The sequence below is a fragment of the Centruroides sculpturatus genome, unplaced genomic scaffold (assembly GCF_000671375.1).
Source record: "Centruroides sculpturatus isolate CEXI.00-Female unplaced genomic scaffold, Cexi_2.0 scaffold38, whole genome shotgun sequence".
Lineage (NCBI taxonomy): Eukaryota > Metazoa > Arthropoda > Arachnida > Scorpiones > Buthidae > Centruroides > Centruroides sculpturatus.
In genome coordinates, this window is record NW_019384306.1 from 1,120,600 (window position 1) to 1,240,602 (window position 120,003).

The 120,003-nt window shown below is 25.9% G+C and overlaps 3 protein-coding genes and 4 long non-coding RNA genes across 7 annotated transcripts; 2 read left to right on the forward strand and 5 right to left on the reverse strand.

Annotated features, from left to right (window-relative positions):
• Positions 1-8,546: 8,546 nt before the first annotated feature.
• Positions 8,547-14,891, reverse strand: LOC111619368. The gene is made up of 3 exons (XR_002755734.1): positions 14,686-14,891; positions 14,487-14,598; positions 8,547-8,567 (listed from the first exon to the last, which is right to left on the reverse strand). It is a non-coding gene; the product is annotated as an uncharacterized LOC111619368 (long non-coding RNA).
• Positions 14,892-24,879: 9,988 nt separating this feature from the next.
• Positions 24,880-26,037, forward strand: LOC111619081. The gene is made up of 3 exons (XR_002755680.1): positions 24,880-24,927; positions 25,720-25,787; positions 25,878-26,037. It is a non-coding gene; the product is annotated as an uncharacterized LOC111619081 (long non-coding RNA).
• A 2,949-nt stretch (positions 26,038-28,986) lies between these two features.
• Positions 28,987-29,647, reverse strand: LOC111619070. The gene is made up of 4 exons (XR_002755678.1): positions 29,594-29,647; positions 29,432-29,512; positions 29,130-29,358; positions 28,987-29,045 (listed from the first exon to the last, which is right to left on the reverse strand). It is a non-coding gene; the product is annotated as an uncharacterized LOC111619070 (long non-coding RNA).
• A 5,022-nt stretch (positions 29,648-34,669) lies between these two features.
• LOC111619078 lies at positions 34,670-35,410 on the forward strand. Its single transcript, XR_002755679.1, has 3 exons — positions 34,670-34,717; positions 35,093-35,160; positions 35,251-35,410. It is a non-coding gene; the product is annotated as an uncharacterized LOC111619078 (long non-coding RNA).
• Positions 35,411-37,132: 1,722 nt separating this feature from the next.
• LOC111618982 lies at positions 37,133-40,598 on the reverse strand. Its single transcript, XM_023360613.1, has 6 exons — positions 40,491-40,598; positions 39,259-39,440; positions 37,740-37,793; positions 37,578-37,658; positions 37,276-37,504; positions 37,133-37,191 (listed from the first exon to the last, which is right to left on the reverse strand). Exons 1-5 carry the CDS (start codon positions 40,512-40,514, stop codon positions 37,396-37,398), a joined length of 450 nt encoding a protein of 149 aa, XP_023216381.1. The 5' UTR covers positions 40,515-40,598; the 3' UTR covers positions 37,133-37,191; positions 37,276-37,395.
• Positions 40,599-44,207: 3,609 nt separating this feature from the next.
• On the reverse strand, positions 44,208-53,116 carry LOC111618991 (golgin IMH1-like). Its single transcript, XM_023360622.1, has 17 exons — positions 52,887-53,116; positions 52,111-52,797; positions 51,811-51,888; positions 51,636-51,689; positions 50,961-51,101; positions 50,659-50,733; positions 50,473-50,503; positions 50,369-50,400; positions 50,055-50,303; positions 49,896-49,973; positions 49,736-49,810; positions 47,590-47,700; positions 46,335-46,516; positions 44,815-44,868; positions 44,653-44,733; positions 44,351-44,579; positions 44,208-44,266 (listed from the first exon to the last, which is right to left on the reverse strand). The coding sequence occupies exons 1-16, from the start codon at positions 53,013-53,015 to the stop codon at positions 44,471-44,473; spliced, it is 2,166 nt and encodes a 721-aa protein (XP_023216390.1). The 5' UTR covers positions 53,016-53,116; the 3' UTR covers positions 44,208-44,266; positions 44,351-44,470.
• Positions 53,117-59,202: 6,086 nt separating this feature from the next.
• LOC111619060 (nephrin-like) lies at positions 59,203-96,705 on the reverse strand (the record flags this gene model as incomplete). Its single annotated transcript, XM_023360710.1, has 19 exons — positions 59,203-59,750; positions 65,839-65,912; positions 66,507-66,582; positions 67,159-67,322; positions 68,133-68,315; positions 68,397-68,684; positions 68,763-69,071; positions 69,193-69,471; positions 70,525-70,836; positions 71,258-71,501; positions 72,338-72,484; positions 72,568-72,704; positions 72,821-72,908; positions 73,008-73,219; positions 73,500-73,790; positions 79,489-79,656; positions 81,777-81,929; positions 82,806-82,863; positions 96,571-96,705. Coding segments are annotated over 19 exons (3,510 nt in total), but the record flags the coding sequence as incomplete, so codon positions are not given.
• Positions 96,706-120,003: the final 23,298 nt, after the last annotated feature.

Sequence of the window (120,003 nt, forward strand, 5' to 3'; positions counted from 1 at the left end):
CATCGGTTAACCGACCGTTCTAGTCGGCAAATTTCAAATGTCCGCTAGTGATGCGGCGCTACAATATTTGGCTATGTCTTGGCTACTTTAATATTATTTTTGTTAAATTTTTGCGTGTTTTAGCTGGCAACATTGGCTCGACCATGAAAGGGAGGCCAGTATTTAAACGAGACTTAATTTTCTAATTATGAGTGGTTGTTTGTTTTGTGAGTAATAAAATAATTTAAAAATAATTTTTAACGATACAATAGCGACGATTATTTAAAAAAAAAAATTTGTTAGGCTTAACATCGATGAAAATTCAACGCGAAGTAGGTTAACGATATACAGTACTAATATACTAATTATATGGGATATACTAATACACTACACTAATAATGTACTGTATTTTTTTATTCTTTTCGGTTATCCGATTTTTTCAGTTATCCGACCAACCTGAGATCCCAATTGAGTCGGATAATCGATGCTCTACTGTATTTTGTGGATTTCTTTTATCACATTCCTCATCAATACTTTGAAAAAATGTTAAAATATATATGATACAATTACTGAAATATCACATATATGCATTCGATTTCCAAATAATATAAAATTGTAATTACTAAATTGAATATTTTCAAGTTCGTTTGTTTGGTTTCGTAAAAAACTTCTCCATAAGGAATAAAGATAGGCTATATGTTAGAAATTAATTTTGTTTGACTTCTTAGTGTAATATATTTTTAGAATTTATTGAATGTGTTCTGTCAAATTTCCATGTCATTATTATTACAATAAGCTTAATATTATTTAAAAAATAAATAAAAAATTGTCAGAAAATTAAAATACAGAGTAAACTTAAGGTGCTTATTAATTATTCGTTATATCTACATTTTTGGCTTTTCTAACAAACTAAGTTTATATTTTTTTTGAACATTATTTATTCTTACATTATATGAGACATAAATTTTAATTTCTTGATACACTCACCTCATAAGCATAAACAAAAGTATAGTCATTTTCAGATGACGAAACTCTTACAATATTTAAACACTGAAAACCTTTGAACAAACATTAATTGATTTATTTATTTATCTAACAAGCTAATAACATATTTATGTTTGGTGTGAGATCAGCCTGGGGTACAGGGTAGGTTGTTACGCCTGTATCACATACTAGGCAGCTAGTCGGTGAGAACAGTTCTCGGTCGTCCAAAGAACGGCTTTTCCCAAACGTAGGGAAACGAGTGGCGGAGGGTCTTTTGTTAAGCCGAATATTTAAGGTGGAGGTTGGCGATGGCGAAATCACCTTCCTACGTCAGGTTCCCGACACCAGTTTGTCAATTAAATTCCGCGGACAAACACGCGTATGAGATCTGATTCGGACTCAAATTAAGTGACATTTTAATTATAAATTAAATAACAATAAATTTAATAAAACATAAGAAAATATAAAGTAATACAAAATATCAAATGAAAGAATGATATAAATCGAGAGATATATGGACTTATACTATACCCGATTCGCGATCGAGAGAGAGAGCTCACAAAATCGTTAGAAACATACAACCTGTTTTAGTTGTCGTTCGTCTTCTTCTCTGTAGGCAAAAGAACTTTGGAGATAAAGTTCATTTCCTTCTTTCCATGGGAGATAGTTGGGTGCACAAAATCAAAGTATAACTTCTAAGTGCTAACTCTGGAATTATTCTATGTGACTCGTCTAAGGGCGTTAGTCATCAGGAGGAAAATGTGTGGAGTTTGGACACTTCCAGCTATGTCGCTGAACTCCCCGAATTCAGACAAATTTCCTCTATGTGTCACGATTTACGACCAATCATCATGCAAAGATTCCTCCGTGAGAACGGATGGAAAGGGGGATATGTGAGGGGTAAACATTTCCCATTAAAGCGAGAGTTTTCGCAGATAAGGGAAAAACAGAGGATGTTCTAACTTCTGTGAAAGGAAGTAACATCTGTTATCTATTTTTCCCACTCTAAAACGTCATTTTTCTCATCCAAACGAAATAATATTTTATAACAAAATATTAACATTATTAATAAAATCACTATTTTAGCCCAGGGGCCCTTCAGGTCTCACATTGGTGAGAAAGGTTATAAGCCAAATAAAAAAAATTAAGAAATGTCACATTTAAATCTGTAAACAATTCCTGAAATTAATATGTTTAAATTAATAATAAAAAGCCAGTTTATAGCAAACCTGATTTTTATTTTAAAATATTAATTTCTTAATTTGTTTTAATATGATATTTGTTAAATTTCTCTTTGTGTAACTTATAACGTTTTGCACCTAACACATACAGTTATAAATAACATGTCATGTATAAAAATATAGAAAATGAACTTTTGATAACTTATTTTTTAGATTTTTATACTATTTTGAAAAATTTGTTTCAATGATTATTTTTAATATTTTTGTTTAGTATACCTGCATTAATAAAAAGAAAAGAAAACATCGCGCCATTCTCCGTTGAAAACGAACAAGGATTTCATTTATAACTTAATTGTTATTAATGGAATTTTTTATTTAGACATTCCTTTGAAAGGAGATATAATATCAACGATCCTCATCATAATTTAGTATATAAAAATTTCACTCATGTTTTAAGCTTTTTGTTAAAACATTATCATAAAAGCATTGTTTATATTTACATTATGAACATGCTGTTAAATAATTAATGTAATTACGTACATAATTAGATAATGTAACTTACTTTGAATACCCATTTTATCAAATATATTTCGCTTTGAAAATCTTCGCATCTAACAACAATCCCTTTAAAGAAACAATTCGATTTGACAATTGGTGCAATTACCAGTCGACCCCTCTATAACACTGTTGATTATTCCGTTTTACATGAATTCCATGTTGTATGAGTCACTTAGATTTTACAAATACGTGAGTCATTAAGATTTTACACGTATTTGTAAAATCTTAATGACTCGTACAACATGGAATTCATATACTCAGGGAATAATCAACAGTGTTGTAGGGGGTCTCTTGTATATTATTAATTAACATTTCTTATTAACGTAACAATAGAAAATCAAGTGGTGCGTATAAAGGTGGATTCGGATGTCAGTTAATAGCTCGGAATAAACTGGATGCAACAGATTTTAAGAATTTAGTTTGAAAGAATACAGATATTAATAGTTTTTCTTAATAAACAAAAATACAAACATCAAACTTAATATGCCAAAAATTTTTTTCATCTACACAAATTTTTAATAACCAACAGTTTTGTAATGCATGACTCAGTTGAATAGATGAATATCTTTATCGTAGATCATACTTATAAATTATATGTTGATAAACATGCAATTATTTTATTTCAACACTGATATTCAATCCTTAATATTATAGCATAATACTTCACTGCCTTCGTAATATGGAATGATAGAACGTCCAGAAATGCAAAAAGAAAAGAAAAAAAAAAAAAGACGGGGCGGGACAAAAATTTGACCAGACACCATACTTTTCTTATTTCTATAATCGATTACAGCCGGGAATGTAATTACAATCGGATGATTGAAAACCCACCAAATGTATCGAATTTTTTACTGGTAATATAATATATCGAAAATTTATCGATTTCTTATAATTGGCTCAATCTAACGGCTTGATATATCGAATGATCTATCGCGAATAATGTTTTTGACTAAAGAAAAGTAATTAGTTCATTTGCAAGGCGAATTGCTTCAAAATCGCGAATTTAATGGAAAAGTATAAACTAAATTCGTGTCTGTCAGAATGTCGTTTACAGACAGATAATAATTAATTGAAAGTATATGGGTATTGCCGAAATACATTTAGTAATAATAATTTCAAATGCAAAAAGAAAAACATTGGCATTAAGTTACTGTCCTTGATAAAACGGTTTTCGTTTTAAAATTATCAAGGCTTTCTTTACCTTTAATGGAAACATTTTACATCGTTTTTTTATGAGATATTAACTTGTCCTTATCGATTAATTCTATTACAGACTATTTCTAACGATTCATATGATTAATTAAATTTTAAATACTAAACAATTTCGCGTCTAATAATTCTGTAGTCTACTACTGAAAAATTCACAAAGTAATTGAAGAATATATTAAAATCTTGGGATGCAAACAAGGACGAAAATTGAAGACATTTTTACTTCATTTCAGTACAATCTTGAATTATTTTGCCAGTTTATAAATATATTTATTGTCTTGTTCATCTGTATTATCGATTTATAAAATCCCTGGAAGTATATTTACTGAGCAAGAAAGAAAGATTTCATAGTTTTTGTAGGTCAAGTTTATGCGCCAACTGAAATGGGCTGGAAGGCTGGAACTCGTTTATCCCTCAATAATTTTTTAAGTGGGACGGGCCCCAAAGTTAAAGGGGAAATCAGATTAATTATTAATTAATGCACATATCTGTTTTCTGTTGCCGACAGCTACGTGTGTGCATGGAGTAATAGTATAATGCGCACCATCATATTTGTAAATAACGTCTACTTCACTTGATTTGCAAGTGCAGTCATCTTTGATTACTTATAGCTACCGAAGATAGAATAAATAAAGTCTTTTACCAAATATGATGTCAATACCATAAACACGTTTCCAAGGAGCGTTTATTTAGAGAACATTGGCTACGTTTTGCAAACAGAACAGTTCTGGAGCAGAAAAATACTCTGCTGCTCCAGAACTGTTCTATTTGCAAAACGTAGCCAATGTTAATACTTTTATACGACGAATTCTATTAGTTGAATTCGTTATTATCGGATAGTCTGAAACCATACGCCTGTCAAACATAACGAATATCGAAATATTCTTCTTAAGTCTACCAATTTTGTAAATATTCGTTAATTGTTTATCGGAAATACAGAAAAGTTACTTTTATTAAGAATATTCGCTTGTGCGAATTTACCAAATATAGTCAAGACTAGACAGTCTGAACTATCAATTTCCATTTTTAGGATGTACAGTATTTCCTTTCTTCAGTAGAATCAGACACTTTATAAAAACATTCTTTCTAATCCCAGATGTATGGCAAGCTTACACGTAAATACAAATAAATTAGGCTACATGAGTTATATGAATATTTATACATAATTATAAATTATTTATAAACATTAGCTGAGAAAATATAAAGATAAATTATTTTAATATTAATGTTCGTAAAAAATTGATTTAATTAAAACATAGGCCTAATTAATACGACAAATTCATTATTCTGTGAGTATATCCTAAATGAATGCCTTATAACAATTTGTTTTTTATATTTTGGACAAACTGATTACTTGAAAAGCTTACGAGGTATATTGAATAATTGTTTCCAAAAAATAAGTTATTTATTGGAAATATCGTTTAAAAAACCGATGCCAAAAGTTGGCTAAATAGTCACGCGGTAAAATTAAGATGATTGGCCTATTTTAACTTGAGATCGACAGTGGACAGTGTTTCTGTCTTGTTTTCAGTCATCATTTAACTAGATAACATTGATATGTGTTATGAACCGTCAGCTGCAAAATGTTTTTCACATTTGCAGAAAAGTTCGTCTCACCCGTAACACTCAATTCTTGTAGTATTAATGTTAAGCATTATTTATGAATTGTCAATTACAGAAAATATGAATAAGTTTTTTGCATACATATCAGTTATTTTCATTTTTGGATGTCATTACCTTTCTTCAGCAGAATGAGACTTAATTATACTTGGATTTTTGCACTACTTTCATTGCGACAATTTCATTAATACTATTTTATAAATTTTATAAATGGTACAATTAGCATGTAGTATAGATATAGTTAAGTCAGCATTATATAATAAAAATCATTCAAATTATTAAATTTAAATTAAATTTTGCCATTAAATTATTGAATTATGAGCAATATAAGTAAACCTAGTGGACTAGTCCTAAATGCATTCGGTAATACGAATGTTTCTGTACACAATGGCAACAGGAAATTTACGTTAAACACTTATAAAGCATGAAAGAGCAGATCAGATCAGGATCTTATATGCTTATCGACTCAATTTGATATTTATTTTCACATTTTCACTTCGCGGTCCTTCTCTGTTCTTTCTCCGTTATTTACACGTGTAGGACATTTCATTGTCATCCACATTTGATATCATCACTTATCACATACTGCCATGACGCTTATCCGGTTATGCCTATGCGGTACCGGAAATGTACTGTACGTTTTATATGTACCTAAATAAAAGATTGTGTGTGTGTGTGCCATGACGTTCATGTCTGTCCGTTTCAACTGTCAAGAATTAACGCGATTGGCGAAGCGTAGTGACAGCGAGCCAATAGAGAGCGGGTCGTTGCCATAATGCGGTTTGCGCGCCAATTTTCGTACGTGCGATAATTGAGCCGAATAGTTTGGCCGAATAGTTTGGCCGAATATTGGGCTATTCGGCCACGCTCCTGGCCGAATATTCGGTATTCGGTCTGAGGCCGAATATACTATTCGTTACAACACTAATTTAAATTCATTAACTAATTTAAACTTTTTAATATTGTTTTTCTGAATTTATAATTTCACAGCACATAGTAGTACAGTGGAGCATCGGTTAACCGACCGTTCTAGTCGGCAAATTTCAAATGTCCGCTAGTGATGCGGCGCTACAATATTTGGCTATGTCTTGGCTACTTTAATATTATTTTTGTTAAATTTTTGCGTGTTTTAGCTGGCAACATTGGCTCGACCATGAAAGGGAGGCCAGTATTTAAACGACTTAATTTTCTAATTATGAGTGGTTGTTTGTTTTGTGAGTAATAAAATAATTTAAAAATAATTTTTAACGATACAATAGCGACGATTATTTAAAAAAAAAAAAATTTGTTAGGCTTAACATCGATGAAAATTCAACGCGAAGTAGGTTAACGATATACAGTACTAATATACTAATTATATGGGATATACTAATACACNTATCGCTCTAATCTCATAATACTCGCTCATGATACTTTCGATTCGTCACTTTTCCATCGTAGAGTTCCCATTTTACAATTACGTGACTCAGCCTGGTGATAACGGAGAAAAGAGACTATCTGTCTCTTTTCTCGTTTTCTCCGTTCTGACGTCGATATAAGTCACAGTTATGATTTCACAGATTCTAGACAGCTTATAGCTCGAACGGCCCCAGACTTTCGCCCGTGCACGCTAAGTGACTTTCCTTACAAGCATTTAGCTTTCCGAAGTCTGTGACAACAATTGTTTGGCATTGACGGCCGCGAATTTCGCGGCAATAAGCTACTTCGACTCGTTCGATTAAGTTATCGACTCAATTTGATATTTATTTTCACATTTTCACTTCGCGGTCCTTCTCTGTTCTTTCTCCGTTATTTACACGTGTAGGACATTTCATTGTCATCCACATTTGATATCATCACTTATCACATACTGCCATGACGCTTATCCAGTTATGCCTATGCGGTACCGGAAATGTACTGTACGTTTTATATGTACCTAAATAAAAGATTGTGTGTGTGTGTGCCATAACGCTCATGTCTGTCCGTTTCAACTGTCAAGAATTAACGCGATTGGCAAAGCGTAGTGACAGCGTTCCAATAGAGAGCGGGTCGTTGCCATAATGCGGTTTGCGCGCCAATTTTCGTACGTGCGATAATCGAGCCGAATAGTTTGGCCGAATATTCGGCTATTCGGCCACGCTCCTGGCCGAATATTCGGCTATTCGGCCACGCTCCTGGCCGAATATTCGGTATTCGGCCTGAGGCCGAATATACTATTCGTTACAACACTACTAAAAATACTAGATTAGATTTGAAATATTTTGAATTTTTGTTTGATATAAGACCAGCATCAATAGCACAAAATTTCTTAAAGAAATCTACCTACAAATTTAATTAACAACATTTATGTTTTGTGTGAAAGACTGTTTTTGTATCGATAACAGCATATAACTTATTAGTAAATGGTTGTAAATAAATAAAATGGGAATATAATCTTTCCTATAAAGTAACCATAAAAGGTCTTAAATTGATGTATAAAATTAAAATAGTACGAGAATAATCAAGTTAAGAAATAAAATGGTTGTGAGAAAATACGAAATTTTACAGTAGAGTATTATACAAATTTAAATATTAGTTAATAATAAATCATTGTTTACTTTATATGTATTTTCTTTGAGTTTTCATTTATTACATACCTCAGTAATATTTAAGTTTCGTTAAATATTCCGTTTTATTTTTACATTTAAAGAAATAAAATATATTCGTTTTTAGTATTATTTTTATATTATCTTTTTTATTCAAAAAAATTAAAAACATTACAATAACCGACCACTAATCAATGCTCTATATTCACATTTATATTCTCGATGTTATTTTCAATACTTCTTTTTCAATCTAAACCTTTATGAAAATTCTTCATATCTATTTTTCTTTTTCTTGTTTCTTGAAAAAAGAAATGTTTAGATGTCTTTCTGTTATTATGATAGCAACAGAGAGCAAAATTAGATGTTCCACATGCTTCTCTACATTGAGGTCCACAGGCGTTACAATTTGAATTGCAAGTATTAATACACAAAATTAACAGAACGATACCAAATGCGGTGATCATAGCGGAAACTACAAATACATAATAAAATTGAAAATTATTATTCATTTTAATATAAATTATAAATATTTGATTACCATTTATATTTAATGGCGTTTAAAAAATTATTAAGAATGAATAATAGTATTTTAATTACAAAGTTTTTTATTGCCATGAATAATGTTTAATAGCAATTTTATAAAAGCAAATACAAAACAAAAGAAATGTGCAAGAAATAGCAAACTGTACGAAAGTAGTAGACAGCCTTATTTGCAATAAAAGTTATATTGAATTGAAATTACTTTATTTTTTGTAGTCGATCGTACAAGCTGAATCTAAAATACTTTCGAAACATTGTTTAGAGTTCTTAATGGTTTATGCAGTTTTTTCCACTGAAGAAATTATTTTTCCTTTGCAAAATTTTTTGAATAAAATTTAGTTCTGGACTATGGAATGGATAAAAAATTAAAGAATTATTTTGGTAATTGACACGATCCTAAACATATTGTTTCTTTAAATAGAATGGATGTTGTTTAATCTTAAAAATGGATATTGAACTCTTGTTCTTTCGACTTTCATGTCGATGTGTCACTGGAAAATTAACATTATACGTACAATTTTGAATTTAGAAATATATAGTTTATGTATTTTGTCAACAAATAATCCATTTCCAGAAATCACTGTTTAGAATGATTTTTGGCTTTGATCACTGATACAATGTTTCGGAATTCCGGGCAATCTTCTAGAAATAACTTGAGTATTTAGTTGGTTTCTTTGATTAACTGTTACGATTATGTGCTTCATCGCCTCAATTCGATACTACAGTTTATACTATCGAAATATTTGCAACAATTTAGTATTTTATATCTATTGATCATTTAGCCATTATAGGGAGAATGCTATCATAACTCTCACAGATTAGTTTTCGTATCAATTCATTAACTGCTATGGAACAATTTTCTATATTCGAAACAGAACAAAAAATTTTTAAAAAATTTTTTATTCTAAAAAATTTAAAACCAGCGTATGATTTGGTGCAACGGATTTATTTAATTTTTCAATAATGATGTGGATTTTGAGTGTTTTAGCACTAATATTCAGTCATCCATTTCTTAATATAATTACTTATATTAATATATATATAATAAGAATAAGCAAAGGTAACTGATAGAAAAATAGCCATACTAAGCTTTGTAGAAGTTTTCTGGCGTTTTATTATGGAATTTTCAAGATTTTTTATGAGACAATGTACTTTAGTTTTTTGGTGATAAGAAAAATAATCAGCTATTTCGTTAATTTGTAACCACAAAAAACAGCTCCTTCCCAACAGTCTAATTTTGTTCTACATTACAGCTGATATGTCAGACAATTTTCTTTCCCTCTTAATTAAATTAAAATTTTTCAGCCATTAACCAATGAGAAATTTAGTTTTAAAGTCAATATAAATGAAATAATTGCTTATTCCTACAACCTTTACACATTACTACAATTTTTTTTTCTTATCTTGTAAATAAAAAAATTAAACTCTTTTAAGAGAAAATTATAAAAATTTTTATAAATGAAAATGACAATATAATATAATATCCTTCTCTTTATGTTTTCAATACTTTAAACATTTTAGATAATGTACAAAATGTACAGTACAAGCATATACACCAGTAATATTCAGCTGTTACAGTTATCTATCTCACACCTTTATGCAAGTTATGTACCAGATTTACGGAATTACATTATATTTTTATTATTTATTAAAGATATAAATATTATTATTCAAGCAACGAATAAATTCTATTATTTTTCGATAGATTTAATAAGTTTTCTAGAGAGTAAATTTTTTCTATCTTTTTGTTTGAGAATTGAGTTTTTAAAATATAATCTTAAAAATGTACCAATCTTAAATGAATAATTATAATTTTTTTCCTGTTATAAAATCGTAAGGCGTTCCATTTCATTTTGTTTATTTTAGCCTAGATTTAGATGCAGCATAAAGGATTATTATAGAAAATTCATATTTTCCCAATTATCAATGAAAAATATTAAGTTTTAGTCTAAAGTAAAACTATAAATGTTCTTTTACAATCCTTTATGTTGCTGCCTCTAAAGTTAGGCTAAAATAAACAAAAGAAAATGGAATGAATTAAAATAATAATAATAATAATAATAATTTATAACTGGAATGTGAACACAATTTAAAAATTGATGATTATTAGCAGTGGAAAAACTGAATCACTGCGTAGATTACAATAAACTTGTCACTTATTACTAATCAGTGATTTATTTTCTTTTAAAACAACAAATGAAATCACTAAAAAAACAAAAGGATTTGTCACTATTAATCATTAAATACACGTATACTCTGAATTCTTACGTTAAGAATGTAAAATTTAAAAATAACCTTCTGATAGTTAAATTTACATTACTTAAATTAATTTATAAAATAAAGTCTGATTGCAAGTGTTTCTAAAACGAAAATATAAGTATACCTGCTGGCAACTTAACAATTTGTCCAAGGGTAAAATGTATCTTTTCAGTATTGCCCGAATGTATGCATGTGGTGCTTGCTTGTTCCAACTCTAAAATAACCAATGAATAAAAATCTAAGCAGAGACATAAGATTGATTTATTTTTAAAATGCATGCCACGGTAATAATAAATTAATGCATTTTGTAAAATATAGATGAATTATTCAACATAAGTGACATATGACAATCGCACCGAATTCAGCGGAAATGTGTAAATTTTTCAAATATCAGATCATGATGCAAAATCAAGAAAACGATCTTCAAGAATTATCTTGCGACAAACGATGCTAATGTCTCTTTAAGAGTAAATATAATGTAGTCTACTAAGTGATAGAGTACAGCAGAAATGTCTTATTCTCACGAGCAATTCTGTACCTTACATTTTTATACCTTAATTTTTACCAAAAATGTAAGGTTTATACCTTACATTTTTGTATTACATTCTGCAATGCTGTCTTTATCATTACAGTTAGAGATTTTTTAATGTTGTGCTAAATGTCTATTGATTCCTTTCGGAGGTTGTAACCATGGGACATGCGTACACTCATGCAATGTTAGAAAGATCTTTCTTCTCCTGGACAGAAGTTCAAGTGAATATGACAAATAATATCTAAATTATGATTTTAACAAATATTAAAAATGAGATTTGAAATAAATGATGATTCTTTTAAAATTATTTACCGTTTGTTTATATAACAATTAAAAAAATACTTATGAAATCAATATTCATTTGTTTAGTTTGTTGTAATATCTGCTGTTTCCACTGTACTTTTGTTTATATTTTTATTATTAGTTCGTTTGATATTTTGATATTCTTTTTCGTTACTTTTTTGTTTTACCTTCTTTAAAGAGTTTAATTTTTAGAGGAAGAAAGGAAACTGGCATTGAATCAATGAACGTAGAATTTTCTCTCGCTATACCGAATGCAGTCACTGATATATGAAAAACTTAGTCAAGATAAGAACTTTCGATAACTTAATTCTTTTTTTAAATCTATCTTTGATAACACTACATTAATTAAATTTATCTATAACTACTTGAAGATGGATATGACGGAATTAAATCGTCAACCAATACTAATTTTAAAGTTTTCTAACCTATCTCATTAGATATGGAGTAAAAATGAATGTGTTTCAATTTCTTCCATGTTACATAAATTTATTAAAATTAAAATTATGTGATCATAATATTAAAATTCGAATCTTGTTTGAATTTCAACACACATTAAATTTGCTTGTAATGAACTTTTAATTTTATAACTTCAATAAAAGTTATAAAAATCTATAACAACTCGATTTTCTTTTTTATCTATCATTTCAATTAAGATAATATGTGTCATATAATAAGTAAAAAGCGTCAAGTGAAAATTTCTCTATCTTTTTGCGGACTATCTACGATCGCTTCATCCTTATAAAATGAAGAAATAAGTAAAAACTAAAGTTATTTATTTTATTTATTCTTTTCTTCAAAACGTTATATATTTCAACAAAAGACGAAAAACTTTCTTTGTGCTCAAAAAGCAGAAAGAGGCAGCAATAAAAATAACAGCCTTGTTTCTTACCATTACCGTATAACTAAACTATTCTAGGGTTCTTGTTCCTCTTAAATGGAACTAGTTATTCATACTGCCCTCAGAGAAACTGGTTATTCATACTGCCCTCAGAGAAACTAGTTATTCATACTGCCCTGGCCAGATCCCATTGTGCATGAGATTTTTCCCATAAATTAATGGGTATAATTTGAGACCAGCCTCATATAATCCAGTTGTAATAAAACCCTAATATTAGACTAACTTTATTCTTGAAAAAAAAATGTTCTAATGCATTTACAATGTAAAATGACAAGTTAAAATGAAATGAAAAGAACATAATAACAGATAGTCATTAATTTTATTATCGTGTTCACATAGCTTCTGTGAATAAATTTTTATAAATTGTAATGATCAATTTCATCCTATACGCAATACATTACAAAAAAAAATCATTTTAAGTTGTAGACTAGCCGGCACATTAGGGCCTATTTACAACAAATTTGTCAAAAATCTCTTTACGTTCGTTTAATGACAAATATTAAAGGTAATTTTACAGTTTATTGCTAGTTTGTGATTTATTTTATCCCGATTTACCCTATAGTAAATCAATATTTAGGTGATTCTATTAATACGAAAATATTTAGAGAGAGAGCAATCACTAATTTTTTAGGTAGCAATTACAGTTTTCAAAAAATCGCAATGTCTAAATGAAACGTGTTTAATACAGGGAATGTATTTGAATGTAGGATCGAGTAACATTCGATTATGTGAGCTGTTTGCATTACATTAAAACAATAATTTGAATACTAATAATGAAATGTTACGTAATTGAATAATCGCGAGTGATATACATGGATAAGTGTTTAGCTTGCACTTTTTCTCGTCTCGATACCTTAATAGGAATTCGTTATTTTCTTACTTTAAATGTATAAAAATATATGTATAAAACACACACAAACACACCTACAAACACACATATATAATGGATATAGCCTACATTAGAGTAAAAAAGTAATTTGGATATTTCAAAATATGTGTCAATCTATTGTAATGAAACAAACAATTAAATTGAGTTAATGTTTAGTATGCAATAAAACTCGAACAAAGATCAGCAATTAACGGAGAAATCATAGTTCTAAAGTTTATTTATTGACGAATGTGTCGGAAATTTTATATTTAATTATACTAATTTAAATGTTTAAAGCAATGATTCATTCAACTCATTTCACTCAACAAATATGTGAAAGAAAAGTCATTAATAAACATTTTGGACTAAGCAGTTTAATACTTATTAAAATGAAATGTTGCTAACCAAAATTATAATAATTAGTTATTTGTTTGTTATATTTTATTATTAAATAATTATCTTAAAGCCTATAAAACATATTATAACATACAGATTTTTCATTAAATTATTTTAAAAAGTTCAAGATTATTGAAATTTTTATCAAATGCAAAACAATTTAATAATATTTAAATATTACCAAATTTTTATATTAATTTTAATAATTTTTTTACATAAAACACATAAATGAATTTAGAAACTAGAGCATATGTTAGGGACTTCATGATGATAGTCTAAATTATATTTATAATTATATATTTGGATTTATATCTTATTTACGAATTATAATTACGAAATTTTAAGAAAGAAATAGTTCACGCGGTTTAATACTTGGGACCTTAATTCAATTATCAGTGATAATTATAAACATATACCACGTAGCCTTTACTTCCAATAAAAGATGTTTTAAGAAAATTTATTTAATACATTTTAAATTTTAATACAATAATTAATTCAAATTAAGTTAATAACACTTAACTAAAAAAATAACATTAAAAACTTAATTTCGAATTAAGTATTATAAATAAAATTATTTTAAAGCTCTCATCCATACCTGTTAATAAAATCTTGTTGGGGTTAACAACAAAATTAGATTATATATAATGTTTTATATATGCAATTTTAATAAATTTAAACTTTACTTGTGCTATTCGGTTATATAACTTCTGTAATAAAAAGTTTTAGAAAAGAGAATTGAAAATGTTATAATCATATCCAGGTCAAAAGAATAAAGCATTATTTTGCAAACTTACTTTGAATATATCACTTTCCGGCAATGACGACAATATTTTAAAAGCTGAAGTGCAACATTGAGTTAAAGGTTCTTTTAACTACAAATTAATCATGCAAACAATCAAATTAAATACCGGATTTTATAACAGGCATTCACATCTCTAAACATTATAATTAATAAAATAAGATTTTTACACAAAATATAAAAAAAAAAAAAACTTCCAACACTTGTCTTGTACAGTACTGTACTGTACATCTAGTGCAAATAATTATATTAAACAAAGACGATTTTATCTATTTAATATATTTATTTAACGAGATAAAGGTTTAATAAATATTTTTCAGTCAATAAATGTGATTTATGTTATCAAAGTTACTTCCTTTTGCTTAAAGGTCAATTGAAATTCTAAGTAATGACGTCATTTATATATACATATATTTATTTAATGTTTATTAAGATTAAAGTTAAATTGAATATTGAAAATAATAATTTAGGTTCTTACGAATTTAATCTTTATAGTATTTTAAATTTATAATTTTATAATACGTTTAATTTGTAGTACGAGTAATTCAGTAATATTTTTATTGTAAATAAAAATGAAAATTAAAAAACGAACAGAATTTATATAGATAATTTGTTACAAAATTTATTTAGAGTTATCTTAAATCGATAACATCACTACTATGATTTTTAAAATTTTTCTAAATTTGTGCTGTCGCAGAAAAAAGTTATATATATTTCTATAATTAAGTGTATTTTTCTATTTTTATTCCTATAATGTTTATATAATAAAGATTATAAATAATAATATTGCAAGTAAGCAAAATGATATTAGATTATCACAAGCTAACCTATTTTCGTTTTAGCTCTCTTTCGTTCTCTGTACACTTTTGGATAAACAAAACGTCTTGAGTATCTATAGAAGTTACCTAGATGTAATTATATTATATACATATAACAATATTGTATATCTTATCTTATATCAAAGACCATTTAAGATTGCCATTTAAGATGCTCATTTTTATATTTATTTATCTTATTTACGGTAGGAAAAGTCTATGACAATAGATTTTTTCCCTCATTAATAATAAAATAATAAAAATCCCGAACAAATGTTTGTAAGAAAATTTTCTTATCCTTGGTTACTTTCGTAATAACCAATTTTTTTTCTTTTGAATAATGACATATTCAATTATAGCAATGTATTGTAATTTAACTCAACATTTTAATTTCAGTACACGAGTACTTCTCTGAAAAGTATTTCGAAAATTATCAGTTGTTTATTCATTGATTTCCTTATTGATCCAATAACTTATTGATATCATTTCTGGTTCTTTTCGAAGAAGTTTGAACAATATTTATAGATTTTATTAACTTAAACTTCAACACAAAACACTGTTACCTTCATCAAGCCTATATTAGTAAAACAAAAAAAAAAAAAAAAAAACTAAAATGTTTTCTTTCCAATAAACGGGAGTAAAACTAAATCGCTCTTTAGATTGCGAAATTTGATTCTTGTGTATTTATTCTCTATTGAAAAGAAATGTTTGTAATTGTTTACTTAATTGTTAAATACTTTGTAAGACCAACTCGAAAGCAGATGTAGAATTATTTATTATTTTAATATGTTTGATATATTATAACGTTAATCTGAATTAAAAGTCACATAATAAATAATCCCATATTGAATTCGATACGAATCTGTCACAAAATTTCTCTAGTGGGGTTAATAATTATTACTAGATTAAATAAATAGTATATTAGTTATTTACTTATTTTCAAATATAAAGTCTTATTAAAGTAAAATAATAAAAAGCATCAGATAACATTCCCACTTAACATTACATTTATACATACATTAAATAATATGTTAAGTTCTAATAAATATAAATAATTATAAACATATACCACGTAGCCTTTACTTCCAATAAAAGATGTTTTAAGAAAATTTATTTAATACATTTTAAATTTTAATACAATAATTAATTCAAATTAAGTTAATAACACTTAACTAAAAAAATAACATTAAAAACTTAATTTCGAATTAAGTATTATAAATAAAATTATTTTAAAGCTCTCATCCATACCTGTTAATAAAATCTTGTTGGGGTTAACAACAAAATTAGATTATATATAATGTTTTATATATGCAATTTTAATAAATTTAAACTTTACTTGTGCTATTCGGTTATATAACTTCTGTAATAAAAAGTTTTAGAAAAGAGAATTGAAAATGTTATAATCATATCCAGGTCAAAAGAATAAAGCATTATTTTGCAAACTTANTACGTCGGACGTTCAGCCTCCATCCTGAAAGCCTAGCCATAGAAGTTTGACAATGAAGTTTGGAACGTCGAGCATAATTCCACTGACGTTCCAAACGCCATTGTCAAACTTCTAGGCTTACAGGATGGAGGCGCTGAACGTCCGACGTACACGTTTACGCGTTGAAAACGTCGGCCTCAACCTCGTTAATGTTTACAGAACGCACTCATAATGAGGAGAAAAGATTTTTGATTTTACGTGTGCTGAATTGTAAATAAAGACATAATAGCCAAAAATTATTTTTAAATATTTAATCAAAAATATATACAATGCAAATGAAGCAGACTTTATTTTCGTGCAATCCTGATAACACTCAGCCCATATGTTTAATCGGAAACTGCTAAAATAGCCTACTTAAATCACTAAAGAAACTACTACAGTTCTTTGCAGTGTTAATATTTAAGGCAAGAAACAATAAATTCTAGTAATTTAAAAAAAATCAGATTATTTAAGGGTATAAAACATCATTAGATTACTATCCGAACGCAATTTACCTGGATAACAACTGACACTTTTAACAACTGAATACCGTCGTTAAATAGAATATAAACTTGAAACAGAAAATTTTGTTGATAGAAATTGTACAACACATTTGTGTGTTAACAATGTGTCTTTAAAACGTTAAAATATTATTCCTTTCTGCAAATAAATTACTGATTCACCAATGCGACTAAATATTAACCTCAAAGAATTCTATTTGTTTTATTTTATTCATTTATGTTTGTAGGCTGTTTTATTTGTTATTTATATTTCATATTTTTAACATATGATTGTCAATAAAGTGAAAAAAAATTAAAAAAAACATAAAGAGAGCTAATGGGAATATAGTTGATAGCATATTGAGTATTCTTAAAAAATTAAAAATTTCGCCGAAAGTATTTACATTAAAATATATTAAAGCTGTAAAAATACCTTAATTTTTCATTGTTCACAACACCAGATACAGTCCAAAACAATTTTTTCTTACGGAAACGATCTTTTGTTTGACGCTACGCCTCCACAAAAAATGCAAAATGAATTTAAAAAAAGTATTCTGGTGATTCTGCCAATACCATAATTCAGAATACAATTGAGTAAATTTTTAAAATATTTAATTTTTAGTCATCATAAAACGTTTTTCATCCATTTTTCATTTTTTTACGTGGAGGCGTAGCCTCAAATAAAAGGTTTCTACGTAAGTGAAAATTGTCTTCAATTGTGTTGTGAGCGATGGAAAATGAAGACATTTTGTAACTTTAATATATTTATATAATTTGTATTTATATAATTGTATGTATTCTCTTGTCCTCAATTAGTTATATCAATTAACTTACACAAGGAATCATATCTAACTTAAGGCAAAGTATAGAAGTAATTTTAAATGTATGCAAGAATTTTAAGAATGTTAACTGATAGTCTAAGTCAAATTGATATTAATTTATTTTTGAAAGAATTTCCCTACATATATTGGCAATGCGGAGTCAAATATTTGAAAAGATGATCGAGAATTGTTTTGAAAAAGGTAGTTTCCAAAAAATAGGTACTGAGATAACTAAAAATAAAATTGTCCATTTGGGAGGATATCATAAGTAATACTCTAGATCATTTTACAAGGGAAGAAATCACAAGTTTACGCTTGACAAATTCCAGTATCTATACTTCTATCTATACCAGTAATATACGAAATTGATACTGAAGAAGACTTTTGCAGAATTATTTGATGAAAGTAAAGAAAATCAGCATGAAGATAGTCTAGATCCTTCTAATAAATTCTCAGATGAGAGAAACTCTGTATGACGTACTATACTTGAACAGATGTATTGAGTTTCGAAAACATGAATTTGATCTTTACATTAATGATAATTTTTGATTATTATTAAGAAATTATTATTATTATAATTAATAAGCTTTTATGTTAATTATTAAATTTTATTTTTAAATGCTTTTATTATTTTAAATTGTTTTTAAATAATGGGATAAAATTAAAATTTCTACTAATTGTAATCTAATTATCCTTACTTTCACCAGATAACGTTATCACTTTGTCAGCTAATCTTAAAAGTGGCACCTACTAGGCCTACTTTTACGTAAAACAAATTGTAAATAGCTTTTATAAACTAATTTTTAGTTTTATCTGTGTAAATTACAAAAATTTAAAATAAAAACTTTATGCTATATAAAACTGTGGAAAATATTATTTTATTTATTTCTGTATTATATCTTGTTTAAATTTCATTACATAATTTATATCATGCTTATCAATTATAATTACTTATTCATTATAATTATGTAACACTATATCTCAAATACAACAATTATTTACTGGATTATTTTATTCATAAAACCAATTTATATATTAAAACTTATAATAATTTCATAATTTTCCATATATCTAATGATTTTAATAACAAAACGAACAACAATGAAACATTTTTTTAATATTAATTTTATTTGACATTTTATATTATTATATTTATTTTTAAAACTTCAGAACTTTCTATATTTATTTATTGAGAATTTCTTTAGTTTTTATACCTTAAATGTAAGCTAAACTTTAAGTCATGATTAATACATACTTTTTATCTCACATCAGTTATACATTTTAAAACAAAAATATGACTACTTTATTGGCTATTTTCGACAGGCATTTGGCAAATTTTGGTGACTGTTGATTTAAAATAACCAGTAACCCGTATCTTCCACACGTTCATGTATTGGTGTATTGGTCGTTCTTGTGCGTAAGAAAATGTAAAAAAACTATTTTCTTAGATAAGATGCTTAATGGTTTATTGATATATAATATAAATTAAAATGTAAAATACCAACAGCCATCATACGTTGAAAAAGCTAAATTCCTCTTTACATCTCAAACTCGTCTTTTATCTCTGGAGATGCGAAGGTAGAGTGAAGATCTTATTGCCGTTCCTTCCCAATTCCGTCCCGTAGAGTTGGTTTCTTGTGTATCACGACTCGATGTATTAAATCAGATTCGTTGGAAAGCACACCTCCACACTCAAATTGAATATATGTACAGTTTATTTACAGTTGTAGAAAGTACAAGTTGGAAAACATAGTGTATGTACAGGATAACCATGCGTAGTGAATTCACGTGCCAGATTGGCGTCTGGGAACTAATAACCTTTGGAGAGACCTCAGTCAGATTGTGGAGTCGGCTCAACTGCACGGTCGGTCCGGTCTCAGCACTAACCCGTCCCTGAGAAGATCAACAGAGGAGAACACTCTCTCTTTACGCTCAGCGGGCTTCCCAAGTGCCTGAGACAACCGTGTATCAGTCTCTTGCCCTTCTCTCCTTGACTCTCGTTCGCCCCGCAATTTAAGGGATTTTGGAACGGGAACTTCCGACCAATCACAACCCTTTTTTATGCCCGAACAGCTTACACTCAGGTCCGCCGTCATCCGACGAGAGTGAAGCTTACACAAACGTCCGCCACTTGTTTACGTTCGTTTGTTTACAATATGGTAAATGTACTACCGTCTGACTGCAGGTGGGTCCAATTAACAAAGCCGGCGCTTCCTTTGTTTACCCTTGTTTACAAGTCAATACCTTACAAGTGGTATTACCCGACCGCACGTGGGTCCAATTGACAAAGTCGCGCCTCTTTTGTTCCCACTCTGCTAAAAGGTCACTACTTTACATCTCCCACCGACAAGGTTCAAACTGCGCTTTAACAAAAGCCTGTTTGACCTAAACATACACCATCACCACGCACCATAATTATCATTACACAAATCAGTTCTTACAATACATTTCCCCCTTTTTCTAATACAAGGAGCAGATTACTATAGACATTATTGTATACTAACAAATTATTTACCGTTATAAGTACTTAATATCTAGCAGACACATATTTACAGTACAATACTATCATTGACAAATTGTTCCATTAATCTATATTCAGAATCACCTTGTAGATATCACTTATATCTATCCGAAGGACTTGATACGAAATTTAATATGCCTTGTTCGTCTGATCTGGAGGTTCCGGATTATTCCTGACTTCCAGTCTGCATAGGACGTCAGCATTAGTGCGTTTTTTCCTTTTGCTGCGCCTGGGCTCGACATTGTATTTCCGTGACGCTAATGCCCGACGTGCCAATTTCGCACTATGAAGTGTACGGTCATTTTGCTGGAAGGGAGTGAGTACCTGACGACTACTACGTGCCCTGCAATATTTTTTTATATTACCCTTTTTATCCACCTTAGGGTTTGGACTATCTCCTTTGTTAACCCTTTCAATACAGTACACCAAATACACAAAAATTAAAGACAAGTAACATATTTATTTACCAATACACAAACACAATCGCTGCAGCAAGCTCGTAATCGCTTTTCTTAGAAACTTCATTGTAGGTACAGTACTTACACAAAAAGAGCTCTGATATCCAAAGTCGCATAAAGTCGCCGAATTTTTTTATTTCACTGATTTTCCTATAAGTTATATTACTGTCAGATGCAAAAATTAGATTGGATCAATTTTGGCAATTTTACTTACACTTATTTTAATTTTTCTTCATTGTAAGTTTATCTATAATTATTTATATGAAAATATCTATGATATTTTCATATAAATAATTATATTTTAGCTCATTCGTGGCACAGTGTGGCAGCGGGCCATAGTTTGGCGACTCCTGCAGTAGAGGAAAGCAACATTTCTGTCACTTCCCTTTGTATTTTCATAGAGTTTAAAATAAAGTATAAATAATCGAAATGTCACAATTACACAAATACATGAAACATTAGCCTGGGACTTGAATATACACTAGGGTAAAGACAATTCCCCTATATCTTCGGCCAATAGGGAATGTTTTATAGGGTTCAGTTATAATTTTTAATTTATGTGAATTATATAAAACTTCCAACAATCATAGGCTGATATGTTTCTGTACAAAATTTCAATTAGGAAATACAGTAATACTCATGTCGTAAAATGATTATGAAAAAGACTTGATATATTTATAATTTCATTGAAATAGTTTTTGTAAAATTGATAATGAATGAAATACCACTAATTTTATCTGTCAAACTGCGTTAGATGTTATCTATAAGGATAGGATTTGAAAACAAATGATAGACACTTAAATGTTCAAATTTAGGTTGAAATCATTGATGAAATCATATTCTGTCATTAATTCTAATATTTGATAAATTTCTTAAAATATTTTATATTAATTTCAATTATCAACGAATAGATAACATAAACGTACTTTGAAGTGTTTATATAGAGCAATATAATCAATATGTAAGACCATATAAATCCGTATTGGTTACCATAGTTCAAAACATAGGTGTAAGGTCATTGGTAATTCCGAGAAAAAGGATAATACTTGCCTTTGGATCAATGTATATATTTTAAAGTTCATCCGTTCTTATCATCTAAATTTATTATTGATTAAATTAATAAATGATTTAACTTAATATATTTTTCAGAAGCAATTAAATTTCGATTTGTAAAATATTCGATTAAAATATTTTTATCAATTAATTTTTTTTTTCAAATAATGAACTGATACAAAACTTGTGACACGAGCTCTGAAATTAACATTAAACAATTTCGAACGGTGGGAAAACATTAACACTTTCTTTTTATTGATATATTCATTTTCACTAAACATTTTTGCATCGTACTTACAAACGTCTAATCATTAGATAATTACTGACGTTTTACATCCTTCTTAAGAAGTAAACTAAAAATATTTAATGCAGTTTCGACCAGTTCTATAAAACAATATTCTAATAAGTAATATTGTTTGATGATTCAGATATTTGAACTGTAAAAAATATAGGAAAAATATAATTATTCTGTATTATACGACTTCCGTGTTTCGTCAAACTCTGACATTTTTAGTACAGTTTATTATTTATAATTGGGATGCAATTTGAAAGAATGTAGACCTATAAATTCCCTTTGTCTCACGTCTGTCTGTCTGTCTGTCCATCCTTAATTTCGAGAACACAGTTAGATAGATGAAAGGTAAGATAGATATGGAAATCTAAAGGGTAGAAGGCCCCCGATTAAGTATATATGAACTTCAATGCTAAACTGGAAGTCGCGTTATTTCAATTCACTTGAAAGGAATTATCTTTTTGTTTTTAGTTTTGTAATGCTTATAAGTTTTAAATTATTTATGATATGTTATAAATATAAATAATTTAACATTAAAAACACATATTTCTTTATTTTTAAACGAATTATTAAGACCAAAATTTATAGAGTTACTTGATAAGTAGTATGCTTGCACTTTATCAGTTTATGAAAGTTTTATTATCTGATTATTTTCATTAGATTGAATATTTTTTTTAGATTTTTGTTCATTTATCGGGCTCGATTTGTATAAATATGCGAGAATGGGACAATGACAATGAGTAAAAAATATATCTCATTGTTGAGTTTTGAGCGGATATACAAAATAAGGTGTCTGTTGTATACAGTCGACCCCCCTTATAACACTGTCGATTATTCCGTTTTATATTAATTTCATGTTGTACGAGTCACTTAGATTTTACAAATTCGTGAGCCATTCACAGCCCGGCACACGTATTTGTAAAATCTAAGTGACTTGTACAACATGGAATTCATATAACACGGAATTAGCAACAGTGTTATGGGGGGTCGACTGTACAGTACTCGTTTTTACTTTTAATTTTTGTAGTACAGTATTATATAAAATAAAAATACGTTGGTAGGAGGAACAATTTTCTGGTAGGTTTACAAAAATATTAGAGATATGTCCCCTCTGCCTCATATGGACATCGATGCCGATGGGTTATACTTTCTCAGTTATTTTTATAATGCAAACAATATTAAAATTGGGATAAGATATGTATAAAATAGTAGTATGCCCCAATACATCATAGAAAAAGTTTTTAAAAAATTGTAAAAATTCTAAACAGGAAAACTGATTATGAAAGAATTTTATCGCAAAAATATTAATTGACTTCCTAAATTATCTAAGAATAATGTAATCATCAGAACAACTTCCTTGAAAATGTTGCTATACTTATAATTATTTCCTCAATTATAAAGTTGTTATAACAATTGTGAAAATTGCAACCATATTAGGCTTACTTTTAATCTCATAACTTATTTATAATAAAATGTATATATGTAATACTTAATCCATTTTTTCAGTATCAGTCATATATGATTTATATTAAAAATAAATCTTTTATAATAAATTATTTATGTTTTAAAATTAGTGATAAATCTGTTTTACACATTTGTTAACAAAGGAATTTTATATTTAAAATTTTTACGAGTAAAACATATTTATTTGATTTTTTTTTTAGTTAATTCTCCATTTTCCTATATCAACTAGAAGTAAAATATATGTGTTATCTAATATTACTCATTATTTCATAGGCTTTACAATAAAAATATAATGTTTTTTAAAATACATTATTATAAAATTACATTATGGTATATTTTATAATTTAAGTTAGTCTACTATTTGGTAATTTTTTAGAAACCATTTTTGAAATGCATACAAAATAACCCGCAAATAACGACAACCTCCGAACAATGGTGTTTTTTGTTCCTGTCAGTGGCCGTTGTTTACAGGTTTCGCAGTAATTGAAAATTTCTTAAAATAATTTAAAACTAATTCTAGCGTTCTTATCTATTTATCCTCCCAATTACCGATATTATTTAAATATTGTTTAAATAATTACTAATCGAATATTTAATATGTTGTAATTCCTTATTACTTCAATTTTTGATATATCTGTTACAACTGAACATGTAGCATTTTTTAAAATATAATAATTTATTTTATAAAAATTACATTAGTTTAAAAAGAATTTAGTATAAAAACAATTATTTGCAAATGTACAAAATTGTTGTTCAGTTACAAGTGTACAGAATTTATTGATCTTTCCTTTCTTATACTGATTAGATTGTACTCAGGAAGTCAAACTTACTTCACATCATTTTAAAACGTAAGCATTTCTTAGTAATTACATTATTAATTTTATAAAATTATATTTAGTTTATTTAAAATTTAATACTTAATTATTCTATAAAATTATAATATAATAAACTTTACTTATTAAGTTATATAAAATGAATTTTAGTTTAAGTATACAATTGCAAAACTCTACTACATAATTAAGAATGTAGCATTATGATTTTCTATGTAACTACAGTGGCCAAATTGCGGCTCTTTTAGATCCTTATTGCGTCTTTCGTGACCCCTATATAAACCCCTATATATATATATATATATACAGTATACAGGTTATATATGAAATACTGTTCCAATAGAGGATGAGGCTCTCTTGTATTTCTGATACTTGGTATACTGATCCTATCGTGACAAGGTTTGGCCACCCCCTGCTATATAATCAGAACTTATATAAAATATATGTTTAATTTTTTTCTACTTCTCGAGGAGATAGTGTAAGTAACAATGTTTATACCGTAATAAATTGAAAATATTTTATAATAATATTAATGAGTTATATGTATAACTATTTCTCTGATAATTAAAATTTAAATGAAATAAAAGAACATAGGAACAAATGCAATTTTTCAGCCTAATTATAGTTTTTGAATTTAGCTTTACACGATAAATTTTTTTTTCCTTTTTACTTTTTTTGTTTAGAATATTCTACATCTTTATTATTAATTTTCGAATTAATATGTATTTTGTATTTTTAAATACTATTTAATAATGTAAGCTTTTACTTTTATGAATTTATTATTTGTGCTCTTATAAAAAATTTTTAAAGTTTCAGGATGAGAAAATTATTAGTGATAATTCTTTTAAGCTGCATTATCTCAGTTTTGTGTAAAAACGGTACGTACTGTACAATACATACTTTATTTTCGCTGTTAAATATATTAACTGAAAGTAAAATTATATCATACATTTACAATATTATTTTAGGTCCTTTTGATTATCCAAAAAATCTCGGGTTGCCTTGTGGAAATTCCTGGAGAGTTTGTGACAAACTGTGTAATAAGCATGGATACAGGTTTTCAAAATGTATGAATAATAGATGCCATTGTTACATATAATCCTCATTAAATTTGAATTAATAAATACATGCACTCAACAAAATGAGTAGTATTTGTTCTTTAATACTTCAAAAATAAAATAAATAGTCTTTTTCATTGATAATAAATTTCATATAAATTATTAAGATTGTTTTTTGAATTATAAAACATCCTTTCAAGACGTTATACATAATACATTATTATTTTAGAATTTATAATTATTTACCTTATTAAATTAGGTTAATGCAATATAATTCTGTACAAGCTAATAATTCCATATAAGTCTATATAACTTTTATACAATTTATATATTAGAAGGTCATGTAATATATTTACAATGGCTTTGTTATTTTTGTTGGTTATCAATCATAAATAAAATTTTAGTGTTATATCAAAGAAACATTTTAATTTAATAATTTAATTAACTTACAAACATTTTAACGTTGTATATGAAATTTTAAAAATAAGAAAATTTGATGGTTGTTTTAGATTGGAATAAATTTAAAATTTTTCATACCAAATCAAGATAAAATGATATATTTTAACTTCTCTATTTAATCCTAGTTACATACTTTTCTATAATTAATCATAATTTTTTTTTAATTTTTTAAAAATGTACACATGGAAGAGAGTTAATCTTGTTATAGAGAATTGATAGACATTCACATTGTCATTTATTTTCGTTAATCATGAGTTGTTTGCTCATATTGTAGCTTATTGCCAGCTTTACATTTTTCAATAGTCAATATAAAAATAAGAATACTTTAACCACAGATTACTAAATAAACATGGACGTTTTTAAAACTCATTTTATCTCATACCAAATTATGACTAACGTGTAAATTTTATTTTAATCTTATTTACATCAATTATATAGTCCTTAAACTTCTTTCAATGTTTACTGTACTAGCAAAAAATAAATAAAAAAATAAAAAATATGCTAATATANATTTTTAAAGTTTCAGGATGAGAAAATTATTAGTGATAATTCTTTTAAGCTGCATTATCTCAGTTTTGTGTAAAAACGGTACGTACTGTACAATACATACTTTATTTTCGCTGTTAAATATATTAACTGAAAGTAAAATTATATCATACATTTACAATATTATTTTAGGTCCTTTTGATTATCCAAAAAATCTCGGGTTGCCTTGTGGAAATTCCTGGAGAGTTTGTGACAAACTGTGTAATAAGCATGGATACAGGTTTTCAAAATGTATGAATAATAGATGCCATTGTTACATATAATCCTCATTAAATTTGAATTAATAAATACATGCACTCAACAAAATGAGTAGTATTTGTTCTTTAATACTTCAAAAATAAAATAAATAGTCTTTTTCATTGATAATAAATTTCATATAAATTATTAAGATTGTTTTTTGAATTATAAAACATCCTTTCAAGACGTTATACATAATACATTATTATTTTAGAATTTATAATTATTTACCTTATTAAATTAGGTTAATGCAATATAATTCTGTACAAGCTAATAATTCCATATAAGTCTATATAACTTTTATACAATTTATATATTAGAAGGTCATGTAATATATTTACAATGGCTTTGTTATTTTTGTTGGTTATCAATCATAAATAAAATTTTAGTGTTATATCAAAGAAACATTTTAATTTAATAATTTAATTAACTTACAAACATTTTAACGTTGTATATGAAATTTTAAAAATAAGAAAATTTGATGGTTGTTTTAGATTGGAATAAATTTAAAATTTTTCATACCAAATCAAGATAAAATGATATATTTTAACTTCTCTATTTAATCCTAGTTACATACTTTTCTATAATTAATCATAATTTTTTTTTAATTTTTTAAAAATGTACACATGGAAGAGAGTTAATCTTGTTATAGAGAATTGATAGACATTCACATTGTCATTTATTTTCGTTAATCATGAGTTGTTTGCTCATATTGTAGCTTATTGCCAGCTTTACATTTTTCAATAGTCAATATAAAAATAAGAATACTTTAACCACAGATTACTAAATAAACATGGACGTTTTTAAAACTCATTTTATCTCATACCAAATTATGACTAACGTGTAAATTTTATTTTAATCTTATTTACATCAATTATATAGTCCTTAAACTTCTTTCAATGTTTACTGTACTAGCAAAAAATAAATAAAAAAATAAAGAAATATGCTAATATAATTGACGTTTATCAGTAAAAAATGACACAATATTTTTAAGCAGTATAAAATGAGTTATGTTTCTACTTTTAATAAATAGATTGAAATAAACTTTTTAATATTTATCTTTATGAGTAAATTAAACTTCCTATTCTCTATTATTGAATATTGCTTATCAATATCATTTTAAGAAATATACTTTAAAATATAAAATAAATATAAATATAGAGAGAGATAAAGCTTTTTTTTTTAGAGGAAAGATATAGAGAAAAATTATAATGCATTTAAATTTATAATTTATTTAAAAATTATTTTTATTTATGTAAACAGAATTGTTATTTTAATTTAAGCATTAATTTTGTTCTTATTTACACATGGATATTGTGAAATTTTTATAAGTTTATACGTGAAGACTGCAAAGTGCTTGAATTAAAAAGAGGAATCTTAAAATAACGTAAAAAATACCGAAACCTACGAAGAATTCATTGACAAGAAAATGAATATTAACGGATAATTTAAGATAAAAATCAAATAATTTTATGCCTTTCCATTGTAAATTTATTGTGATTATGTTGTACAATTATATTGAGAAAGTCTACAAATTTAGAGACCAGTTAAGATTTTATTAAATTTTATAAGAATATTTAATTACAGAATCTTTCAAGAATTATATAAAAAATTAATAAATTTTCATCATAAAGATGATAATATTCTTAAAATTTTGTGGTAAATTTTCGAAAATCTTCATTATCTTCTGAAATATTTGTAATGAAAGTTTAAAATTGAAAGGAAAAATAAATACCATATATAAAAATTTAATTTAAATAAAAAATAAATATATTACCTTTCCGTTAAATGTAATAATTTCTGATATTACCCATAAAATTTGAATTATTTCGACCTCTTAAAAAGCATAAATATAAAGAAATAAAATTTAAGTTTAAATTTTAAAACATATTTAGAAAATAACAAGACGATAATACTTACGATACTGGATCTAAGTGCACACTGTAAAAATAATTTTGTTTTTTAAAGTATAAATTAAGTATATATTATATCTTATATAAACTATATAATATATTCATGATATTATTTCCATGTTTGGCTTTAGGAAATTTTAGGAAATGATGTTTGGAATTCTTTATTAATTGTTCTTGTGGTATGTTCTCCACCCACATATCTTCCTGTATGTTCACATTCATTAGTGGGGCCATAACTATTTTAAGATAATTAATGATTAATTTCAGTGATGAGAATAACAAATCTTAATTTAAAATAAATTTTCTTACATTTCATCAAGAAATACGTTTTGTGGAGACTGCAAATTTGTTATTGGGCGATTCATACCTTCAGGTGTTCTTCTGAGTAATCTAAATATGAAAAATATTGATTAAATATAGAAAACTAATTTTAAATTAAATACAAATTTAATATCAATCTTTATATCTTACGTATTTTGATTCTTATGAACTGGCCTTTCGCATGAAATACATTTTGCAAATGACCTAAAAATCAAATAATGACAGTTTAAAGTTAACTTTAAATGTATTTTATAAATTCGAATAGTATAACATTTCAAATTATATTCGTAATTTTTTATTTATTTATTCTTGATATTTCAGTAATATTTTCATAAATAGTCAGGATAACAGTACATTAATTATCGATATTGTAATCATACACAGTAGTGTATAGGCTATGTCTTAAAATGAAATCATAAATGAGTTATAATGAACAATAAACACGCTCATAACAATAAATGGTAAGTTTATTTGTAAACATAATTATTGTTAATTATAACTTGGCACCATTAGCTGCAAATATCAAAACAAATCTGGATGTATAGGAAGCTGCTTGTTCTGGAATTATCATTATGATTTCAAATTGCAGCCCAATAAAATAAATTACTCTATGCTGTGGCAAAACATTGTCTACAAAAATATATTGCAAATAAAAGGAAATAAAATAAATGATAATTTAAGATGTATTATAGATAAATCATGGCATCCGATGCTGGGGGTAGATGGCATGCAAATAGATTAATTTAAAATTAAACAGTCGTGTAATTGTTAATTCCTTTTGAGTAAAACTTTAGTTGATATTAGTGCCTTTTAAGTAATTTGTGTTAAGAAGGGAAGGGGGGAAAAATGTGGTGAATCTCTTTTGATAAGAGTTTTTTTTTTTTAATGTCCATTTTTAATAGTTTTACCGAAAAGTAAATTGTTATAAAAATTATAAAATNCTTTTGTTCCCACTCTGCTAAAAGGTCACTACTTTACATCTCCCACCGACAAGGTTCAAACTGCGCTTTAACAAAAGCCTGTTTGACCTAAACATACACCATCACCACGCACCATAATTATCATTGCACAAATCAGTTCTTACAATACATTTCCCCCTTTTTCTAATATAAGGAGCAGATTACTATATACATTATTGTATACTAGCAAATTATTTACCGTTATAAGTACTTAACATCTAGCAGACACATATTTACAGTACAATACTATCATTGACAAATTGTTCCATTAATCTATATTCAGAATCACCTTGTAGATATCACTTATATCTATCCGAAGGACTTGATACGAAATTTAATATGCCTTGTTCGTCTGATCTGGAGGTTCCGGATTATTCCTGACTTCCAGTCTGCATAGGACGTCAGCATTAGTGCGTTTTTTCCTTTTGCTGCGCCTGGGCTCGACATTGTATTTCCGTGACGCTAATGCCCGACGTGCCAATTTCGCACTATGAAGTGTACGGTCATTTTGCTGGAAGGGAGTGAGTACCTGACGACTACTACGTGCCCTGCAATATTTTTTTATATTACCCTTTTTATCCACCTTAGGGTTTGGACTATCTCCTTTGTTAACCCTTTCAATACAGTACACCAAATACACAAAAATTAAAGACAAGTAACATATTTATTTACCAATACACAAACACAATCGCTGCAGCAAGCTCGTAATCGCTTTTCTTAGAAACTTCATTGTAGGTACAGTACTTACACAAAAAGAGCTCTGATATCCAAAGTCGCATAAAGTCGCCGAATTTTTTTATTTCACTGATTTTCCTATAAGTTATATTACTGTCAGATGCAAAAATTAGATTGGATCAATTTTGGCAATTTTACTTACACTTATTTTAATTTTTCTTCATTGTAAGTTTATCTATAATTATTTATATGAAAATATCTATGATATTTTCATATAAATAATTATATTTTAGCTCATTCGTGGCACAGTGTGGCAGCGGGCCATAGTTTGGCGACTCCTGCAGTAGAGGAAAGCAACATTTCTGTCACTTCCCTTTGTATTTTCATAGAGTTTAAAATAAAGTATAAATAATCGAAATGTCACAATTACACAAATACATGAAACATTAGCCTGGGACTTGAATATACACTAGGGTAAAGACAATTCCCCTATATCTTCGGCCAATAGGGAATGTTTTATAGGGTTCAGTTATAATTTTTAATTTATGTGAATTATATAAAACTTCCAACAATCATAGGCTGATATGTTTCTGTACAAAATTTCAATTAGGAAATAATACTCATGTCGTAAAATGATTATGAAAAAGACTTGATATATTTATAATTTCATTGAAATAGTTTTTGTAAAATTGATAATGAATGAAATACCACTAATTTTATCTGTCAAACTGCGTTAGATGTTATCTATAAGGATAGGATTTGAAAACAAATGATAGACACTTAAATGTTCAAATTTAGGTTGAAATCATTGATGAAATCATATTCTGTCATTAATTCTAATATTTGATAAATTTCTTAAAATATTTTATATTAATTTCAATTATCAACGAATAGATAACATAAACGTACTTTGAAGTGTTTATATAGAGCAATATAATCAATATGTAAGACCATATAAATCCGTATTGGTTACCATAGTTCAAAACATAGGTGTAAGGTCATTGGTAATTCCGAGAAAAAGGATAATACTTGCCTTTGGATCAATGTATATATTTTAAAGTTCATCCGTTCTTATCATCTAAATTTATTATTGATTAAATTAATAAATGATTTAACTTAATATATTTTTCAGAAGCAATTAAATTTCGATTTGTAAAATATTCGATTAAAATATTTTTATCAATTAATTTTTTTTTTCAAATAATGAACTGATACAAAACTTGTGACACGAGCTCTGAAATTAACATTAAACAATTTCGAACGGTGGGAAAACATTAACACTTTCTTTTTATTGATATATTCATTTTCACTAAACATTTTTGCATCGTACTTACAAACGTCTAATCATTAGATAATTACTGACGTTTTACATCCTTCTTAAGAAGTAAACTAAAAATATTTAATGCAGTTTCGACCAGTTCTATAAAACAATATTCTAATAAGTAATATTGTTTGATGATTCAGATATTTGAACTGTAAAAAATATAGGAAAAATATAATTATTCTGTATTATACGACTTCCGTGTTTCGTCAAACTCTGACATTTTTAGTACAGTTTATTATTTATAATTGGGATGCAATTTGAAAGAATGTAGACCTATAAATTCCCTTTGTCTCACGTCTGTCTGTCTGTCTGTCCATCCTTAATTTCGAGAACACAGTTAGATAGATGAAAGGTAAGATAGATATGGAAATCTAAAGGGTAGAAGGCCCCCGATTAAGTATATATGAACTTCAATGCTAAACTGGAAGTCGCGTTATTTCAATTCACTTGAAAGGAATTATCTTTTTGTTTTTAGTTTTGTAATGCTTATAAGTTTTAAATTATTTATGATATGTTATAAATATAAATAATTTAACATTAAAAACACATATTTCTTTATTTTTAAACGAATTATTAAGACCAAAATTTATAGAGTTACTTGATAAGTAGTATGCTTGCACTTTATCAGTTTATGAAAGTTTTATTATCTGATTATTTTCATTAGATTGAATATTTTTTTTAGATTTTTGTTCATTTATCGGGCTCGATTTGTATAAATATGCGAGAATGGGACAATGACAATGAGTAAAAAATATATCTCATTGTTGAGTTTTGAGCGGATATACAAAATAAGGTGTCTGTTGTATACAGTCGACCCCCCTTATAACACTGTCGATTATTCCGTTTTATATTAATTTCATGTTGTACGAGTCACTTAGATTTTACAAATTCGTGAGCCATTCACAGCCCGGCACACGTATTTGTAAAATCTAAGTGACTTGTACAACATGGAATTCATATAACACGGAATTAGCAACAGTGTTATGGGGGGGTCGACTGTACAGTACTCGTTTTTACTTTTAATTTTTGTAGTACAGTATTATATAAAATAAAAATACGTTGGTAGGAGGAACAATTTTCTGGTAGGTTTACAAAAATATTAGAGATATGTCCCCTCTGCCTCATATGGACATCGATGCCGATGGGTTATACTTTCTCAGTTATTTTTATAATGCAAACAATATTAAAATTGGGATAAGATATGTATAAAATAGTAGTATGCCCCAATACATCATAGAAAAAGTTTTTAAAAAATTGTAAAAATTCTAAACAGGAAAACTGATTATGAAAGAATTTTATCGCAAAAATATTAATTGACTTCCTAAATTATCTAAGAATAATGTAATCATCAGAACAACTTCCTTGAAAATGTTGCTATACTTATAATTATTTCCTCAATTATAAAGTTGTTATAACAATTGTGAAAATTGCAACCATATTAGGCTTACTTTTAATCTCATAACTTATTTATAATAAAATGTATATATGTAATACTTAATCCATTTTTTCAGTATCAGTCATATATGATTTATATTAAAAATAAATCTTTTATAATAAATTATTTATGTTTTAAAATTAGTGATAAATCTGTTTTACACATTTGTTAACAAAGGAATTTTATATTTAAAATTTTTACGAGTAAAACATATTTATTTGATTTTTTTTTAGTTAATTCTCCATTTTCCTATATCAACTAGAAGTAAAATATATGTGTTATCTAATATTACTCATTATTTCATAGGCTTTACAATAAAAATATAATGTTTTTTAAAATACATTATTATAAAATTACATTATGGTATATTTTATAATTTAAGTTAGTCTACTATTTGGTAATTTTTTAGAAACCATTTTTGAAATGCATACAAAATAACCCGCAAATAACGACAACCTCCGAACAATGGTGTTTTTTGTTCCTGTCAGTGGCCGTTGTTTACAGGTTTCGCAGTAATTGAAAATTTCTTAAAATAATTTAAAACTAATTCTAGCGTTCTTATCTATTTATCCTCCCAATTACCGATATTATTTAAATATTGTTTAAATAATTACTAATCGAATATTTAATATGTTGTAATTCCTTATTACTTCAATTTTTGATATATCTGTTACAACTGAACATGTAGCATTTTTTAAAATATAATAATTTATTTTATAAAAATTACATTAGTTTAAAAAGAATTTAGTATAAAAACAATTATTTGCAAATGTACAAAATTGTTGTTCAGTTACAAGTGTACAGAATTTATTGATCTTTCCTTTCTTATACTGATTAGATTGTACTCAGGAAGTCAAACTTACTTCACATCATTTTAAAACGTAAGCATTTCTTAGTAATTACATTATTAATTTTATAAAATTATATTTAGTTTATTTAAAATTTAATACTTAATTATTCTATAAAATTATAATATAATAAACTTTACTTATTAAGTTATATAAAATGAATTTTAGTTTAAGTATACAATTGCAAAACTCTACTACATAATTAAGAATGTAGCATTATGATTTTCTATGTAACTACAGTGGCCAAATTGCGGCTCTTTTAGATCCTTATTGCGTCTTTCGTGACCCCTATATAAACCCCTATATATATATATATATANGTATTTTGTATTTTTAAATACTATTTAATAATGTAAGCTTTTACTTTTATGAATTTATTATTTGTGCTCTTATAAAAAATTTTTAAAGTTTCAGGATGAGAAAATTATTAGTGATAATTCTTTTAAGCTGCATTATCTCAGTTTTGTGTAAAAACGGTACGTACTGTACAATACATACTTTATTTTCGCTGTTAAATATATTAACTGAAAGTAAAATTATATCATACATTTACAATATTATTTTAGGTCCTTTTGATTATCCAAAAAATCTCGGGTTGCCTTGTGGAAATTCCTGGAGAGTTTGTGACAAACTGTGTAATAAGCATGGATACAGGTTTTCAAAATGTATGAATAATAGATGCCATTGTTACATATAATCCTCATTAAATTTGAATTAATAAATACATGCACTCAACAAAATGAGTAGTATTTGTTCTTTAATACTTCAAAAATAAAATAAATAGTCTTTTTCATTGATAATAAATTTCATATAAATTATTAAGATTGTTTTTTGAATTATAAAACATCCTTTCAAGACGTTATACATAATACATTATTATTTTAGAATTTATAATTATTTACCTTATTAAATTAGGTTAATGCAATATAATTCTGTACAAGCTAATAATTCCATATAAGTCTATATAACTTTTATACAATTTATATATTAGAAGGTCATGTAATATATTTACAATGGCTTTGTTATTTTTGTTGGTTATCAATCATAAATAAAATTTTAGTGTTATATCAAAGAAACATTTTAATTTAATAATTTAATTAACTTACAAACATTTTAACGTTGTATATGAAATTTTAAAAATAAGAAAATTTGATGGTTGTTTTAGATTGGAATAAATTTAAAATTTTTCATACCAAATCAAGATAAAATGATATATTTTAACTTCTCTATTTAATCCTAGTTACATACTTTTCTATAATTAATCATAATTTTTTTTTAATTTTTTAAAAATGTACACATGGAAGAGAGTTAATCTTGTTATAGAGAATTGATAGACATTCACATTGTCATTTATTTTCGTTAATCATGAGTTGTTTGCTCATATTGTAGCTTATTGCCAGCTTTACATTTTTCAATAGTCAATATAAAAATAAGAATACTTTAACCACAGATTACTAAATAAACATGGACGTTTTTAAAACTCATTTTATCTCATACCAAATTATGACTAACGTGTAAATTTTATTTTAATCTTATTTACATCAATTATATAGTCCTTAAACTTCTTTCAATGTTTACTGTACTAGCAAAAAATAAATAAAAAAATAAAGAAATATGCTAATATAATTGACGTTTATCAGTAAAAAATGACACAATATTTTTAAGCAGTATAAAATGAGTTATGTTTCTACTTTTAATAAATAGATTGAAATAAACTTTTTAATATTTATCTTTATGAGTAAATTAAACTTCCTATTCTCTATTATTGAATATTGCTTATCAATATCATTTTAAGAAATATACTTTAAAATATAAAATAAATATAAATATAGAGAGAGATAAAGCTTTTTTTTTTAGAGGAAAGATATAGAGAAAAATTATAATGCATTTAAATTTATAATTTATTTAAAAATTATTTTTATTTATGTAAACAGAATTGTTATTTTAATTTAAGCATTAATTTTGTTCTTATTTACACATGGATATTGTGAAATTTTTATAAGTTTATACGTGAAGACTGCAAAGTGCTTGAATTAAAAAGAGGAATCTTAAAATAACGTAAAAAATACCGAAACCTACGAAGAATTCATTGACAAGAAAATGAATATTAACGGATAATTTAAGATAAAAATCAAATAATTTTATGCCTTTCCATTGTAAATTTATTGTGATTATGTTGTACAATTATATTGAGAAAGTCTACAAATTTAGAGACCAGTTAAGATTTTATTAAATTTTATAAGAATATTTAATTACAGAATCTTTCAAGAATTATATAAAAAATTAATAAATTTTCATCATAAAGATGATAATATTCTTAAAATTTTGTGGTAAATTTTCGAAAATCTTCATTATCTTCTGAAATATTTGTAATGAAAGTTTAAAATTGAAAGGAAAAATAAATACCATATATAAAAATTTAATTTAAATAAAAAATAAATATATTACCTTTCCGTTAAATGTAATAATTTCTGATATTACCCATAAAATTTGAATTATTTCGACCTCTTAAAAAGCATAAATATAAAGAAATAAAATTTAAGTTTAAATTTTAAAACATATTTAGAAAATAACAAGACGATAATACTTACGATACTGGATCTAAGTGCACACTGTAAAAATAATTTTGTTTTTTAAAGTATAAATTAAGTATATATTATATCTTATATAAACTATATAATATATTCATGATATTATTTCCATGTTTGGCTTTAGGAAATTTTAGGAAATGATGTTTGGAATTCTTTATTAATTGTTCTTGTGGTATGTTCTCCACCCACATATCTTCCTGTATGTTCACATTCATTAGTGGGGCCATAACTATTTTAAGATAATTAATGATTAATTTCAGTGATGAGAATAACAAATCTTAATTTAAAATAAATTTTCTTACATTTCATCAAGAAATACGTTTTGTGGAGACTGCAAATTTGTTATTGGGCGATTCATACCTTCAGGTGTTCTTCTGAGTAATCTAAATATGAAAAATATTGATTAAATATAGAAAACTAATTTTAAATTAAATACAAATTTAATATCAATCTTTATATCTTACGTATTTTGATTCTTATGAACTGGCCTTTCGCATGAAATACATTTTGCAAATGACCTAAAAATCAAATAATGACAGTTTAAAGTTAACTTTAAATGTATTTTATAAATTCGAATAGTATAACATTTCAAATTATATTCGTAATTTTTTATTTATTTATTCTTGATATTTCAGTAATATTTTCATAAATAGTCAGGATAACAGTACATTAATTATCGATATTGTAATCATACACAGTAGTGTATAGGCTATGTCTTAAAATGAAATCATAAATGAGTTATAATGAACAATAAACACGCTCATAACAATAAATGGTAAGTTTATTTGTAAACATAATTATTGTTAATTATAACTTGGCACCATTAGCTGCAAATATCAAAACAAATCTGGATGTATAGGAAGCTGCTTGTTCTGGAATTATCATTATGATTTCAAATTGCAGCCCAATAAAATAAATTACTCTATGCTGTGGCAAAACATTGTCTACAAAAATATATTGCAAATAAAAGGAAATAAAATAAATGATAATTTAAGATGTATTATAGATAAATCATGGCATCCGATGCTGGGGGTAGATGGCATGCAAATAGATTAATTTAAAATTAAACAGTCGTGTAATTGTTAATTCCTTTTGAGTAAAACTTTAGTTGATATTAGTGCCTTTTAAGTAATTTGTGTTAAGAAGGGAAGGGGGAAAAATGTGGTGAATCTCTTTTGATAAGAGTTTTTTTTTTTTTAATGTCCGTTTTTAATAGTTTTACCGAAAAGTAAATTGTTATAAAAATTATAAAATATTTTTATATAATAGTTGTAATCACTGTCATTATGTAGTATTGGATGTAATAATTTACGCTGTCTTTTTTACATGCATAAACATTTACAGTACTGTATAAACCAACTGTATTCGATCTCATGAGTAAGTCACAATTTTGAAAATGAATAAGAAAATATTTTTTGTAATTTTTGTTGTAAAATAATTTTAAATTAATTTTTATGGTAAGTTTTTGCTAAAGAGGGAATGTCGAAATGTTAAATAACTAGCATAGAAATATGTGTTACAATAAATATATGAAAAACGATTGTGGTTTTTTAGTTTTGTGGGCTCTTTCTTCTCGATGTAGCAAATCCTTAAATGAAGTAAGGTTCCCGTAAACATTTTTTGAATACTTAAAATAAGGACATAAAATAATGATTATAAACTTAAAGTAAATTAAGTATTACTGTAATTAATTTAAATGACTAAAACTTAGAATAAAACAAAATCAATTATATACGAATATTGTAGTACTCCTTCAACGCGATTTTTAATTCCTTTGAACATGGTTGATTACATACATGAATCAATAAACTTATTATAATTTTTGTGTAAATAACTCGAAATTGCCACGAACCATACATGAATCATAAATAAGTGATTATGACATATAAACATAAGCAGAATTATATACGATTATGCGCGACCTCAAAAACTTCGACTTATGACCAATTCAATTTACAATATCTGCATTTAAAATATACTCACGATTTTATTCCAGCAGGAATCGGTGCTTCGCATTCTACAATATATTGTAAATGTTTCAATCTTATAGCTATGGCTTTCAAACGAGATTGAAGGACTTCAGTCATATTTTCTAATTCAATTTTTTCTACTTTATGATCCAATTCAGTCGTAAGAGTATCCACAGTTTTGATAAGACTGTGTTCCTTAAAAAATATTATTTCACTATTTAGAAATACGATAGATATCGCTTATTATAATCGCGCCTATTGTTATCAGTCATCTAATATTATCAGAACAAACATGTCCTAAATCATATATAAATTAAGTAACATTAGAAAAGTTTGGCTTATTGTAATCAGAAATTCTCTTATTATTATCATTAAGTTACTAATGATAATATTTACTTAGATGTTAATAATAGCCAAGAGACCAAACAGGTTTACGAGCCATGTTGTTTCAATAAAAATGTTAGAACAATGGTCAGAAACAATTTAAATTAAATTATCCATGATATTACATTCAATAAATATGTAATACTGTAGTTTTAATTTCGATTTCCGGCACTTTTTACTTTATTTATTAGATAGCTGTAAAGGTTTATAGGTTATAACTTTGCTATTGTTGAAGACTGATCTTCATATCTGTTTAACTAAGTATAATTACTGTGCATCTTAGCATAATAAAAAAGCAAAGAAAGAAACGCAGAGATTTTTGCCTCAAAAATAGACTTCAAACTACAGAATTGTGAGGATAAGCTTTAGTCTGACACCAGTCCGCGAATATTATTTGACTATTTTTTCCTTTTTTTTTCTTCTTTACATAGCTACGTATTTGTTTATTAGTTTAAGACTTATCATACCACTTTTCCTTAGGAAACTTGACTTAGACGTTTTTCTTTTAATTTTAAAAAACCGTGTAAATTTTAAAATATCAACAATAAAAATCTAAGAACATGATTTGCAAGAGAAATCGAACAGGAAAGTATAGTGAAGTTGTCAAAAAATATCCAGCAATTAACGCTGAATGAAATATTTAAATCGTCATTATTTTTATTATTATAAATAAATTTCTAAGTTAATTATTAAATTTATTTTTTAAAATGTTTAATTATCTCAACATGCTTTTAAATTATCTATTTTAACAAAACCAGAATTTTCATTGTGGTTTAATTACTTTCATTTATCAATATTGGCTAGTTTCAAATCGATTACAATAAGAGGTACTAGTCGTATTATAGATGGTAATTATCTTACTTGTAAAGTAATCTTTGCCATCATTTCTGCAATATTATTATTTAATCCTTCACATGTTGTTAAATATTCATCTTTATCAATTTTATTCTTTACAGTTTGTAAATCGGCTTTCTATTGAAAATGAAAAAAATTGAAGTTAGTTCATTCGTCAGAAATGTTTTCAACATTTTTTAAAGAAAATTACGTTATCATATTATAATTTCTTGTGTCGCAGAAAGCAAATTATCTTAATATATCTTAAGAATTTTTTATGTCAGATATTTTAAAGCGATAGTAATAAAATGCTATAAAATCTATTATTCTAAAAGTTTTACCTTCAGTAAAATTCTTTCTTATTCTGTATCTGTATTAATTAATCATCACCACGAAAGTTCAGATTGGCATGTAAGAAATTAAATTAAAAGCTAACGATACTGACTTAATAGTAAATTGATATTTCTTGTCAATTTGGTGTTATTTACATCAATATTTAAGGTATATTCCGTTTTTCTCTTATTTAAAATAATAAAAATATAATATTTACAACTATTCATGAAAGTTTGTGCACAGAAATTCAGTTCTTGAAAAATATATTATTTCATTTACATCACCGAATTATATTTTGAGATCACTATTAATGTTAATGTATATACGTGTTTGTGGGGTGCACGATTTTGTTTGCCTCTTTAAAGCTTAATAACCCTCATGTTTATGTCGAAAATTTTTGAAATTCTGCAGGGACATTTGTGTATTAGGGGATTTATACTGTTAAATTTTGGTGGTTAAAGGTCGAGGGGTAGTGAGATAGAAGGAGGGTTATGTGTCATATGTTAAATAGGGGGGACGTAATGACGATCTTGTTATTAGCATTTACAATTTTTTTTTTAAAACNTAAAATTATATTTAGTTTATTTAAAATTTAATACTTAATTATTCTATAAAATTATAATATAATAAACTTTACTTATTAAGTTATATAAAATGAATTTTAGTTTAAGTATACAATTGCAAAACTCTACTACATAATTAAGAATGTAGCATTATGATTTTCTATGTAACTACAGTGGCCAAATTGCGGCTCTTTTAGATCCTTATTGCGTCTTTCGTGACCCCTATATAAACCCCTATATATATATATATATATATATATATACAGTATACAGGTTATATATGAAATACTGTTCCAATAGAGGATGAGGCTATCTTGTATTTCTGATACTTGGTATACTGATCCTATCGTGACAAGGTTTGGCCACCCTTGCAATATACTATGAATATNCAGTTTTAAATGTTGCCGAGAAAGTTAAGCAATTCGTTGCTGGATATTTGTGAATACTTTCAAAAGCTGTATTCTTTATTTTAAATTTTAAAATTTCATTTTATTGAGAAAAATGTATGTATATTAACATAGCTCACAAACTTTGCACATTCAATTCTCTTCAAAGATAGAGGCCCTGTTCGGGGTCTAGTTGTTGTATGTCGTTGAATCATAGTCTACAATAAAAGATTGATCTGTGGTGTTTTTTAGATTTCTCTACTTGTCTTAACGAAGGAATTTTGTACAATACTTTGTGACTTTCTACAATATTAAAAGTNGAATTAATATGTATTTTGTATTTTTAAATACTATTTAATAATGTAAGCTTTTACTTTTATGAATTTATTATTTGTGCTCTTATAAAAAATTTTTAAAGTTTCAGGATGAGAAAATTATTAGTGATAATTCTTTTAAGCTGCATTATCTCAGTTTTGTGTAAAAACGGTACGTACTGTACAATACATACTTTATTTTCGCTGTTAAATATATTAACTGAAAGTAAAATTATATCGTACATTTACAATATTATTTTAGGTCCTTTTGATTATCCAAAAAATCTCGGGTTGCCTTGTGGAAATTCCTGGAGAGTTTGTGACAAACTGTGTAATAAGCATGGATACAGGTTTTCAAAATGTATGAATAATAGATGCCATTGTTACATATAATCCTCATTAAATTTGAATTAATAAATACATGCACTCAACAAAATGAGTAGTATTTGTTCTTTAATACTTCAAAAATAAAATAAATAGTCTTTTTCATTGATAATAAATTTCATATAAATTATTAAGATTGTTTTTTGAATTATAAAACATCCTTTCAAGACGTTATACATACATAATACATTATTATTTTAGAATTTATAATTATTTACCTTATTAAATTAGGTTAATGCAATATAATTCTGTACAAGCTAATAATTCCATATAAGTCTATATAACTTTTATACAATTTATATATTAGAAGGTCATGTAATATATTTACAATGGCTTTGTTATTTTTGTTGGTTATCAATCATAAATAAAATTTTAGTGTTATATCAAAGAAACATTTTAATTTAATAATTTAATTAACTTACAAACATTTTAACGTTGTATATGAAATTTTAAAAATAAGAAAATTTGATGGTTGTTTTAGATTGGAATAAATTTAAAATTTTTCATACCAAATCAAGATAAAATGATATATTTTAACTTCTCTATTTAATCCTAGTTACATACTTTTCTATAATTAATCATAATTTTTTTTTAATTTTTTAAAAATGTACACATGGAAGAGAGTTAATCTTGTTATAGAGAATTGATAGACATTCACATTGTCATTTATTTTCGTTAATCATGAGTTGTTTGCTCATATTGTAGCTTATTGCCAGCTTTACATTTTTCAATAGTCAATATAAAAATAAGAATACTTTAACCACAGATTACTAAATAAACATGGACGTTTTTAAAACTCATTTTATCTCATACCAAATTATGACTAACGTGTAAATTTTATTTTAATCTTATTTACATCAATTATATAGTCCTTAAACTTCTTTCAATGTTTACTGTACTAGCAAAAAATAAATAAAAAAATAAAGAAATATGCTAATATAATTGACGTTTATCAGTAAAAAATGACACAATATTTTTAAGCAGTATAAAATGAGTTATGTTTCTACTTTTAATAAATAGATTGAAATAAACTTTTTAATATTTATCTTTATGAGTAAATTAAACTTCCTATTCTCTATTATTGAATATTGCTTATCAATATCATTTTAAGAAATATACTTTAAAATATAAAATAAATATAAATATAGAGAGAGATAAAGCTTTTTTTTTTAGAGGAAAGATATAGAGAAAAATTATAATGCATTTAAATTTATAATTTATTTAAAAATTATTTTTATTTATGTAAACAGAATTGTTATTTTAATTTAAGCATTAATTTTGTTCTTATTTACACATGGATATTGTGAAATTTTTATAAGTTTATACGTGAAGACTGCAAAGTGCTTGAATTAAAAAGAGGAATCTTAAAATAACGTAAAAAATACCGAAACCTACGAAGAATTCATTGACAAGAAAATGAATATTAACGGATAATTTAAGATAAAAATCAAATAATTTTATGCCTTTCCATTGTAAATTTATTGTGATTATGTTGTACAATTATATTGAGAAAGTCTACAAATTTAGAGACCAGTTAAGATTTTATTAAATTTTATAAGAATATTTAATTACAGAATCTTTCAAGAATTATATAAAAAATTAATAAATTTTCATCATAAAGATGATAATATTCTTAAAATTTTGTGGTAAATTTTCGAAAATCTTCATTATCTTCTGAAATATTTGTAATGAAAGTTTAAAATTGAAAGGAAAAATAAATACCATATATAAAAATTTAATTTAAATAAAAAATAAATATATTACCTTTCCGTTAAATGTAATAATTTCTGATATTACCCATAAAATTTGAATTATTTCGACCTCTTAAAAAGCATAAATATAAAGAAATAAAATTTAAGTTTAAATTTTAAAACATATTTAGAAAATAACAAGACGATAATACTTACGATACTGGATCTAAGTGCACACTGTAAAAATAATTTTGTTTTTTAAAGTATAAATTAAGTATATATTATATCTTATATAAACTATATAATATATTCATGATATTATTTCCATGTTTGGCTTTAGGAAATTTTAGGAAATGATGTTTGGAATTCTTTATTAATTGTTCTTGTGGTATGTTCTCCACCCACATATCTTCCTGTATGTTCACATTCATTAGTGGGGCCATAACTATTTTAAGATAATTAATGATTAATTTCAGTGATGAGAATAACAAATCTTAATTTAAAATAAATTTTCTTACATTTCATCAAGAAATACGTTTTGTGGAGACTGCAAATTTGTTATTGGGCGATTCATACCTTCAGGTGTTCTTCTGAGTAATCTAAATATGAAAAATATTGATTAAATATAGTAAACTAATTTTAAATTAAATACAAATTTAATATCAATCTTTATATCTTACGTATTTTGATTCTTATGAACTGGCCTTTCGCATGAAATACATTTTGCAAATGACCTAAAAATCAAATAATGACAGTTTAAAGTTAACTTTAAATGTATTTTATAAATTCGAATAGTATAACATTTCAAATTATATTCGTAATTTTTTATTTATTTATTCTTGATATTTCAGTAATATTTTCATAAATAGTCAGGATAACAGTACATTAATTATCGATATTGTAATCATACACAGTAGTGTATAGGCTATGTCTTAAAATGAAATCATAAATGAGTTATAATGAACAATAAACACGCTCATAACAATAAATGGTAAGTTTATTTGTAAACATAATTATTGTTAATTATAACTTGGCACCATTAGCTGCAAATATCAAAACAAATCTGGATGTATAGGAAGCTGCTTGTTCTGGAATTATCATTATGATTTCAAATTGCAGCCCAATAAAATAAATTACTCTATGCTGTGGCAAAACATTGTCTACAAAAATATATTGCAAATAAAAGGAAATAAAATAAATGATAATTTAAGATGTATTATAGATAAATCATGGCATCCGATGCTGGGGGTAGATGGCATGCAAATAGATTAATTTAAAATTAAACAGTCGTGTAATTGTTAATTCCTTTTGAGTAAAACTTTAGTTGATATTAGTGCCTTTTAAGTAATTTGTGTTAAGAAGGGAAGGGGGGAAAAATGTGGTGAATCTCTTTTGATAAGAGTTTTTTTTTTTTTAATGTCCGTTTTTAATAGTTTTACCGAAAAGTAAATTGTTATAAAAATTATAAAATATTTTTATATAATAGTTGTAATCACTGTCATTATGTAGTATTGGATGTAATAATTTACGCTGTCTTTTTTACATGCATAAACATTTACAGTACTGTATAAACCAACTGTATTCGATCTCATGAGTAAGTCACAATTTTGAAAATGAATAAGAAAATATTTTTTGTAATTTTTGTTGTAAAATAATTTTAAATTAATTTTTATGGTAAGTTTTTGCTAAAGAGGGAATGTCGAAATGTTAAATAACTAGCATAGAAATATGTGTTACAATAAATATATGAAAAACGATTGTGGTTTTTTAGTTTTGTGGGCTCTTTCTTCTCGATGTAGCAAATCCTTAAATGAAGTAAGGTTCCCGTAAACATTTTTTGAATACTTAAAATAAGGACATAAAATAATGATTATAAACTTAAAGTAAATTAAGTATTACTGTAATTAATTTAAATGACTAAAACTTAGAATAAAACAAAATCAATTATATACGAATATTGTAGTACTCCTTCAACGCGATTTTTAATTCCTTTGAACATGGTTGATTACATACATGAATCAATAAACTTATTATAATTTTTGTGTAAATAACTCGAAATTGCCACGAACCATACATGAATCATAAATAAGTGATTATGACATATAAACATAAGCAGAATTATATACGATTATGCGCGACCTCAAAAACTTCGACTTATGACCAATTCAATTTACAATATCTGCATTTAAAATATACTCACGATTTTATTCCAGCAGGAATCGGTGCTTCGCATTCTACAATATATTGTAAATGTTTCAATCTTATAGCTATGGCTTTCAAACGAGATTGAAGGACTTCAGTCATATTTTCTAATTCAATTTTTTCTACTTTATGATCCAATTCAGTCGTAAGAGTATCCACAGTTTTGATAAGACTGTGTTCCTTAAAAAATATTATTTCACTATTTAGAAATACGATAGATATCGCTTATTATAATCGCGCCTATTGTTATCAGTCATCTAATATTATCAGAACAAACATGTCCTAAATCATATATAAATTAAGTAACATTAGAAAAGTTTGGCTTATTGTAATCAGAAATTCTCTTATTATTATCATTAAGTTACTAATGATAATATTTACTTAGATGTTAATAATAGCCAAGAGACCAAACAGGTTTACGAGCCATGTTGTTTCAATAAAAATGTTAGAACAATGGTCAGAAACAATTTAAATTAAATTATCCATGATATTACATTCAATAAATATGTAATACTGTAGTTTTAATTTCGATTTCCGGCACTTTTTACTTTATTTATTAGATAGCTGTAAAGGTTTATAGGTTATAACTTTGCTATTGTTGAAGACTGATCTTCATATCTGTTTAACTAAGTATAATTACTGTGCATCTTAGCATAATAAAAAAGCAAAGAAAGAAACGCAGAGATTTTTGCCTCAAAAATAGACTTCAAACTACAGAATTGTGAGGATAAGCTTTAGTCTGACACCAGTCCGCGAATATTATTTGACTATTTTTTCCTTTTTTTTTCTTCTTTACATAGCTACGTATTTGTTTATTAGTTTAAGACTTATCATACCACTTTTCCTTATGAAACTTGACTTAAACGTTTTTCTTTTAATTTTAAAAAACCGTGTAAATGTTAAAATATCAACAATAAAAATCTAAGAACATGATTTGCAAGAGAAATCGAACAGGAAAGTATAGTGAAGTTGTCAAAAAATATCCAGCAATTAACGCTGAATGAAATATTTAAATCGTCATTATTTTTATTATTATAAATAAATTTCTAAGTTAATTATTAAATTTATTTTTTAAAATGTTTAATTATCTCAACATGCTTTTAAATTATCTATTTTAACAAAACCAGAATTTTCATTGTGGTTTAATTACTTTCATTGAATGTTATCATTCGGTTATTATTATCAATATTGGCTAGTTTCAAATCGATTACAATAAGAGGTACTAGTCGTATTATAGATGGTAATTATCTTACTTGTAAAGTAATCTTTGCCATCATTTCTGCAATATTATTATTTAATCCTTCACATGTTGTTAAATATTCATCTTTATCAATTTTATTCTTTACAGTTTGTAAATCGGCTTTCTATTGAAAATGAAAAAAATTGAAGTTAGTTCATTCGTCAGAAATGTTTTCAACATTTTTTAAAGAAAATTACGTTATCATATTATAATTTCTTGTGTCGCAGAAAGCAAATTATCTTAATATATCTTAAGAATTTTTTATGTCAGATATTTTAAAGCGATAGTAATAAAATGCTATAAAATCTATTATTCTAAAAGTTTTACCTTCAGTAAAATTCTTTCTTATTCTGTATCTGTATTAATTAATCATCACCACGAAAGTTCAGATTGGCATGTAAGAAATTAAATTAAAAGCTAACGATACTGACTTAATAGTAAATTGATATTTCTTGTCAATTTGGTGTTATTTACATCAATATTTAAGGTATATTCCGTTTTTCTCTTATTTAAAATAATAAAAATATAATATTTACAACTATTCATGAAAGTTTGTGCACAGAAATTCAGTTCTTGAAAAATATATTATTTCATTTACATCACCGAATTATATTTTGAGATCACTATTAATGTTAATGTATATACGTGTTTGTGGGGTGCACGATTTTGTTTGCCTCTTTAAAGCTTAATAACCCTCATGTTTATGTCGAAAATTTTTGAAATTCTGCAGGGACATTTGTGTATTAGGGGATTTATACTGTTAAATTTTGGTGGTTAAAGGTCGAGGGGTAGTGAGATAGAAGGAGGGTTATGTGTCATATGTTAAATAGGGGGGACGTAATGACGATCTTGTTATTAGCATTTACAATTTTTTTTTAAAACTCATCCCTACTCGCAAAATTAAACTTTTCTCCATTTTATAACAATTAACTATAAAAAAGATTTTAAACAAAATATTATGTTAGAATATTTTATTAACAGATGGCGCTACATGCAGTTTTAAATGTTGCCGAGAAAGTTAAGCAATTCGTTGCTGGATATTTGTGAATACTTTCAAAAGCTGTATTCTTTATTTTAAATTTTAAAATTTCATTTTATTGAGAAAAATGTATGTATATTAACATAGCTCACAAACTTTGCACATTCAATTCTCTTCAAAGATAGAGGCCCTGTTCGGGGTCTAGTTGTTGTATGTCGTTGAATCATAGTCTACAATAAAAGATTGATCTGTGGTGTTTTTTAGATTTCTCTACTTGTCTTAACGAAGGAATTTTGTACAATACTTTGTGACTTTCTACAATATTAAAAGTAATAAATTGTGCTTTTCTTCCATTTATACAACTTATGAAATTTTCAGCTCACCCAACGGCCCTCACCAAACAATTGCCATTTATTATGTTCCCACTACCTGTTATCCGCGACTTCGCCGCGCGTATTTTGCAAGCAAACTCCATTTATATTCAATATTTCAACAATAATAGTAATTGTTTTATAACACCTACCGCTGAGAATGATGAGAATTGATGAGAATCAAACTGTTTTCAATTTGATCAATTTTCTGGAACGTTTACAATCGTTCTGTAATCGAACCAATTTGCAATAACAAATTCCAATTTAAAACTGTTCGAACACTTGATTAAAAAATCGAAATATACAAAAATATTTATAACAATGTCTGAAATGTTATCAATTTAATACACTTAAGTACTCAATGAAGACTAAACGTAGTTGAAAACAAAAAATCGCATCTAAAATAATATAATAGAAGCCGTTCTTCCGATTAAGCCTTAATTCTCTCCCTCTCCTCTGCGGGGGGGATTTCCAAAAATCCCTTTTCAGTGTGCGTTTTCATGATGTATCCTAACTGTGTACCAAATTTCACCTCTTTAGGTTCAGCGGTTTGCTCTGGGCGATGATGAATCAATCACTCAGTAAGTCAGGACAAGTAATTTTATGTATTTAGATTAGTAATGGTTGTTTAGAGATTTGAATTATTTTAAGAAGTATATGAAAATTTAACTTTTTAGATCAAAATTTGTTTTTTTTTTTAACTTCTTTAGAGGGGAGAAAATAAGAAAATGTAACAACTAACCTTTCTTAAAACAAACTTTCCTAAAAAGTTTTGAATGTAAAACCTTATGAACATGAATAGTTCTCACCTGTGCCAATGCATTTTCCACTTCAGAATTATTAGCTTTATTATTATTTATTACGGCAATGGCAGATTGAATTTCCTATCATTATAAAATATTATATACATATAATCATATTAATGTATATTTATAAATAAGATATAACAGCTGCATAATGAATACTTACGTCCAAATGCTCCAATTGCTCACAATCTTTTTCTAGAATTTTTAAACGTTTTTGCATATCATAAAATTCTACTTTATCCTGAAATTTTTAAATTCAATTGATTTAGAATCTATAACAATATATCTAATATATTGACATTCATAAATAGAATGTTCAAACCTCTTCATTAAATCCTGTTTCGTTGGCTTTTACCAACATCTGAGTAGTTTTTTCTTGCTTGTCAAAATCGAACTGTAGCACTTTAATTTCTTCTTTTAGTATACCAATTTCTTTAAAAATTTGTTTCACATTTAAACGCACATTCATTAATTGTTCTGTAATGTTGGCATCTTCCATTTCCTGGTCTAGCTCCTCTTCCTTTTGTAACCTATCAATCATAGGTTGTATCTTATCCACAAACTCATCAAACTGTAATAAAATTAATATTAAAATGGCTAAACAATTCCATTATCATTCGTTAAACGTAGCATTACCTTATTTCCAAGCGTCGATAAATCATAACTTCCTAAATAGTAAGAAAAATAAGTTAAATAAAATTAATCTTGAATGTAAACAATCAAATGCATACAATACGTACTTTCCACTTCATGTGATAAACCAGTATTTTCCTAATTTTTAATAAAAATTATCACGTTAATTAAGTAAATTTTAGAAACGTACATATAATGCATATTATATAAAACTTTTTATTAAAATATTGACATTAAATGCCTATAAACTAATTCTCTAGTTTAATCAATTTGAATGCTATAAAATAAATTACCTCAACAAATTTAAGACGTTCTTCTAATAAATCAGTTACTTCAAAAAGATCCCACACTTTCCTATTGCCATCAACCTAATCAGGCAAAAATAATATAAATTATTAAATAAAATTAAAAAATAATTTACGATATTTTGCCAAAATATTTTAAAATGAAATCAATTAATCAATTTATTTATAACAAGAAATGGCGGCTTGACAGTCTGCCTCTTATCATATTGTTTAGTAATTATCAAAAATTTAAGGAACATATTAAAAAATTATTTGATTTTTATTACAATATACTGATGTACAGTACTTACTATGTTACGTAACTTTTCTGTGACAAGACGTAAATTTTCTAATTTAGTCGACTGTTCATCTAATTTATTTTGGTGATCGTTTTTGATGGTTAAATATTCTTCCTTGAATACTACCATTTCTAATCGAGCTTCTGCCAAATTCTTCAATAAATATACGTAAATATAAGTAGATCATATAATAAGAAAATAAGAAATATACTGTATATAGATAGCTACAAATCATAATAAAATTTTTTATTATGATTTCGAATTTTTAAAACGAAACGAGCAATTGTTTATTGTGACATCGTCATAATTCCAGGCTGCAATTTTTAATCATTTTTTAATTTAAAATATATGCTTTCCACCTCAAATTAGTAGTGGCTTGTCCCTGTACATTATACTTTTCCGTTAGCTACAGAGACGTGCAGGTCATCTGTCTAACTCCTTTCAGGGGAAAATTTTGAATTGAAATAACATTACATTCGGTTGGCCGCGAAAATTTATATACAGTTAACCTGGACTTTCTTCCCAAAGGTTTTCATTTTTGGTCTCGTTGTACATTTATCTTACTCTGTATTCGATGTTCAGGAATGACGGACAGACGGACAGACGGTGGGAATTTGTAGGTTTACAATTTTTTTCAAATAGCAGCCCAACAATGATTTAATATTGATATTATTCTACAATACTTACAAGAGAGTTCATCAAACTTTCAAAATTCTCTTCGATTACCCGTACAATTTTATTCTACAAAATTATAACAAATATACGTTGAAATTCAGAAAATTTTATGTAATAAAATAATAATTTACACTTTACTTCTAGAATTTAATTAAATATTTATTTAATTATTTTTAACATAACTTACATCTTCGTTTTTCTTCCTTTCAAAATCTTTTCTTTGTTTGTCGATGCTTCGCGAGTAATTATTTAAAGCAGTTACTACCTAAAGAAATGAAGTTTTGGCTTTTTAGATTGTGTTTATCTTTTATAATGAATTCCAATTTATCGTAAATGAGAACATCCAAATAACATAGGTCTTATTAAAGAGGTTATGAAATAAAATTTATGCTAATTGAATAAATGATATTAAGATAATGTATATTTGATGAGCAAAACCAACGAATTATAACAATTATTTCGACAAATGATATAAAAAATATCTTACTTTATCCATGCCTTGTTCAATCGCATCAATTCTTTTAGAGAAATTCATTGTTTTCCACATATTTCCAACCATCCATCTATTTCCAGTACAATATGTATCAGAAGAAACAGTTTTCAAGTCAGATATAGATCTTTTCAATTTTTTATGCGTTTCAACTGAATAAGTCGAAATTTCTGTTATGCTGCTTGTCGATTTGCACTCAGACAATGTTTTTGATTCAGAAACGGTAATCATCTCTGAATCATTACTTCCCGCTTCTTCATTTAGAATTTCTTCTAATGATTGCATCGATAAGTTTATTGCAGAACCTTCTGAATCTTCCTTTCTTGTGTCCAGTTTAGAAGCTGATTTTAACGTAGAACTGGAAGTGTGAACTTCATTTTCATCACACACATCTTCGAGAAGTTCTATACCTTCTCCATTTTCTTCTTCATCACTTTTCGGCGACATTTCTGATGGCTGTTCTTCCAAAATTAATTGACTGGACGAGTGTTTTTTCATTTCTTCGATTGATTTAAATTGCTTCGATTCTTGGAAAGTTTGAGATTTCGAAGAAGTTTCAGAAGTAGTTTTAGAATTAACAGCACTTGTACTCTTTTCTGGTATTTTCTTTCTTTTCTTTGGAGCACTTTTCATCAAAGTTGCAGCTTCTTGGAGATCTTTAACTGGAACTCTAGCTCTTATATCCTAAATTACATAAATTATAGAAATAAAAAATGTCAATTTATTTGAATATATGAAATAAATCTCTAGTCCTGTACAAACTAAATACTTACATGAATATCCAATTCTCTTACAATAACTTTTAGTACTGTTCGAAGAATTTTGAAATTTACTGTTCCCATTTCGGGACAATCTAAAGCAACATCTATTAGTTGATTCAATGTAAACGTTTTTGTATCCATACTTAATTTTTTCACTAATCTAATTGAAAATTAATGCGAACGTATAATTTATTGATTAAATAATTGAAACAGTTGTTGCTTAAAGGAGTTAATAATGTAAAATCTGATATTATTATTATTACTATTATTGTACCAATATCAGAATCAATTATTTATTAATGAATTTTTGTAAATATTTTTAGATGTACTGTACAAAAATTACATTTTCAATTGTAGAATTGGAAAAACTATATTTGTTACATTTTTAATATTTTCTTTGATAATCTTTATTAAAATTGATCCTTTTTTTAATTTTTTAATGATAATGTTGTTACACTTTCTGGAAGGTCTAGAAAGTACTGGTATTTTACATTATTCTTACATTTCCTACTTGAGAAATATCTTCTAAACTTGAATTTGCTTTATCATTGATACTGATTGAATTGATATTAGCTACTATACTTATGATATACAGTATTAATTTTTTTTCTTAATGGAAATGGAAAATTTGAACATGTTTGTTCTAAATTAATTTGGTTTGAACGTTTTAACTGCTTTAAAAATACTATTGAGTTTCCTAAGATAAAGTACAGACTATTAGTCGTTATAATAAACTACAACGACATATATCCGCATTAAACTAGACTAGAAACTATCATCTGTCAAGTCATACTGGTCATAGATAAAGGATATTAAATTCAAATTTATAACTTAACTTTTTGTATAAAACAATACAAACAAAGTTGAATCGAAATTATGACCAATAACTAGGGTTCCCTCCAATGGGATCCCGGGATCCCGGCTGTTTTATAACCCGAGAAATATCCCGGGAAATTCTTCTCATTCCGAGAAATCTCGTAAATGTCTTAAAAAATCAATTTTTTCTTATTGTGTCTGTTAAAGTTGAGGAAATCTTGCAAATAGAAAGTATAATTAACTCATAAACTGTCAGAATACATTTGTATTTATTAATTTTAAGCTTGCTTATTAGTTTTTTTTTTTTAAATTTTTCTATTTGTGATAGGAGTCTAAAAATTCTTTACTTGTTAGAACATGTAATATCTGGAATAATTGTGCTTATGCTGTCTTAATTTTTAACCTTGCCCAGTAGATTCAATAACTAAATTACGCCAGGTTGTGCAAATTCGGCAAGGATACAAACGAGTACGAAGTATGCAAGTATGAAGTTTTTCTTCATAAACTTGATTATTAAAGCCAAACAAATTGCCAAATTATCGGGTTATAAGCTCGATGCCGCTATTAAAGCAGCCGAGGTTGAGAAATCAAAAATACTAGACGGCAAAAGAAATACTATAACGCATCTTGAAAACGAACTAAAATCGTCGAGGCTACAGGTGAAAAAACACATAACATCCGCCTTCTCTTAAATGCATTAAAGACGATTCCATCCACATCAATTGGATCGAAAAGAGCATTCTCGGTAGCAGGACGTTTCTTTAGTAAAATACAAATCAAATTAAGTAATCGGATTATTGACCATCATTGCTTTTTAAAATGTTATTATAAAAATTTACAATAATATTTTGTATTGTGTTTTATTTAAATGACGAAAATTAACTTTTCAGTTAGAAGTTTGATATAATTTCATTTTTTTTTTTTTAATTTTCAACTTAATTCAAAGATATTTTTCTGTAAGCAGTTTCTAACAAACTTTTTCCATTTGTGAAAATTTCTACGTAACTCAAAAGTAGTTTTTAATACATATTTTATACGATATTATGAATATTATTATTTTGGAGGTTGCAGGACGTATTAAGTTACTTAAAAATAAAAAATAATTACATCATTCGATTTTAAGATTTATTTTATATCTTAAAAATAATTAATTATATACCATAAAAAAATCTGTAGAAATTGTTTATGAAAGGAAAAAGTTAAATACAGTAGAATATTATGCTTTTCTATAAAAACTATTTGAAAGAGTATAAAGTATTATGTCAAAAGAAAAAAAAAACAGTCTTATCTTTGGAATTTAAATAGGAGGTTGGTGTCATGCAATAATTCTAAAATATTTTGGCAAATAATTAATAGTTTTAGACATAAAAGTGCATTAAGTTATAGTTCAAGAAATAACTCTCCTCATCATACCATGCATTTCTTATATGGCTTTTATAAGGAACATCGTGAATTAAGTCCAGGGCATTGCTGTTTTAACTATATAATTTATTAGATCACGGGATTCTCAATAAAAGTTTGGGGTTCCACAATAAAATCCGTTAAGTCTAGTTATGTATCATTCATACATAACTAGACTTAACGGATTTTATTGTGGAACCAACGCAGATTTGGGACGTGAGGTGTAATTGTTCTAGTCTCGGATCACCATACGAAAACTCGATCAGAGACTATACACGTGCTAAAGTTATTTACAGCTATCAATATATAAACAGTGGGAACTGATTTATCAGCAACGGCAAGAATCGAAATCGTGATATAATATTTGACATGGTAATGGAAACCATAAAAATAGTAAAACATAAAGAGTTTCTACCAGACGGAACACGTCCATTTTGTATATGAGATTTCATAAATTAGGAAAGCAATATTTATTATTTAAACCTGATATACAATAAAATAGAAGTTTTATATTATCATTATCATCCAAATACAGAACTTTATATTCGTCATGCTCTTTATCATTGTAAAATATATTACTGAAAAAGATTGTTCTCTATCTGGATAATTTCAACTTTAAGTTATCGTTACAAAGTTTCTGAATCTTAAATAAGGTATCACCATTTTTATCGTTATCCTCTATACCTGAAAAGTTATCTTTACTCACCTTAGTTAAATTAATGTGAAAAAAACGGAAGACGCTAAATAACAGATGAAATCACTTTTTGACATATATATTACAAATAATGGATGACATGCGATAGAAAGAGGCGTCTTACCGATTTCATTTAGGTTAACAAAGAAAGTGACGTGATCATACGGTTATCTATAGATCATGGTTTAAAGTATGTTTAGTTTGTTTGGTTACGGCAATGCGACACGTGGATAATCTGCCGCGGAAGATGCCTCTCGAGAGATCTTTTTTGGAAAATTGGCCCTTATTTAGGTGTTACAAACGTGAAGAAAATCCGAAAAACTCCACGTGATGGCGAGGCGCAAACACACAACCAACTACCAGTGTTCGTTCGATAGTTTTATCCCCTCAGCCACCATTGGGACCTTAAAGTATCTTAAAATAATAAATTTTATTTTTCTTACGTTCCTTAGAATTGAATTTTTACTTAATCTCTCCCGTAAACATTTATTGTACTGTTCGTCATGTCTATACAAATAATAACATATTTTCGTATATCGTACGACTTTCCTCACTGGCATAGTCCCCAAAAATTATTGTCAATATTCATCTCAAACATTCAACTATCTCAGACTAACAGTAACTTAAATCATTCCCATTTTATAATGATGTCACCGACCAGTGTCATGGCCTGTCTATATATGGGCGGAAAGTAAGTAGACAAAAAAGAATTGCTACAATTTTGTAATAATAATAAACGCATTATAAAATTTTGTGTGCATGTACTGTAGGTCAATCAACAGAATTTTGTAGTCCCTGAATTGTTAGTGACGCAGTGACCGAGAGTGACAAAAAAAGATAACCGACCACTTATCTGTTTAGGAAAGAGAGCATAATTCTGGGCGCTATTAAATGTGGAAATCAATGGTTGCCGTGCAGAGATGGTGGCATCCGGGGAAGAGACGTCATGCCACAATCCGTCCGGAAAAAATCGAAAAATTGTTATTCGAAGCTAATGACCACAGGTTCCTTCCTCTTCTTCCTCTTACTGTTTCATATGCAGATTCGGTTGCGGACGCGCAGAGAAGTGGATATTCTTCCACATCGTGGATCTGAGAAAAACAAGTTGGTGAATGGCAGCGATGACTACATTGAATTTTAAGCTAATTATCCATATTTTCGTTTAATAAGGTACATGTTAAATAATTTTCATCATTTTTTTCCTTAGAACTATTGGAATTATAGCAATTTCTCAATGTCTAGTTACTTTTCACACTGCCAGTACATGGCCACGTATAAACTCATGCCTTAGAAGTTGCCAGACTACAACTGGCTAATAGGAAGCAAAGATACAAATAACAAAAATGACAGCTAACAGTGCGAATACTTCATTTTTTAAAATTAACATAGGCTATGTGGAAAGTATAGGTGCGCACACGAGTTGCTTGAATTTCATGAATTTACTTTCTCTGCTGTTTGGAAAAGTATGGCGATCGATCAAAAGATGACACCCAAAAATTATATTTTTGTCTTGGAGACTTTGAAACGTCGAGAAATGGGAAAAGTTTTAGTTATTTTCTGTATGTACGAAAGTGTATGTTTATAGGAGCACGATTTTGTTCACCCTCTTTGAAGCTTAATAATCCGTGATTTTTGTCGAAAATTTCTGAAATTTTGCAGGGAAATTTTGGTATTAAGTGATTCGTGCTATTAAATTTTAGTGGTTAAACGTCGACGGGGTGGAGATATTTAGAGAGTCTATATTTCATGTAGGGTCGGATTTAATAACGATTTGATAGTTATTAGCATTTACAATTTTTTTTCTTTTTTTTTAAATTCATCCCTACCCTCAAAATTAATTTTTTGTCATTTTCTAAATAATTAATTAAATAAGAAGTTTTTTTAATAAAATATCACATTATAAATATTCTTGCCGGGAAAGTTAATAAACTCGTTGCTGGATTTTTCTTAAAATGATAACACAATCATTTGTTTACAGGTCGTGTGAAACATGCTGATCTAAGAGAAGATAATAGCTGTTGTTTGCGTATGTTTCAGTGGATTAACATATACGGAAATATAGAAAAGTTTATTCATAAATTCAGAAAGTCTGCTTCTACCAAGTCCTATATCAGACTGCTGGTTACCAAATTCAGGCAAACTGGTAATGTACACGGTGCACAAGGTTCCGGGAGATCTACCATAACAAAGAAACCATTCAATGCGTAGAAATTGCAATAACACAGAATTTACGTCATCAATCACAAGACTTTGTCTAGTGCTCACTCTGCCAAAACCAATAGTGTGGGAGATCCTTCATTACAAACTCATATAACGTGCATAGCGTATCCAAGTATTACATAAGCTGGAGGAAGAGAAATAGGACTATGCCACCTGCCAAGAAATGTTTAATAATCTCATAATGGCTATAGAACAGGAAGGTTTTATGCTGTTTCTGTGTATATTAATCCACTCGAATATTTGCAAACAACAACACTTTTGTTTTCTTGGATCAAGATGCTTTATACAACTTGCAAACAAATAATTTTCTTACCATTTTCTGAAAATGGATCGAGACTTTGTAATCAACTCATACTTAATGCTTATAATATAAATAATTTATATTTTAATTATTTTATAATAAATGATGCCAATTTTTCATCTATTTGTATGATCTGTTAATGAAATTGAAATAACAAAGCAAAAATTAAAGACAAATTGTTTACTCAAACATTTGTAATAAATGCAAAGTACTCACTTAACATTTTTTATGATTTTTTTATAACACAACACATTGTAGACACAATGGCCAATTACTATAATATTGGGAACATAATGATCAGAACATAGTTTTGAGGTATTTTCTCACATAAAAATAAGGCACGGTTCTTCTACATATTAAGGGTTACAATATACTCAAAACTAGATAATGATCTCCAAAATAGGCGAAAAAACAAAAGATGCGAGATAAATTATATAATCAGATGAACAATATGATTTTTACATGAAATTCAATTATAGGAATATACCAAAGGGAAGTTTTAGTTTAACTTGAATGTCTTAGTAATAAGTAACATCTGCAAGAGCTGTCAGGCACCAAATACTTCCTTGACTTGGAATTGAAATATAAGAATAATAACCTGAACAAATGGTTTCACTAAAAGTTTTCTTCTGACATTAAAAAATATCGAGTATAAAAAAGTTTCGCCGGTCCTTTTTTTTTTTTGTTTTCCAAATTACTATTAAATATCATTCAAGTTAAAATTTTCTTCACCACACTTAATTCGTTTCGTTACAAAAGTCTTATTGCACAATTCCAGCCTTAATTTAAAAACAATATAAAAACNTCATACTTAATGCTTATAATATAAATAATTTATATTTTTGGTTGTTGTTTTTATTTAAATTTGCGTGAAAAATAAATTAAACAAAAACAAATTTGTTTTCCAAATTACTATTAAATATCATTCAAGTTAAAATTTTCTTCACCACACTTAATTCGTTTCGTTACAAAAGTCTTATTGCACAATTCCAGCCTTAATTTAAAAACAATATAAAAACGGAAATATATAAAAGAAATTGGAAGTTTTTGTAACCAGTACATTCTTCAAACTTCATTCGAAAAGTTTTAGCCTAATATCAAACATCATGCAGTTCTTGGACGTTTATTGCAAGTTTCTTGTATATAGATTATTATAATCATCTGCAGAATATTTTTTTTAATCAACAGTTGTAGAAACCAGCACTACACTGTTGAAATCTTTGACGGTTTATAATTGATGAGCATTTTCATTTCAAACCATGTGACTTCCAACTTTTCCCATTACACAACTGACTTGTTTTCCAGAATTAGCAGTTTTTGAGTTTATTGAATCTTGTATGGAAACACGTCCACGAGATTTGGCAATTGTTCCTGGTAATGGAATTGGACATTTCACATAACGCATTTCAGGAGATACTTGAGCCATTTGGTTATTGCAGTATTCCTAATAAAAGTAAATATTTATAAAGAAAAATATTAAAATGTTTTCATTTTTATTATTAAAGAAATTATTGCTAAAAATCTAATACATAACGTAATCAACTACTTTTTCTTACTTAATTATTATATCAACTATATAATTTCCCTGTAAATTATGAGTTAACGTTTCATTAAAAATTAATGAAAAAAGAAATCAGAGTAGAGTTTTTATTTGTTTTTATTTGTTATTTTAGTAATGTAAGAAATAATACTGAACAAGAATCTAAAAACAATTCTTAAAAAGTTATCGAAAGAATTTTTTCAAACCTCCTTTATTAAAAACTGTAATTTTAAAAATAAATTAATAAATTATATAAATAAATCTGTTAATTATTAAAACAAATAAGTAAAATGTTTATCTGTATTGTTTAAATATTTTAAGTAAAACATCATTAATAAGAGATCTTTACTGAAATAAATCTGTCTTGAATAAATTTGTTCGTTAACCGAATACAGTGGGTATTCGGTTAACGAACAAATCGGGTAACGAACACTTTTGCGAAAGATTTTTATGTTCGGACAACGAACACTTCACAGAACAAACAAAAAAAAGCGACGTAAAATAATAAATACCGATTGATCTCCCCTTCTCTTCAGGCAACAATTCGAAACTTTTCGGAGCGCGGGAGACGTCGACGTTGACGCTCAACCCGGTATATATTAATCGGATAGTATTCACCCGAACTTTGAAGCTCTCCCTTGTGATTCCAGCCTTTTATTTTTCTCACAAAATCAATTCTTTTATATAGTATTTGCGAGACTGTCGGGCGGGCACTCGTTAAGTTTTGGGTCGGTTTTTATTTTCGAAAGGTGAGAATATAGTATCAAAGGTAGAGAGTGGGCAAAAAATGCCTAATGTTTCTGGGCAGTATGGCTTGAACAGGTCTACAATAGGCCGTAGTTAAATCTTATCTAAGAAAGATACTGTATAATCAAAAAGACTCAAGCAGCTTAAGGAGTAACAAAAATCACATCCGAGAAATAAAGAACATTTAAGCTCAGTGGAACCTGAAACTGATCTGACGACAGAAGAACGCCAAGAAGTCTTGAATGAAGAACACCAAGAAACTCGGCGAGATATGTTTTCTTCTGAAAAAGACGATTACTGCCGATATCTGCTATTAAAGATCTTTTGAAGAAGTGGAAGGATGTCAGAACAACGGTCTTAGAATGGCATCCAAACCAAGTTGAGGTTAATGGGCTTAGGGATCTCTATAATTACAATGCTATTAGTTACTTCTGAAAAATCCTGAAGAGAGAAAAGCATTCGACATTAGACAGATTTTTAACCCTCACAAACGGAAAAACAACACGACTAATAAAAATGCAAGACTGTGTATGTATGTATTTTTATTATTACATATAAATAAACGTAGTAAGAAAGTACAGTAGAGCCTCGATTATCCGACTCAATTGGGAACTGGGGTTGGTCGGATAATTGAAAAGTCGGATAACCGAAAAGTATGAAAAAATCCATTATTAGTGTAGTATATTATTATATCCCATGTAATTAGTATATTAGTATATCGCTATTAACCTATTTTGCGTTGAATTTTCATCGATGTTAAGCCTAACAAAAATTTTTTAAAATAATAATCGTCGCTATTGTATCGTTAAAAATTAGAAAATTAAGCCTCGTTTAAATACTGGCTCCCTTTCATGGTCGGATGAGTGTTGCCAGCTAAAACAGGTAAAAATAATATTAAAGTAGCCAAGACATAGCCAAATATTGTAGCGTCACATCACTAGCGGACATTTGAAATTTGCCGATTAGGACGGTCGCTTAACCGAGGTGTCGGTTAATCGGGGGTCGGATAATCGAGGCTCTACTGTATATATTTTTTATTTTTTGGAGTTTTCAGAACGGATTAATCAAATTCTCATACATACCTATGGTAAATCGATAATCGGATAGCGAACAAAGTCTTGGAACGGATTATGTTCGTTAACTGATCACCTACTGTATTTATTTTATGAGAGATCTGACCTCAGTATGTGTTACCTCAATTAAGGTAAATATTTTCAACAAATTCATTTAATTATCTTCATAAAAATTAATGATTTTATTTTACAATATTAGTAATTAGAACTACTTAAAGCTTTTTTGTTTTGTTTTGATTAATGTAATATTATACATATATATTCATTAGAAATCTAATGAAGTACAATCAAATATTAAAACTTGAATTCTTAAGTACTATATAGATAATAATTAAAATAGTTTAGTAAATTGATTATAATTTTCGAATAGAATATAAGATTTAAAAAAAAAGAACGTAATATTATAGAAAATCCTCGTTAGTTCGAAATTCAAGGAAAATCGCGACTTTGAATTATTGAATTTCGAATTATCCGAGATTTACATGTTTTTGTACAGTATTCCAAATGCTATGTATGTAACTGATGTAATTTATTAAGCAAATGGAATACGGCTACCTATACAAAACGCTATTTTCGTTAGTTTATAATAAATAATATTAATATAAATAAACCGCAAGCAAATAACAGGTTGCCAAATAGGTTTTATAAAAAGTAAAGGAGAACTTTTCTAAATGTAGCCCAAATTATTTTTAATAGTGGCTCAAAAGTAGTAAATCGCCCAAATGTAGTAGCCTAGAGCCCTAATGTGCTATTCGTAGCCCAATCTTGCAATCCCGAAACCCAGCCGTATTTTATGAAATAAGAGGAAAAACAGAGTAGTCCATGTGTAAGATGATAACCGAAAATGTGTTACTGTAAAAGCAAAGCCATATTGAACAAATTAAAGTTTTTGAAATTAGAAAATATAAGAATAATATAAAATTAAGTAATAATTTGTTCGTTAACCGAATACAGTAGGTATTCGGTTAACGAACAAATCGGGTAACGAACACTTTTGCGAAAGATTTTTATGTTCGGACAACGAACACTTCACAGAACAAACAAAAAAAAGCGACGTAAAATAATAAATACCGATTGATCTCCCCTTCTCTTCAGGCAACAATTCGAAACTTTTCGGAGCGCGGGAGACGTCGACGTTGACGCTCAACCCGGTATATATTAATCGGATAGTATTCACCCGAACTTTGAAGCTCTCCCTTGTGATTCCAGCCTTTTATTTTTCTCACAAAATCAATTCTTTTATATAGTATTTGCGAGACTGTCGGGCGGGCACTCGTTAAGTTTTGGGTCGGTTTTTATTTTCGAAAGGTGAGAATATAGTATCAAAGGTAGAGAGTGGGCAAAAAATGCCTAATGTTTCTGGGCAGTATGGCTTGAACAGGTCTACAATAGGCCGTAGTTAAATCTTATCTAAGAAAGATACTGTATAATCAAAAAGACTCAAGCAGCTTAAGGAGTAACATAAATCACATCCGAGAAATAAAGAACATTTAAGCTCAGTGGAACCTGAAACTGATCTGACGACAGAAGAACGCCAAGAAGTCTTGAATGAAGAACACCAAGAAACTCGGCGAGATATGTTTTCTTCTGAAAAAGACGATTACTGCCGATATCTGCTATTAAAGATCTTTTGAAGAAGTGGAAGGATGTCAGAACAACGGTCTTAGAATGGCATCCAAACCAAGTTGAGGTTAATGGGCTTAGGGATCTCTATAATTACAATGCTATTAGTTACTTCTGAAAAATCCTGAAGAAGAGAGAAAAGNTAAAGTTTTTGAAATTAGAAAATATAAGAATAATATAAATTTAAGTAATAGTGTTTTAGTTAATACAAATTGGGGTGACGTAATAGTTTTAATTGGCTAATTACAATAGTAAAATGTAGGAAAAGAAGCACTTTGTTGTTGTCAGTTTATGGTAAAGAATGATCTGGCATATTTTAAGATGTTTAAAGAATTCTTTAAACAAGATCAATGTTTACTTATCTTTACTTACTCAACTACAAAAAACTTTTATAGACTTATATAAAAAATGTTATTAAATATGTTATGTAAATGTATGTAGAAGTTTGTATGTTTGTTTTATTTTATGTAGTGGTTAGTTTGATGTATTATATCATTGTAGCATTTACGGAAGAGGAGCTAAAGCCCGAAATGCATACACGTGAAGAATGACAATAAAATATATTGGATGAAATTCTCGCCTGATTAGTCCTTGTCATACAAAAATAATGTGTCTATTTACATCAGGAATTGAGAAATACGTTATTTAGTTTTCTAAATTTACGAAGTATTTCTGCATTAATTAATCAAGAAAATTTAAATTTATTAACTTTTACGTTAGGACAAAGTTTCACGACAAAGTTTAAATAAAACTAAAGTGTAGTTTCTAATGATTATCAGCTTAGTAACTTAGACTCAATCTATAATAAATATATGCCTATTTTCCTGTCAATACTTGAATTGTATTCGTAGATAAATATAATTGTATGTAATCCTTTGATTAAAATAATAAATGTTTAAAATATATATAAAAGAAATTAACACAACTGTATCTTTGAAATACACGTCTATAAACTCAAACATTAATAAATTCATTTATCTTTATTTCATCTTTTTATTCTAGATTATTATTGCATATGCGTTAATTAAATATTAAATTTCACAACTAAGTAAAGAAACTTAATAAAACACAAAAGCATTTAGCATAAAAATATATTTAAAAATTTTTAAAACAAAGGAAGGCTTATACCAGATGTTGTGCGGATAACTCTTTATGATTTCGGATCCATTATTATTTTATACAGCTGCATGACTTTCTTCTCTTAATCAAAGTTATTTTCTATATTTTATAAACTTTCCAGCTTATAACTTACTTTTTTTTTAAATTGAAATAAATGTTTTCAATGAAGACAAGGATCTTCCCCTTGTTTCCTATTATAACTAATAATTTTAACAACTAATTAGTGGACATACATATTTTGTAACCTTAAACTGTTATGGGCACTTTCGCTAGTTGCGAAGGGGTCTCCTAACAGCAGAGATATAGTCCAAAAACAAAAAAGAAGAAAATTCTGAGGAATAAAAAAACGTAAATTACACCTACCAACATCAATGCGCAAAAATAGTATTGGTTCATTCGCTACTATAGAGAATGAACCAATACCTTTTTTACTTCTACATCTCTACTGTAGAAGTAGAAGGTCATCAGATGGGATTGTTAGGATAAAGGGGTGAAAATCTTATTAATAATGGTGTTAAAAGGCACAAGCGAAATGAGTACAGTCTGAATTGAGAATTCGGATATCTTTTTATGGTCGGTTCTAGCCTAAGGACAAAATATAGAAATACTAAGTCGTGCATCAACGAAGTAATCGAAGAGCCAGCCGCCAAAATGTAGGTTATGAATACTTATGGTAAGCGCAGCGAGCCCATATAGTTGTGGGTATAGTTACGTGTTATAGAACAGAAGAAAATTTTGAAATCTGACCAATTACAAGGACATTTGGAGACGATATGATATGGTATTAGAGCGTATTCTAAAGTCATTATTAAATAGCCCACTTCAACACATTAGCTTATGATTTTATCACTAAAATAGCTTTATTTTAATAACAAGCACTTAAGCTTCATGCATTTGTCTGAAAAATTCATTCATTAAAAAAGTTCGATCAGAGCCCTCCAAAATTAGGGACTCTGAAATCTTAAGCTTCATTAGTTTCATAATACATCCGGCCAATGACTGCATATAATAATTTCTAAGAATTTAAATTTGACTTTAAATTATTATATTATCATGAATATGGATGGGATAGACTTTAAGCATTGAAGAGAGAATATTATTAACAAACAAGAAAATTTGAATTACAGCAGAACTTTATTTTTTCTATTATCAAAGAAGAAATAAAATAAAGCAAATCATTTTTATTTGCTTTATTTGTAAATTGTTATTAAATTTAGTAATAAAAGGGTTGTAGTATAACCATATTGAAAGAAACTTTAGATTAAAATCATATATTTACACACATTATTAATTTATTTCTAAAAGCAACTCTATGTTATATAAAACTTTCACTTCTGTTTATGATTGTAAGCTTTATAATAAAGCTAAAAATCTTTATTAAAAAGCTTTATTATATATATTTACTGTTATAATTCAATTATTTTACTTACTTTAGAATCTTCAATCCTATTTCTTAAAATATCTGGACAATTTTCCTCTTCTCTACAATATTTCTTTTCATTGTCTGTTTAAACAGTTTTAAAAATTAATATTGAAGCCTTTTTTAGATTTAGAATAATAAATAATTGTTCTTTTTTATAAGATATTCGCATATATTTCAATACCATTTTTTGTCCTAAATAATATTCTGTTATATACTTTATGGAATAAGTAGGTTATTATTTTCAATTATATATAAATTTTTATTGTTTGTTAATTTTAAAATATTAAAGCAATAATTAAAAAGATTATAATTATTTAAAATAATGTAAAAATTTATGTAAATATATAATACGTTTATAGTTTATTATAAATTATTAACAAGTATAAGGCCTACAATTGTATTTTGTCATAGTATTCTTAAGTGTTCATAGTAGTAATTATGCTTGAGTATAAATGATTGATGTAACTTGCACTGTACAGTGCGATATTATAGTGTTCATATAAAAGAAAATATAAAGTCTGTTCATTTAAATCACACGATTTACATAAAGAAACTTTCTAAAACTTCATTTAAAGATGATCAGTATTAATCACCCAAATATTAACAAAATTTGCTGTTTAATATAAATAATTAAATACATTTATACTTATCAAAGAACAATTTGTACAAACTTACCGTGTTTTTCGTTCCAATCCAATTCATTAACCGTTATTAATTTATGATTAGAATTGACCGTTCCATCGCTATCTTCCTGTAATTAATAAAAATTAATATGAATTTTAATTAATAAATATTTAAAAAATCCTATACTTTTTGCTTGTAATGAATTAATACATTTTAAATGCTTAGAATAAATATTACTAATTGATAAACAGTTTTGTGAATTATTTTCAATACGTGAGAAAACTCCTGTTGAATAGATCTGATAATATTTATTTTAAAATATCAATTAAGAAAAAAACCGATAATTGCATCATTTATTTTGAATTGTCTTCTCTACTGATAATTGATTTTGAATTTAGTTCAATAAAGATAAACCATTTCTTACACAATAAGAGGAAGATAACACCTGCTTTATCTTCACTACAAAGTCAGAAAGCCCTCCCAAATTATCAGAATGATATATTTTAATGCGCACTACAAAAAATTCAACGATAACTCATCCTCAAATGGATCTTACATGTAATATCCAAAATATATTTGTTCCAAGTAAATTTTATCCGCAACAGTCATTTATTTATATTTTAGTGTGCTTCGGCTTAAGTGACAGAACAAATTATGTTACGTTACTATAAGACCTTGGAGTAATATTTAATCCTTTTATTACCACGATTTCTTTCATCATTAGTTCTTCTGGACAGTTATCTTCCATCTCATCCAGTGGGCATAACGCTTCCCCGTTGATTGTTTGCTGATACTTGCTAGGTGTGTACATAAGTGAATCGGATGGAGTCAGCGTTGTTTCACTTTTTTCACTTTCATTCGCTGCACCTAAAACATATTTTACTTATTTTAGCAATTACATTATGAACATTACAAATTTGATTGATTTATTATATATAGGGTGAGCCAAAAGTCGGTTAACAGGATCCAATACGATGAATGAGGCTTGAATATCATCTGGTCTAAACCGATTTTATGTTGCAATAGTTTCTAAATATAATGTTAAAAAATACATTTGGGTTAACTGATTTTTGGCCTATTGTGTATATTTGTTTTGCATGCATTTATTTATATTTAAAAAGAATCGAACTGATTAAAAATTTAACTATAAATTAATTATTTTGTTCTATAATAATAAATTTTTCTATACGAAAGAAGTAAATTAGGAATATAATACAATGAATGGTGTAATAAATTTTATTATGAATATATTGATATGTCCTATACTCTCTGGAACTTTATAACATACATAAGATTATTTTTAATACACAATTCTTTCTATTAAGAATTTCCTATTTCTAATTATGAGAATTAAGAATATATATGAAAAATAATTTTAAAATAAATTTTCCCTTTATAAAATTAAGTTTTAATATATATTCAAGTTACTAGATGGCAGTAAAGATTAGTAAAACTATCGATCTAATGTCACAAGGTCTATGACCCGATCTAAGTGCAGAATGCTGACAGAAGTAAACCTCTCATCGATCGTAATCTTCGAAACATCAATCCAGACAGCTAAAGTAATGTACATCACTAATATACTAACCAATCAAAGAGTAAAAAGTCATGATAGAAATGAGTGTACCTGAAAATCTGTAGTAAAAATAGTAAAACAAGACAAATATTCATATTTACTAGCTCTCTGTTGTCTTCTTTTCCTTCTCTGAATAAAACAAATAACGAGAATCACGTTTAGAACGAGTAGAACTGATCCAACTAGAGACACTATAACGAGTAATAAACGAGGCACTTCGCCTTCTTCTCCACTGAAAGCATCTAGAGATGCACTAGCTGAATCTCTGAAATTATGTCCTTCCGCTATAATAATAAAATCATAATTATTAAATAATGCATACACCTTGAATAAAAATTACGATTTATTATACACTAGCAACTTACTTAAAGTAAAAGTAATTGTTTCTTTCTCTTGAATTTCACTTTCACCTAAGGCATTTCGAGCTACCACTGCAAACACATATTCTGTACCGGGTTCTAAGTTTTTAATTCCGTAAACCGTCGAATTAGAAGGAACAACGTTCGTAACAATAAATTCTTTAGAACCACTTTTCTTATATTTTATTCGAAAATGTTGTGGCAAACCACTACTGAAACCAGGAATCCAACTAAGAATGACGCTATCGTGTGTAATATTTACAACACGTAACGATTCGGGAGGATCGGGTCTACCTGCACTTTCAAGAAAACATTGTAAATATAAAACAAAAAATTAAATTTATTTATAATTTTTATATATTAAAAACTAACCTCTCTTGCGTAATTTTAATTTCATATGGTCGTGTCCTAATTCATTTCGAGCAACGCACGCGTATTGTCCAAAATCATTTATTTTCAAGTTTCTTACAAATAGCACGCTCTCCCATTTGATTTCAGTTAATTGCGTTGATTGAGAAGCATATTTATCACTGCTAAAATTATCTCCAATTATACCTCCATTATAGGACCATACAAAACTAATGTCGGGAGCACCGTCAGCTAAACACACCAATCTAGCCGTTTCTCCAATATCTCCGGCAACATTCAAAAGATTTTTTGGAAGATGAATCTTCGGCTTAACTAAATAAAATAATATTTATAAAAGAAAAGAATCTTAACATATGTTTTAAGAACATTTTTATCAATGTATAACATATCTAAATCTTGTTTACTGTGAGGATAAATCTCACTCACAACTCACACTTGACAATCAGCTGCGCTCGTCCAATTGATTCATCTCCTACACCATTGTAAGCCACACATTCAAATGTTCCAATATCTTCTTTACTGACATTCAAAACTGTCAAATATGATCTACCTCTTTCAGCTACCTCCTGTGTTCTGCTCATATCAAAGCCTTTTCTTCTCCACTTTATGACATCGTTACTTAAAGGATTCGCTGTTGCCACACATTCAAAGTAAGCATTGTCACCAGCATCGGCGATGGCAGTCTTTGTCACTTTTATGACACTAGCTTGATCTGTAAATAACGTTCATTTAAATTATTTATTTATTTAATAATATCTACAATAAGAGAATATATTAAACTTCTATACAATGTAATATTAAATTTACAAAACGTTACTTATTTAATAGTATATTTATTAAATTCTTGATTATTATACTGTATATAAATTAAAATAATAATGTCGATATTGTAAATGTTATTAAAACTAGAATTTCAAATATAAAATATATTGCTGTATATTAGAATTTAAATTTGGTATTTTCTTATTAAAATTAATTTGAAATATATCCATGTAGAATAAACAGTTTTCACATTATTTAAATATTTAAAATAATTTTGAATTATTATTATTATTATTATTATTATTATAAGACATTGTATAATTACAAAACAAGTAGACTATAAAGTAAAAAATTATATATTTTTTAAAACTCTTTCCGCCCTTTAGGCATTTAGAGGAGCCTTTTCCATCCCCATTTTGGGTTTGTCCAGGCCTACAGTAGGGACAAGTGGTAAGGACAGAGTTCGACATATTCGGGACTGACGCCAATGAAAACTTTCCTGAAGATTAAATCTCCAATTCGATCCCATATCCCAAGAGCAATAGGCTGGCGCCATATTTTAACAAAATAATTTGTCTAAAATACTTTATAAAGTTTAAAAATACATTTAATTCTAATTTTTAAAAATATTAAATAATTGTTTTTATATATTCTGTATTTATTTTAGAAGAAAAGATGTAGACTCTAAATTCTAGAGAGAGACAATAAGGTGTGATTTCCCCTCTGAGAATGATTATTAATAAAATAAGCATAAGCATTTGTTTAAATAAAAAAATATTAAAAATTGGAAATGATTAAAATATTAGTACTTGATAGCAATTTTATTCTTGGTTCCAAAGAACATACAATGATTAAGATATGTTTACTGTATACTTTGTAGTATGTTGTAAGTTTGTGGAGTTTTTAATTTACTATTAAATCATTAAAACCTTATTTTAGTATATGAATTAAAAATCGCTTCCACTAAGATTTTCTTCTAAATTCTGCTTAAAATTGAACTTACATAGAACGTTTAACATAATAGAAGTTTTCCCAATTCCTTCAGAGTTAGAAGCTTCGCAATCATATTCGCCAGCATCTTCCCTTGTAGCGTGTTCAATTTCTAATAATGCACCCCTAAACACAATTCTATGCCCTGTATATCCGCTGAGACCACTTGCGTAATTTTCGCTAACATCCAACAAAGGTACACCATCTTTGGTCCAGGAATAAGTGATAATTGGAGGATTTCCTCTTGCTGTTATGTTGATTACAGTAGATTCACCTTCAACTACATCATATTTCTCTAATGGAGGATTTAAAAATTCCGGTTTATCTACAAAAAACATATAAAAATATTTTTACTTTATTTAAATAAACAACAAATTATATTTTAATCGATTCAATTATATTGAATAATAAATTTAGAATATTTAAAATAAATAAATTGTTATCGTAATGTTTATTTATAGTTTTTCGGTAAATAAATAGGAAAAGTAAAGAAGAAACGAATATTAAATAATAAATATTAGTTAAAATTTTGTTCTTATGATATATACACAAATGTTTTTAGTGTTTACTTAAATTTAATTGATTTTTAAATTTGTCTCCTACTAGATGGCAGCATACACTACATTTGGATTACATGATTTAAAAATTGATATAAAATGGATAAATAAATAAATAAATAAATAACAAAACAAAATTAAAAGATTACAATATAAAGAACAAAAATAAATATATAAATTTATATTTACACATCACTCTAAGAATGTTGGTGTCATGAACACTTTTCTGAACAGCAGAATTTGTAGCCTGACAAGTAACAACAGAACCATCATCAACTGAAGTAACGTTAAATTTTATTCTGCTTCTTGTAGATTTTCCACCATAAATTGAATCTACTGCTCCATCGTGCTGCCCAACTATGGGATCGCCATCTTTCCACCACTGTATTATTGCTTCCGGATTACTTGATCCAGACTCGCAGATCATTGTCACCTAAGATTATTTTTAAAATTATAATTAAATATAAAATAATTAGTTTAATAAATAAAGTTTTAAATTATTTAAGCGCATTTATCAAAATGTATCTTAGCGACCTCTAATGTTTAAATCTCACTAAAATTCTATCTAGTGTTAAATAGGAAAAGGAAAAAATATTTAATTGAAATAAATTTACTGGCTTTAAGCAGAAAACTTGAAGAAAACTAATTAATTTACTGTTGAAACTATGCAATCTTAATGATGCTACTTCTAATTAAATGAGGAATACAGTGTCATCGATTACCATTAAAATACTTTTTACCTCTTCTTTCATTCTCTTATTTGAATAAATTATTATAAATTTAATACTNACAATTTATTTTGTATTATTTATTTCTGTGTTTGTTATATATACGGAGCCTTGAGAGACTCTGTGGTGATTTCTTGTAACCGTCAACGAATCAAAAGATGAGATAAGATTAACGAGAACATTTATTAGCTTACATACATCCGACTTGGATTTTACACAAATTGCGAAATTATACCCCGACTTACGCAAATTCGACTTACGCGGTTATCACTCAGTCCCACCTATCGTGTAAGTTCAGGGTATTACTGTATCTGTTTGCTAATTTTCATTTTGTTCTCTAAAATTTATATTGTCATATAAATTAAAGTTTTAGTGAAATTGTTTTTAAAAATGGCTATTTTGAGATTTAAAAAAAGCTGCAATGAGTCTTGCTCAACTTTACTGGCACCTGAATAAGAAGTTAAGAGGATCAGGGAGGAAGTCCAATGACTTTGAATTATACTATAAAATTTAAATAATAAAGTGATATTTTACATAAGACTTCTGTTGTAATAGATGCAGATAATGGACGAATTGTTGCTGGATTTGACGCTTCGCACCGATAGATGGCGCCATTGTCGCTAGATTCGGCTCTAATCACCAATTCGCTACTGATCCCACTTCCGGTGTTTGTAGATATTGCCCTAATCTATATTAATCCCATATAATTTTAAACTTAGTTTTTGAAACGTAATAGGCGTGTATTATGAAATCCTTAATGATGAGTCTTACCTCTTTATCACCTTTGAACCATCGTACAGTTGCGAATGGATTACCTCCTAATACTAAGCAATTAAGTCGATATAAATCTCCTGATTTTAAAGGTTTATTTTCATCGTCTTTGATAATTGTCGGTGGATTAGGCGGATCTAAAAACAAATAATCAAGATAAATTTTAATAGCCGAATCCAATATAATTCCGGTTTCTGATATAGGCCTATATTATTAATAAATTTCAATGTAAAATAGTAATAATAATACTCACAAACAATCGTTAATGATGCTGTTTGAACTACTGTGTCACCCAAAGCTTCACTTACTGCGTAGCAAGAAAAGGTTTTTGTATCGGGATCCTTCATGCAATCGATAAATAAATTAATATTGAGATCTTGCTAAAAAATATTAATTATTTTGTTTATTATTGCAGCAAGTACGCATTGCTTTGAATTTACCTGCCTGGTAAGAGTGACGTTTATAACTGATGTTGTAGTCCATCCTCCATTTTCATCAGTTGTTACCGAATGAGCAGACATTAATGGTCTTCCATCAACAATCCATGAAATGTCCACTGGTGGATTGCTTGATCCAGTAGTGCACGTCAAACTTACAGAATCTCCAACTTTACCTTCTTTTGGACCGTTAATCGTTACTCTAGAGGGAGAAACTGTAGATTGCGATTTGGTTATCATTAATACGAATTTTATTCAGAAAGTTTAAAATTTTATAATTTCCCATTAAATCTGCAATTCAAATTTAAAAATAAATTTATCCGAAAATTGTTATTATTATTATTTCCATATTCTAATTTTAATTGCTTTTACGATTTCTCGTAAAAGTAAAAGTTAACATATTTTTAAAAATATAAGTAATACGTGATCAAAAATTGCAGATTACAATAATAAATTTGACTATTTATCTCGAAAACTCTTAATATTTTTACTTACAAAATACAGTAAGCTTCACAGAAGCTATCAAAGGATGATGAGTCACCGAATTTGACGCCTCGCATCGATACACTACATTGTTATCAGCAGTGGTTACGGTGAAAGTATGAGTGTTAGTTGCTTCTCTTCCACTTGTCGTGTATGTCACATCAACCTGGACATCATTTCTGTACCATACAAGTCGTGCTGGCGGATTTCCTCCTCGAGAAATACAAGCCAAAGTTAACTTATCACCAACTTGCACAATGTCACCATCTTGATAGCCTTCTATTTCCGGAGGGCCAGGAGGAACTGTAAGTGAAATGCCAAGAACTGCATAAATATATAATATATTAAATAATTAGAAGAATTTATTTAAGAAAAAAATAGTTATAAGTACGTATATTTTAACATATATGTTCAAATTTGATTGCTCTTTACTCGTATTGTTAATTTCAAAATTTTTCGATACACAGAAAAAAAAAATAGCAGATTAAGACAGTTTGCTTTAGATTTTTTGTAATAATCTAAATATAAAATTTATAGTGCTTTGTTATATTATTGATTACAAAAAAATTGAATTTTGAAAAAAGTTTTGGTTATTAAAAATTTGTTTCAAGTATTTTAAATCTCTCTTAATGCTCGTCTTTTAATATTTTAAGACTTTTCTTAATACTTTGACGTTACATTTTTTATAAACAGAAATTTGACATCTGAATTTATATTTAGAGTTATTTTTTTTATTATTTTTTTCTAGTTACAGCTTGTTGTTTATTTTTAACTATTCATATTTCGTATGGGTTTTTATTAAGGGTATTAAAATGATCTCTCTTTGTAACGACGATACTCTTTATTTCAAAATCGACTTATTACATAAAAATTTAAATGAAAAAATATGTAATATTCATAAAAGTCAAATCCTAGTTATTATCAATTTCTTTTTATACGTTTAGAAAAAGCCTATGCATGTAACTTAAGTAAAGATTCCAGAAGGAAGTAGTGCCCGTGTTTTATTGGATAAATAAATATTGTGTCTTCATGTACGAAAATCATATAGGGGAGATCGGGGCAACTTCGGCATGCGTGTCAAGTTTGTCAAGCGCTTTTTTTAAAAAACAAATTAAAAGGAGACTTTGGTTATAGGTTAGGCAGTTGAGTTTTATTGGTGGCTTGTTGAGTGTAGTGTTTTTATTGTTCTCCAACAAGCGTAGTTGAATTATCAAGCAAATTTTCATTTTCGTTCAATTCCATATAATATTTTTTTTCCATTTATATTGAATTGGCAGGTTTTGTTATAATTCCATGATAACGAAAGTTACTTTTCCTGTTAGAAGGATGTAACTTCAACTTATTCACGTGGCCAGATCGTGGCTTGGCATTCTGTTCTCAGGGTTGTACTTAATGTTTCGAAATCATGACTAGCGGGGTAAGATCGGCAACATAAAGCCACATTAGAAGCAAAGGATAAAAATCAAACAGATGATAAATGAAAACATGTTTGCATTTGTTATTCATGTATATATGTCTTTGAACTTGCATTTCGTTGTAATAATATTAAATGGGTGTTGGATTTGTATTTCTTTGTTTTAATAGTGAATTCCAACTTATACATTGTTAATAACATAATTTTATATACGTGCCTATCTTGCCCCATTACTGTTGCCCCTATACCAGGGGCAACTTTAATAAAAATAATTAAAATAATTACAACTTTACAAAAAGAGAGAAGTTGCCGATCTTGCCCCTATACCCGGGGCAACTTCGTCAATTTCTCTCTTCTTGTAAAGTTGTAATTATTTTAATTATTTTTATTTCCAAACTGATTTTAACCAGTTCTATAGTAAGGTAACATTCCAATAGACAATATGCAAAGCTTTTTTTTCAGTTTACAGCAGTATTTATTACATAAAATTTAAGTAAAGCTTAACATGCCGATCTTGCCCCGATCTCCCCTAATATTCTTTAAATTTAATTTTTTTCTTTATTATCCTTTAAATTCCCAATGGCGCGTTATTCTATGGGCAAAAGGGGAAATTGCTTGGGCCCTCACCGATGAGAGCCCCAAACCATTCTTTTGTAAGAGAATATTCCCCAGAAAATTCCCCGAAAGAAAAATGTACCTGAGGCCCTAACTCAAATTCGCGTGTGCCCTATAACCCTCTGTATAAAGCGCTACTGTAAATTCCATAATTTGTTCGCTTCTGAAATTGGCTCTCAATACATAATAAAAATTATGTATTGTAATGAGGTTTTATACAGGTTCGAGTTTGAAAATCGCGATTTGACGATAACAATGTCGTTTGTAATGGAAAATCGTATATTTAGTAATTCATAGATATCAAAAAAGGTTCTGTGTTTAATATTTATGGGAAAGATTGTTAAGTATTCATTGACACTCGACAATGGAGATATATCGCGGTTTGATTGTATATTTATAGTCTTTAGATCAAAATTTTAATCGTACGTTCGGTGTTAAAAAATGTAACGTACTTAAATTTATAAGTAACTAAATATAATAAAATCACAAAATATCTTAATTTTATTAAATTAAATACGTTATTTATTTATTAAAAAAAACAATTGCAATTAAGTATCAATAATTCATAAAAGACTAGATTAGATCCAAAGAGCATCTAAGAACTTCGAAGGATTATCTGAGATGCTCTTATATACAATTTTTATATTTCTTCTATCAGATCTATATTTTGTCTTCTTTTAAAAACAAGTAGCTTGACTTAATATAGATCTAAATGTTTATTGCAGTCCAAATGAGAAATATTGGATGATAAAAAAAAATACAAGAAAACACTTCATCGGATCAAATGTTCTTCAATAAGAACAGAAAACTTTCTTTATAACTTTCAGTTTACAAAAAAGAAGAAAAGAGGAACCGCATCTAAATCATTAGTTTAATTTGTGTAACTAAAAACTCTACTTACTTTCAAAAATTTCAAAGATAAATTGAAAGTATAGAATATCTATCTTGATGTTTTTTTATACAGATTAAACTTTTATAAAACGTAAAAAAAAAATACAACATTTCTTATAAAAAATGTAAGAATAAGAGTATTGAAATAACCGAAATGATGGTAATATTAATGGTAATAAATTTATTTCATGAATATTTTTAAAGTACATTTGAGATTTTTACATATCTACAGAGAGTTGCAATATAAATAAAATATAAAAAAAAAAAGTCAAGAATATCGGATAGAATTACAACATTTCGAAAGCAACTTCTGTTAGTAATACTGCATAATACATAAATTCGATTTACTCCAGTTGAACAATAAATATGACAAGTTTTTCTTTTTTCAATTTAAGCAAAGTAATGAGATATTCTTTTTTAAATATTCGTATGTATGGACGAGTTTCTATGAAAAATTTTGACTTTACTATAAATCATTCAATTCCGAAAATTTCTTACTATATCATCATTCAACATGCCGTAGGGTATATCAACTACAAATAAGGAATGATTTATAAGTGGCGCCATCTTTGGAAAAACAATTCAATCCCTCTTCCTTTATGAGTTATTTAATATAATAAAAATTTTAAAATTTATTCTATCAGCATTTATAATTTTTATATATTAAAAACTAACCTCTCTTGCGTAATTTTAATTTCATATGGTCGTGTCCTAATTCATTTCGAGCAACGCACGCGTATTGTCCAAAATCATTTATTTTCAAGTTTCTTACAAATAGCACGCTCTCCCATTTGATTTCAGTTAATTGCGTTGATTGAGAAGCATATTTATCACTGCTAAAATTATCTCCAATTATACCTCCATTATAGGACCATACAAAACTAATGTCGGGAGCACCGTCAGCTAAACACACCAATCTAGCCGTTTCTCCAATATCTCCGGCAACATTCAAAAGATTTTTTGGAAGATGAATCTTCGGCTTAACTAAATAAAATAATATTTATAAAAGAAAAGAATCTTAACATATGTTTTAAGAACATTTTTATCAATGTATAACATATCTAAATCTTGTTTACTGTGAGGATAAATCTCACTCACAACTCACACTTGACAATCAGCTGCGCTCGTCCAATTGATTCATCTCCTACACCATTGTAAGCCACACATTCAAATGTTCCAATATCTTCTTTACTGACATTCAAAACTGTCAAATATGATCTACCTCTTTCAGCTACCTCCTGTGTTCTGCTCATATCAAAGCCTTTTCTTCTCCACTTTATGACATCGTTACTTAAAGGATTCGCTGTTGCCACACATTCAAAGTAAGCATTGTCACCAGCATCGGCGATGGCAGTCTTTGTCACTTTTATGACACTAGCTTGATCTGTAAATAACGTTCATTTAAATTATTTATTTATTTAATAATATCTACAATAAGAGAATATATTAAACTTCTATACAATGTAATATNAGAATCATTTAATTATATGTATTAATGTACTTTTAAAGCTCTTTTTGCCTATTATATCACACTAAAGAAAACGTATTTTAAATTCGTATTTCATAAAAAAAAATATATTTCTCCCTCCTTTCTTGTCCCACGTGCAATATTATTAAATTCCTGTATGGATGCTGTAGCATTTCAATATGAAATACAGAGAACATCAATTGAGTGACAAGCAATTTCATGGCCTTCTGAATCACTATATGCAACATATCAAAAAATGCAATTTTTTTCCTCTTTCATTTCCCATATATATTTTAGTTTTTCTTTCTAAATATTCAATTATGGATGAAGAACAAAGACATCAATATATGAGAATGCTTTCTATTTTAAATGACTGTTATTTTCATAGAAAATTTCTTTCAAATTTAATAAAATAGTAATAATAAATTTATTAAAAATATAAGAAATATTAATTATTAATATCAAAATAAATTATTTTATAGTTTAAATGATTTTTTTTAAATAGTAAACACTAGTAAATAATTCAGTAACAACGACTTTCAGAGTAATAACTATTATTTAATGATTACATAATTGATACAAAAGTTGATAAGAAAGCTTCTTTAAATATAGTTAATAATTTATATGTAATTTATATAATGTTCCTTTAACTTTTTTATTTGTTAATTTGAATTATTAAATCAAAAGCTTAAAGTAAATTAAGTATTAAAATATTTAATTTATTTCTTCAGCATCTCTGAAAAGCGTCATAAATATAAATTTAAGAAACGTGCCAGTTATTCAACCAGTAGATCACGATCTACTAAGACATTAAATCCTACAATAGAAAATTATTTATCATTCTATAAATGTTTCTTTGAAGTTAGAATTGATATATCCTTTCTTATGTTACAATTAAATTTTGTGAATGTAAAAAGAATATAAAAATTTCAGATTAATATAATAACAAATATAAATTAATTTAGATATAAGTTGGTAATCTTTTAAACGTGTCTAGCATATTTATGACTTGTGAAAATGCTAAATTAATTTGAATAATTTCATTTTTTAAATATAAATTTATATTAAATTTGACAAATTAAGGTTGATTATAACCTCTTTGCTTATGCATGCGATGTCTAGCAGATGGCTGTAAAAATTTAATGCTTTTTCTATGGAAAAAAACATTTTCCAAAAATTTTAGAAAATGAAAGTAGATAGAGCCAAACAGCTTTTTGCGTTATAATCCGATTTAATTCTTCTATTAACATACGGTTTAAAATTTTGAAAATCGACTTAGTTAATTTTCTACAAATTTTCTTCGACTTTAAGAATTCATAAAAAAATTAACGAATTCGATTTTCAAAATTCTGAACCGTAAGTTAATACAAGAATTAAATATGATTCTAATACAAAAAACCGTTTGGTTCTATCTACTTCCATTTTCGAGAAATTTTGAAAAAGGTTTTTCCCATAGAAAAGGCATTAAATTTTTACCGCCATCTGCCAAAGATCGCGTGCATAACCAAAAAGGCTACAATCATTTTTAATATATTTATAAATCATTTTATATATTACTTAATTATATTTGCATAGGATAAGTGAAAAAAAAAGGAACTCGAATGAGGACTTACATAGAACACTAATGGTAACCATCGCTTTTAAAGGTCTTTGTAGAGCCACGTGGACGGCCTCGCAGGTGTATATTGCTCCATTATCGTCCATCTTAGGATAAATAGTGATGGTACTCATGCTGTTATGAAGATTATCATTGATGGTTTCGACCGTCGTCTGGGGTGTGTCTATAAAACAATTCAGAAAATTTCGATTCGTGTTTGAATGAGGCTTTTAACAAATTCACTTTAAAATATAAACTTTTAAATAAACTCGTAATCTAAACATAAAATAGAACAAATAAAATGTACAAATAATTGTAATTCTTATTGTGAATCATTAAGATTTACAATTTTCTAAATCTCCCAGTTTAAAGTCGCAATAAAATACATTTTAAGTGTATTAAGTAGAAAGTGTTTGTAGTTATTATACCTTTGGGTCCATAAAGAGCAAAAGACAACGGCTCGAAACTTTTGAAATTACAGATATTTGTCTACTTTGGTAGCATCCATTATGAAGTAAATCACCTAACAAATCTTAAGTGATTATATAAGTCGTTAGAGTTGTAATTTACTAAAAATAGATAAACTATCACGATAAAGGTATTTACTTGTGAATTTGCGAAATTAAATGACTTATGAAAATACATTTTTATTGTTACAAATTATTATTTGAATAATAGAAATAAATTCTTATTCTCTTTATTTAAAGATCATTTCAATAATTTTATTCTCGTTGCTAAAATTTATATTAAAGATTCGTCCTTAAGACGAAGATCTTTAGGAATTAAGTTCAATATAGCATCATTGTTATTGCTCTAGATTATTGCTATGCAATAAAATTTAAATTGATTAGCTCTTGTAATAAAAGAAACTATTGAAAATTTCGATAATGGTTCGTGGAATTTACATTAAATTTTTACATTAAGCTCTTCGTATAAATTCGTGTTTTTGATTGACATTATCGTAAATTTTCATCGTGTTTGTACTTGTAAATATAACCTTTCACACTTTGATAAGTTTTTATATATATATTTTAACAGTTTTTTCTACGTTTTTTTAAGTTTATAATCTATAATTTAGAGTAAATATGACCTAGTAATATAATAAGTTGATTATCGTTATAATAATAAAAAAATAATATCAACTTTTAAATAAATAAATTATTAGTAATTAATGCTTATTTTATTTATTTATTTATCTACTATAAATTACTACTTTTATTTTTATTATTATATACAGATATATTTATCTCTTTATAAAGACACTCAATCAAATTTTTTTACATTTAATAATGATAATGTATAATGCTTTAAGCGCTCGTTAATTTAAGATATTATTTTGTTAAACTTTTTATCCATATAAAAACAACATTTTAGTTTAAAAAAATGCATAAAGAAGCTTTTATATAATTTAAAAACGCGTTTGTTTAATTTATAAATTATAAATACTTTTTTTGATTAAAATCGTTTATAAAAAAATTAAAATTTTAATACATAAACTTTAAAAATACTCCGAATTTAAAAAAAAAACATGAATACAAGACTTTGAATGCGCGTTATATTCGAAATTCTTTATAAACTCTTGTAAATCCTTTTAAATTTTGAAAATATATGAAATTTTCTATCTTAAATCCAACGTAAAATGGTAATTGAGACTATTTCATTTTTTAAAAAAAAATTATATTTAATACAAGCGTTATTTTGAAAAAAACGAATTACAACTTTCTTTGAATCAGTACAATGTAAAATAGATAAAAAAAATATTCGCTTTCACACTTATCAAAGTTCATAGTTGCAGAAAGATAATATATTTGATAGTAAGCTAATCATATTTTGTAACTTACGTATATATATATAAAAAAATAAAGTTTTGAATATTTAAAAAAAATGAGAATGGCGATAACATTAGAATATATATAATCGTGACATGTAACTAGAAAATATTTTGTACTCGCTGAAGCGTAAAGAGAGATTTCAGCATTCTCCATTGTGACACATCGTGCATAACACCGGAATTGACTGACACGATACACTGGAGATACGTATTGTAGATAGATGTTGATACATCTGCTTCTGTAATAAATGTATTCCAATCTTTCCCAGCTCTTTTTCCAACAAAAAAATGAAAAAAAAAAATGTATATATTGCACATATTTTGATGTATCAAATAAAATAATCGTTATACGTATTTTATTCGATATCTAAACTGGTAGTATATACTTATATCATGCTTCGGAAGTTTACAGTAATATATTTGATTTGACGCCATAAAGTATATAAGGGTAAAAAAAAACTTTTAAACTTTACCTGATTTTATTTCTTTGCTATTTTTGAACCATTTTAAAGTAGTTGATGGTTTGCTTCCGCGAGCTGTGCAAGTGAGAGTAACTCTTTCCGCTTCTCTTGTATCCACTGTGCTACCATTTGTTCTTCCTTCAATATCTACCCTTTTAGGTGGTACTGCAAGAAGTCAGTAAACACTTTAGTCGTAGAACGAATATAGATAGGAAAATATGTCTATTCACATTTTATGAAGTTATTTTAAATGTGATCATAAAATGAAGCAAGATTTTTATCGCAAACTACATATCGTAAAAGTAACATTTTTAAATGTTTCTTTTGAATATCTGAATATAAATCGATATTAAGTTTGTAAAGCGTATTTTATTATCTAAACTTATCCACGAATATTTATTAAGTACAGTACATATATATAAATTTGTATTATTTTTGGAAAATTTAAATTATTACAAAAGAAAAACCTATGTTGTTTATTATTATTATTATTATAAAAATATTTAAAATTTATGAATTTCTCTTGTAAAATTTTAAAGCCTGATCGATATTATGACTCATTTAATTTATAAAACTATTAATATTAAGTAATTGAACATTTCTTTGCTGAAGTACAACGAAGAACTACAATATACGCACCTTCATTACATGCTAAATTACCCTTTAATAGACTAGGCTCTTCATGTTCAATATTTTATTTAGTAAGTTAAACCATAATCTTTCTGACCATCTTTTCTCAACTAATAATGACTTTCTGCCAAGTGATTTTCTCTTTCAACTTTGCTTCCTGATATTTAGAGCATCAGTAAGCAAGTAAAGCAACATCTGTCTAATGTAATTGTGTGGACATAATCTGTTATGGCGCATAGTTTCCGATTAGGATATTCTACGTAACACTACAACCACGCCCAACTCATTACGTCTGCCACTAATTTTGCAAAGGTTTTCTTGCGTAAAGTGATGTCTTGTCGCTCTAGCGACCAACTGGAAATTCCAAAATAAGCTATCAAATAAAGTACATTACTTGTTTTCAATACTCACCAAGAACGTGTATCTTAGCAGCGGCACGTATAGGTTGATTATTAGGAGCTGGCCCTACCTATTTGGAAAAGAAAAACAATTTTAAAAAGTTACAAATTACAGGAATATTATTAATTATCTTTTCAAATTATTCAAGCATTCATTATTTGTTTTAATAATTTTATGTAAGCAAAAACAGAATAAATTTCCAAAAAATATTGTTAAAGTTTATTTCATTGGTCGATTTCCACGTAATAGGATGTTTCTTCAATGCAGTTGGAAATAATTGCACTTAGTCGACATACTTTCCTGTACGGATAACTGCATGTGAAGATAGTATCACAACAATAAAGAGATACCAAGTTGGAAGCACTGTCGTTATACAGCAATGAAGCTACTAGCAGGCAGTAAAAATTGAAGTTTTACTGTCCAGGGTATCATTTCTCTTATCTTTTTATAACTACTCATAAAAATGAGGTGCGAATGTAAGATACAAATACCCAGAAATTTCATGTAGTTCAAAGCAAATTATACAATTTAGAATGTAACTAAGTTAAATATTATCTTTAAAATATGAATATTTTATTTGAATATTTTAAAGATCTTCACGATTTTTATCTTATTAATCTCAATTTGATAAATATATTCTAAAAAGAAAATTCTCAACGTAATATTAAGTTATGTAATTTTCAGTTTATATCAAAAAATTTTGACATTTATTACTAATATTTGATTAATAAATTCAGAATGGATAATAAATATGTTTTAAATTCAAAATTTAAAACAATATTTCTTAATGTTTTTCACTGCTCACACTTTTAAATTTGAAAAACGTGCTCATGCATCTCCGCGTGAAAATTCGTGTTTTATTTTAGAGGTTAAATATGTCCCATTTCCCATACATATATTTTAGACTAATCACAGATACGGATTAAGCAATTAGAAAACAAAATGAATCTTTATTCATTCATCAATATAATAACATTTGGTTCTAGAAATTTTTAACTAACAAAAACACAATTATACATTTAAGATGACATTAGTACAATTATATTAAACTTTTATCTTAAATATTAACTCAACTTTCAGTGAAAACGATGGAAAAACGATTTTAGAAAGTGTAATCGAAGAAGTTTTTCTTTATTAAATGTATTATGCACCCTCGAGATGCACGTACCTCAGATAAATAATTGATAATATATATTATTTCAAGTATAATATTATATACTAATTCTTCATGAAAATTATATAAAAAATGTAATTTTTGTTTTATTTAATAATGTATTTAATTTTTCCAAAATATTATATTAATAAAATTACATATTTAAAGTAATTACCAATGATTTTTCTGCCTACACAATTGTAAACTCCATTAAAAACAATGATATATAATTCTTTCATCTCACTTTCATCTCTTTTATTACGATGTAATGTGATGAGGCTACTTTCTGTAGCATATCATCATAATTAGCTCAATGTTAAATCAACTTGTACTTGACGGTCACTAATGTTGTAATCTCGTGGACAACAACAAATTAGCATCCATATATTCAACGTATAATTAAATCATCAAACTCGTGAGTTCTTTTAATTAAGTACAAATAAATATTTAAAAAGTTATGTTAAACTAAATTATTTGCCTGTAAATAAAACGTAAAAATCATAAATAACATTGTCATTAGCATTTGGCTTATTAATTTGCTTAATATTAATATTAAAAATGAAAAAAAATAAATAAATAATTTATTTTTTAAACAAGAAATACGTTTAATTTTTTATTTTTATAAGTTTTTTTGATTTTTTAAAAATTTAATTAAATTTCTTCGTGTTACATTTATCTTGAGTGAGTTATAAATGAAAATATACATACACCGATTACGTTTATCTCAAAGCCATTGTTTAGTTAAAATATTTGAAGAAAATCAAATATTTTAACTAAAATTTAAGAACTAAAATTCTGCTATTGGCATTTTTTTTACAAAGGATTCTTTATAAAAAATGCCAATAACAAAATGCCAAAGGTCTCAGAATAATGTTGATTTCTCATCATCTCTTGTGTTGACGTGTTATTAATTTAAAATAGATTAAACAACAACTTTTTGAAATTCTAAATTTTCAACAAGATTTTCTTTTTGTGAAAAAATATAAGCTAATACACTTTATCCAAAGTTTCAATTCTTTTCAGACAATGCAATTAAATTAAATTTATTTCATACGTTTTGAAAATAACGTAACCTCATTTAAAACTATATTTCACATAAAATTCATGTTTATAAATTTAATTTGCAAAATTATAAATCTCTGAGCTGTGCTTTCTTGAAAAATACATCTCACTATACGAAATATAACACATGCCATAAGAGAAAAGAAGAAAAATATACTCGTATATTGATAGTCTGTGATTCGGGAACCTCATAGTGAGTTACTTCCTTACGTAAAGTTTTTCGGATTTTCTTCACGTATGTAACACCTGAATAAGGAGGAATCAGTTTCTGTAAAAAGTTTTCTCCGGGAAGCACCCCACTTGGCAGATCATCCACGTGTTGCGATGATTTATTCCATCAATTCAATCTAGAAACCCACTAGTGAAGACCTATAAGTGAGTGGTGCTGAGGTAATGGGTACATTCTAATTTCTGATTTAAATTTACATTATTTTCTGTATTCATCTATCGCAACACTTAATAAAACTATTGTTTATTTATATATATTTCAAGTTCTAATCAATAAAGTTAACATTCTTTTAAATTCACTCTGAAGAAATAGATTCGGAATCAAAATCTGCCAAGAGTTTTGTAACTCCTGCGAATCCCTAAATATATTTATAATAAAGAAATACATTTATGTTATCAAATTTTTAATAATTATTTCGTAAAAATTTTATAATTGAGCACATTATTGATTTAATCATTTCATACATTTTAAAATAGATTATTGTCCTTTTATAAGCGCGACTACGAAAATACTTTTTAGAATAATTAATTTAAAAATAAACAAATATACGAAAGAGAAAATGAAAATAAAGTAAATTCTTTGTGGTAAAATAAATAAAACTATCGAAGAAAAGAATCTTACTTAAAGAAAAATATTTATCTTATGTAAAGGTATGTAGAATATGATTTACATTGATTGGAATACGACTAAAAGAAGTCTTATATAGCCAATGTTTGCTTAACACTGTCTTTTTTGTAGTAAATTGTGAGTCTAATTTTGTTATAAGTTCTGTGGCAAAGAACCTCTTTATACAAAGAAACTATGCAAGCAGAATAAAAGAAAAAGAATGAATGTCTCACACAATTAAAGTAAAAAAGAAATTTGTTAAGAATAAATGTAAACAGAAGAATAATCCAAAAGAAAGCTACAATTGTTCAAAATCTTTAAACAATTTTTTTTTTATTAAAAACCAATTAAAATAACAGTAAATAGATATTAGCCTAATTTACTTCTAACTTAATTTAAGAAAGTCCAATTTAAAACTCATTTATTTAAATTTACAATAATATTTTAAAATAAATTGTTTCCTTCTTTTTCTGTAATTTTTTTTCTATTAATTATAATAAAAGCATGTTTCGTTTAATTTCTATACTAAAGAACCATTATCTAACTAACTAATAACAGTAACTGAGGAAACAAAACAAGAAAATGTTTCCTTAATTACTATACTTTTCATTAAAAATAGACTAGCTTATAAGATACAGTATGTGGTTTATGTACTTTAATTCGAATTTGTGTATTTTAAAAATAAATTTCAGTAATTTTTCAATTTAATAAATCATTTAAATTATATAATAATTACACAATAGTGAAACCTTTTAAAATGACATTAATATAGAGGTTATTGGTAAAACATGCAACTTGTAAGAAATGAGGTAGGTCCTCATCCTTCTTAAAGTTATAAAATATATAAGTGAAATCAATAAAATAATTTTATTAGCCTCTACATCATGTTTTTCTTTATATAAAAGACTAAATTTTGGGGTTCCTGCGTGCATAAGATCTAAGTCTAACTAGTTGCCTGAGCCCATATGTCACAATAATAGAATTTTACATACTTTGCCTGAGAGATTGACCTGAAAGACGTTAATAACTTCCTCAAATGAAACTTTTTGGTTACAGAATTCTAAAAAAAAACCTAAGATCTTTCACAGGCAACATACATTCGTTCTGTTCATTGGTTGAAGATAAACTAACGATAAGTTTGAATACCACTAATGTGAATAACGCTATACTTGGTTAACTTATCACCGTCTAATGTACATTGTCTGTGAATAAAATTATTTTTTTAAATAACCTGATTAAAAAATTTCATGAAGAAAGTTATTAATCTCTCTTAGATCTATCTGTCTTTCAAAGGAAGTCGTAGATTTTGTTACATCCTGTATACAGTTTCTACGTTATTAAACTTGCAAATTTATTCACTTATTTTTTTATTTATTTAAAATCCTTTAAATATTTCATTTAATTTTAATCAGTATTTTAAATTATATATATTTAAAAATAATTTTAATTTTTACAAAATTCTAAAAAAAACTATTTCTAATTTGTCCAACTTTAAAACAGCTTAAATTATATATACACACATAGGTTGTATCTCTTAATTATTGATATTAATTTATAATTAAACTTCAATAACACCGAAATTAATGAATTTTGTTCACAAAAATTAAAAGAATTTTAAAAATGTACGAAATTAATCAACTTAGAATAAAGAAGAACATAATTTATTAATATAATTTTCTAGAAAATAAAACAAACTTATCACGAATTAAACTTTGAAGATGCGTGTAACTTATTTCATTTTAAAAGATATAAATTCGTTACATTAAATCACGAATAGTTGCTGTAATATATTTGCATTTGTTCTATTTCATTAAATTAATTTTAATTATATCAATTAATTTAAAATTTACTTTACATTATTTAATTTAAAATAATTCTCTTTCAATTTTCGTTTCTTACGCTCATTTTTTTTAGTATTAAATATTTGATTTAACGTTAAAAAGTTTCATATTTCAAATTATCAAATATTATTTTTATTGAGGTCATTTTATAGAGCAAACATATTTTTCTATTATTTTTTTTTTTATAAATGTGAATTAGACTAAAGTTCATCCTTCTTCAATGATAAAATTGTGCTGAGTACTTTCATAGTTGATATAATAGGAGTAGCGACAGAAGAGTGAGTCTGGCAGTCTCCATTGGGTCAAGTACTAAGGTTAAGTTATGATACAAAGACAAAATAACATATAAATTACATATCCATTTCTAATTATACAGAATTTAAATCATTATTTTAATCGTAATATTAATTATGTTAAATCTAATTAAATTTCATATAAGCATTTAGATTTAGTACATCTTGTAAGTTTAAGTATTAGTTGTGTTTTCTGTACAAATATTCACGTATTTCTTTGTTTTATTTACATTTTCTTATATCTCAATCGATAATAAAGTTATCGCATTTGGTATCCTGCTGTTGATTCCTTAGATCGACGTTTATTTAATTTTTTTTTAGTAAAAATGGGAGATCGATTCGTGAGTTATTCATTTAAAAAACCTTAAAAATAAATAATTCTATTTAAATGTTATTATAAAATACTTTAATCTGAAAGAAATTAGTCTGAAAGAAATTTGTTTACGTGGTTTATTTCGTATTCGTGAGCTTTAAGGATGGAATTTTCTAAATTTAATTAATTGAAACATTAAAAACTTATCTTGTCACTTTAAGCAATACAAATATGATTAAAACATAATAAAAATTTTACTGACAGTTAAATATATTTTAATAATATCTACATTAATTGCTGTATACGCAAACAGGCTAACAATTTAGACAGTTTTGTATTTTACTTTGTAAAGTCAGTAATTTTTTGAACTGATATTCCATACATTTCATTCTAAATGTATTAAATTATAAATAGTAATATTCTGTTGATTAATAAACAGAAATATGTTAAAATAATATAATTTTATGTGTTTACTATTGATAAATGGTATTGATTTTTAAGATAGTTTTTAAACTTTAGTAAGATAAAGAAATTTTATATTACGCTAGTAGAATTCTCATCACTAGCTGCCTTACTGGAAATGGATCGTCGAGAGACGAGAGAAACAGGGATCAAAGAGCAGATCCCAGATTTCATGGGAAATCCGAAATCACGGTATCGACCCCAAATTCCCCAAGAGTGAAAAGCCTACACACAAGAAATTTATAAATTTATTCATAAAATGTGAGAATTTCTTTGAAAAATAATGAAAATAATCTTCATATTTATACAATAATTTTAAATTTATTTCTTAAATTTTTCTGGAAAAAAGATCATTATTTTAAACAAAAAAAAACATTAAATACAAATTACTATCCTATAAATCTCATTTCATATCCTTCAAAGCATTTAATGTAATGTAAAATATATTAGAGATTTAATTTTTATTATGTTTAAATCAATATATTTTATGTGTACATTGAGCAATATAATTATTTTAATTATCATCGCATCAAATGTAATGTAATGTTGAATTCTCTGAATATACTGGTAATTACTAGAACCTATAGGATACATGCTGCTAAGGGAATTAACGAAGGCTATTATAATGTTATGAATTTGCCCCAGTTTCATCATAGAGATTTACATGCATCCTGTGGCATCCAGTTAGCATGAATTATATCTTGTCTAACCATCTAACCTAGTGTATAGATATCATAATACACAATATTACACTTACGAGTAAACAATGGTAGATACTATCGTATTTTGGATTTTAATTCTTGTACACACTTTTTAATTGTAGTTATTGGAAACGATAGATTCTTGGGAAGAAACATCCAAAAAGTTCAATTTTTAAGATTAGTTTTTTGGGTTTTTTTTCTTTGATTTTTTGAAAAGAATCTTTTTTAAAAAAAATCATTTAATTGTATTTTTGGAAAAAAAAGTTTTTGTTTCATTGGTTTTATCTGGTGGGCGTTTGAAAGTTGTAATTTTTCGAAAAGAAATTTTAAAAATTTAAGTTCTTTCATAAATTTTTCAGGTGTTTTAACTTAAAAAATTAATATTTATCTTTAAAAACTTATATATTAAGAATAAATACTTTTGTTGTATGTTAAGAAGTAATAAATAAACAATATTGATTATTACTTATTAAACGATTAAAAAATTAATCTTTTAAATATAAAGAAATTAAAAGATTGTTACTAAAACGTAATTAATCCATAACTTTCAATTGAAAGAATCCAAAAAACAAAAAATATTCTAAAAATTTCTTTGCTTATTCTATACTTTAATCTACGACTATTTTCCAGATCTCGGGCCATTATCGTAAACTTTCTTCTTTCAAACTATTCGAAATGTTAAACTTGAAATGTCTCGAAAACGATAACAGATTACTGCTAGCTTGAAATGTGAAAAAAAGTTGACAGTTTAATTTATAAATAATTTATCCTAAACTGAATATTAATGTAATTAAAATATTGATATAAATCTATATTAAATTGGTAGCAAAATAAAAAAAAAATATGTATATATAAATTACATTTAAGATATTAGAAAGGACTTAACCGGGATATATTTAATTTTTTTCTTTAACTGTTTTGCCCTGAGAACACTAAAAGGATCTTTTATCAGACCCAATGTGAGTTCGGCCAGGCTATCGCAATTAAATTATTATTATTTTAATTGTTCTTAATATATATATATATATATCTCAGTTAACTGACTTTTAGCCCATTCTATATATTTATATGGAAACGTAATCAATTTATTAATTTAAATACTTTTATGAAGAATTTACAGTAAAAGACGAGATTAATCCGTATTTTGGATAATAAAGATGCAAAGTTACATAACTCATGCAATTTTTAATATATGAAATATTTCAAATACTGTATTTGCATGCCTAATTGTACAGTTATGTACAGTTGTAGCTGTAGACCCGCATAAGAAATCTTTAAATGCTACAAATGTTAGGTTAAAAAAATCAGCAACGATTATGTGGAACAGAGATAAGCGTGTCTGATTAGATAATAGAACACGAGATAAGATAGTAAGAGTACAATTAAGATTTTATTCGATAATTGTTACGTAACTAGTCTTATAATGTATAAAAGCTTAGTTTTGATAGTTACGTATAATTATCTGCGTATAAATAAAATGCAGACATAACTTTATTAATAGTAATTTAAATTTAAAACAGTTTAATTTAAATTACATAATAAATTATATAGTTTTAAGTAGTTTTTTTAGGGAAAATGTTTGATAAAAGTCATTATTTGAATAAGAAAATTTCATGAATTAAAATTATTTTATGTGTAAATAAATTCATTTTTTATTACGTAGGAATAAATTAATATTAGAATCAATGTAAAGTAAATATAAAAATTAACTTTAAAATTTTATATATTTTAAATAAATAACGTACTTTGATTTAAATTGCATCAATTTAATAGATGCTTTTAAAGCAATTTACGTTAAAATAAAGTTGTTTACTCTTTACTTAACTTAATAAAATTCTTATAGAAAATCTAGAAATGTTCCGATTTTAAAGAAGTAATTTATTTTAAAAATAATTTCATTATATTTTTATTAAATTATAATTTGTATTTTCTTTATAATAATAGTGAATTTTCAACATTTTCATGCTAAAGAAATGGACAAAACCGAAAAAAATAACATATATTTTTTACTATTTGAATTATTTATATTATTTAGAATAGTTTTTAGGCAGCATAGAAAATTTAAATTCGTTCTATCAGACTGAGAATCGAATAAAATCGATCTTGAAATCAGACAAGATGGCGAACGTTAATGTTCCTTGACATTTTTAATAGACTAAAAATCATCATATAATCGCTTACCATTATTCAAAGTTGAATGAAATCGAATCGTTGGAAAATTGTTTAAACGTTCGTCAAATATATAACTACTGACTCATTTTTATCAGTCATATTGAAATAGTTTTCATTTATAAAATATAGTTAATTTAGTTTGAAAAAGTTAACGAATTACGGTTATTTAGGAATAAACTCAAACGAGTTATATTAAAATTAAAATTGAAGACGTAGGAATACTATTATATGTGTGATATATAATTACTATAATTCCGGTGAAAGAAATAATCATGGGAACTATAAAAGTTTTAATAGGAATGCTCGTATGTTTAATTATGAAAGGTATACAAAAATATGAAGAGTACCCGTGTAAAGAAGTATGAAAATAGAGGAATTCGTATAGAAATATGAATTACATTTTTATATATTTATGTCTTGATATATGTATGTGTTTGTACGTACACTTGTATGTCTTTCTATATTTACAGGAAATAATACTGTACAAGAATGTAAGAAAATATAGGGAAAAATACAGGAATATTTAAAGAAAAACTATACATATATGTATACGAAAACATATAATAATTCTTTTTATGTCTTTTTATTTAATTCCATTACTACTAGTTTGTATCAGAACAATTTTAATAAATTTTCAAATCGGTTCTGCTCAGCAATCTCAATTAAAATTATTAATCATAGTTTGAGATTACTTAGAAGATAATTTTTAACTAACGTGACCAGCAACGAAAATAAAACAAAATAATTTTTCATTACGTAAAAAAAAACCGATAAAAATTACTTAAATAAAAACTTTATAATAAATACAGATATATAGATACATTACATATTCAGCCTAACTAATTAGAAATCCATTTAAAGCACTCAAATATCTATCTAAAAATAAATACATTTTTAAGTATAATAATTTATTATATTTTTATGTAACTCTTAAATTATCATTTTTTACTATTTTATTGAAATAAAAAAATGTGTGTCAAAACGTTAAAATTTAGATTCGTTTGCTAGTCATACGTAACCTATTCGACATGCTTATCTTCAGACAAAATAAACTCTCTACTTCCTTCCCTCTAAAACTTTGTAACTGTTATACAATTCATAGCTTTAAAAATGTGTTAAAACTCACGCTGGAGATGGGTGGCATAAATCACAACAACATTTTATTGTCTTCATTCTTCGCTAGAACTTTTTGATATTTGTATTTTCCTTATACGTGTTCTGAAAATTCAAAAAGATTGTAGAAAAAGTTTCTCTCTCCTTATTTTTATTTTATTTTTTTTTTTCTTCTTTTTTTTTATCTAATATCTACGACTATTTTCCAGATCTCGGGCCATTATCGTAAACTTTCTTCTTTCAAACTATTCGAAATGTTAAACTTGAAATGTCTCGAAAACGATAACAGATTACTGCTAGCTTGAAATGTGAAAAAAAGTTGACAGTTTAATTTATAAATAATTTATCCTAAACTGAATATTAATGTAATTAAAATATTGATATAAATCTATATTAAATTGGTAGCAAAATAAAAAAAAAATATGTATATATAAATTACATTTAAGATATTAGAAAGGACTTAACCGGGATATATTTAATTTTTTTCTTTAACTGTTTTGCCCTGAGAACACTAAAAGGATCTTTTATCAGACCCAATGTGAGTTCGGCCAGGCTATCGCAATTAAATTATTATTATTTTAATTGTTCTTAATATATATATATATATATCTCAGTTAACTGACTTTTAGCCCATTTTATATATTTATATGGAAACGTAATCAATTTATTAATTTAAATACTTTTATGAAGAATTTACAGTAAAAGACGAGATTAATCCGTATTTTGGATAATAAAGATGCAAAGTTACATAACTCATGCAATTTTTAATATATGAAATATTTCAAATACTGTATTTGCATGCCTAATTGTACAGTTATGTACAGTTGTAGCTGTAGACCCGCATAAGAAATCTTTAAATGCTACAAATGTTAGGTTAAAAAAATCAGCAACGATTATGTGGAACAGAGATAAGCGTGTCTGATTAGATAATAGAACACGAGATAAGATAGTAAGAGTACAATTAAGATTTTATTCGATAATTGTTACGTAACTAGTCTTATAATGTATAAAAGCTTAGTTTTGATAGTTACGTATAATTATCTGCGTATAAATAAAATGCAGACATAACTTTATTAATAGTAATTTAAATTTAAAACAGTTTAATTTAAATTACATAATAAATTATATAGTTTTAAGTAGTTTTTTTAGGGANTCGCAATGGAATAATGTTTTGCCACTAACAAAAGGATAATCTTTATTGGATTATCGATCTTAACGCTTGAAAATATTCCTGTAATCTTAAACTATTCTCAACTTTCCGTATCATTTTTATTCGTCTCTAATAAAACACAAACTATTTTTAAAATTATATTTAAAAAAAAATATTTTCGTATCATCTCCAAGAATATTATATCCTGAAGTCATTACCAATAAAAATTAATTCCCTTTTATCGAATCAAATAAGCTACATCAGCCTAACTACTGAAACTTTTTTTAATGAGATAAAGCGAATGATATACCCTGTGGTATCATGTCAAATAATTTATTATCGAACAATAAATCAGTCGATAATATATTATTTTTCTATTATAATATAAAAAAAAAATTTAACTTAAAACTTTAAAAAGTTTCATTTAATTACAGTAATTTTTAAAGGTTTTTAAAGAATTTACATAATTTTATCTTTGTTAAGTTTAGGTAAAGTACGTTAAGAATACTTAAAGTTCTCTCTGAGATATTCCCAATACTCTAGTAAAATTAAAACTTAAAATGAAATAAAATCGAAAAATCTGCATTAAAACAGAAGAAATAGTTGGTCCGTTTGCAATAGGAAACTTTCAGTATTCTTGCCTTTGAATAAATCATGAGGCTTTGAACAAGTGCCACAGCATAATCGCTGATGTTATCGCTGAAGAACTGAAGACTGACTGACTCTATTATGAAGAGCGTAGATTTCAAATGCATTTGTTCGCTTTACTCTGGTAATAGTCGCCTGAAACAAATTTATGAATTGAATTTGCATATAAAATAAGCTACTAAGAGTATTTTTGCAATAGGGACTTCTATATTTACGGCCTCACTTATTCCTCGAAGAAACGAGAAAAATAACCAGAGACAGCTAAACTACATTGACAAATAATTACAGCGTTAAAGTGAAGGTTTTACGTGACAACTGAGAAATCTCAGTTAAAGTATATTCCTTTTTATGTCTTGTAAATACCATTCGTCTATTCTCAATTTGTAAGCTTAATTTAATTGTAAACACTAAACGATATTTACGCTCGAATAAAAATTAAATTTAAATATCTTTAAAGAGACTCGCGACTATTTAAATTACAAATGTTAGTTAAATTCTAATGAATCTGAACAAATTAAATTCTTAAAAAAAGAAAATGTTACTTAAGAATTTTTATTGGGTAATTTATTGTATTGTTCAATTACAATAACAAGAAATTAATATTTTAAATCAATTTTATCATCTTACTTAGCAATTTATGACATATTTGCGTATTTTTCATTATATTATGTTAATATTTTGCATGTTTTAAATAGTTCTATCGTGATATCTGCAAGCTTTTTAACTTGTTTTTTTTTAGTTTTTAAGTAAGGTAAACTTATCATGATTTTATAAAAGTACGTAAGGCTGTAGCGTGCAGACAACTTTACATCTGTTAAGCACATATTTATGAAAATTATTGGTTACACAATTCCCTCATTCTTATTCAAACGGTGATTATAATATTTCAACAAAATTATATCGATATTTCAATATTGAATATCTCTTTAAAAACTTTAAAAATAATCCTAATCAAGTGTTTTCATTTCTACTCCTTAGCCTTAAATTAAATTAATGTAATTTAAATAAATTTATATATTATTATTTAAGTTAATCAGAAAATTTCCTAGGGAAATGTAATAATAATAATATTCAACCAAATGAAATTAATTATTAAAAGTAAAAGGTTATATATAAAAGAATAAATAACATTCTAGTTATTCGTATTGTCTTAGCTATTTACTTAGACCGTGGAAGACAAAATTGCAATTGAAACAGAAGAAAAAAAAAATTGCCAATTTTCTGGAAGAAAGAAAGTCGATGACAATCACCTCTGAAATCTAAATTGAAGAGGATATTTTTGAAGAACTTCCACATAATGAAGGCAAGAGAGGTAAAAATACTTATCCATATTTAATGGGATAGTAATAAAGTGTAGACTGTGGAGTTTTCTTTTATTGTTTAGATAATTAGATGAAACTCTAGTACGATAAAGAAAAATTAATCAAATTTCATAAATAATCCATTGAATTACTTTAATGAATAAATTTCGAGAATTCATTGAGTAACACTATATAAACTGACTTTATTCATATTGGGTGGACCTTCAATATATACTTTACTTTCGATCAAACTTGGCTGATCGCGTGCATATTTTGATTGATATAGGTTAAATTGTTCTTTAAAAATATTCAAAAACCTTATTATTTTTAAAAGTTTTTTTTCTTATTTTCTTATTTAAAGTGAAATTCGTTCTAAAAGAATCCTAAATTCTAAGTATTAGAATCTCAAATCTATATATAAAGACTTTTAAGTTCATAAGATCCTTGGCATATGGATTTTAGATGATAGCAGATGTTTAAATATTTGTTTTTAAAATTTTATGAAAGCAAAAAACTGTTTTTTCCTCTAAATTTTATTAAAATATTGGAATTTATCCATAAAAGTGTTAATTAAGAAAATGAAATTCGCAAGTTTATAATTGATACTCAGCGTATCAGGTTATATAATTAATTAACCCTGTTCTAGCTTAAAATTGTATATAAAAATTGGTATTAAAATGAAAAATCGATTTTAAAAAATGAATAAATAATCCATAATTTTAAAAGAATTTACCTGGCATTGATATTCAGCTTCATCATCCATATTGGTGTTCCTTATTCTAAGATTATAAACTCCTCTTTCTTCATCTACAACCATACTGTAACGAGGATAACCAGGAATAGCTGGATTAAATCCTATAATAAAACATAGGAATTAAATAAGGTGATTATAAAATAAACCATAAAATGGAATTATATCAAATTAAGCTCTTGATGAAAAATAAATAAGTAAATTTAAAACTATAAATTATCATTTTAAATTTTAAGTAAATGTACTACAGGTTGAATAAATCACAAAGTTTTCGGTGATAGGTAATTGAGGTAAACCCTCCGCTAATGAATTCAGATAAATGTGGACAATAGACACCTTCGATAATATTAAAGGGATCCAATATAACGCGTCGCAATGGAATAATGTTTTGCCACTAACAAAAGGATAATCTTTATTGGATTATCGATCTTAACGCTTGAAAATATTCCTGTAATCTTAAACTATTCTTCAACGTTGCACTCTTAAAAATCAATACTGATCTCTATATTAACAACAGCGCTTATATTTTATTGATTTTAAATATAGATAAATAAGACTTTTTATCATATACTTAAAAATTTTTTCTTTCTGTATTCTATTTCTTCCACTTAAAAAAATATATATAAAACAACAAACTGTTAATATGAAATATATAATAACGTTCATCACTACATTATTTTGGGAATTTTAATGACGATATTAAAATGCGCATATTTAAAATGTAGTGAACAAGCTTTGTTAAAGTATGCAAATCCATTACATTTTATTGATTTCTATTAAAACTAATTTTGTTTTAATTACAGTAAAACTTTCTTAATTCGCTTCTTACTAAGTCGAAATTTACGATAATTTTGACGAGGTATTTTGTATCTGATCCTTGTTAAGTATCATCTTCAATATAAATTTTTTAAAAAATAAGTTTATATTTTACTAATAAAATAAGATCAATATCATTAAAATTTGAACTATATCATTATAATTATTAATTTTCTTAATATTTTATCAATTATTTCTTTATTTTCTACTAAATTTTTAAGTGGTTTTTTTTAAATTTCCATTTTCCTTATTAACTTAATTTAAAACGTTAATATAAAACTTAAAAATATGCTGTTGCATCTTATACTAATAAATTTTTTATAGTTATATTAAATTTCAAGAATTAATTATATTATTTACTTTATTCAATACGAGATAGAATTTTAAGTTAAATTTTATTTTTTAAATGTTTCCTTTCAAATTTCTATGTATTTTATTTTAAAAAATATATATTTTTTTAGTAACCGAATTTCCAATTAATGCTTGGGAACATTATTGTTGCTTGAATAGTTTCGACATGCAATAGGATACCTGCATAATCTAATAATGTAAGCGAAGGCGTGACTAACAGAACATACGCTGCACGAGCCTGAACTAGGCACTTAGCGTAATCAGTCACGTGACAAAGGTTAATACAGGTGGTTCGTCCCGCTGATTTTTAATGCTCTAGAAGAACATCTTATTTTTTTTTACTAGCTTCGTCAGCTTCTATCTAATGAATTAGGTAGACACTTTCACAGTCAGCTAAAGACAATTTGTTTTTGAAATACTTCTGATGAGTCATCTGTACAGACTAAGTTGTTTGGAGTCTTTACACGTAGTCATCTGTTAAAATTTATTACTTCTTATGGTTGTACGCTAGCTGCATTAGAGAGAAAGGAAATTATCAAATTTCCTTACTCGCTCGTTAATGGGATACGAACGCAAAATAAAAAAAAATAAAAAATAAAAGAGCACACAAAGTGCCGTTGTGTTGACAAGTGAATCAATGTCTTTTTCAATCGATTTAATATAAAAAGAACATTAAAATGGAATATTATTAATAAATACGAAAGATATTCATTTACCTCTAATTGAAGACTAAATAAATATTTCTTTATTTATTCAATCCAATTTACAAAAAAATAAAAAGAAAGTAGAAGCTCGATAAAATATAATAAAAATCCAATCACTGTTTGACATAAAAATTTACATATTATTTTATTAGCATTAGTAAATCGTAATGCCGAAAAAGTCTAAATGTGGTAATAAATAATAAAAGTAATAATAATAGTAATAATAATAATATATATATATATTTTCTACAGTAAAGAATTTATGAAGTGAAGACAGTCTGAAGAAATTGCTCGTAATATTCATCTCGAGGGTCACACAATCTAGTAAATGTGACTGAAGTAACCACTACACAACAATTTCTATCGATTGAGTGAAGTAGAGAATCTCGTCACTATCGGCACTCGACTAATTTCTCTTTCTGTGAGTCGGACATTGATCCAAACCGCGTTAAAGGATAGCTAAATATTTCACTTGTGTCTGTCGGCATGGAGCTTCTATACGCTCCTACGTGACCGCAGCACCGATGTAATTCGATATCTCACTGTGTGTTTACAGTGGTGCGAGAGTAGAAGAGCTCTCAACAGTAGCATGCTTTGTCCCTTCTTTCTGCCAGAATGGTCAATATGTCACCAAACGTGAAGACTATTAAAGAAAATGTTTGTTAAAAAATTTAGTATAATATCTTAATTGTTTTCTCTGTTTTATTTTTATTGAATTAGTTATTAATTCGAATAATTATTTTTATTTTAATATGTGTTTTATTATATGAAACGGTCGTCTTACATACGTGATTTATTCAAGATAGTTATTCTTGATATATGATATTTAGTAAGATCTCGTGAACTATAATTGAATCAATGTTTTCTAAGATAGATTTTATTACATATCAGGCCTACGTAATTTAAAGATTATATATTTTAAATAATGTTTATTTAACAGGATATGATTTTTTTTTTACAAAGTGAAAAATTCTCGGTATAAAACTTTACTTTTTTCCCCTACAGTTTAATTAATATTAAAATATTTATTTAATTAATTATAAATTAAAATTTCTATTGTTTTAACTATGTAAATAAACAATTGACTTAATGACTTACTAATTACTTAATAAAATTACTTAAATTTTCTAATTTATAAAGAAAAAAATACATATATGTATTTTAAGCTATGAATTTAAAAACAAAAGTTTTAAAGATTGTTATTTATTATTATTAAAGATTTGAACAATATCTAATCTGTACTTTAATTAAATTTTCCTGGATTACCCTTTAATTATCTAATTAGCAAGTTAATAAAAAAAAATTTTATTATTTTATAAATTTTGTAAAACAAGTTAATAAACTTCATTATTTTATGATGAATCATAAATATTTGATCCCATTTATAAAATTCGTTTTTAAAAATTTAATGGAATGAGATATTACTGCTTAAGAGAATACATTCATATTGAATTTTTTCAACTGTCAACATTGAAATTATAATTGAAAAGATGCTAAAAGATGATGATATATAGTTCAAATATGTTTGTTCAAAATGGATTATATTATGCAAATTGAAGCCTTTGAATAAAAAAAAACATCCAATTAAATTATACTGTATAAAGTAGATTTGAATAATAAATATTAAGATATGACAAATTATTTAAATAAGATGAGAATCCATATGGAAACATCATGTTAAACATTTAAATTTGGCATGAATATACGATGCATTCATCACAATTATTAGTTATTTTTATGAATGGATCGCATTCAATTGAATATCGCAATTAATATCTGAAAAAAATAAAATTTGTTTTAAGCTAATAGAAATATTTTAAATTCAAAATTACTAAATTTATAGTAGAGATAGATAAACAAATATACTTTTAAAAAGTAATAAAATATATTTGATTTACAAAATTTATAAAATAATAAAGTTAATAAACTCTATTATTGTATAATGAATTGTAAATATTTGATTCTATAAAGTCTTTTTAAAAATTTAATCGAAAATAAAGCATAAGTGTTGTAAAAAAATTTTTTCAAACTCTTAATATTAAAATTATAAATTAAAAGCTTTATTATTTGAATAATAATAATAATAATAATTAAAATGATAATAAAATTTATAACAAAATATAAATCGTTAAAATAAAGCTTTATTTACGAATATAAATGAATAAATTGTTCATTTGTTTTCGCTTCTTTCACACACCAAATATACAGTTTATAATAAAATTAATAATGACTTTTTTTAAAAAAATTAATTAGCTTCATTTAATAAAATATCTATAATGAATATTTAAATTGAACTTGTTTTAAATTGTTTATATTTTAAACTTTTTTCGTTATATTTTAGTTAAATCAAAATAATTGCTTAGTCGATATTACATCCGTTCGCTTCGCGGACTTACTCAGATTTTTTTTCCTTTTATATTTTTTATTTTATTTTTATTTTTTCCTTAATACTTTCTATCTTGGAATTTTGACAACCTTATCACTTTCTTGACATATCGCAGAGACCTTTTTCTTGGTAATCAAACTAAAGTAAATGCAAGTTTTCTCAGACAGTTTAATATATAAATGCCAATCTTAAAGTTTTCATCTACTTGATATATACAGTACATACATAAATATAGACAATATTTTTTAATTACCAATGCTGTAAAAGCTTTCGACCATAAATAAGATACGTTTTTTCCTAAATAAAACATTAATAAAAAGTAATTTTTAATTATAAAATATTCAACTTTCACCTTTAGATAATAGTTCATCTGGAACTTCAAAGAAATGTAAATAAATAATTTCACACTGGTTTTTTTTACTAAATCTCTAGTCATTTTTATACGATAAATAAATAGTTTTTGAGCTTTTTATACTTTTCTCACATTTAAAAAGAACCAGATAAATAAGCTACTCTCTTATTAAAGCTTATTTTTCTCTACAAATAGGTCAATGTATCGAACAGCTGTATCAATGATATAGAGTTACATACAGTCGAGTGTTCTCTTCCATTTTTCTTCCAAATGAAATATACTAATGATAATTTATTAATGTTAAAAAAACTGTTTAAATAATTATAATTTAATAAAACTTGAAGTCTTTTAAATGGTTAATTACACAGTTAAAAAATTAAATAATAAAATTAACTTTTTGTAAATTAGATCGTTCAACAATATACTTTCAAATAAAGATTAAATTTAATTATATAATATACCCTCAAGGCTCATTTTTTTTGTATTTTAACTTTTAAAATTCTCATAAACGAATGAATGTTATTTTATAAAATTGTTTAGAGTAAAATATTTAAGTATTTATGAATGGTTTTTACAAACAAGATAAATGTAATGCGATATTTTTTATAGTGTTTAGATTATGTGACTATCTTTATCGCATCATCTCTTCTGATCGGATTGTACTGTATATAAAATATAATAATTTTAAAGTTTACAGTTATGATTACATATTCGTTGAATAAATATTTATTTATAAAAAAAATAAAAGAGTATTTTAAATTCTTATTTAAAAAAACTGTTGGCCGCTAAAATAAAATAGAAATAATGAATAAAAATAACGAAATAAATGGCAAAATATTTTTAATCATAAACGAGAAAAAAAATTATTTAACTAAATTTTAATGTAATAAAATCGTTTTAATTTGTAATTTTTTAGCGTAAAATTATAATAAAAATAAGTTTAATTTTTAATGTAAAATTATAAGAATATATCACAAAAACTTAATTTATAATTTTATTTAAAAAATTACTACAACGTAATTTTGTAATTTTATAATTAATTTAATTTTGTAACAATATTATATTTTTCACTGCCATAAAATTAATACTTAGTATTCATTTTGCAAAAGGATTAATTAAAATAATTTTAATTAATTCGAATAAATAACAATGTAATATCTCTGTCTAAACATTTAGTGTATATTTAACTTTATAAAATTATGAATAAAAATATTACAAAATTTAAATTAATCCTACAATATTTCCTTTCCTGTTGATAAATCTATTTACTTATTTACTAAGTACTAAAATTTATTAATGAAATTAATTAATTTTTTTTAAAATTTAGTCTACTGTATTATTAATAAAATAGATTTTTCCAGGTCTATTAAACGTAAATAAAATTAATATGGTACATTGAAAAGTATTTTCGAGCAATTTATAATATAAAAAAACAAAAATTGAAATTGTCTTCTGGAAATTTATATACAGAAATATTAAATAAAAAAAAGATATTGTTATGATTCTATTAAAATAAAAGAAAGAAATATAAAAATGATTGATTGATGTTTTCAAAATATTATTTTTTAAGATATCTATAAATGTTATATTTTTTTTTAAATTTTATTTTAAAAGTAAGTACATTTGTAAGAGTGGAATATAATATATAACATGGTCAAAAGTTAGTTAACAGTGCTTTATTTTGTGTTTCAAGTACACTTATATTTTAACATACAAATAGAATAAGCTATAAATCGTAAAATGAATTTAATACACACTGTTTTTTTTAATAATTTTGGTGCAGTTGACTTTGAAACAAAACAAAAATTTTGACTTTACAATGGTTAACGTACTTTTGGGAAAAACCTATTTTCTTAGGAACTAAATATAATTTACTAATAGAAGATGTCTTTTTAATTAAATTTATAGTTTTAATTCTCATAAAAATCATATTAATAATTCAAAATTTTTCTAAAGAGATAATTTCGGGCATCAGTTAATCTACAAGTAGAATTTTTTATTATTATTATTTAAAAATAGATTCGTAATAAAATTTAAATGTAATTAACTTATTTCTATTAAAAAATTCTGTAACAATTTTTATCAATTATTTCCATTAATCATTTTAAAAAATGGGAACAGAAATGATTTCAAAAATTTCATGAAAATTGAACTTTTCTATCATTACAAAATCAATTGATATCTCCTGGGAACCAACTTTGCTACAGAGTTAATATTCAAATTCAATCTTTCATCATTCGTATGATTCATTAGTTACTAATTGATACATAAATCATGTTTGATTTATTTCCATATTTAATAATATAACATTTTCATTTTCATAGATGAAGATAACCAATATATTATAACAGTGCAAGGTCAATATATTTCTACTCTCAAAGGAATAAATGAAGTACGAAAATGGCAATGTTATTCAGAAAATGTCGTCTTTCCTGAAGCTAATATTAGTAATTATCTCTAAAGGCAAATGAACTAATTCTTAAATGTAAATATCTCGAGAGATTTCGAAGGTTCGACGATTATTAATCGCATTATTCACAAAGTTGTGCAATTAAAATTTCTACCAGCATTATTCACTAACATAGCTAATATTTATCGTACATTATTGATATTTTTTATATAATAATTTTATATATATTTACGTTTATCTAAATTTTAATTCTTAATTAAGATCCTAAGCTTCATTCCTTTGAGATTATAATAATTAAGGATTATTAAATAAACATTAATTAAAATATAAGGTTTTTAAAACAAACTCTTCTCGTTTACTTATATGTTTCTATGGTCGTTATTTTAAGCAAAATACCTTTAAAACATAATCAAATTTTAATTACTACATCTTGTAAATTTCCAGAAATTTTAATGAGTCAATCAGCTACATGTAATTATTGTTATTTAATGGGAAGTTATGTTAAGGAAACATCATACTTTATTTTAAATTACTTAAAATTAATATTGCTAAATATCTACTGAAACTATTTTTAATTGTCATTATGGGAAAATTTTTACAATATTATTAAGTAATCATTAATTCTGAAGTTAAATGTGATTAAGTTTATGAAGGAAACAATAACGGTTTATGTGTAAAATAAAATGAAAAGTCTTTAATTTATCTCAAAATGATGTTAATAAAATGGATAAAAAATCTAAAATATGATTAATATATAAGTAAAATTTATTAAATAATTAATGTAATATATAAACAGATAATTTTATATAATTAAAAATTAAAGTTTTAATTAGTTATGTAAATTAACTGATAATTTCATTGNACAGAAGAAAAAAAAATTGCCAATTTTCTGGAAGAAAGAAAGTCGATGACAATCACCTCTGAAATCTAAATTGAAGAGGATATTTTTGAAGAACTTCCACATAATGAAGGCAAGAGAGGTAAAAATACTTATCCATATTTAATGGGATAGTAATAAAGTGTAGACTGTGGAGTTTTCTTTTATTGTTTAGATAATTAGATGAAACTCTAGTACGATAAAGAAAAATTAATCAAATTTCATAAATAATCCATTGAATTACTTTAATGAATAAATTTCGAGAATTCATTGAGTAACACTATATAAACTGACTTTATTCATATTGGGTGGACCTTCAATATATACTTTACTTTCGATCAAACTTGGCTGATCGCGTGCATATTTTGATTGATATAGGTTAAATTGTTCTTTAAAAATATTCAAAAACCTTATTATTTTTAAAAGTTTTTTTTCTTATTTTCTTATTTAAAGTGAAATTCGTTCTAAAAGAATCCTAAATTCTAAGTATTAGAATCTCAAATCTATATATAAAGACTTTTAAGTTCATAAGATCCTTGGCATATGGATTTTAGATGATAGCAGATGTTTAAATATTTGTTTTTAAAATTTTATGAAAGCAAAAAACTGTTTTTTCCTCTAAATTTTATTAAAATATTGGAATTTATCCATAAAAGTGTTAATTAAGAAAATGAAATTCGCAAGTTTATAATTGATACTCAGCGTATCAGGTTATATAATTAATTAACCCTGTTCTAGCTTAAAATTGTATATAAAAATTGGTATTAAAATGAAAAATCGATTTTAAAAAATGAATAAATAATCCATAATTTTAAAAGAATTTACCTGGCATTGATATTCAGCTTCATCATCCATATTGGTGTTCCTTATTCTAAGATTATAAACTCCTCTTTCTTCATCTACAACCATACTGTAACGAGGATAACCAGGAATAGCTGGATTAAATCCTATAATAAAACATAGGAATTAAATAAGGTGATTATAAAATAAACCATAAAATGGAATTATATCAAATTAAGCTCTTGATGAAAAATAAATAAGTAAATTTAAAACTATAAATTATCATTTTAAATTTTAAGTAAATGTACTACAGGTTGAATAAATCACAAAGTTTTCGGTGATAGGTAATTGAGGTAAACCCTCCGCTAATGAATTCAGATAAATGTGGACAATAGACACCTTCGATAATATTAAAGGGATCCAATATAACGCGTCGCAATGGAATAATGTTTTGCCACTAACAAAAGGATAATCTTTATTGGATTATCGATCTTAACGCTTGAAAATATTCCTGTAATCTTAAACTATTCTTCAACGTTGCACTCTTAAAAATCAATACTGATCTCTATATTAACAACAGCGCTTATATTTTATTGATTTTAAATATAGATAAATAAGACTTTTTATCATATACTTAAAAATTTTTTCTTTCTGTATTCTATTTCTTCCACTTAAAAAAATATATATAAAACAACAAACTGTTAATATGAAATATATAATAACGTTCATCACTACATTATTTTGGGAATTTTAATGACGATATTAAAATGCGCATATTTAAAATGTAGTGAACAAGCTTTGTTAAAGTATGCAAATCCATTACATTTTATTGATTTCTATTAAAACTAATTTTGTTTTAATTACAGTAAAACTTTCTTAATTCGCTTCTTACTAAGTCGAAATTTACGATAATTTTGACGAGGTATTTTGTATCTGATCCTTGTTAAGTATCATCTTCAATATAAATTTTTTAAAAAATAAGTTTATATTTTACTAATAAAATAAGATCAATATCATTAAAATTTGAACTATATCATTATAATTATTAATTTTCTTAATATTTTATCAATTATTTCTTTATTTTCTACTAAATTTTTAAGTGGTTTTTTTTAAATTTCCATTTTCCTTATTAACTTAATTTAAAACGTTAATATAAAACTTAAAAATATGCTGTTGCATCTTATACTAATAAATTTTTTATAGTTATATTAAATTTCAAGAATTAATTATATTATTTACTTTATTCAATACGAGATAGAATTTTAAGTTAAATTTTATTTTTTAAATGTTTCCTTTCAAATTTCTATGTATTTTATTTTAAAAAATATATATTTTTTTAGTAACCGAATTTCCAATTAATGCTTGGGAACATTATTGTTGCTTGAATAGTTTCGACATGCAATAGGATACCTGCATAATCTAATAATGTAAGCGAAGGCGTGACTAACAGAACATACGCTGCACGAGCCTGAACTAGGCACTTAGCGTAATCAGTCACGTGACAAAGGTTAATACAGGTGGTTCGTCCCGCTGATTTTTAATGCTCTAGAAGAACATCTTATTTTTTTTTACTAGCTTCGTCAGCTTCTATCTAATGAATTAGGTAGACACTTTCACAGTCAGCTAAAGACAATTTGTTTTTGAAATACTTCTGATGAGTCATCTGTACAGACTAAGTTGTTTGGAGTCTTTACACGTAGTCATCTGTTAAAATTTATTACTTCTTATGGTTGTACGCTAGCTGCATTAGAGAGAAAGGAAATTATCAAATTTCCTTACTCGCTCGTTAATGGGATACGAACGCAAAATAAAAAAAAATAAAAAATAAAAGAGCACACAAAGTGCCGTTGTGTTGACAAGTGAATCAATGTCTTTTTCAATCGATTTAATATAAAAAGAACATTAAAATGGAATATTATTAATAAATACGAAAGATATTCATTTACCTCTAATTGAAGACTAAATAAATATTTCTTTATTTATTCAATCCAATTTACAAAAAAATAAAAAGAAAGTAGAAGCTCGATAAAATATAATAAAAATCCAATCACTGTTTGACATAAAAATTTACATATTATTTTATTAGCATTAGTAAATCGTAATGCCGAAAAAGTCTAAATGTGGTAATAAATAATAAAAGTAATAATAATAGTAATAATAATAATATATATATATTTTTTCTACAGTAAAGAATTTATGAAGTGAAGACAGTCTGAAGAAATTGCTCGTAATATTCATCTCGAGGGTCACACAATCTAGTAAATGTGACTGAAGTAACCACTACACAACAATTTCTATCGATTGAGTGAAGTAGAGAATCTCGTCACTATCGGCACTCGACTAATTTCTCTTTCTGTGAGTCGGACATTGATCCAAACCGCGTTAAAGGATAGCTAAATATTTCACTTGTGTCTGTCGGCATGGAGCTTCTATACGCTCCTACGTGACCGCAGCACCGATGTAATTCGATATCTCACTGTGTGTTTACAGTGGTGCGAGAGTAGAAGAGCTCTCAACAGTAGCATGCTTTGTCCCTTCTTTCTGCCAGAATGGTCAATATGTCACCAAACGTGAAGACTATTAAAGAAAATGTTTGTTAAAAAATTTAGTATAATATCTTAATTGTTTTCTCTGTTTTATTTTTATTGAATTAGTTATTAATTCGAATAATTATTTTTATTTTAATATGTGTTTTATTATATGAAACGGTCGTCTTACATACGTGATTTATTCAAGATAGTTATTCTTGATATATGATATTTAGTAAGATCTCGTGAACTATAATTGAATCAATGTTTTCTAAGATAGATTTTATTACATATCAGGCCTACGTAATTTAAAGATTATATATTTTAAATAATGTTTATTTAACAGGATATGATTTTTTTTTTACAAAGTGAAAAATTCTCGGTATAAAACTTTACTTTTTTCCCCTACAGTTTAATTAATATTAAAATATTTATTTAATTAATTATAAATTAAAATTTCTATTGTTTTAACTATGTAAATAAACAATTGACTTAATGACTTACTAATTACTTAATAAAATTACTTAAATTTTCTAATTTATAAAGAAAAAAATACATATATGTATTTTAAGCTATGAATTTAAAAACAAAAGTTTTAAAGATTGTTATTTATTATTATTAAAGATTTGAACAATATCTAATCTGTACTTTAATTAAATTTTCCTGGATTACCCTTTAATTATCTAATTAGCAAGTTAATAAAAAAAAATTTTATTATTTTATAAATTTTGTAAAACAAGTTAATAAACTTCATTATTTTATGATGAATCATAAATATTTGATCCCATTTATAAAATTCGTTTTTAAAAATTTAATGGAATGAGATATTACTGCTTAAGAGAATACATTCATATTGAATTTTTTCAACTGTCAACATTGAAATTATAATTGAAAAGATGCTAAAAGATGATGATATATAGTTCAAATATGTTTGTTCAAAATGGATTATATTATGCAAATTGAAGCCTTTGAATAAAAAAAAACATCCAATTAAATTATACTGTATAAAGTAGATTTGAATAATAAATATTAAGATATGACAAATTATTTAAATAAGATGAGAATCCATATGGAAACATCATGTTAAACATTTAAATTTGGCATGAATATACGATGCATTCATCACAATTATTAGTTATTTTTATGAATGGATCGCATTCAATTGAATATCGCAATTAATATCTGAAAAAAATAAAATTTGTTTTAAGCTAATAGAAATATTTTAAATTCAAAATTACTAAATTTATAGTAGAGATAGATAAACAAATATACTTTTAAAAAGTAATAAAATATATTTGATTTACAAAATTTATAAAATAATAAAGTTAATAAACTCTATTATTGTATAATGAATTGTAAATATTTGATTCTATAAAGTCTTTTTAAAAATTTAATCGAAAATAAAGCATAAGTGTTGTAAAAAAATTTTTTCAAACTCTTAATATTAAAATTATAAATTAAAAGCTTTATTATTTGAATAATAATAATAATAATAATTAAAATGATAATAAAATTTATAACAAAATATAAATCGTTAAAATAAAGCTTTATTTACGAATATAAATGAATAAATTGTTCATTTGTTTTCGCTTCTTTCACACACCAAATATACAGTTTATAATAAAATTAATAATGACTTTTTTTAAAAAAATTAATTAGCTTCATTTAATAAAATATCTATAATGAATATTTAAATTGAACTTGTTTTAAATTGTTTATATTTTAAACTTTTTTCGTTATATTTTAGTTAAATCAAAATAATTGCTTAGTCGATATTACATCCGTTCGCTTCGCGGACTTACTCAGATTTTTTTTCCTTTTATATTTTTTATTTTATTTTTATTTTTTCCTTAATACTTTCTATCTTGGAATTTTGACAACCTTATCACTTTCTTGACATATCGCAGAGACCTTTTTCTTGGTAATCAAACTAAAGTAAATGCAAGTTTTCTCAGACAGTTTAATATATAAATGCCAATCTTAAAGTTTTCATCTACTTGATATATACAGTACATACATAAATATAGACAATATTTTTTAATTACCAATGCTGTAAAAGCTTTCGACCATAAATAAGATACGTTTTTTCCTAAATAAAACATTAATAAAAAGTAATTTTTAATTATAAAATATTCAACTTTCACCTTTAGATAATAGTTCATCTGGAACTTCAAAGAAATGTAAATAAATAATTTCACACTGGTTTTTTTTACTAAATCTCTAGTCATTTTTATACGATAAATAAATAGTTTTTGAGCTTTTTATACTTTTCTCACATTTAAAAAGAACCAGATAAATAAGCTACTCTCTTATTAAAGCTTATTTTTCTCTACAAATAGGTCAATGTATCGAACAGCTGTATCAATGATATAGAGTTACATACAGTCGAGTGTTCTCTTCCATTTTTCTTCCAAATGAAATATACTAATGATAATTTATTAATGTTAAAAAAACTGTTTAAATAATTATAATTTAATAAAACTTGAAGTCTTTTAAATGGTTAATTACACAGTTAAAAAATTAAATAATAAAATTAACTTTTTGTAAATTAGATCGTTCAACAATATACTTTCAAATAAAGATTAAATTTAATTATATAATATACCCTCAAGGCTCATTTTTTTTGTATTTTAACTTTTAAAATTCTCATAAACGAATGAATGTTATTTTATAAAATTGTTTAGAGTAAAATATTTAAGTATTTATGAATGGTTTTTACAAACAAGATAAATGTAATGCGATATTTTTTATAGTGTTTAGATTATGTGACTATCTTTATCGCATCATCTCTTCTGATCGGATTGTACTGTATATAAAATATAATAATTTTAAAGTTTACAGTTATGATTACATATTCGTTGAATAAATATTTATTTATAAAAAAAATAAAAGAGTATTTTAAATTCTTATTTAAAAAAACTGTTGGCCGCTAAAATAAAATAGAAATAATGAATAAAAATAACGAAATNGTAAATTAACTGATAATTTCATTGTATTAAACAATAATTAATTCTAAAAAAATCAATAAATATATTTAAAAATTATTTTTAAATGTAAAAAATAAAACAATAGCAATATTGTATTAATAGTTTTATATATCATTGTACTTAATATTATTATACTTTTTAAAAGAAATTTATTTAAGAATGATTTAAACATGTTTATAAGTAAATCAATAATGAATTAAGAAAATTTACTTACTTTAGTAAACTTTTTATGTCTTAATTACAATAGAATTATATACAAAATTAATTAAATTTTATTTTAAAAAATATTTGCATAATTAATTTAATTTTCAACTTATTATGCAATAATAATTTTGCTTAAGATATGCTTTTAGTAAAGAAAAATACACCAAAATAGTAATTTTTCTGGTTTTCTAAGTGTTTCTAACCTGGCAACCATCTAAGTGTCAATCGATTTAGCTGAGGGTCGGAAATTTATTTTTATTACATTTAAAATATAATAATAATAGATATACCTTTAAAATGTATTAAGGTAAACATCCAATTTTGAATTTTAAGTTTAATTAATCTTTATTCTTTTTTGTATCGGTATAGAAAGAGATGGGCAAATTAAAACTAGTTTTGAAAGAAGTCAACAGGCAGAAAAAATTGGAAGCTTTTGCTCTAGAGAATAATTAAATCCTTCCATAAGTTATAATAATTATTTCGAATATCAAATGTTCTTCTATAAAATATGTACAAATATCAATAATAACGTAACATAATGCATAATTAAATGCTGCAGTAAATATTCTATTCTAATAAAATTTTATAGCATTTTTTCCTGTTCTTAAATCTAATAAAGAGTGGAATATAATATATAACATGGTCAAAAGTTAGTTAACAGTGCTTTATTTTGTGTTTCAAGTACACTTATATTTTAACATACAAATAGAATAAGCTATAAATCGTAAAATGAATTTAATACACACTGTTTTTTTTAATAATTTTGGTGCAGTTGACTTTGAAACAAAACAAAAATTTTGACTTTACAATGGTTAACGTACTTTTGGGAAAAACCTATTTTCTTAGGAACTAAATATAATTTACTAATAGAAGATGTCTTTTTAATTAAATTTATAGTTTTAATTCTCATAAAAATCATATTAATAATTCAAAATTTTTCTAAAGAGATAATTTCGGGCATCAGTTAATCTACAAGTAGAATTTTTTATTATTATTATTTAAAAATAGATTCGTAATAAAATTTAAATGTAATTAACTTATTTCTATTAAAAAATTCTGTAACAATTTTTATCAATTATTTCCATTAATCATTTTAAAAAATGGGAACAGAAATGATTTCAAAAATTTCATGAAAATTGAACTTTTCTATCATTACAAAATCAATTGATATCTCCTGGGAACCAACTTTGCTACAGAGTTAATATTCAAATTCAATCTTTCATCATTCGTATGATTCATTAGTTACTAATTGATACATAAATCATGTTTGATTTATTTCCATATTTAATAATATAACATTTTCATTTTCATAGATGAAGATAACCAATATATTATAACAGTGCAAGGTCAATATATTTCTACTCTCAAAGGAATAAATGAAGTACGAAAATGGCAATGTTATTCAGAAAATGTCGTCTTTCCTGAAGCTAATATTAGTAATTATCTCTAAAGGCAAATGAACTAATTCTTAAATGTAAATATCTCGAGAGATTTCGAAGGTTCGACGATTATTAATCGCATTATTCACAAAGTTGTGCAATTAAAATTTCTACCAGCATTATTCACTAACATAGCTAATATTTATCGTACATTATTGATATTTTTTATATAATAATTTTATATATATTTACGTTTATCTAAATTTTAATTCTTAATTAAGATCCTAAGCTTCATTCCTTTGAGATTATAATAATTAAGGATTATTAAATAAACATTAATTAAAATATAAGGTTTTTAAAACAAACTCTTCTCGTTTACTTATATGTTTCTATGGTCGTTATTTTAAGCAAAATACCTTTAAAACATAATCAAATTTTAATTACTACATCTTGTAAATTTCCAGAAATTTTAATGAGTCAATCAGCTACATGTAATTATTGTTATTTAATGGGAAGTTATGTTAAGGAAACATCATACTTTATTTTAAATTACTTAAAATTAATATTGCTAAATATCTACTGAAACTATTTTTAATTGTCATTATGGGAAAATTTTTACAATATTATTAAGTAATCATTAATTCTGAAGTTAAATGTGATTAAGTTTATGAAGGAAACAATAACGGTTTATGTGTAAAATAAAATGAAAAGTCTTTAATTTATCTCAAAATGATGTTAATAAAATGGATAAAAAATCTAAAATATGATTAATATATAAGTAAAATTTATTAAATAATTAATGTAATATATAAACAGATAATTTTATATAATTAAAAATTAAAGTTTTAATTAGTTATGTAAATTAACTGATAATTTCATTGTATTAAACAATAATTAATTCTAAAAAAATCAATAAATATATTTAAAAATTATTTTTAAATGTAAAAAATAAAACAATAGCAATATTGTATTAATAGTTTTATATATCATTGTACTTAATATTATTATACTTTTTAAAAGAAATTTATTTAAGAATGATTTAAACATGTTTATAAGTAAATCAATAATGAATTAAGAAAATTTACTTACTTTAGTAAACTTTTTATGTCTTAATTACAATAGAATTATATACAAAATTAATTAAATTTTATTTTAAAAAATATTTGCATAATTAATTTAATTTTCAACTTATTATGCAATAATAATTTTGCTTAAGATATGCTTTTAGTAAAGAAAAATACACCAAAATAGTAATTTTTCTGGTTTTCTAAGTGTTTCTAACCTGGCAACCATCTAAGTGTCAATCGATTTAGCTGAGGGTCGGAAATTTATTTTTATTACATTTAAAATATAATAATAATAGATATACCTTTAAAATGTATTAAGGTAAACATCCAATTTTGAATTTTAAGTTTAATTAATCTTTATTCTTTTTTGTATCGGTATAGAAAGAGATGGGCAAATTAAAACTAGTTTTGAAAGAAGTCAACAGGCAGAAAAAATTGGAAGCTTTTGCTCTAGAGAATAATTAAATCCTTCCATAAGTTATAATAATTATTTCGAATATCAAATGTTCTTCTATAAAATATGTACAAATATCAATAATAACGTAACATAATGCATAATTAAATGCTGCAGTAAATATTCTATTCTAATAAAATTTTATAGCATTTTTTCCTGTTCTTAAATCTAATATTCAACTGATCGAAATTTTTACTTAAAAAAAGAGGGGAAAAAATACTACTTTTATCGTTAAATTTTACTGAAATCTAATATAAAAAACTACTTTTTACTTATAAAATTTTATGAACCTTTTAATAACATTAAAAATTTAAATATTAAGAAAAAGAAAATGTATTTGAGAAAGAGGAGAAGAATTTTTTTTTCCTCAAAGACTATTGGAAAAAAAGTATAAATAAATTTTTAAAAACTTAATATGTATGAGGATTATATTTTTATAAATTCTACAAATTGAGAAATATCCGTAGTTATAATTCTTATCTGAGTAAAGTAGGTAGGATTTCACTGTAATAAATTATATTGATTATAAGAGAACATGCAACAGAGGCTGTTTCAATGGATGGTAATAACGAAGTGCTAATAGGTTGTACTTATGTCACGCACGACAACCTATGCAAATGCATAAATTGCGTTTTCGAATATCATAGGAAGGAGTTATATTTAATTAATAACAACTAAACGAGCTAAATTTGTTTCTAATTTCTAAAGTATGTGGTATATGACCACGATAATGATACTCAGTTTTTACATTTTATAACAAACAAATTATACATAAAAATGTTGGTATGATATCTGTATGTATATTATCATTTAATGGTTATTTTATTTTCAATTTCCTAGATTTAAATCAAGTTTGTTTTTTAATGTAGATAAAGGATACATATGATACTAACAATTTTGAATTTACAAATTATGACGAGATCGTTTTGTTTACAGTTCATAAACCATCCAAGGTCCTGACCAAATAAAAAATAAAATAAAATTATGAACCGTCGAGTAGGCGCCATTGAAGAACGTATAATGAAATAAGAACCATCTTCTATGTGTGTGGTAAATCCTCTTTGTCGTTTTATACAACATTCCCTGCTTTTGATAGGATTAAACTCTTATTAACCAAGCTTACATTTATTTAAAATGCGAGTTGGATTTAAAGATTATCTAAGCGAAAGTTTAAGTAGAAAAATGAAAATTCTTCAAGTATTTTATAGTTAATGTTCCTAACTTCAAACAAAAAGACTAGCAATAAAAATGAATTTTAACTAACTCAAGAATTCTCTATAATTTTCTGTAATTATTAAAAAAACTAAAACATTATATCTTGATATAAATATTCTCTTTAAAAATTTNGATTTCTGCAATTCTCAGCTTTATATCCTTTCTGCACTCTACATCATAAATTATTTTACTCCAAAGATAAATTATTCAATATTTTCAAGCTCAAACATTTTTTGCTCGTCTTTTTTTTTTATTTCTTTATTTCCGAGAAACATTATTTCTGCTTTTAAAATCTTCATAATCGGTCCATATTTCTTTCTTTTCCTAGTTTAAAGGATGCATCATTCTTTCAAGTTCCTCTTTGTTTTCTTCAACAACTTTTGTCGTTAGCGTATCTGAAATTATTAATTCTCATCCCACAAACTGAAATTCTCCTGTAATATTCCTTGACCTTATCAATTGCTACTGTATCTCTAGATGCACACATCTCTAAATAAGATCGGTTCTAGATAAAATCTCATCACTAGATAAGATTGAGTCATTTTATCTCATTCCTCTTTCCATGCTAATTCTTGTACGAGTGAAGTTAATTACGTAGCTTAATTACTCTGATAATGTTAATCTGTTATTACATTTCTAATTCCAAATTAGAAAATATTACTCAAATTCCAAAAATATAAGATTATAAAATTTAATTATTTATATACTGTATATATATATATATATTCTTAACTTTAAATATTATCATAGAATAATCGATACGTTGAAAAAAGAAAATGTACGAGTAAATTGATAACATAAATATACAATGTAACATTCAATGTTTATGGTAATTGATTTTCAAAAAAATCAAGCGACATTACTTTGACAATAAAAATTCGATGTGTAAATCTTAATAGAATTTGTGATGACATTTCTGTAAACGGTAATAACAAAGGAACAAGTCAAAAGATGCTGCAGAGTAGAATCCTGGCTTGGACAATAGTGTTAGAGAGTAATTCTTTGTCGAAGAGTATTTCATATATAGTCATCATGTTTCCACGGAAACAAACTTATCTCGCCTCTACTAGACATGATTTCTACGAAATACTTGGTGATTCTGATGGTTCAGCGAACTGCATCAACGTTGAAATGGGGGGGGGAGAATGTGAAACTGTGACAAACTACTCAACAGAAAAATATGTACTAAACCATATCATTTCTTTGTTAAAACAATATATTGTATATAACCATTTTATTACACTTATATCATATATTTAATATACAGTATATACATATTTATTTATTTAATTTAGTTAAGAATTAATTGTATTAAATTTTAAATATATAAACTGTTAAAATATGCTATTTGGACGTTTTATTATTGATTTTTTTTTCAGAGTTTCCTTTTTCAGGTTTCCTATCCTATCACATAAGGAGATATTCTGATTTATGTCATCCTATCTTACTGGTTTCTATCGAAGCTGCCACACTCTTTACTGCTTATTTCCATTTTGAAAATGATATAAATAACTCATATTTACTCCAATCTAAGCTGATGACATTAGATCCTATCACTTTTCATCATTAGCTTTCACTCATTGGATGAAATTTCTCTCTATCTTAACTGCAAAAAAAAGGGAAAAAATCTTAGCATCTTTAAAACTTGTAGCATTAACCAAATCGATTATAAACGATCGTAAGAAATAATCATAAAAAGAAACATTAAAATACAATTTATTATTTTAAAAAGTTTGATTTTTTTCACTGTTCTATTAATAATTAAATTTGTTATTTCGAATCAAAACAAAAGTTTGATAGGTCGTATAAGAAAATGAGTATAAAAATTACCTGTAAATAAAAAAAGAAATTGTTTTCTTCTGGTTTCTAGCCTAACGAAAATTATGGATGGTGTCCAAAAAGCGTTATCCATCTTATTAATGACTTTTCTTTCACTGACTTTCTCCACATCACCTCTCACTATCGTCACTTCTTTCGTGTCATCCAATTCTATCATTACTACCAAACTCTTTGTTTTTTAAGAATTTAATGCATTTCATTGCAATAATATATATCTATCTATTTACTATACATTCAAAAATTTTCAGACATAATCGAGTACATTTTTTCATTAATCATACATCTTACATTTTTCATTGTACAACTTAAAAATTTTAAAATAAAAATTCTCGCATCGCATCAAATTGTAAATCATTTAAAGAAAGACTTTTAAAAAAGCGTTTTAAGTTTGATTATTTAACTAAAATTAAAAAAAAAAAAAACATTTAATGAATTTATTGTAGAGATTTAAATCTGTTAAATTTATGCAAGAATTGTGCAACAAATGAATTTTTAAAATGCATGTTCCTCTTTCAAACCGATTCAAGTCCTTAATTTTCTCTTGTTTTTTGTTTTTTGTTTAAACCCCCCAAAAAATCAATTTTCAAAGCAAATGCACTGGAGTAGAATAAAAAAAACGTGTTTGTTTTTAGAATATGTACTTAATTCTCTCTTTCAAAACTGACGTTTTTGACGTCAAATATAATCATGTCATTTCTTTTCTATCAGTTCCAAACAAACGGAGCTGATTTTGCAATAATTTAAAGAAAAACCTGTCAACAAAGAATTTGTTTTCGCTATTTCAAATTATGGAAATTTCAGTAAAAAAAATAAAACAAAATTTTTATTTCCTATTTCGGAAAATAACAGTAAGTATGGAAATAAATACATAACATTGTTATTTCAAGTTGTCTCGTAAAGAGTATTATAATGATGCAGTAACGATCTGTTTTATTATGGCATATAAATTAATGGTCGGTTATAAATAGTTATTGAGTTAATTTTAAAATAAATCAGTGAATTTTCTTCATAAAATCATCCATAAAACTTACCTGCAAAACAATTAAATGATATCATTTATTTGTGAAAGAAAGTAGTTTTCAGCTGATGATTAATAAACATTCTAACAGCTTATGCATTTTTAACTGCATATAAGTTTCTGTTTAAGATCAGAAAATGGAATATTTTGCTTTTGATGATGAAAATTNAGATCGGTTCTAGATAAAATCTCATCTCTAGATAAGATTGAGTCATTTTATCTCGTTCCTCTTTCCATGCTAATTCTTGTACGAGTGAAGTTAATTACGTAGCTTAATTACTCTGATAATGTTAATCTGTTATTACATTTATAATTCCAAATTAGAAATATTACTCAAATTCCAAAAATATAAGATTATAAAATTTAATTTTTTATATGCTGTATATATATATGCAAGCTTAATATAAATTATAAAGGCAAGATGTAATGAAAACATAATCTGATTAGGAAAATAGGATTATGCTTTTAAAATAACTAAGAAATCGAATATAAAATATCAAAAAGTCGATCGAAAAGCTTTGATAATTTTTCTATTTTTATATAAATATAAAATAAGATATATTTTTTTAGATTTAATCTCACTCGTCTTTAGATCCAGAAGATTATCTAAAATATAGATAAAGTTTCGTAAGGTAATGTAGTAATTTTTGCATATTTTTTGCAAACACCTATTTATGTGTATAGTTACTTTGCTATAATCAGTATATTCGAAATTAAAGAGAATTTTGTTACTATATTATAACATTTTTTCATAAAAGTCCTTTTATTGAAGACATTCAAATATAATAAACGTTAACGTTACATCTTAGATAGGCCTACCGATTTCTCAATAGACGAAAATTTATTTCGTTTTATCACGTTTAAAGGAAAAAAAATTCATCATCTTTTCGCAATGGAATTCATTTCTTTCAACTTATCTTTTCCTTACCGAATAACTTTATAGAAAAAGTTTTCTCTTTAAAATTTCTTCAAATTCAAATGAGATTATTTATAACCTTATTCAGAAAAACTTAGCATAATTTCCTATAATTTCATTCAAATATGAAGCTGTTTAATAGATATAAATAAGTGAAAGAATACTAAATGGCTTCAATTATAAACGATTATTAATTTTCTCCTCCTCCTAAAAGATATTCAGTGACAATTTAATTCCTCTTGTTAGAATTAAATACTCGATAACTGAATGCTCTATATTTGTTTCATTAATTTAATTGCTGATTTTCAAATGGAATTTGTTAAGGTGATATCTATTATCCAACAAATGCAACATTCTTATCTTATTCAAGCATGATATTTCTATTCAGTACATTAACAGTTCATATGGTCAAACGGATATGATTACTTTAAAAAGGTATTCTTCAGTTGTAAAAGATACCTTCCAATGGAATTGTTCTATAGAAGGATGAAGACATTCGTCTAATCTTCCTGTTCGCATCCTTTTGTTTTAATGGAAATTTGTCATCAAACTTTCTGAGTATGAGCTTTACAAGTGTTCCAAATTTCATTATCACTTTAAGATCCATTACCATTTTAAATTATTTTTATTTTAAATTTAACTTAAGAAAAAACATATTTTAAATTGATACGTACAGTACAAATGGAATCATTTAATTCCAGGTTATCTCGAGATTATGAAGTTAAACATGTGTATTTAATTCTCAAAATATCATTATATTTATCAAAATGCTTACTTTATATTTAATTACTTTTCCTATTCGATTAAATTAAGATATATTCAGCTGGATTCAAAAACTAAAAGCTTTTAAATATTAGCTTAGAATTGCTTTTAATATTTTTATACTTATCCAAACGTACAATGAAAATGTATTTGACAACATTAGTTTTTAATAATTCCGAATTTATTTTTTAAATTCCAAAAACTTTTAAAGAAAATTTGCAAATAATTGGTGTCCATTTTTTCTTCTTATAAGCTATTCAGAATAAAAATAAAATGCACAAATAAGCTTGTTTGAATTAAATTGATGGAATGCAGATAAAATGTGAATATAATTTTAAAAAAAATCCTGGACCGTAGAAAGTCTATAAAT

Excerpts from the sequence above, each read along its gene's own strand:
- LOC111618982 (XM_023360613.1), bottom strand. The coding sequence starts at position 40,514 with ATGATGGCAAAGATTACTTTACAA. Across the intron at positions 37,794-39,258 it reads ATTCCTGCTGGAATAAAATC|GTCATTTGCAAAATGTATTT; the intron begins GTGAGTATATTT and ends TTTGATTTTTAG. Across the intron at positions 37,505-37,577 it reads AACGTATTTCTTGATGAAAT|TTATGGCCCCACTAATGAAT; the intron begins GTAAGAAAATTT and ends ATCTTAAAATAG.
- LOC111618991 (XM_023360622.1), bottom strand. The coding sequence starts at position 53,015 with ATGGATACAAAAACGTTTACATTGAATCAACTAATAGATGTTGCTTTA. Across the intron at positions 50,734-50,960 it reads CAGAAAAGTTACGTAACATA|GTTGATGGCAATAGGAAAGT; the intron begins GTAAGTACTGTA and ends TTGCCTGATTAG. Across the intron at positions 46,517-47,589 it reads TGGCAAAGATTACTTTACAA|GAACACAGTCTTATCAAAAC; the intron begins GTAAGATAATTA and ends ATATTTTTTAAG.